Here is a 143,379-nt window from a genome sequence, read left to right on the forward strand (position 1 = left end):
AATATTATGTAGTTTGGCTCTCATAGTGCAACCCTATGCAGTTACACCCTGCTGAGTCAATGCATTTAGAAGGGTGTAACTTCTCAGGACTGCAGTGTCGTATCAGCAGCCATGCTTGGCAAATCGAACCATCACATCTTTCCTCAAACTAATGTTCAGGCCCCAAGTGGTTAAAAGACAGATAAAGAAATGAATTTTCCTTACTCCCTAAGTGCCTGCTGATGTATGATGCCAGTGTTCGTGAGCATAGTTCCTAGGGAATGCTGTTGCGAGTTCCCAGTGCAGTAATCAAACATAAAAAGAGCACAAGCTGCAAAATGTGCCTACAGATGAAGAATGGGCTCGTGTTATAGCAACACATGAAAGATACTCCCCAAACAAGTGGATGATGCTAAAAGCAACCAGGAAAGAGATGAGATACAAGGGCTTGAACGAAACATGGACAACCTGGAGGGCAGCCTTCCTTTCCATTCCAAATGAACAATTTTATTTAGTGAAGTCACAGACACCGTGGAGGCAGACCAAAGAGCTGGAGGCTCTGGCAGACTTTCTGGAAGCAAAATTAAATCAGAAACCATTCATACTATGGGAGGGGGCATTCAGGCACACCACTTGAGACATTCTTTCTAAGCTCAGATAAAGGTGATCCCACCGGCCTATGTGAAGCATCTTTCCTTCTCTCTTCCTCCACCCCCCACTACTATGCGAGGATACTCTTTGCAGTCTGCACCTTCCCCTCTTAGATGCTAAGCCCAGGAATGAGGTCAGTCTTCAAACAAATTCCTTTCATTTTGTTTAGTTTGAGAGTTTGCCTCAGGCCCAAGAAAGATAAGGGCTTCCACTTATAGAAGAGAATTCCAGACATAAGAGGTACTTGGCTTAAAGAAGATTCTTCTACACACAATTTGCTGGATATTCTTCTACACACAACTTGTGGAACTTGCTGTCACGGGGCATGGTGATGGTCAGTAACTTAGATGGATTTTAAAAAAGTTAGACAACTTCATGAGGATAGATCCATCAGTGATTAATAGCCAGAATGACTGAGTGGGACTTTCATGTTGGAAGGCAGAATGCCTCTCATCAGCTGTTGCTGGGGTGGAGGGAGCAGCACCAGGGGGAGGCTTTGGCCCCCAGACCTCTGCTGTGAGCCTCCTGGATACCTGGCCATCCAATGCAGGGAACAGGGTGTGCAGGTTTTCTTCTGGTGGCTGTCAAATGCAATGACAGTCAACTAAGACTGAGCATTTAGCAATAACACTTCACGTACAGTGCACTGGGTAAAGGCAAGTGGACTCCCTCCAAACACTTGATAGGATGACTTTACATACCCAAACTTGTTCCTTCCCCTAAAATAAAAACAATTCCCCCACAGTGTTGTGCACTCAGCTGCTCAATGCATTTGCTCTTGCATGCAAGATTCAGTCATTCAACTCATTGATTCTGTTTTGTATTTTGTAAGACAGCAGTTTAATATAGAAACTTAAGGCAATGTGCTGCAGCCAGTAACTGTGCTGTTGGCTCCCAAGGAGTAGAAGTTCATGGATACTGCTTTCCATTGTGGGGGAGTATGAATTCAGTGGCCACAGTGCATACTGTTCCCCCAAGGATTTGCGATTTTTTATACACTCTTGCTCCCAGCCCTTTAGGAGAATCACCATCTTCCACTAGAGGATCTTGGGTAGCAAGGAAGAAATGTCATCATTCATGCCTCTTTACCAATGAGGAATCTAAAAGGTGATTTGTCTAAAGCCATAAATTAGAGCTAAAATGAAGATTCTTCTGAGATGTCTGGGCGCTCCAAAAAGTTTGTTTGTTCTTGGACTATAGAGCTTGGCAGCCACAGCAACAGTGAAAGCCACCAAAGCAACCACAAGAGGTATCAATGGGAGGTGCCCACATAGAAAAGAAAGCACAGTTATACCTACAGTTTAAGGCTTCTCGGCTCCTCCCACTGCCTTTCCTTTGGGTCCGGCAGCTGGGAAACTGATGTTTTTCTGTGAGGATTATGTGAAAGAATGGCACAACTTTGGAATTAGGGTGTGGTCAAGGCCAAGGGAGTTCAATCACGCTTCCCTAAGGATCCCAAGAAGCCTCTATGATGAGAATCAGGAGCCAGGGGGATGTTTATAAGAATGCTTAGGAATTGAGAACTTAACTGTGGAAAATAAGGATATGAGTTCAGTAAGGAGCAGGGAATCAGTCACAGTCACCTCACACCCCACCTTCAGATGCACTAGTCTAAATGTCTGTTTTAGGCATGTCTTGCCCCAGGTGGTACCATTCAGGGAAGCTGGAGTTCCACAGTTTGTCCTGGATACCACTGGACCTCAGCAAGCCACCAGCTCTCAACCACAGTATCTAAGGCCTACATCTCTCTACGAGGGTCCCGTGTCACAACAGGAAATAATATAATTTTTCAACTGTCTGTGTCTCTCTTTGGCTTCTATGTCTTTTTCCTTCAGTCAGCTGCTTCTCGCTTATAACCTTCGTTCAGGCCTCTGCTTGTAGAGGAGGGACACTAGCCAGCGCTGGGATGAGGTGAGCATAGATCTCAATCCCATGAAGAAAGACCTGCTCGTTCAGGAATTCATTGTGGTCATGCAGCAGCACAGGAGTGTGGTTCATGGGGGAGAAGCCAATTGCTGGGTGGCCTGCCTGCAAATACAGTGCAAGGAGAAGTAGCAATCATAAACAAGAGCTCAACAAAATACAAGAGAAATCACCAAGCGACTGAAACACACTTGTACTCACTGCCCTGATATAGCGACTGTCTGTGGCAGCAGGAAAGATCTCACACTTCAGTTTCATGTTCCTGACAAGACAGAGACATCGTAAGAAGTAGCTCCCACTGCTGAGTCACCCCATTCCTCCTCCTCCTCTGGTATTTGAAGGCAGAATCATCAGACAGTGGCAATTTTTATAACAGAGTTGAGGATAAAAGGTAAAGGCATCCCCTGTGCAAGCACTGAGTCATGTCTGACCCTTGGGGTGACGCCCTCCAGCGTTTTCATGGCAGACTCAATACGGGGTGGTTTGCCAGTGCCTTCCCCAGTCATTACCGTTTACCCCCCAGCAAGCTGGGTACTCATTTTACCGACCTCGGAAGGATGGAAGGCTGAGTCAACCTTGAGCCGGCTGTTGGGATCGAACTCCCAGCCTCATGGGCAGAGCTTTCAGGCGGCTGCCTTACCACTCTGCGCCACAAGAGGCTCATGAGTTGAGGATACCTCATAGGAAAAAAGAGGGAGATATTGGGAAGACTCAGGGTCACTTGGTTTCCAAGCATCTGTAGGAACCACTGGCATTTGCAAAAGGCAGAGTGTCTAACAGCCCCATCTTTATCTAGGGATGTAGGGGATTCTATTCTGAATGCCTTCAATGTCATCCCACCCTCACTGACATTGCCTCCTCTATGCCTTGCAACCAGAACAGCCACCAGCCTTAACATGGGCCCAAAGGAGCAAGTGTAAGAGTGGGAAAATATGGCACCTTACTCACATGTCCTTGCAGGTGCTACTGAATGCTTTCCACCAGGGGTCAGATTCTTCTGTAGAGGTCATCGACTGATCCGTGTATTTCTAGCCCAAAGAGAAGGGTAGACGGTAAATCTTGGAGGAGGCAGCAGTGAAGCATCCACAGTGCAAGAGTCTGTGGCAAGGGCACAGCAGAAGCAGCAGCAGGAGCAGTAGGAGCGCAAGAGAATGAGGGGCACAGCGCAGAACAGAAAGGTAGCCATGTTGAGACAAAAGACCCAGGGCAGAGAGACTGTGGCAGCCAAAAGGTAGAGAACAAAGTCAAAAATTAGGATCTGATCAATGCTTCTAGGTCTATGGGACAGTAACAGGCTGCTGGAATGCTCCATCTCTGCAGTTACCTGGTGGAACTCATAGGTAACTCCTTCCCCAGCTGCCCGGCACCAGGCTGCAAGCTGCTCTTCAAATGCCTGCAAGACACACCGTGGAAAAGTGAGTGATTCTTGAGTGAAGATCCTGATTTCATTCTGGCTTGTAACTCCATAAGCCTTTCAAATATGCCCCATCATCTTCTGCTTTCCATCATACCAGTTCTTCCCACTCAACAGTACTAATAAGATGCTTCTTAAAAATAGCTTTAATTGGTGCCCCAACTTGGCTTAAGGCCATGCTAGGTCTCCGATGGTTGCTCTAGTGAGGCCTCTATTTCCTTGCAGCCTGTTGCTACAAATGCTGTCTTACATTTGGAAGGAATGACCTGCAGCTCTCCTGTTGCATCTCAAATAAAAAACAGAACAGGAGACTGGAACTGGCCCTCAAGGTCTCAGGACCACCCATTCTGCTTTTCTCAGTCATAGTCAATCAGGGCTCCGAGAAACCGCTACATCATCAACTGCAACCAATGCAAAGAGAGATCTTTCTTAATGGTCATAGTTTATAACATGTCTTCTACTTTTTTAAAAATGTGAAGGACTCTGGAAAATATAGCTACATGAATCACAGTCCAAGACACATTCCAGGCAGTTCCCAGGAGGTATATCTCACGGATTCCAGGCAACATCTCACAAACTGAAAATTGGTCACCATTTCTCTACCTGTTTCTCTATTGTACCTTTAAATCCACTGTGGGTGGTATGCGGATGTCAAAGGCAGCAGACATCTCAGAGGGGACCACATTGAAGGAAATGCCCCCATTCAACATGGTTAGGTTAAGGGAGGTTACATCGCCTAAGGTAAGGTGCTTCTCTGAATTCAACCTGTTTGAAGGAAAGGACAAAGTCTTTCACCCCACCTTGGGAGAACTCTGGAAGCTTCTTCCTAACTTCCAGAGGTTGAAGAGCCATCCCAAGAGCACACTCTTGGGCTCAAGTTCATTTTCCAAAGCATCTGTAGGAACCATTGGCATTTGCGAAAGGCAGTGTGACTTACAGTCCCATCCACAGAAAATGGACTGCATAAAACACCTCTCTGATATGATAACAATACTTTGCAAGAGTGCTTGATGCATACACATAACCTGCCTTTCTATTTCTGTCCCAAGTGCGGCTGATACTACTAAAGCATCCATGTCCTCCACAACACAGAGTTGGAAAACTGCTGCTGAATCTCAAGCCTGCATCTTAGCTGTGTTGCTTACATGGTGCAGCCTGTAGCAAGCCGTGCACCAGTAGAGTCTATTAAATAGTATCAGAAGTGGAACTAAAAGAGGGGCTGAGCCTACAATGCCATTGTGAATTAGAAAAAACCCTACAGATTGCTCTGGAAACAAGCTTTGGCTGCATATAACTGGAAACAAATAATAAACACACCATACAAATAACTTGAAAGCAGAACTGGCAAAAGTTTCCATTATAATGTTGTACAGCACTTGTTTCTAACTGTTCACTGTGCTTTTGTTTTTATGTTGTCTTACATCACTTTGCCAGGCTGGCCTTCATTACTAGCCCACCATTGTACATGGAAGGATGGGAGGCAGTGGCTTCTCTATAGCAGTGGTCCCCAACCTTTTTATCAGAGGGGACCAGTCAACGCTTGACAGTTTTACTGAGGCCTGGGGGGGGGTAGTCTTTTGCCAAGGGACGTCGCCACTGCCTGAGCCCCTGCTTCACTTGCTTTCCTGCCAGCGCCCCTGACTTCCCGCTGCCTGCTGGGGAGGTGCTGCCAGCAGCAGCTGCCACGCCGAGGGGGAGCCCTAGCCATGGCGGCCACTGGAGAGCACCAAAGGTGAGCCGGCGACAGAGTGGCAGGGCAGCCTCCGAGGCAGCAGCCAGGGAGGAGGACAAGGAAGAGCTGTGGCCTGGTACCAACTGATCCACGAACCAGTACCGGTCCCCGGCCCGGGGGTTGGGGACCACTGCTCTATAGGATATGAGCCAGAAATTTGTGTGCATAACTTCTTGGTGCTTATGCTACACCGATTCCCAGCTTCATTATATAAAAGGATAAGCTGAGCAACAAGTGAAAGGAGGTCTTGCTCAGAGTCACACAGGATGTGAATGGCAGATGCAAGAAGCACATGCTTAGGACTCTACCTTCAGACAGATAGCTACTGGTAATTAAAGGAAAGCGCACATTATGCATTTATTTGATGAATTGTGTGTCTGTCACAACCAGCTTTTTTCTGAGTTACCAAAGCACTTTTTCTTCTTTTTGTGCTTTTGGAGACAAAACAGCAACTCTTATGATACAAATTTCATGTTGTAACTGTTGGCAGTAGAAGAGCAAGATTAGAGTCCTATCTAACAGAGCTTTGACGCTTGAAAACTTATGCCCTAAGCTGGAATCTTGATCTTGTGGCATAAATGAATGAAAGTAAGCCCTGGAAGAGGTCAGGGAAGAAAAATCTGGCTTACACTACAGACTTCCTCCTTACCTTTGTTTTTCACGCTCTCTGAACTCTAGGAAGGAAGTAATCACTCTGTGCTGTGGATAGGAAAGATTCAAATCAAATATAGTCCATACCAGATATTTTATCTTAGTTGCCTACTAACTAGATGATATCAGTTCCACACTTCCCCAGAGGCAGTGCTTCTGGCATGTACAAGATGACACCTATGAAGGTAGTTTGACATCTGCCTCCACAGCTGGCCTAAGAAAATGGCTCTTTCCTGTGGCTTCGCATAAGCAGTCCCTCTCCCCACCCAGCCTCTAGTGTTTACAGGGCGTTCCTTACCAGCTTTTCAGCAGCTGTGTCCTCAATGAATCTAGATCCATGTCCGGGGTTCCCTTCTACTTTCACTTTAATCCCTGCAAGTATTAAGAAGAGAAAGAGCAAAATGAAAGGAAAGCAACACGAGGAGAGATGCTTCATGTAGCCCAGCTACAAAGGGAGCTGGAACTTTCAAAGTATTTGGGTTATGACCAAAAGGAGCAACACCCAGCCCAAAAGGAGAACTGCTACTACACTTCTCACTGTCAAGGAGACAGCCTGCTTTGGAAAGTGGGATGTGGGCTCTTCTGACAGCAATGGGAATGACTGCAACAGAGGCATTCACAGCTTTGTAAGAGAAGGTGTCATGGTATGGTAGTTAGAACATCAGACTGGGACATGAGGGAAAGGGATTTTAAACCTTCCACCATGCCGTTGGGCTACTATATGCCCTGTTAGGAAGACCCACCTGTACTGGTTAACAAAGTTTGAGTCCAATGGCACCTTTAAGACAAGCACAGTCTTATGCAAGGTATAGGCTTTTGGGTACACCCTCACTTCTTCAGATACACCAGCCTGAATGGACTAGTCAGCACACCCAAGCTTCATAACAGGGAAACCAGTAAAGCCATTTTAGATTGGGAAAAAGAGCAGGAGAGGTGCTTTAAAAAATCCTCCCCCAGTGCCGTGGTTCCAATCTGAATTGGGCCCAACACACCTGGTAAAAGTCTTTAAAAACTCTGGGAGCTCCTGACATGCAGTTCCCAGTGTGGAGTGCACCATCTAATTAAGTCCTGCATAAAAGCCTTTAAAAAGCACCAGGGGTTCCTGGCATGGAGTTCCAGCATCCCATCTGAGCACCACACTAAAAATAGAATCCCTCTGAGTAAGCAAAACACCGTTTAAAAGAATTTAGATTCTGAACCGTATGCAAATGCTTACACAAAAGATTTAAGAAAGTGATAGCAAGAAAGCAGTTGCTAATGGAACAAAATAGGCCACAGCCAGCTGGAATAGAAGCAGAATCTTGGCACCAACAACTACTTTATGCATCTTTATGGCCACAGGATCCAATAGCTGGGTCCCTCATTTACAGATATCTACACTATTCTTAAAACCTATGTCAGTGAACATTATCAATCATATTTAGGTGTGCATGTACCCCAAAGCTCATACCTTGAATAAAAATGTGTTGGTCTTAAAGGTGCCATTAGACTCTTTGTTCTGCTACTTCAGACCAACACAGCTGCCCACCTGAATCTAACTTTGCTGTGGGTGCACACAGCAAAATACAAGAACATAACAGAAGCCGGCCTGGGTCAGGCTAATGGCTCCGTGCACAGAGAGGCCAAAACCCAGTCATCATCTGGAGGGCAGCTAGGAAGGCCGGAACTCCAGAAGCCCTCCACAGCTGTCTCCCTAAGCACCAAGAATACAGATATGAATACTTCATAAAGTTGCAGTTCAACAGAATCCATCACAAAACCCATTAGCTGAATATTCTGAAATATAAAAACACCAAAGAAAACAGAACCCCCTCAGTATGGCTCAAGGCCAAACAACACACATAGCTTCACTTCTGTGGCTGCAATTCCAGATGTGCTGCTTGCTCTTATAAAACAACTATGGTGGCTTCTGATCTGAATCAAGGTCACCGCACTGGGGAGGGTGTGTTACCTTCTCCGCCAACAGCCCAATAGGAAATGGCTCCCCACATGCTCTTTAGGTCCTAGTAGTCGGTAAAAAGAGATTTCTTTGTTGTGCTTGTCTACTGAGATTCAGAGCAGTTAGTTTGGGCATTTTGATCAGAGCAATAAGACAGGGTAAGAGTTTAATCTTCCTTGCCCAGCAGCATGACCATGTTTCATACAGGGGCATCCCCACAACTGCTCTTGACAGCAAATTACAAGTGTGGAGTTTCAATCACAAAATTCCTGTGCCATGTGTACTTTACCCCTGAGAGGGTCTTATATTCCAAGTACATCCTAGTAGTATAACAGTAAATCCACAGATTACCATCTATTGCAAAAGTGAAAAACAGCTGTGGCTAAGAAACTTAACATTCCAGCCCAATACTAACAGGAAGCTGATCCAATTATCTATTTTGGCTCCCCCAAGAAGATTAAAATCTTAATAAAGGATTACATAGGCGTTTTTCACAACTATGACATATGAATGGCAAAACTCCAGAACAGTTTGGAAGAATTTGTGCATTCATTGCGAAAGAAACACATGTTAGTTTTCTCATAAAGTTTATCTGCATTTTTAGTACAGTTCTCAAGATGTGCATCTTTAAACAGAAAACAGGGTTGCACTTACCTGTAACTGCTGTTCATTGAGCAGTCTTCTCTGCAGGCACACATTGGGAGAATGTGCTTTTGGAGGACAGCTGTGGAAAAGATTTTCAAACCTTTCTAGTAGAACTGCCCATTCTCCCTCTGGCACTTTCCAACCAAAACAATCACATGACCAGAAGGAAGGGTACTACTCCCTCAGTTCTCTCCATGCCAATATCGGAGACCCCAAGAATCTAAGGTTCCAGAGAGTTTACAGTAGGGCAGGAGGAAGGGATGTGTACCTGCGCAGAAGACTACTCAGTGAACAACAGAAAGGCTTCTCTCCACAGGATCAGCTGTTTGTCGGGCTGCTTGGGGCCCCCAGTTTGAACCAGGCCCCCAACACAGCCCAAGCCAATCGCATGGAGAGGCTTCTCTCTACGGGATCAGCTGTACCATGGGCTATGGGGGCCAGTTCAAATCACAGCCTAAACCAATCCTGCAGATATAGTTGTCTTTACAGGATCAGCTGTTTGTCAGGCAGCACCTTTAAATGCCCGGGATGCTGAAAGAAATCTCCTCAGCCTCAAGTATGAAGTGAGAAAAAAACAACAACAAGAGAACAGCAATGGAGATCCTCTCTTCACAAAAGAGAACTGAGAGAGTAGCAATTCTCTTCCTGGTTATGTGATTGGTTTGGTGGGAAAGCGCCAGAGAGAGAGGAGGAGAGCTCCTAGTCTATTAGAAAGCTTTAGAAATCTTTTCTGCAGCTGGCCTGAAAAAATGCAGTTACCCAATGTGGGACACAAACCACAAAGATGAACAATGAGAAAGTGATTGAAGGCATGTTTTTAGAAAACATAAATGGGAAGAAGGGCTGTGGCTCAGTGACAGGAAACATGCCCTACTTACAGAAGGTTCTAGATTCAGTCCCTGGCATGTTCCACTAAAAAGGCTCTTGGGAAGCAAAAGGAGGAGAAATATTGCTCTGCCTACGACCCTGAAGAGATGTGGCCAGTAAGAGTAGGCAATGATGGACCAAAAACTCTGCAGCTTTATACAATATGGAATCCTAAATCTTACTCACACCATGGGCATTTCTCCCCATAGAATACAGTGAAGGTGTCTGATGGGTTCGCCAGGCCTTCAGAGAAACAAAAGAAAGAATTAGCAATATATTTAGCTAGAAAATTTAGTAGACTTTCTATAATATCTTTTACACAAGGAAGCCACAGCAGTGCCATCTCTGAATCACCTAAGTGGCCAAGGCATTTATCAATCTTAAGCAGTTAAAATATCCACATTCTTGTGCCTTAAAAATGGAGCAGAAGGTTCCTTTTTCTATGGTAGCTAGTTTGTGCCTCAATAGGGCTCTTCTTTCTCTTAGGCTGAATTAAGTACTGAAGTAGCAGGTGACCATCAAAGACTGATTCAGCATGAGGAAAAGCAGGGTACTGGTACCAAAAACTCCCAGCTGTCTTCAACTGACAGTCAATGTAATTCTCCTCTTTTGTATTGCTTTGCAAGCTGCCTTTGCTGACAATCTTGGCCCCAAGGTCTGGTCTGTTGCAAACGTGCTGGAGTGGAGCAAGACTGAGTCTAAGACACTGTCAGGATGGAAGACCACCTGGAAACCTTGGTGTAAACTGCACGGAGCTTTTATTCCAACCCTAGATCGATTCAGTCCCTACCCTCTACACAGAATGCGATTTCCGTCTGAATTTGGGACGATTTAAAATTTCCTTCTGCAGCAAGAAGGATAAGTGCTTTTAACTCTCAATATTTAAAGGCTGTTTTGAATCTGGGTTCGGACCCGTGATTGGCCACAGGTGGTCATGTGACAAACTTGCCGTAAAGGAAAAGCCCCTAATTTCTCTCAATTTTTGTCGGTCCTGGATTTTTTCTCCCTTCTCTGCCTTTTTCGATCCTCTCCCACCCCTCCCCCTCCAATAAAAGAAAGAGGCTCCCTGCTTGGCTCCCCCCCCCTTCAAGAAAAGAAAGAAAGAGGCTTGGCTCCCCCCCCTTCTGAACTACCCTAACCACGTGCAGAACACTTTCCTGTTTCGGGGGGGAGGGGAAGATCTGAGTCCAAAGCGATCTGAATTCAACAGGATTGACAATGGAATAAACAAAGTAAGTGTAGACTCTGCCCTTGTCATGTTGCCTTGAATTGTAAGGTAAAAGCAAGAAAGGGTATAAATGGAATAATAATGGAACATTAGCCAATGAATGTTCTATATAGATCAAACCAGGCTAAGAATCACTTCCCCAATACCAAACCAGTCATCTCACCTTCATCCAAGGCAAAGCCAACATTAAGCGTCATGAACTCGGGTCGTTTTACAAACATTTCCATCCCTTTGTGGCCCCCAATCTCTTCATCTGCATAAAAAAATGAGAGAACAGGTGAGAAAAATCACCACTTTGCTCTCCAGACCAGCCACACCTTGTAGGGTCCAGAGCCCACTGCAACTCAAAGCTCCCAATAAGAGCTTAAGTTTTTGCTCACTGAAACCAACTGACAATGGAATGGCTCAACCCCTGACAAAGCAGCTTTTTTCATGAGCCTCTCTTTGACAGCCATTCAAAAAGTCTCTTGATTCTGCCCTTTTGATGTTTCTACACAAAAAGATAACTTTTCACATGCTTCCCCCACCCCAGAAATATCAGGAAAGCTTTTCATAGTATTGGATAATGCTGACCCAGTCCAGGAAATATTGGACGCTGCATTGGGTCAGCAATTTACACCCCTAAAAATTACTTTTGGGGGATGTCAAAAAGTTCCAGAGACAAAATGACCAACACCAGCAGCCATAAATTTCTGACCCTATTCAGGCCTCTCTTTTCTACAGCATCTCTTGGATATTCAAGTGCCAAGGTTTCTCAGTCCTTTGGGAATGTTTTTGGGATGGGGGTATTAAAAGGGAAAGGAGATGATACACAGTTTGTGTTTGGCAGGAACTGAATGTCAGCTGCTACTGCTTCCTTTTAAACTGAGATTCAGCCTCTTGTTCCTATCATGTAATACAGCTATGTGATGGTAAAAATAGTATATATACTTGTTACTCTTTTAAAATCTAGAGGAATAATAGGAACAGTTTGTTGAGCATCTGCGTAAATAGGGATAAAGAGCAGAGCAGATGGGACCAAATAGTATAGAAAAGAATCAGGCTTTTACCCCGCCATCGTTTTCTCTACATATGAAATGTAACTTTGCAATTTTTGCAACGTTCAGCTACTTTAATTCTCCTGGGCTGTCTAACTGGTCACAATTTGGAGATAGAAGTTGGGTGGGTGGGAAGGTGGAAAACACCCAAACCAATACAGATACATCAGACTGTGGCAGACACATGCTGAACTTTGCTAACTTCTATGTATTTCCTTAAACATCTGCTTCTTGGCTTATTGTATCTGGTGAAAGTATTTCTTGATGCAAAAAGCCTAGCAGGACAGTCCTAACCAGAGCTATACTGTTCTAAGTCCACTGAAACCGACAGGCTTGGAAGGGTGTAACTGTTTAGGATTGCACTGTGGGTCACCCATCTCCAGCTCAGCCTCTTTCAGGTTCTACCACTTTGGGCAGATGTTAGAAAGCTGGCTGCATCCTTAGATCCCATAACTTACCCGGAACAAAGCTCATATGAACCGTTCTTGGGAAATGTCTCCCTTCAGCTTTCAGCCTTCGGATGGCCTCTATGTACCTAACAAAACAATGGTTTTATTTAGTGGTTGCCAAAATTTCTGGGGACACAGAGATGCTTGACCTGATCTCAGTCAGGACTGTATCCAGAGAAAGGAATGATGAAGGAGTTGAAGCATCTGATTCAAAGAAAAGCCATGCAGGGTGTGAGGGGGGAATAAGGATCAACATAGTTAACAAAACCTTGGATTACAATTCCCTCTTGCCTGAGACATGCCTTGCAGTTCAAAATAGAAGCAACCTGTTCCTATACACTTAATACATAAAACAGCTCTAAACAGCTGTTTTCCACTCCCATGCATAATAACACACCATTCAGCTCACAGTTGTGTTTAGGCAGCCCATGTATTCCAGTTTTCAGTAATAACTACTTGATGCAAGTCATAAGTTTATTTATTTAATTCATTTATACCCTACTTTCTCCCCAATGAGGATCAAAAGTAGCTTACATCAATCTTCTCCCTGCTTTATCCTCAAAACAACCCTGTGAGGTGGATTAGGTGAATGTGTGACTGCCCAAGGTCACCCAGTAAGCTTTGATGGCACAAATGGAGATTTGAACCTGGGTATTCCAGACACTGGTCTGATCTTCTTAACCACTAGGGATGGGCAATTAGACTAGGATAAGTTCAAAATGTACCCGAATCCACATTGATTTGGGTACTTTTCATCTTATGTGAGCTATATCAAAAATCCCATTAGTTTAAGTCAGTTGATTTGGCTGACTCAATTTGGCATTGACAAGGATGCTCCCAAACAGCTAATCCTGACAATCAGCTGTTTGTCTGGGTCTTTAAATGCCTTCTGGGCAGGCTTTCCCAGGCTGTAGAGAGCTCTATGCCGCTTGGGAAGGAAGGCAAAAAGGTGCCAAACACCTCACTGGCTCTCCAGATTACCTCGATCACTGACTTCCATCCCTTCTACAGATTTACATAGATGTAACTAAAGTGAGCATTAAATGTGGCAAGGTGAAAAGATCCTCTTGGCTATGCCTCCCTCTTCCCATCACTCTTCAATGTTGAGCCAGCACAGAAACCATTTTAATTAGCACAGGAGAATTTCACTATACAATACAGATGTGACTGGGCATGTGGCTGAACTTACTGAATGGAGACACATTTCATATCCTGAGATCCACGTGCATAAATGTTTCCATCAGAATCCTTGAAAGCTGCAAAGGGGTCATAGCGCCAGTATTCCTGCAGGAAAGGAAAAGCAGCAAAGAGTACCATTTGAAGATAGATGGGGATGCTGGAGGATACAAGGCTGCACAAGCATGGCATCCTAGGGAATGCAACAAAGCTGTGAAGGTACAAGTATCTCTGGAACTACTTATAGACTGAATGCAATGGCAATCTTCCCTTTAACAAAGGGAGGTGGAGTCAGCTGGCAAGGACAGCTGTGTAGGAACATAAGAGGAGCCATTCTGAATTAGATTCGTGGTCCATCTACTTTCACACATCACCTAGTCAGATGTCGCAGGAAAACCCACAAGCAGGGCATGAAGACTATAGCCCTCCTCTGTTGTTGCCTCCCTGCAGTGGTTACAGAGGATCACTACCTCTCTATAAGTTCCATTTATCTACTGTGGCTCATAGACCTATCTTCCTTGAATAAGAAAAGCTTCTACTAAAGCCGTTAGGGAGCTTATCCCCCTTTGCCTTGGGAAATCAGCCTCTCAGAGTCTAAACTGAAGAGGCAAGAGGTGCAATGACTATGACAAAGGCTGAACACAAACCAAGGCAAACTCAAAAAGAGTTTTTCAGTAGCAGCAAAAAATAACATAGAAGAATTTGTTCTCTCAATGATTCATTTAAAAATTGAGCCCTTCACGGTTCAAGTGCAGGGAGCTGAAATCAACAGAATTTTTTACATTTCTAATATCACAAGTATCAGTTCTTTGAGCATAGAACTGCTGTGAATCTGGAACTACAAAGGAACATCACAGGAGGTCTATGACCTTTATACTCTGCTTGACCGTTTACACACTGGAGGTTTCATGCTGGGCTGCAGGCTGAAGTTGTGGCAGGTTGCCCCACCTCTTCCTGCAATCAGGAACAGGGCCAAAATTAATTATCTCACCTTATTTCATTCAGGCAGCAGAGGTATGTAAAAATGCATTAACCTACATTTACTGCAGGTGAAAGTGAGAGAGGAGAGGATTTCTCTTCCAGAGCAAAGTATCCTGACTATCACCAGGAATTCTAGGTATGAGCATATTTAGACCAACAACATCTAGTCCCAAAAAAGCAAATCACAAGGAGCAGGAAGACTAGAAAGCCTTCAGTCTCCATTCTTTACTGACCTCAAACACAGGCACGACGTCTGTATGGGAATTCAGCAAGATGGAACGGAGTTGTGGGTTTGTGCCTTTCCAGGTCAGAATGGTGATCACACGGCCAGGGCAAACCTGCAACAGAAAACTGGATCAGCAGAGGATTGTTCTTGCTTTCTTTGAGGAAGTTCCTATGCGGCGGGGGGGGGGGGGCGAACTATAGCTCTTCAGATGCCCATGGAGTACAGTTATGATGAGTCCCTGCCAGAACCATGCTGGCAGGGGCTCATGCTAATTGTCATCCATGGGCATCTGGAGAGCCACAGTGTGGCCTCCTCTTCTATACAGTGTACCATGAGACCTCTCTCTATAAGCAGGTGCTCCACATAACTGGCAATAAGGCTAGCAGGAGGGCTGCTGTATTACTAAATGGAGACCCAGTTTGGTGTTGGGATTTTGTATAGCTTGGGCTCTGCAGCAATCTGAAGGTCTGAATGGGGGTTATTATTTTTCCCCTTTTTAGAAGGACAAGGGGATCATTCTGTTAATTTGAAATATTTTACCTATCTGGCGTGGGCCAATTTGGAAGAGGAAAACTAGGCATTACCTAAGCAGAAGAAGACCAGCATTATTTTTATTCTTTACAATTCAATTTTGGTTTTCCCCCCACCTGAACTTTTTGTTTTGCACAATGCTCATTTGTAATAACTACTCGTCTAAATATAACACATAACTCCAGATAGTTCAGTCTTTAGGTCTACTCAGGAATAGACTGAGAACCTGTAGTAAAGGATTAATGGAACATCAGCAATGCGAGAGGATTAACAACCGAGAAAGGTTTGCTGCAACCAATTGAAACACCACCCTTATAAAAACCTTTCACATGGCAGATCTCGATCAGATGTCTACCAGAGAGCAAACCTCAGGCCCCTCATTCATCAGACCACAAAAATCAAGGCCTTGATTCAAGGGCTCCTAAAGAACAGGCAAGAACTGAAACCACTGAAGTTTCTACCACATGGAATAACTATTGGTCTCTGTGACGGTATAATGCATCATGCTTATTTGCACCATGCTTATTTTACAATAATCTCCAAAGATGAATGTATCATATAGCTCTTGGCAAACAATTCCCATCATTTCAAAAACAAGGACTCTATCACATGTAACCGCAGTAGCGTGGAAGCCACTTCACTGTACAGTCCTACACAACAGTGGGCTGTAAGCAACTGAAACAACTGCATGGATGTATCTTATCAGTATCAGTTTTCCCTAGATCTTTGGTACCCTTCTTTCTGGCCAACTGTTGATGAGGTGGGAAAAAACCCACACAATCCACCTCAGTCACATAGAGGAATTATTATGTGTAGCCTCAGGGGATTACCATGGTAGCTCCTCTTACGCTGCTATACCTATATGGAAAGAATGCTCTAGACTGTACAAGGCCTTTGGGGAAAGAAAACACGAAAGACACAACACTAATAAGGATGATCTCACACAACATATAGCATAATAAGGGGGGGGGGAAATCCCCATCATCTTCTTCTAATTGTCCACTCTGCCCCTCCAGTATACTAACAACTGTCCTTGCTTTTCTGTTCAAGAGATATAACGGATTCTGAAATTACACATGCTCGGGTCACTTTAAATGATTTCCCCACATACTTGCAGCTAGTAGGCCCTTTATTCTATGCAGCTGTGACAAAATGCTGTAGAATTGCTTTGATGTGTTCTACCCTTTGTACAGAACAGGCATATCCTGAGGAGAAAGGTTTATGGAAAACAGAAGCATTTACAGGAACCTTTGAACCAAAAAGATAATAAGATAAGGAGGCAATGACAATATCAGCAAATCCTTAGAGAGAGAAAATAGCCCTGTCATTTGCTGATACAACAGTAGGGGTTTTCAACCTCCCCCTCCCGCTTATCGTCCCATACATGAAGCCACTGGGGGAGGCCATCAGGAGGTCTGGCTTGCAGTGTCACCAATAGGCAAATGGTACCCAGCTCTATCTTTTCCACCTAGTTCTGAGGATGCAGTTAGGAACTGGTGACTAGAGTTAATAATGGTCTAGGCTGGAAGACGCTGAACAGACTGAAACTTAATCCTGACAAGACAGAGATTATCTAGGTTAGCAGAACGATAGACCAAGGACTATCCCATCTTAGAGGGTATTATATTCCCCTTGAAGAACTAGGTTCATGGACTGGAAGTACTGCTTGATACAGCAGTCACTTTAGAAAATCAGGTGGCTGCTGTGATTAGAAATGCTTTCCCCAGATTTGGTTGCTGCATCGGTTACACCTGTTACTTGCTCAGTCTGATCTAGGCATGGTGATCCATGCCTTAGTTACACTAGACTGGACTAGAAATATGCTCCACTTGGAGCTATCCTTGAAGAGTGGCAGTCTTTAAACAGAGAAGCTGCAAGGGGAGATTGCAGAGATTGTGCAATGAGAGATTGCAGAACTCGAGTTCATTCATCAGTTCAGAACAATGGACCTCCAACCAAGGACTAAATAGGGATACAGGATTCTTATCTGACTACAGATGCTAGTTTTCTGCCCCCAAGAATTTCTCCTCTGCTCAAATAAAGCTGTTTAAAACACACACTGTACTTCTGCATCTTCAGTTCCTTCTTTGTAATACCCCTCCCACCTTCTGATTGAGATACAAGGACTCGGAAATCTATGTTCCAACTCCAATCTGAAGAAGGGAGCTTTGACTGGTGAAAACTTATACTTGTTGGTCTCCAAGATGCTATTGTTAATGTATCTAGCTATTCTACTACAGATCGACATAGCTACCCTCTGAAAATATTATTCCCACCATTCTTCTACTTTAATTCCTTTCAGAACTAACAAAAACACTTTATTTGCTGTCATTTAGTACAACAAACACTGTGATTTCATAGTTACACAAAACCATTCCCCACAACAGTTTTGAGCAAGGATAATATTGGCTGTGAAGCATAGGAAAACTTTAAACATATCCAAAATGTGCTGACAGAGGACACAAACAAATGCCTCCAGTAATATGCACTTTACACACAAAGAGCTTTATTATTACTGCTGTTAATCCACAGGTGGTATTAATTTGTTCAAGACAAAGGATGCTTTCAACAACAATGGAATCTAGGAGTTTATATGATAAACAAATAATAAAGGCACATGGCCACTGCCAATTCATTTGGTCACTGGTCAACATGTGCATCAGTCCAAAAATGGTGAACAGCTTCTCCTGGACCCACTAACATGCTTTTCTAGCTATCAGGAAATTATGCTGGGTTGTGATTCCAATTTTTTAAATCCATAACAGTGGTCTAGAATTCATTCTTGGCTGGAAAGAACATGGACAACTAGTCAGACTGGAATGAATATAATCCAAGTAGCTGTAAAAGCATCTCTCATGCAGGGCTGCACAAAGAATGCTTTTCCAGCTACTTAATTAATAGAGTACTCAGTTTGAATCATACCACTGAGGAAGGCTTACTGCTGAAACATGTTTGGTATTGGTTTTTGCATATGGCAACATTATATCCATTTTAACCTGTAATTATATGAACAGAAGGTATTTGTCTTTATATTGGGATTCGGTACTTATATGCTTAACCATGATTGCTGTTTTAAATGATATTTTAGCACTTGGAATTGTAATATTAAATTATATATTATATTTTGTACATATGTGCTACATGCAGTTATATATAACTTCCCTTTTTGTTGTTTCAAGCTTTTGGTTACCTTCGAACCTGGACTGGAAGACGCTTCTTCCCTTCGCAGCGTCCCTTCACATGAAAATTAGAGGCTCTTCCACTGGGCCACAGCCCCTCCTCCAAAATAATCTGCTGGAACTAGGACTGAATAGTTTGTATATTTTTATACACACCCCTCCCATGCATATCTGGGCTGTTTACGTTGAAGTTTGTAATACAATACAAGGAAAACATGATTGTGAACATATAACATTACTAACGGTATAACTTGTAACAAAAGAATATTTAACAGTAGAACATTGTGACTTTTAAACTCTACAACTGTGCTGTTATTGACTGCACGGTGGTTCGATTCTTCATCTACAGCAGTGATCCCCAACCCCCGGTCCAGGGACTGGTACCAGTCCGCTAATCAGTCGATACCGGTCCGCGGCTCCTCTTCATCCTCCTCCCCGGCTCCTGCCTCAGGGGCTGCCCTGCCACTCTGCTGCCGGCTCACCTTTGGTGCTCTCCGTCAGCTGCCATGGCTGGGGCTCCCCCTTGGCGTGGCACTGCGCAGCTATTGCTAGCAGCATCCCCCAGCAGGAGGCAGGAAGTCAGGGGCACTGGCAGGAAAGCAAGCAGAGCAGGGGCTCAGGCGGCGGCGTCCCTCAGCAAAAGACTACCCCCCCCGCCTCAGTAAAACTGTCAAGCGTTGACCAGTCCCTGGTGATAAAAAGGTTGGGGACCACTGATCTACAGGTTAGTTTTTGGTGGGCGGGGCCTCTGGGAGCTCTGGTTGGTGAAGTTGGTTCATTGGTCTCAATCGAAGTCTTGCTGGAGGAGGTCCATTTTGCAAACCCTGCAGAATAACTACCTCTTATTAATATTGTATGGTTATTCATGTGTTATTATGTATAATTCATAAGTTCCATGTAAACCGCCCTGAGCCTCTGGGGAGGGCAGTATATAAATCAAATAAATAAATAAATTGTTTTAACTCTGGCAGGACCCTGCTCTCTTCTGGGAGCTCATTCCACCAAGTGGGGGCCAGGACGGAGAAAGCCCTGGATTCACTGATTGGTTCAAAATTGAGAAAGGAGTTTGGCAAGGCTGTATACTGTCGCCTTGTCTTTTTAACTTGTGTGTGGAGCACATCATGAGAAAGGCGGGGTTAGATGAGTCACAAATTGGGATCAAGATTGCAGGGAGAAATATCAACAACCTCAGATATACAGATGACATCACTCTAATGGCAGGAAGCGAAGAGGAACTAAAGAGCCTGTTGATGCGGGTGAAGGAGAAGAGTGCAAAAGTTGGCTTGAAGCTCAACATCAAGAAAACTAAGATCATGGCATCTGGCCCTCTCAATTCCTGGCAAATAGATGGGGAAGAAATAGGTAGTGACAGATTTTATTTTCCTGGACTCCAAGATCATTGCAGATGGGGACTGCAGCAAAGAAATTAAAACACACTTACTCCTGGGGAGGAAAGCTATGGCAAATCTATACAGCATCCTAAAAATCAGAGACATCACCCTGCCAACGAAAGTGTTGCTAGTCCGGGCTATGGTCTTCCCAGTTGCAATGTATGGCTGTGAAAGTTGGACCATAAGGAAGGCCGAGCGTCAAAGAATTGAGGCTTTTGAACTCTGGTGCTGGACTGCAAGGCGAACAATCCAGTCAGCCCTAGAGGAGATCAGCCCTGACTGCTCCTTAGAAGGCCAGATTCTGAAGATGAAACTCAAATACTTTGGCCACCTCATGAGAAGGACGGACTCCCTGGAGAAGAGCCTAATGCTGGGAACAATTGAGGGCAAAAGAAGAAGGGGACAACAGAGAATGAGGTGGCTGGATGGCGTCACTGAAGCAGTAGGTGCAAACTTAAATGGACTCCGGGGAATGGTGGACAGGAAGGCCTGTAGGATCATTGCCCATGGGTTCGCGATGGGTCGGACATGACTTCGCACCTAACAACAACAACAACAACGCTAAAATAGTATAGGAGGCAAGATAGTATTGTGGATAGAGTGATCAGCCAGGGAGAATTGGTTTGAACTTCTGAGACACTATAAGAAAACTGGAATAAATCATAAAGGCTGTTGACTGGTTAAAAGGTCTCCTCCTTTTAACTTTCATTGAGGGGAAGAAGGGTAGGATACAAAGCTAACCAAGTTAACAAAAATATTCCTATGGGAGAAACCCTTGGCATTTGCCCACTGGACTGACAAGCCATTCAAATGTAAATGTACATTTTCTTATGTTTAAATTTTCCATCATTACAATATCTTGCTTTTAAATAATAAAGGAGAAATGGGAAAATGCATTGATAAATTCAAGTTCACGAGGCTTTGATAGTGTGATAGTGAAAAGCTACTTGTTCCTCTCCAGCCCAAACAGCAAGCTATATAGGACAGAAATAAAACTTTCTGAACTGGCCTATTGTAGGGTAACCAGCACAGTTGCTAGAAAACAATATGTCTATTTGGTTGTGACTTGTTGAGAACAGGCCAGTCTTCAATAGTTTATGACCTGATGGAACAGAAGCAGATTGCTTCATGTAGTGGTTTATGATATTTAGTTTCTTTCTTTCTTTCTTTCTTTCTTTCTTTCTTTCTTTCTTTCTTTCTTTCTTTCTTTCTTTCTTTCTTTCGAATAGTTCATGGATAACTCAACTGCTCTGGACCCCTTTCTCTTGACTTCAGGCTAGACAGTGGGACAGACAGCCCTGCTAGGTTTAATCAATGACCTCCATCTGAATGTATTCAGTTTATTCAGTACAGCACTTTGGCCAGATAATATGAGTTAATAAATACAAGTGCAAAATATTTAATGAATGTAATATGAAACACAAATATGTCACTGTATGCTAAGGTTGTACAGCAAATAAGATTAACAAATTTGCATTTTAACAATTAAATAAAATGTATAAAAGGTAAAGGTATCCCCTGTGCAAGCACCGAGTCATGTCTGACCCTTGGGGTGACGCCCTCCAGCATTTTCATGGCAGACTCAATACGGGGTGGTTTGCCAGTACCTTCCGCAATCATTACCGTTTACCCCCCAGCAAGCTGGGTACTCATTTTACCGACCTCGGAAGGATGGAAGGCTGAGTCAACCTTGAGCTGGCTGCTGGGATTGAACTCCCAGCCTCATGGGCAGAGCTTTCAAACTGCATGTCTGCTGCCTTACCACTCTGTGCCACAAGAGGCTCCTAAAATTCGACATGTGTACAAAAATTAAAAGTTAACATTTTCCCCCCTTTAGGTCACCTTTTATAGGTCCCTAGCTGAGTGTTTTGGACTCTGTATATTTTGGTGCAATATTTGGCAACCTGTGCGATACTTGATGCTTTACTTTTCCATAGAAGGAGTTTGATTTTTTTCCTCTTCTATATAACTAGGAGTATTTTCAAGTAGGAGGGGAATTAGCCTAGTTCTGGCAGCTATATAGAAGGGACACCTAAGGATCATACGAGCAAGAGATTCCACCTCTCCAGAGTTGCAAGGGCAAAGTCTTTCTGTTCTAGCCACTTTCTTATAACAGCCCACCAGAAACGCAGAGGGAAAAGCCGATCCTCTTGCTAATGAGAAGGCCCTCCTAAGATTCTTGGCTTCTGGTAAAGATAGATACCCTGCTGGGGACTTGTACATATCTAGTACTGTGTGGAGCAAGGTATTGAGGGGTCCACCGGAATGTACGTAAATAAAGGCTATGCCTCTTTAGAGCCTTGCTGGATCAGAACAATCTGACCATCTGCATCCATGATACGGTAGCATCAAGACTAGACTATGGCAGTGAACTTTACATTGGTCTCCCCTCCAAATCAATGTGGAGACACCAACTGGTGCAAAACACTGTACCACAACTATTGTTGAGAGCTAGATGGACCGTGCATATTACTTCTTTCTGCAGACACTCCATTGACTGTTCTATAGTTACCAGACTCAATCTAAAGCATCGGCTATCACATTCAAAACCCTTCATGGTCTTGGTACCTCATATCTGTGGGACTTTCTCTCCATTATGCTCTGCCACAACAGTTTTGCTTATCTGAACACGATCTTCTCCAGGTGATACCCTACAAATAGGCAAGATCAACAGCTCCTCATACACATGCACTGTCTGTTGTAAAATTGGCAAGCAGATCCCAGCAGGGGGATTTGGGTGGAAACAGCATCTTGGGAGAAAAATTGAAAAGATAAATAAAGCCTCATTTACTTACAGGAAGTTCTTATCACTTCCCAGCAGTTCCTACATCTATTGAGAAATGACAAAGGGTAGCTCTAAGAATTGGCCAAAATGCTACGTAAAACTAGAAACTGTTACCACAAAGTTTCCAGTAATTCCTAAAGCTACCCTTTGTCACTTCCAGGTAGCAACAGGAATCACCAGAAAATCTATAAGAACTCCTAACAAGGCCTTATTTTTCTTTTTAAGTTTTCTCCCGCTGCCATTTCCAGCAGTACTAGGGAACAAGATCTGGGGCAAGAGATGCCCCACCCCTAACAGGGACTTGGCAGCCTGCTGCTGTAGCCCCTGCCTTATAGAATAGTCAGTTTGAGGTTGGGAAAGTGTCCACTCATCTGGCTTTCCACAAACTATGCAAAACAGGTAACAGAGATGTACTGTAACAAATGGCTCAGAAAGATGTACTAGGGACTATGGTCTATACTACTACATATACCTTATCCTGCCTGTGGCAGTAAGTCCGATCCTACTGTGTAATTTTGCATCCTTTCTTTTGTCACAGTAATGCTGTGCTTTAGCTTGGATTCCAATTTTCTGGTTGGTTCCAGATGTTGACAATCCAAATACTATTACATTGTTTCTTGAACGGCCCGTCCTGTTGATTGTACTGGCTTACTCTGTGTAAATCATCTTCCCAGTGAGAAATGTAGATTATAAATACCATACATAGACAAATAATGTAAATAAATAAATGTATATTAAAATTGCAGAACATTTTTCTACAGGCAACCCTACAGATACAAGGTAGGGGTTTGCATACGGCTTACCTCTATTTTCTGACATTGTAGGTCAAGTTCAGAAGCTATTCTCTCCAGGAATTTCACTGCTGAGTCTGGAAAGAGGGAGGAAACCATTATAAAAATGATATATACCCATGCAACATGTTTTTTCTTAATTTCAAAGACCTTTCGAATGTATCACATTGGAACCTAGCCCTTCTATACTTTGAGCAGTATTAAGTAGTAAAACACCGGCCCCTAAGGGGAATGGCAACTGGAAGTGAAGTCCTGGTAAGCTAGTTTCAAAAAGTTGGTGGTAAGCTAGTTGGTGGTTGTGTCTTGCTTCCACATCTTTCTTGCTCACTTGATTCCCTTGTTTTATGGCAACCATGCTATGCTTATCCATTTATGCATTTTTCTTAAAATACCTGCTTTACAGGTATTTTCACACTTGTCTTTCTCAAGCAGAACAGCAACTTGTGCTGAGCCATACAGGGCCTCCCAAGTCCATCCATGGTGCTGATCAGGAAAACATACTTGTTATTTATTGTCTAATATGGTATACTGCAGTGATACACAACACAATACACAACACAAAGAAAAGGGGAGGTTTGGATCTCAACTATAACACATAGCTCACAGAATTTCAGATATAATTGCAGCATTTAATTACAATTAAGGCTTCACAATTACACTCACAAGGTAGTCATTAATGGCAATTACTTCTTAATTCTCCATGAACTGTGGAGACCTTGGGGGGAAGGGATGGGTCAATCCTTTTGAAGATTTTCCCCCTTTCCTTCAACCCTCTACTATCTTACTGTGTAGAATGTTGCTTTTAGAACAGATTGTGGAACTGACTGCATAAGGAAGTAGTGAGCTCCCCCTCACTGGCAGTCTTTAAGCAGTAGCTGGACAGATACTTGTCCTGGATGCTTTAGGCTGATCCTGCTTTGAGCAGGGGGTTGGACTAGATGGCCTCTATGATCCCATGATTCAACATATTTCCCATTCATTACTGAAAAGTTCTCAGGTCCTGTCCTATATCACTTCCTGAAATACTGCAACTTATCTTTTTCTCTCTTTTTCAGCAAATGTAATACTATTACACAGGCCACTGTGGGAATATTCCAAGGATTTGGAAAATGCCGGGAGCAGGGATACTCCATTTTTATTGACAGGGTAGAAGGTATCATGAAAGCAATTTACATAAGGACCCTAAACAAGATTCTGTCCCAAGGCTATTTTTGGCAGGCCCCCTCTATTTCAGAACATTTTACAGACTAAGTAAAAAAGAGAAAAGAAAAATATTTCTTTTACACTGGGGGGGGGGTTCTCTCACTAATGTTCTTGGCCAAGCAAATGGAAAAAGACTCCCTCTGCAGGAATTCTTCTCCCAGTAGGGCCCCTTTTGCAAATCAGGGGGGAAAGAACAAATAAAAAACCCTTTTCTTTCCCCTTGGAGTTTTTTGGCACAGCCCTCCTGCAGCCTTTGTCTTCTTGGACACAGATTTTAAAAAATCATATATTCTCATCCTTGCCCAGCTTAGAGCTGTTAGAATTGTGCAGCTCTGACAGTTTAGTAAGAAACCCATTGCCTCATTATGCACCCTCCAGAGATCAAGCCTTCCTCCACATGGACTTATTTCCACAAGTGTTATTCAACATGGCTTTTACATTTCCTGCCTTCAGATGCAGAATGAAAAAATCTAAACTAATTAAAGCATACGTTAAATATGACTCTCTTACATTTTCTATCTCAGATCATCATCCACACACATGGCACTGCCTCATCCTGAGTCAGACCCTGGGTCCATCAAGGTCAGTAACGCCTACTCAGAGTGGCAGCAGCTCTCCAGAGTCTCAGGTAGAAATCCTGCACATCACTGACTGCAAGATCCTTTGAAATGGAGATGCTGGGAGATTGAATCTGGGACCTTCTGCACGCAACACAGGCTCTTCCACTGAGGCACTGCCTCTCCCCACAGGTGAAACATTCTGGAGAGGTCACCGATTCCATGCTCAACATGCTTTTAGTACCAAGTTGGAGGTGGGGGAGGGAAATCTTCTATAGAACTATTTTTTATTATTTATTAAAGTTATAGACCACCCCCTAGGCTTGGGCACTGTATAACGTGTTACAATTCCAGTTAAAATACAATAAAATAAACCTCGTAATGTTCCAGTTTCCTGCCAATCGGCCATATGACTAGGCCATATCATTGGCTACTATTAAAAAAAATTTAAGCGCTGGTGATTTAAATGCAGTGCAGGTGTATTATAAAAATCAAGTCACACCAGTCTATCTAGCCAGTTAAAGTTTGATTCAACACAATCTAGCAGCATCCTATTACCATCTCACCATCTTAGGCACTTACACAGTAATCTGACCACTCAGTGGTACTGTGAAAAGATTCAGGTTGCTCCCGGCCCATAGTAAGCCTAGTATCTGCAGCCCCCGTCATGTGCAGGTCAGCATTCTGCATTCTGGATGCACTGGGAAGAGTCTGTTTTCAGATATATTCCCATTCATGTCAATGCTGAATCCTTTACAAAGTGGCTGGCAGATAAGACCAAATCTTTCCGAGCTGAGAATAAACACATGAAGCCTTTTCAAGAACTTTCCCATGGTCGCCATGCACCAGGTGGAAATGTGAACATACCCACACATAATGCCTTTTTCATCAAAATACATCCCCCTCAAATGAATTTTGCCTCTGTTACAGAAATCTCATGTTATGCAAACCTAACTGAGGCAGCAAACTTCAAATCACTTAGACCAGAGCATTCCCACTGGTTTCAACAGTCCCACTTCAAGCTGAGAACTGGAATGCATGTTGCAAAAGGTGATTAGCAGGAAGCAAACGTGCCAACTTAACTGCTGAGTCTACTGCAAATGAGGGTCCACATGACTGCAACTCAGCATCTGCCTGACCAAAGTGGATGGGAGCCAACCAAAAATTATGTTCCGGCTTAACTCATTTCAGTGCGCAATGAATACAGATGTTGCCATGAAAACAAGGCTTCAGACTTTGTGACTCAATACAAGATTTGGGGGGGGGGGTTACTTGTTTGCAGTAAGACCTAGAATGTGGACTTCAATCTGCACCTAGTCACTTAGTCAAACATTTTCTAAACAACCAATGATTTCCACTCCTACTAATTTTCAACAGCTTGATGTGCAGAATGATGGTCTGACCTGAGGGCACATGGAACACATTTTTTCCTTTCAAATGACAACAAAAGACCCAGAGGAAGCAGCCACATGTGTAACCACAGACAGATTTTCAATGCCAGAAAACTTTAAAAGCCATGGCTGGACTATACTTACAGTATTTTCTGGCGTATAAGACTCCTTTCCCCCCCTGAAAAACATGCCTCCAAGTGGGGGGGTCGTCCTATAGGCCGGGTGCACTTCAGTTGGGATAGACATAGCTGCCCATAGTGGCCCATAGTACTGTATTTTGAGTGGAAATGTTGGGGGGTCGTCTTATACGCCCAGTCGTCTTATACGCCGGCAAATACGGTATGTGTTCTTCAACCCCCCCCCCCCCAATCTATATGTTATTCACCAACTCTGGCAAGTAGCAGGATACCATGAAGAGAAGTAAAGAAGGGCAAAGGCAGCAGGGCATTGTATCTGGGTAAAAGAACATCACAAGAACATTGAAAGAACACAATGAATTACATCAAATCCAGAAGAGTTGTCCCACTTCTCTTCCTGCTCATTTTGAAGCATGTTACTGGTTTATTAGAACAAGAGTCAGGTATAGTTATGAGAGATATGAGTTCAAATCCCAGCTTAACTAAAAGTTGCATAACTTGTTATAGAACCATGTTGGGCTGAAGCAATAGAACAAAGGTTGATTACGGTAGCACCTTTAAGACCAACAAAATTTAATTCTTGGTATAAGCTTTTGTGTACATGCACACCTCTTCAGATATCTGAAGAAGATATGAAGTGTGCATGCACACAAAAAGTTATTCCCAGAATTTGTTAGCCTTAAAGGTACCACTGGAAATAAACTTTGTTCTGTTATAGAACCAATCACTCATTTCTAGTAGCCAGGGGTAGAAAACATGCTTTGCTTGCAAAAACTCCTAGATAAAAATTCCAGGGAGCTCCAGTTAAAGGTTCTCAGGACAGCAAGTGATGAGAAGAAAGATCTGTCTGAGGTCTTGAATAATCACTAACAATTAGTGTCGCCAGTACTGAACTAGATGAACCAGTCATCTGAAAATACAAGGTAGCTCTGTATGTTCACTGAGGTTGAGGTCTCAGCCTCTTATATGAAGCACAGTTCTCCAAAGTTACTGGGATTCTAGCAAGTTTCTCTGATTCCTTTGCCTAGTGAGCATCATATTTCTGTCCTTTAATTAAAGACGACTCATTTGCTGCAATACTAAAACAACCATACAGTATATAAGTATTTAGGTGGCAATACAGAGTATCATGAAAGGCTCTGTGAATCTAGTGTGGTTTAGATATCCATTTCTCAAGCAGCAGTGTCCCACATTGATGGCAAATGACTTTTGAAATTCAGATTAGTTTCAAAACTAGTTGGCAACACAGTGAGGCAGTGGGCTGTCCAGAGGGCTGGATGAGCCAAAACTCCCATGGTGAACACTCAAGCCCTTGAGTACTGTTAAAGTAGCTATCTGGATGTTGGCCTTAGACCAAAAGTTGAGTATGCTTAAGTCCAGTGATTCTAATTGGCTTCAGTGCATTTAACTTCACATTTAATTATGGTCTAGGTGTTCATGTCACTGTCCTGAGCTCAATGAGGACCTTATTTCCCTGTTGTAAGCAAGTCACATCATTTTCACTGTAGCAACCAAAAAGAAACACACAGAACAAGGAAACAGTTATATCTATTCACCTATCTTAAACATGTGGACAAGTATGAACCTCAACCTGTTTACCTCATGAGAACTGAGCAAACAAACAGGGCCAGATTTTGCTGCTTTCATGGTATTCTCCTTGCAGTAAAAATGAGCACGTTTCCAATAGCACCTTAAAAACTAACAAACTTTGTAGCAGGAATCGCTGCTTTTGCAAGACACTGCTTACTTCTTGTTTGCAAATGACATTCAAGTTTCTGTTGCTATCAGTGCAATCTGTTCCATTCTCCAGTAATAGATCAAGGAACTCTTGCTTTGGCTACTCTCAGCCAAGGCAGAAAAACATAAAATGCTGCTTACCTTCAAGCTGCATAAAATACAGATTTTATGCCTCTCCAGAAACCCGACCAAGGTAGCTTACAAACCAAAAATAAAGGCAATACATTAAAGTATATAAATTAAAATCCAGCATTAAATTGTGACATTTCATGAAAACTTCCAACCAAAACAGATGACAATATCTATTGTATCCTCAAGTGAGTAAAAGCTTTCCTGAAATCTGCTGAGAACAGGAAGGTAAGGTTCACATTATGCCTGTCTTTTATTCTCAAATACCACAATGCCACTAATGTCAAATTGCACTTCCTAATAAGGCCTAGCAGTTATGTAGCACTTCCACTTATCTGAAGAACTTTTCACACATTATCTTGCTATTATCCTCAGATCAATCCTGTAATGCAGGCAAGTACTAGCTCCATATTATGGAGCTGGGTCTGAAAGAGTGCCAAATTTAAGGCCACCCAATTCATCTGCAGCAGAATTGATATTTGAACTAGGGACCTCCCAAAGCACAACCTATTCTCTTCCTTACTATGTGAAACAACCTAGGCTGAAATTTCTGTTTGCACTATTATTCCTAATTTCTTTAAAATGTCACCGGGAAAGCCTGTACCTACCTAACTTTGTCAGCCCTGGCCTGGGCAGGTTCTGTAATGTAGCCTTCAAGAAACTACCTGTGGTCACAGTTTGTGGGCAGGTCCTAGCTAAAACTAGCACAGGAGGTGGTAGGCTCCTGGATCTATATTGGCACCACCTGGGTCCAAGCTGACTTCAAAGGAGTGCCACTTGAACTCCACCAGTACCAATACCATGCTCAGGGCAACAGATTATCTGTGGAACCAGCGCTATCCAAGTCTGCTTAGTCATATCAAAGTGTAATGTTCTAAGAAGCAGATTGTAACTTCTGATGCACTTTCATTTTTAACAGGTAACAAGCATGTTTCCAGATGCTGAAAGTTTTTCCTGTCTTGTTATTTATGGTATCCACTGTAGTGGGGGATTTAGAATATCATGTGCTGATGTGATTTACTGCTGGGTAATCTGGTCCTAAAATTTTATATGGGCTGTATCATTTCTCACAGCATGAGGGTGGGAATAAAAATTGTGTTCCATGGGGGAGGGAATCATCCTCAGAACAAACTGAATGTCTAAGAGAAGACCCAGCCTTCTCCACAAAATACTAATTCTTTATGTGCTGGGCTTTTCTTTTTGTAAATAGGAACACTAAGTCTTGTGAATCGCACCAGTAGTATGAAGTGGTACAGCCAAGGCACAGCCTTCTCACCTCAGTGCACAGAGAACCCAAGAGACCTGGGATTACACTCTAACAGGATTAATACAATAATACCCTCACTTTCCTTCCTCTGACTATGCTCTTCATTAGTTCTGGATTTGGATATGAGGACACCAGATTCAAATCTGTGCTCAGCTGTGATGCTCACTTGGTGGTCTTGGGCAACTGACTTTTAATCCTATTCTTAAGAACAAACCTCAGTCAAACAAGAAGAAAGTGTTTTTATAAGGTTACCTTATATATAGCCATTTTATCCTACAATCTAAGTTAGAAATGAAGAGCTGAATGAGAAGTTCTTGAAGAATGTGAGGGATCCTGGCCCAATGACAAAAGATTATGCAGCACATCTCATATAATTCCATATTACTATTATTGCTGGCTTTTATAGGTCACTGCTCCCAGATGTCCTTGCTTGACATTCTTATCCGCAGGCCTGTGATACTGTCCTTGCTGAGGGTATAGACCTCTTCAGTCATAGCCTTCATCCTACAGAAGGTGCCCCCCAAGGAAAGGTGCAGGGGTGTCTTCTCTGAAGACCTTCAGAAGAATCTATAGGGCACTCTCATTCCAGAAGGATTCCTCTTGGCATTCTGAATTGTGGTGCTGGATTAGTGTTTTCTTTCTGGCCATTTTTGCCTGACAAGCAAGTTTGGACTGTAGTGTATAGACTAGGGGTGGCCAAACTGTGGATCTCCAGATGTCCATGTGCTGGCAGGGGCTCATGAGAATTGTAGTCATCTGGACATCTGGAGAGCCGCAGCTTGGCCACCCCTGATAGATGGCTTTATACTCACATTTTTATATGCTTGGTGGAGGGAGTCAGGCTATAAGACCTTAAAATAAATGCTATTAATTACCAGGGGTGGGGGGAGTGTTGTATGTTTTCAGATTGAATAACATTACATTTAAAAATATTGCCTGTGCTTAAGGATTGTTGTAAGGCAATGAGATACAAAGGTAGCAAATAAATAATAGAAAAACATATACATGAAAAATCCCTCCATCCAAAGAAATTCAGCCACTATTTTGACTCATCTGTCACAAAGACAAGTGACAGATGGTATAAAACAAAACACCACTAGATCAAACAAGAGTAAGGACTTTTCCTCCCCATATTATTGTTCTGTGCAGTATCATTTCTTAAAAATCAGAAACTTCCTTCACATAAGTCCAGCCTACAGACTGGTCTAGAAATGTACTGTAATAACCTGGTAGAATAGGCTGCACCACTTCAGACTGCAGGTAAACTCTCCTACCCACAAACAGGATATTAGCACAGCAGGGAACACAGTGGGCATTTCTCCCTCATATGCTAGATTTCTACTTGCCTGGAGTTTTTTAAAGGAAGGGAACATTTAAAAAATACTTGCATTTGACTATGGTATAGCCTGTCACTTCATTCTACTTCATACCAGACCACTAACTGCTCAGAAACCCAAGAGATGCTCGGATGGGGCAAGCAACTAGTCTCTTTTAATTATTTCTTTACACAACTGGGAAAGTGTCTGCTATTAATTACTAACATGGACAGTTCTATTTATCCAATGTTTTGGTGAACCACAACTGGACTGAACTCAAAAGGACTGATTAGCTGTTTAAGCAAAGAATTATCATATGGCATAATTTGGATACTATGACAATTTACTAATTTGCCACTAATTTACCTTTTTAATATATCTGCACTCTCATGATTCTTGTTCCATTTTGTCTGAGGAAGTGTGCCTGCATACAAAAGCTCATGCCCTTAATAAATCTTTGTTGGTCTTAAAGGTGCTATTGGACTCCGTTTTTGTCATGCTCAGAAACCAGTTACTTAATATGGATAAATGAGATCTTAAGACATCTTGGTTACAAGGACAGAGAACTGAACGCATGAGATGAGAGGATTACCTCCCTACTCTTCATGACAAGCTTCATGAGGACAACATGTATGTGGCTAGAAAATGAATGTACATAATGAAACTGCCAGGCCAAATTGGGACAGACATGTCAACAAAACTACACTATGATATTTTCAACAACCAATACATAAAAGAGCCAGATAATTACAATTATATCTGAGGCTACATATTTCTCAGGGCTTAGGTCCTTAGCCCTTCAAATAAAGGTGAATCACTCTGTATATACCATCAAGGCCAGGACAGGTAAATCAGTGAAATCAGTTTATTTTGCTCATTCTGTCACATGAGGGAAGAACATGGTCTCTTATTGGCTGCTACCTTCTCACAAAGCCCTAGCAATGACACCTGTCAAACAGAACGTAGTATTGAAATGAAGGAAGAAAGAAATCAGCCTCCATACCATAATCAGGCTCTGGCTGGACAGTCTTGATTCTCAGGTACTCCCGGAAAAGAGTGACTGACGACTCTTCCTTGGGGTCCTTCTCTCCCAGCTTTTTAGAGTCTTTCTCGGGCAGCATGTTGGCCTTCTGATTTGAGGTATTTGAGTCCTGTGTATAATGAGGAAAAGACAGATAGGGAATGAAAAGTAGCAGTGAAACATTTCCGTTCCTCCTACAATGTTTAGAGTAGAATGGGTTGCTACAGGTAGTAACATGTATGAGCCACACTGGATTCCTGCTGTGCCTTCTCTCACTTCACAGAGGCTAAAGCAACAGGAAGAAATAACCATCTGTCACAAAATGGCGCAAACAAGTGATCTGGAATTTCAAACCTACCCTGAAAAGGCTTCATTCCAAAATCATAATAGTTCAAAAGACAGCCCTCCAGCACTCACTACAAAGCTAAGTTCTGTCACTGAAGGGAAATCACAATGTTCAAAAGAGTCTTGACCAAGTCATTCTTTTCATTATGAAACACCTTATATTATACTGGTTAAAAGCATCCCATAGCTTCCACAGCTCTATGTCCAGGGAGGATTTCTGGCACAGAGCTAAATCAAGATGGATAGCCATGATAGTCTGTCTGTAGCAGTAAAAAAGACCAAGAATCCAGTAGCACTTTAAAGACTAACAAAATTTGTGGCACAACAAAATACGAGCCCAATAGCATCTTTAAGACCTACAAAGATGTATTCAAAGTGTGCTTGGGGGGTCGCAGGACTAGTTAGCATTTGTGGCAGGATTTTGTGAGTTATTGCTCACTTTTTCTGATGCAGAGGCTAGGCTAGGCTTGAAGGCAACTTTTGCTATAGAAACATGACATTCATATGATTGATATAACTGCTTGACCAGCTGGTAATGTTTTCACTTGAAACTCTATGGAGACTTTCAAATGGCTGCTAGGCAAAAGGCAGGTGAGTGTCAAACAAAATATGCCTGGGAAGCTGACTTTACAAAAGCTGATTTTCCCACCAAAGGTTCCATGCCTTTTAACAGCCACATGCTGGGTAAACTGAACCTTGTTTTACAGTGCAGCAGACTGTTGCACCTTTCAATTTTCTGCACATTGGGTGGCTGTAAAAAGCACAGACCTTTTATGCGGGTGGAAAGGTGACATGTATTGTTGGAAGCATAAGCCTAACAGGTGGGTTCAGCACAGGTGGGGAGGGGGAAGGTATTTTAAAGCCATTGTGTGTTCTGCAGAAAGATATACAAAAATCAATTGTCCCTTTCAGAAAATAAATGCAGTGACTGGAGTGAAAGGGAGGTATATAGTAGGAACAGAACTGAAGGAAATCAGTGTAATCTTATGGAAAAGATGCATTAAAGAGAGAGAGAAAAAAGCTCTAGCTATTGGGAGCATGCAACCAGACAAAGATGTATAATAAAATCTGTCCCCAATGAGTAAAACAGAGATAGTAAAAGTAATTGTGGGCTGTTAACTCCTGCAAAGTTATAGGAAGCATAAACAGGATGGGAAATATCAAAACCAGGGATGGGGTACTTTTGGAAAAGGAGACTATGTGGATTTAGAAATGCAAATACAGAAGGCTGGGAGGCAGTTTAGGGATATTTGTCCTGGAGAAGTGGAGTTAGAAGTATCAATCAAGGCAAGGGCTAGAGAAACACGGTGATAAACAAAATTCAGTAAAGTGAAAAAAGCAATTTTGGGGAAAGGGAGAAGGGGGTGTGGAAATCGGCAACTCAGACAGCCAACCGGGAGGGGGCTTAGAGGAATATCCAAGTATACGACTGGATGTGTCTACGGGGAAAGTGGCCAGGAGCCCGCGGCCCCTGCGTTCCCCGGGCGTGACTGTCAGTGGCGAAGCCTCCTGCGCAGGGCCACTGCAGGGCAGTTCCCCTCCTTCCCTTGGCAGAGTGTTTTCCTCCCTTCTCTACCGCAGCCTGCCTGCCTGCCTGCCCTCCCTGTCCCGGCCCAGCTGCTAAGTAAACAAGTTGTTCTGCAGGCGCTTCAAGACCGCGGGCAACCGGGTCTCCTCCTCCCCTCCCTCCCCTCCCGCAGGCAAGGCGCCGAAGGCAGTGCCAGGCGCTGTCCGCCCTTCCTCTCACTCACCTCTCCGCTCGCGGAAGCCAGTAGCGCCTTGCTGCAGCCCCGCTCTCCGAGTGCTCCGCACTCCCGGTGGGGCGGGCCGGGCCGGGCGCGGGGACGGTCCTGCCTCCAGCCCACCCGCCGGCCTCCGGCAGGGCCAATCCCGCAGGCAGCCTGCAGCCCTGCCCCGTCCCGAGCCAGCGAGGGGCCTTCGCGCGCCGCACGTGGCGGGGCCGAGCGCGCCGCTGGCAAGTCTTGCAAAGAGGGGGAAGCGCGTTAGGGTTACTCGGCGGGGGCAGGAATGCGCCGGGCTGCGGCCGCGGGGCTCCTCTTCGAGCGTCAGGGCTGGCCTGGAAAACCAGCCCCCTCCGCTACACACCCCCTCTAGCGGCGCCTACTCCCAGCTCCCTCACTGCTCAGGAGTATGAAGCCGGCTTCCACCACGCTCCAGGCCAGATCGAGGACCCTCATAACATGAACACTGCCCATTTTTAGAAGGCCGCCGACTAAAAACGTGCGCTATAGAACAGGAATCAGGTGAGTTTAGGCCAACGTTCTTCTTATGAGTTTCAGCCCCCGTCTGCAAAATGGTGACAAGACTCATAATAATAAGGTAACCAGAGTTTAACATTGGTAAAGCAGGACATCATTGACCAGGGGGTTTCTAGATTAAAAATTTGGTCTATATGGAGCAACAAAAAGTTTAATAGAACGCATAGAACGTAAAAATAGTATTGTAATATATATATATTTTTAATTTCAACATAAGTACAATTTGCCAGGTACCCCCAGAGGTCCCTCCAAAAGCGGGACAATAGCAATAATAACAACAACAGTGCTTTATGCACCACTGTTAACTTGCTCAAAGCAGAATTAACTTCTAAATCTTGCCGCTCTCTGAAAAGTATGTAATGAGGCTTTGTGGCCTACTTTGGCAGCTCAGCCAGCAGATTATGTCTTGAGAGATGTCAAGCAGTGGTTTGTAAGAACAAGAGAAGTATTATTAACCAGAAATAAGTCAACTAGCACTGGAAACCCTGGCCTGTGATTGAGCCTCTCACACACAAGCCCTCAGACTTTCCCCTCAAGGTCAACCTTTTTCCTGTCACTGCACTAACACTTTATTACAGTACTAGAATCAAAGCCCATTTTATATCGCAATAAAATGGGCGCTAGAAGGGCTGTCGCTCCGCCCAGGTGACTCAGAAAGGGTTCTGTGTGGGTGGGGAGGCAGGCAGAAGACGGGCACAGACCGGGCTGTTGGGGCAGCGGTTCTGGGGCAGCCTAGTGGGGGTGAACTCACTCTGGGCAGGCTCCTTGCATGTCTTCGTGGGCAGCGGCGGCTTGAAGGAGGAGAGCAGTGGATCAGGTGGCCATTTTGTCCTGGGCTGGCTGCGAGGGCTGCGTGCTGCACTGGAGCCAGAGCGGTGCGGCGTGGCGGGATAACGGCAGCTAGAAGGAGGTGAGGAGTGGATCGGGCGGCCATTGTGTCCCGGGCTGGCAGCGAGGGCAGCGTGCTGCACTGGCACCGGAGCGGCGCGGCGGGGTAGGTCTGCCGTGCGCGGCAATGTAGAGGCCGGGCAGTGATGTTTTGGCACGGCGGTACTTTTGGAGCGGCTGGGTGGCAGACTCGTGGTCTGGGCGGCCATGTTGCCGCGTGCTGGCTGGGCGCGGCGGCGGCAAAGTAGGCGGAGAGGCCGGGCAGCGTGAAAGGTCCCCTGAAGGTCTGGGAGAGGGCCGGGGACGGTGGAAGTGGCGAGCGCGGTGGGTGGCTGGGGCGAAGGTGGTTGAGAGCGCGGGGAGGTTGGTGGGTGGTGTCGGCAGCAGCGGCGAAGGGCGGCAACGGGGGAAGTGGGCAGTTGGGGAAGGGCAGTCACTGGGCGCAGGGAAAGAGCTGTTTCCCGAGCCCAGCGGCATGGGGCGAGCCTCCTCCCTGGCAGCCGTCTGGCTAGGATGGCAGCTCGGGAGGACTGGAGAGTTCTCAGCGCAGTGTTCGGGAGACGGGCCAAGTGGCACGCCTCCCAATTGGCCACTTGGCCCTCGAGTGCCACTCGGAGGAGCGAATCAGGAGCCGCGAAGTTTCGCTCCTCCGAGTTTTTATCCCAGACAGAGTCCGCCCTAACTCCTCCCCGACAGCCCTTACTCAATTATTTAGTCCGCGGCGCGGGTTTAAAGATTAGTATCCCTACATTGTAACAGATATAGGGGCTGAAGCTGAAAGAGACAAGTTCCTATCATATTACTGGGGTACTGGTTGCTTCCACAAATAGCCATTTAGTATAGAATTGCCATTATTTAATCACCAGGTTTTAATATAATCCAGATGCACTGTGGGCAGTCAGATCTTTCACTTCTGCATTTTCTGTGTAGTTTCTCCACCCCTTGGGGACCTGATATGTAGGAATTTATAAGGTTTTTTTTAAAGGCATTCATAATTGGGGCCCTGCTTACCTAAAGAATCACAACTCACATGCACACACTTAGGTCCAGGCACCAGACTGTGAGCAGATCATAGAATCATAGAATAATAGAGTTGGAAGGGACCTCATGGGTCATCTAATCCAACCCCCTGCACTCACATCCCAATCAGTCATCTACTGTAACCTGCCACCCCTTTGCCTTCACAGAATCAGCCTCTCCGTCAGATGGCTATCTAGCCTCTGTTTAAAAATTTCCAAAGATGGAGTATCCACCACTTCCCGAGGAAGCCTGTTCCACTGAGAAACCGCTGTCAGGAACTTCTTCCGGAAGTTTAGATGGAATTTCTTTTGAATTAATTTCATCCCATTGGTTCTGGTCTGTCCCTCTGGGGCAACAATTCTGCTCCATCCTCCATATGGCACCCTCTTAAATACTTGAAGATGGTTATCAGATCCCCTCTCAGTCGTCTTCTCTCTAGGCTAAACAGACCAAGCTCCCCCAACCTTTCTTCATACGTGTTGGTTTCACCTAGCCAAAAGTGACACAGTTGGTAAGATACTGAATCTATTTTGATACCACTTGGGTTCAAGCTCTTTTAACAATTTCTTCATCGCAAGTAGGCTAGCAGGTCATGGTCAAAAACAGGATCTTTTCAGTGGCTGCTCCATTACCATGGAATGGCCTCTGTATAATCCATTTCTGAAAGGCTTCATAAAACCTGGTTATTCTGGAAACCTTTTTGTTGACATGGTTCCACTGCTGAATTGATACATTATGAAAAGTTAGTATCCTTTCCTATCAATTGTATCATTGGTGAATTTTACTGTTGATTTAGGTTTGCATTTTTATTTTCTGAGATGTTTACACTTCATCTTGTTTTTGTTGTTATCCCTTCTGAGCCCTTCAGAATGATAGGGTATAAATAAATAGTATTTACTTATGACTAGAGTCTAATCTGGGTGTGCATTTTGGGGGTATATCGAATTGTGTTAAACGCTATATAGGACCACAATTTTGATTACATTCCCAGCTAACTATTGAAAAATATTCTTTCAGCAATTTATAAATAGCCTTATATAGGGGTGGCTATGGCCAAACTGTGGCTCTCCAGGTGTCTATGGACTACAATTCCCATGAGCCCTTGCCAGCCACAGGGGCCATCCCTGCTCATGCAACATATCTAATTTTTTATGCTTTGTTTTATCACTGTTTCAATGCTGTATTCAGATTTGTACTTATTTTCAGATTTTGGCAAACCAAATCGTATCACACGGCTAAGTAGATGCCCTATCATGTCCCATATAGTTGATTTGTACTGTATAATCTGTTTAGAAATAAATATAGATAGTCACAATGTATGTGGATCTTAGGAAAATCACTATGTAAATTATGTGGGCCTTTTCACTGCATACTGCAACTATAAGCCTCTTGGAAAAATCAGCCTCATTATGTAGCAGGCCGCAAAATGTACCTGGTAGGCATTGATCCCTGGAATTCTACCAGCTAGATTGCTGTTAAGGCTCCACTGACCTAAGGCCTCCTAATTAGGTCTCTCCACGGAGTAGGAGTCAGGATCCAACATCTCCGTATTTCAGGTAAAGTGCATTTGATCATGCCTGCATTTTTTCTTGTCTGATCAAAAAGGTTTCTGTGAGAACTAAAACACATGACTAAATGGTTGTTTAAATTTCAGTCCCTCTGCCCCTGTCCTATGACTTCCTTAATTTTTAATGTTCAGGCTTTCTTAGGAATGAATACCAAATGTGATATTCCAGTCTTAGCTGTATTTATTGCTCAATTACTTATGCATCTTTAATTAGCCTTTCCTGGCAATTAACCCTCCCTGCCTATATGTAACATTTAAGGAAAACTGTTTCAATGTAACTGGGTCCTGTTTGTACCCAGAGTTGAGCTTTGCTAATCTTGGGATTGCCACTGAACTCAAAACTTCATTCTTGTCTGTTTAACTTTTCCACTTGTGTGCTGGTTAATTGCCATTCAAAGATCTTGACATCTGCTTTAAGCCAATCTTGGGATTGCCACTGAACTCAAAACTTCATTCTTGTCTGTTTAACTTTTCCACTTGTGTGCTGGTTAATTGCCATTCAAAGATCTTGACATCTGCTTTAAGCCAATCTCCACTATAATTGCTCAGTTACTTATGCATCTTGACTCTAGCTAACCCTTCCAGACAATTAACCCCGACCCCACCCTCTCTCTACTTCTATATAATGGCTGATGAAATTCTGTTTCACAGTATTTGAAGAAGTGTGCATGCACATGAATGCTTATATACCTTGAATAAAATTTTGTTGGTCTTAAAGGTGCCACTGGGCAGGAACTTTGTTCTGCAGCTTCAGACCAACATGGCTGCCCAGCAGAATCTAGCTGGGTACCAGCTTCCTGCCTGCTAACTTCTTAGTGTCCTCAATTGTTTTGTTGCTAGCAAGATCGTGTGCTTCAAGCTTGCTTCAGAGTTCTGTCAACTGCCCTAGAAGCCCTGTTGAAGGTTATGGACTGGGATTGAATCAGTGCCCTGCAGGTCTTTGGAGGTAATGTTTCCTTATTATTATATCATCAGAAAGGCCCCTATGATCAACTGTGTTAAGATTTAATTTAAAATTGGTGCACTGTCCCCTCCTACTACATGAATATCACCAGAAGGGAGACATGCTGACTTTCTAATACTCAGTGTAGCCCACAACAAAACTTTACTGCATATGTTCAATACATAATAGTTTTCACAGTAAGGAGCTTTTGGAGATGTGATTCCATGTGATACACACTCTCTCCCCTAAATCTTATATTTGAATAGGAAAGTCGAGATATCTTAGGATACCTAGATTTAGTGACTGGAGGTGTGAACAGGCATGACAGATGCCTCTACAAACCTGAAAAGGGCCCTAGATTTGTTGGAAAATGTGAGATCAAAAACTAAAGGCAACTCTAAAAAGCTGAATAACAATAAAAGGAGCTGTAGCTTTAAAAAAAACCCAGATTCCCTCAGTCGCTGTTGCTAGGCAACGATAGTATTCCAAACTTGGTTCTGTCATTATAAGGCAGAGGAGGGTGGGAGGGCCCTTTCCAAGCCCATTTTGGTCTTTGAAGGAGGGCTCCTTAGGGCCAGGCCTGTCTAGGGTTGCTAGCTCCAGGTTGGGCAATTCTTAGAGATTTTATGGCAGTTTGCAAAGAATAGGGGTTATAGAGAGGCCTCAGCTGGATATAATACCACAGAGTCCTCCCTCTGAAGCAGCCATTTTCTCCAGGGTGGCAGATTACCTGTCTAGAATTTAGTTATAATTCTGAGGGGATGTCCATTTCCCACCTGGAGGTTGACTACCCTATTCCTGTGTGATTTGGTACACCTAACTTGCATGACTCAAGCAGGCCTGGCTGCTTGCTGCTCTTCAACAGCAGCCACCCTATGAAAGCCAGTATGGTGCATCAATTAGAGCTTCAGAACTGAATCTAAGAGACTCAGGTTCAGATCCCCTGGGTGATTTTTGACCTGTCATATGAATTCAGCTTAGCATATCCTACAGCAGCCTATCTCAATTTTTTTTTTACTATTGAGAAGTCCCTGAAACATTCTTCAGGCTTTGAGAAACCCCAGAAGTGGTGCTGCGATCATGCAGAATACGGTTGGAAGCATTGCTGTGTACATGCCCACCTGGGGCCCTTCGCCTTGCCACCTTCTTCAGGCCCATCATTGGCCATTTGGGGAGGGGTGGGTGGGATGACATGACCACATCTGGGAAACCCTTCAAGGGCCGTAAGGAAACCCTGGTTGAGAAAGCCTACCCTACATGGTGGTTGTGCAAATGAAAATAGAATAATTGTGTAAGCTGCTTTGGTCTCCACTTTGGAGAAACACTGTCGTTTTCCTAAACCAGGCTTTCTCAACCAGGTTTTGTGAAACTTGATAGCCTTGGGTTTCCTGAATAAGTGGGAGTTTATCCTTTTTTTTAAGTTTGTTAAAACATTTATCAGGTGATATGACCATATTTTGCTGTGTCAACCCACTCTCTCCTTCCCAAATAGTCTATGATATGCCCGGAGAGGGTGGGAAGGGTAGGGGGCTCAAGTAGGCATATACACAGCTATGCTTCTCAGCCATATTCTGCAAGATCACTCCAGAAGCCTACGGGGGGGGGGGGGGGGAAGGGTGTAAAAACAGAAAGTTGAAGACAAACAGATAAAGGTAGATTGGCTATTAGATGGAAAGGAGATATGGTTGCCAACTCCAGGATGGAAAATTCTTCGAACATTTGAGGGATGGAACCTGAGGAGAGCTGGACCATAGAGTCCATCCTCTAAGTCAGCCATTTCCTCCATGGGAACTACTGCTTTAAAAGGAGGCATCTATAGCATTATTCCCTGCTAAGGTTGCTCCCCCTCATCTCAATGTCCCTACTCTCCACCCTCAAATCTCAAGGAATTTCCCAACGTGGAGTGGGTAACCCTACAGGAAATTGATCTCTGTAACTGGGAGATCAGTTGCGATTCCTGCATTACTGCTTGCTGCCTCTGCTGCTGCAGGGGTATGGAGGGGAAGCAGGTGGACAGCTGGGAGAGTAATGGAGGCAGGAGAAAGAGAATGTGATGAGATAGAGAGGCAGAAAACAAAGGGTGATGAGGAGGCAGAGAGAAGTGACATGAATGGGGGAGATAGAGTAAGAAAAGGGGTGGCAGAAGGGAGTGTGTGAGAGAGGCAGGATGGCAAAGGTGGGGAGAGTGGGGTAGCTCCCCTGCAAATTCCTTGCTGGTCCCCACTTGTTATTTATAAATAGAAATGTATGCAGCAGAGGATGGTACAATAGAACGGCCCAACTGTTAAGGATGGAGGTCAATCCATGAGCACCGCAGCAGCAACAAAGGCGTGTTGGGTTTAGAGATTTCTTTGCACGGTCTTGCATAAATCTTGCAGAAACTTCTTGTGTGTACAGGGAGCAGAGGGGGAACCAATTTCAGTTCCCTGCTCACTGGTAAAGCTGGTATGTGTAGGTGTTACACTGTCAGACAAGGATCTGATTGACACTGGTCCAGATCCCCATTTTGACATGAAACTTCCCAGGGAGCTGCAGCCAGCTCAGCATCACCTACCTCACATGATGGTTGTAAGGCTGGGAGGGAAAACTATGCACACTGCCCCAGCTTCCTTGGAAGAAATAACAGTATAGAAATTATTAGACAGCCTTTTGATATGAAACACAATATTTCCAAGGTAGACTGCACATCCTCAGGATCCCAGCAGTATGATATAGAAAGACCATAAAGAAGAAACTAAGGTGAATCCAATTTCACACTTTACTGATATTGGGGGGGGGGGGGGGAATGCATACCCCGCCTTATCTGGGAAAACCCCATTAAAAAAAACAGCAAAAGAAAAATAAAATAGCCAAATACAACTCCAATGTTTAATATCATTTTAGTAAAAGAAAGCCAAGATTGTTGCAAAATTAGGAATGAACTGGAATACCATGGTTTATTCTTTCCTACTTTCAAAGACTTCACAAACACAAATCAAACACACACACAACCTTCCACAATGCTCCCCAAAAGCCTTTCCTGATTGTGCTGCCTATTTTTTTTCCTAACAGGTTAAGTAGGAAAGGTGGTGGTCTACATTTCCAGTTGTGGGAGGTAGCTGCTTCAGAATCCAGCTCATACCAACTTGAGGCCAGAAAAATATAGGCAGCAGAAAGCTGCACAGAAAATACAGCTCAAATGCATTAAAAAAATGGTAATTCTTGCTTCTAGCAATCAGAGCCAAGTACTCTGATAACCAGCAATATTTAGTGTTTCTTTTTTTTAAATGTCAGATAGGGTTATTACTAATAATAATGGGGTTACCATATTTCCAGTAGGACATGGGTAATCATTGCCATGTGGATCTCCCTACGCAGAGTTGAAAAAGATAATTGGCTCCAACTCTCTGCCCAATGACAGGCCTGTCCAGGTCTTTTCTGCTATCTGTAGACCTTCCAATAATCATGTTCTCACCTGTACAATATCTACATACAAAACTAACATACAGTGCCAGATTTGCTTGAGTAAGCCTTTGCATGAATATTGCACAACTCAAGTCCTCCTGGGGCAACGGCAGTGACATCACACAGCACTGTCCCCAGCTTCAGGTTCCCAGGCAGCAGCCCAAACTCCCTATTGTGATATGCTGTATTTCCCAGAACCTCTTGAGGTCACTGTCCTGATTCAACGCTACTGCACCATGCCCTGAATTTTAACTATCTTCTGGCAGCATTGCTGTGTGCCAGGCTGAGCTCTGTTCCAAAAGAGAGAGCCAGCAGCCAAGAGTTGGAAGGTTCCACTTCTAGAAAAGTCAATGGGGGCAACACATTGACTTGTCCTTCTTAATCATTATAAGGGGGTCAAGCATACCTGAAACACAAATAAGAAACAATATGCAGCAATCACTGAATCTAATAAACTTTTTGAGCCTCTTTTGCACGGGATGCAGAGACTTTGCTTTAAAAGCAGGAATAAAGAAAATGTTGATAGATTAATGTACCTGTGCAGCAAGACTGGAATGTTCCAGAGGAGGAACCTGTTACACTGGAGCAATGAGGATCTTAGATCTTGACTTTCTACCTCATATGTCCTCCCTCTGTGCAAACTTCTGGTGTTACTCACAAGATGTCCATGGCTATTAAAGCTAGTTCACAATGCAGCTGAGAGATGAATCAATATGCAGTGGATATGAACCATGGCTATTTTACAAACTCATGCTTCTGCTTTACTGTTTATGGAGCCTGTGACATGGAATGGCATATTTACCATGGTAAACATTATCAAGTGCAAAACTGAGGTATAAATTTATAACACATAGTAGGCCCACGGCAGTGGGCTCTGGGCAAGAGGACAATCCCACATTTCTGCTTCACTGGTTATAGTTGTACAATTTTAAGTGTGTATCATCTCTCAGACCTACCATAATGTGTAAGTGATCTGCATGCTGCCCATCAACCCCAGCACATTCCTACTCAAAGCAGCACCGGAACCTTCTTTGGTAACCCAGAGGCATGGATGATTAACAGTTCTCATCACATATGTAAAAGACAAATCCTTGATGTAACATGCTCCGCACTGTTCACAGTTAACCCAAGAACTATTGCCTAACTAGTCCTTTAATAATTATCTTGAGAGCATTTATTCAAACCTCCTTCAGACTTCATTTAACTTTGAATATTAACCTTGGGTCCAAATTCCACCATGTCTGCCAAAAAAAGGAGAACTGATGTGTTAACTGAAAGCCATTTTTCTCCCATGTCCTGTAAGTAATAAACTTTTTTTTCCTGGACAGGCCATTTTACCATGTGTAAGTGCCTGAAAAAGAAAAGACCTCCATGTTCTAGATTACAGATCCAACCTTCCTGGCCTGAGATACATTCACTCCCATCAGTGTCTCCATCAGTGTCTCCTAAATGCTTGCATGTGTTTAAATGCTCATCCAAAAAGGTCAAGTCAGAAAATAGAGACAGACACGTGAAGCCCACTAACCCCAGGAAGCCATCCACTGCATTTAAAGAACAGATACTACCTTCAGGTGTTCTGACAGTGTTCAGTGTAGTAGATCGTGAGCTTCTAGCTCAGCACCTTGCTGGTGTGGGAGCTAGCCTTGCAGTGGCTGATCTCCTTTCTCCAAAATCAGGGACAGAGAGTGGTTATTGGGGAGAAACCATCATGCCACTGCCAACTCCAATACAGGGTACTACAGGGCACAATCCTCTCCCCAATACTATTCTACCCCAGCTTGTTCAAGGGGCTAGGTTTTGGTGTCACCAATATCTGGATAACACCCAGCTCGACCTGCTAATGAGTGGCTGACCTGCTAATGAGTGGCTGGCTGAATACCTCACCGGAATCCTTGTCCAGGTGTCTGGAAGCCATGACAGAGGGGCTCCAACAAAGCCACCTGAAACTTAACTCCCTGAGGATTGAGATCCTGTGGCTGAGAAGGGACCAGAGCAGGAAGTGCACCTCCCCTGCTTTCATGGGGTGCAGCTGCAAGCTGCAAACACCATCAGCAATTTGGAAATGATCTCTGATACCTCCCTTACTACAAAAGTAGCTGATCAGGCATTTTTAGATCTATGCTAGGTGAAGCTACTAGTGCTCTACCTGGCCCCAGAACACCTAGGCACAGAGACATCTCCAGGCTAGACTACTGTAACTCACACTAAGTAAGCCTACGCATGTTCCTGAGCTAGAAATTACAACTAGTCCAGAATTTGGCTGCCTACGTCTTTACAAGGACCCTGCAGAAAGCTCACATTCAACCTGTTCTCTAGCAGCTGCAATGGCTGCTGGTTGAGTTCCATATCAGGTTCAAGGTGTTGACTCTAACCTTCAAGGCTTTATACGCTTTGGGACTGGCATACCTGAGGGACCGCCTCTTTGTGTACATCCCCTGAAGAGTTCTCCACTCTGTTGGTAGACTCTGGTCCCAGAGAGGAGCACTTGGCCTTGACCAAAGCCAGGGTTCCAACCTGGTGGAATGAGCTGCGTGTGGAGATCCAGGCCCTATTGGAACGGTGAGTTCCGTGATGCCTGCGAAAAAACACACTTCTACCAGGCATATGGTTGAGGCCAAGACATGCACCTATTGACAGCTGAATTCCTGCTGCCCCCCCCCCCGTCCTTACTCCCCCCTCCAGCTAAGCCTGGATATGTAAATCTACATTTTAGACCCATTGGATCCCACACTGTTGGAGTAGCATCAGAGTATGTTTCTTAATGGACTATTTTTAATTGTTAAAGATTGTATAGATTTTATGTATGGGAATTTTAATGTTGCCAGTCACCCCAAGATTATTGCTGGAGAAGGGCGGCCTAAAATTTCAATACATAAATAGCTCTGAAAGCTGGCAAAAAGTCCTCACTAATTTCCCAGACAATTTAGAATTATATTTTTCAATCTACCCACTGTCTGAATAGTGGACAATCATCCACATATCTCCCACGCTGCCAGAAGTGAAAATAGCCCTGGAGCGAGCCAAGCAACCTCTCCCTCCAATACCTGCTGCTACACGAGCCAGTGCTGCAGGAGCTGCTCCACTCAGCAATGCTACCACTGGCCATCAATTCACCTATTGCTTCCTCCTGAACCTGGCAACCCTGCTGGGGAGAGAACTGCTGAAGTGACATCAACTGCCACTGCTAATGGAGGGTTGAAGCTAAACAACCTCCAAGGCACTGCAAAGCTGTTGGGGCTTGAGTTCTGTTTGCTTTTGGTTAGAAATGGCTCTCAAAGGCAATGGTTCGCATTGCAGAGCAATGCAGGTTGCTGTACCATGCAGCAACACCTGAAGATGCTCAAGATTGTTCAGAAAAACAATTATAACAGAACAAACAAAATGTGTAAGTTTAAAACATATGGAATTAACCATGAATTGACTCAAGTTACCACCTGGTGTCTTATTCGCCTGATAGTTCAAAAATTCAATCTAAATGACTCAAGAGTACTGAGGAACATGAAAATAATTCACCTGAAAACATTTAGAAGATGAACATACAATGCATGTTTACAACACATGAAATATCTTGCCCAAAGGAACTATAAGGAATTTTACTAGAAGAAGAGTGCTGGCAAACTTAGTTGTATTATTGCAGCATTGTGAAAATGCCCCAGCCCCATATTAGTGTCTTTTTTAGAGTGATATCATAAAGCCAAGTGTCCTCTATATGGCAGGTGTGCTCAGCCCCAGTGAAGTCAGCCACAATCTCAATTCAGATCAGACTCAAAGTTTGAGCAGCCTGAATTGTACGGTGATGGCACATGTTAATAGAAAATGACAGACAGCAGACACATTGGGCCAATTCAGTGATTCTAATCTGGATGAACATAATGGAAGTCCGCTCCAAGATGACTGGGTGACAAAGATATCCTTTTCAAAATATGACCAGCAAGTGTGTGTCTGTGCGACTTTCAGGCAAGGCTTCCTTGCTCCACTTAGTGCCTACTATAAACACGTACACAGAAATGAGTGACACTTAGCAGTTCTGCAATGCTCATAAGCCTAATGTGGCTTATGATCTCGTGAGCAGGATAAATTATTCCCTTCCCCAACATGTGGGCTGCATTCCCTGAATAACGTATTAGGTCGGTCACTCTATATCCCACTCCTACTCTGAACAATAGCTTATACAACAATCCCCAACAACAACAAAAGAACATCATTTACATACTTAAACCAACTTACTAGATCTGGATCCTCAGGGACACTAAGTATTTTTTGGGATCTGTGTCTTATGGGGTGGGGGTTAGGAGAAAGACATTTAGACAGGGATTTTTTTTCTCTAAAGGCATCCACACCAATTCCATAACCACTTCCTTATGCTCAGATATTCCAGACAATGTCATGCACACACGGGGACACTGTCATTCAGTCCAATAGTCCACCTGCTCTCGTTCCATTAATGGGTGAACTCTCAGATCTCTCAGCCAAGAAAAAGGTGGGCTGGAAATCAATAAGTACATAATGGGAACTTAAGCCTTACAGCAGGAGTGCAGAAGTTCACTGATGATGAAGAAATGACGCCTCAGGGTTTCAAGAAATGGCTTGTGCTCCCAAAACAAGACATTGGAGTTGTATCCTTGTTCAGAGGGACCAGGTCTTAAACAGGATGAGAGGCTGACTGTGAAGCGCAGGTTGAATTCTTCTGACTTCTTTGTAACAGACACCTCAAAGGAGTCACCCTACTCCATATACCCCTTGATCCAATTTTTCTGCTTAAGAATGCAGGATTTAGCCAGTCAGGCCTGGAAAGCGGCATAATGGAAACAGCCCCACAAGCAAGCAGTGAGAAGCTCGTCCCATGAACAGTCAGCAAAACCCACAGCCCTTTAAATACGGAGTAACAGATTCAAACACACAGCACCCCAGTCATGTGGTACAAACTGTCTTGGTTATTTTTCCCCCCACAAGAAGAAGATGGCAGGAGAAAGAGGATTCCACGCAGTCACTTGAGCTCACCCAGGAAATTCAGGAGTGCCTTGTGGAACTCTTGAGGTTTATCAAGATAACAGGCATGGCCAGCTCCAGGCAAAATGACAACTCTGGATTTGGGTATCTGCTGAAGGCTTTGCAGAGACTGAATGCCCAGGGCAGTATCATGCTCTCCGTAAATAATCAGAGTTGGAGTCTAGAAAGATCAAAACATTAATACATTAAGAATGTTCCCAATGAGTTTCTGCAAAAGGTGCTTTTAAAAAAGGCCTATTTTGGAAGGCCTACTGAATCTATATAACAGGTCTAAGTCGCGTTTCCCACTACAGAAATGCACAAACCAATGTATGTAAAACAGTACAAAGACTACTGTAATAGCAAAATTAAAAAACTGTACTAAAATTAAGCTAATATACAGTGCTGGGAACCAGCAGAAATTGTAAGAGAAGCAAAAACTAAGCCAAGCCAACACCATTAAAAATGCAAAAAATATATTATGATTTGTGCTGATGGCTGGGAGTTGCAGAGAGAAAAGACTGCAGTTGTAAAGGACCTGCTATGTACTCTTAGTATGTATCTTAAAGGTGATATCAAAGCACTGGAAGACAATGGAACATGGGAGACAATGGCGATTGTGGGGGCTCAGTGCTTGGCAACCCTACAAGAACATCCATATGCCCAGTTTATGTGCTAACATGATACATAAAAAATACTTAGCATGCATAGAGCTATTCAAAGTGCTCCAGGTGTTATCTTCCAGTAATATAAAGCTAATGAGCATTCTCAATATTGCAGATGAAAGAGGGAGTTCTGAAACTCCCCAAAGACCACGTCATGGAGCTCATGGCTCAGGAAGGGTTTAAGCCAAAAACTCCCTTATTTGGAACATGGCCACTACGCCACCTCTCTCACAAGGAGGAAGGAATAGGTCCAGCAAAAACCTGGACTATGAGTATGTTTTATTACAGCCTATCTCCACCAGCTTCTCTCTTGCAGGGGCTATAAGAACAGAGTAACTGCTCCTTCAGCATCTACCTGCAGTTCCTTCCAGCTCTGCTTCTCTTTCTTAGTTCACCATAATGCATAGTGTGTGATGGGACCATATCACATAACACCAGTGTGCCCATCATTGTGAAGCATACAGCCAGAACAGGCTACCATTCAGGGGAAGGTGGAAATGCTGGGACCTGACTCTCTCCAGCAAGAATATATGATTATAAGTTTATTCTATACTTGATTGATCTTACTTTGGTAAAGGCTTTCCTGCAGTAGGACTGAAACATAAGCGAAAAGCTATAAGCATATACAAAAGCAGTATTGTAAGGATGAGATGAACAAGTGTGATTGAGAGGAAAATGCTGTCCTTGCTGTACACCAGGCTTAGGCAGACAAAATTATGCAAACAAAACAAACTGGTATGCATTTAATTACCAGGAAATCAAATTCACAGCTAATTTATGGTGATCCCATAGGGTTTCCAAGGCAAGAGAAATTCTGGTTTGCCACTGCATAGAAACCCTTGTGTTCCTTCTAGGTCTCCCAAATACTAGCCAAGGCTGGCCCTACATAGCTTGAGATCAGAAGAAATCAGGTTTATTTAAAGAACTGAAGGCTTTGGACTGAGCAGCAGGGAGCAGAGTGAGAATGGAAAAAGATTTTGGCTGTCTAGGAGCAGAGGATAGAAAAAAGAAGCACTGCAGTTGTTCAAGGCCACAAAACACAGGGAAGAAATATCCAACTGATTTCTGGTCATTCAAATATGATTCACACATTCCAATTATTTTCCAAGTTGAAAAACTTTCTTTAAAAGGTGTGTGTGTGTGTGATTGTGGTAGTTGAGTTTTCCTGGATGGCAAGTGTCATAGCAGATTCTTCACTCATACTGTGAACAAGTTGTGTAGGAACTTTTTCTTTTCTGCAGAGGCTCCATTCAAGGTATCATAGCTGCATCAGTGAAGGAAGTCTATCCGTATTCAACCTCTCCCACCTTCCCACTAGAATTACAGACGAAAGCTGACTCTGCACTACTCTTAGTGCAAGGGAGTTTGGGACTACAGTAGCAGCTGTATTGCCCTGCTCTAAAACCCATACCTGAACTTTCTGATACTGTTGAATGGTGAAGTCCTTGGTGCCCACTGGTGCAATGGGCACAAAGCCCTTCAGCTGTTCTCCACTGGCCAGAAGGAATGGGATGGAATAGCGACCACTCATGGATGAACTGACTAGAACAGGCCTTTGGAGCTTCAGCTCTTTGAATATTTGCTGCAGAAAGGCAACACGACTTTGTACTGTCTCCAAAGCAGTAGAACGTGGAGTCTCCCCATAGCCTGTTGAGAAACAGAAGGAACTGGGCTAATGGGCTGGAAGAAAACTGGCAACAACTGAATGATACTAGCAAAGGCCTCATAAAGTGATTCATACTAACTTTTACTCACACCCATTTCCAGAAGAAAACATCACTTTTTGTATGTAAATTCACACATTTCTAGTGTCCTGAGTCATTACAAACTCTTACTTCCTGCACTAAACAATCTCTTAAAAGAAAGAACAAAAATAGGATGAGATTTTTCTTATTTTATGATTTCAGGAAGGCAGCCAAAGTGCTGGTTCTAGGGCACACCTGGAACAACCTCTTACTGATTGGGAGGGGCAATGACCACCATATACTATTACTTTGCCAGTTATTTGCATATGCAGACCTGGTTTGGTTTAGTGGCTAAGACTGTGAGCCATAAGCCAAGAAGTTCCTGTTTCATATATCAGCTTATGAACTTACCAGGCAGCCTTAGGTGAGTCACTATCTTGTAGTCACAATACTGTTGACCCCAAAAGCATTATATAAACACCAAGTAGTATTGTTGCATTGGGAAAGAAAGGGTAGCAACATTTAGTGGAAGCATTCCAAGTCACTGTGGCACAGGACTCACTGCAAAATGCCAAACAAAGGTTTGTTCCTTTGAAAAAAATGTCTCTAGAGAGCTGATGGTGCAGGATCACAACTATTCAAGAGGAAAATGACATGACTGCTGCTTTTTTAAGCCACTTCCAACCTGCATCTACTAAAAATTAGTCTGAGTAGATACAGCCCATTTGGCTCAAATTACGCAGCTGGGCATTAGAGAGTCTTCTCCTGGCTCCCATTTATTGGTAATTAGCAGCCATCTTACAGAGTGATGCAAGCCAGATTTGTATAGGCTAGTTCCACCATGTCTCCAAGGCAATGAGTAACTACAACAAAGAATCCCTGAGCAGGGACCAAATATTGTCCCCTAGTAAACACTGAGCATAGTCTGAAATAGGGGCAGTACTGTGCTTCATTGTGCTGCTAGTCACAGCCTTCAGAAAACACAGCAGCAAGAAACTAGACAGCCATGCTAGTGAGGGACAAATGAAGGCATAGGGGACTCTTCCATCTGGCCTCCAGTGTCCCTCTCATTAAATACTTCAGCTACTTTCTAATTACTATGAATGATGAAGCTGAGCTTTCATTACTATTGGGAGGAAAGAGGTTTAAAAAACCCTTCGCCTGCGTGACCTGACTGGAGCAGAAATGATTCTGTGAGTAGAGCTAATGTTGCTGGCCTCTCTATCCTTGCTCAACACCCCTGTTAAAAATTAACTTACCAACCAAGGAATTACAAAGTACTTTGGCCTGGTTATTCCTCACTCTGGTCTACAAGAGCATGTGAAACTGAAGGTGAAAAGTTATCTATGTTAACTTCAACTTAACAGCATATTCTTACCAGGCAAATCAATGGCTATCGCACGGTGCCCACTCTCAGAGAGCAAAGCCAATGATCCCAATTCCTCCCATGTTTTGGAACTAAAGGACTGGCCATGCAGGAAGATGACTTCCAGCCTGCTAAGGAAAACACAACATGTAAATAAAGTTTGTGGAGAAACACAAATAGGGTCCCCCCCAGCATAAAAATTAATGTTAGCCCAGATTTTTCATGGAGTAGATACTGGAGACAGATGTGTACTGAAACAGTAGAAAGGAGGAGTACACAGCCCATGGGGAAAAGCAAAGAGGAAGAGTACGAGATTACAAGACATTGCTGTATGGGGCAGGATACATTTATTTGCCTTTGCCAAGTTCTCTTGAGTTTTTAGGCAGCTACACAAGCACTCATACTATAGTGGTACAGCAGTAAACTCTTCTGAAAAAGACATTTAGCATTTTAAATTATGTGGGCATGAGGAGGAAGCCATATGGATGGTCCCCAGCTTGCCAATGAGTGATGGCTCAATAAGTGAACAGGTAAAACATATTTATTTTGGTCGCTGATAGTTCTGTTTTGGCAACAAAGAAAAGCTGCCACTGGGGAAACATTCAGTGAGAGAAAGACAGAAGATCACCAACATTTGTTTTGTCCTACTCAGCCACAGGCATCCCTGATTCTAAAAAGGCACCCCCAATTCTAAAATCCCAAAGAATCACCAAAACTACAACACAAGGTGATTTGACTGTAAACTGTCAGAAAGGGCAGGCCATCACAAGAAGTATACTTTAAGGAGATAAAAGTTAATTTCTCTCCTTCGGATTTGCGGTCAGGAGGGCCACTTACTTTTCAGTGCTGGGAACTCCATCTTTCTGTACCAGTACAGCTTCTCTAAAGAAAATGGAAGGGTTCTGCAAGACAGTTCCTGTCAAGACGGTGACATTACTGCTGCTTTGATCCTTCTTCATATCTTCCTCCATGGCTCGTGGCTTGGGGATGTCAACAGAAGATGTAAATCTTTCATGTTGGATTGCAGGAAGTAAGAGGTAGAGGACAAAGGTAACGAGGACTCCAAGTACCAGAAGACCCAGCCTGTTGCGGATCAAAGTCATAGTCATCTTTTCTGAAAGAGTTTAAGAGGGAGAGAGAGAGAGAGAGAGAACCACTAGGGTCAGAGAACTTGAACAGGGACTGCCTGGTAGAGCAACAAGGCCGGTAAATTCCACTCACCAGGAGAAACGGCAGGATTCACAAATGGACAAGACAAGCACAATATTTATTGATGGCTATCATTAGAGGAGACTTTCCAATGGACAGTGCCCCATCACCAATCAGTATGCTTTAAAAAAAATAACCCATAAAGGGTTGATTTCAGATGATGATACAGACTGGTTCTTCCCCCAACTCCTACTGCAACAGCAATGGCTGACTTGGCAACCTAGAGCAGTGGTCCCCAACCTTTTTATCACCGGGGACCACTCAATGCCGGGGACCACTCAACGGCGGGGACCACTCAACGCCTTTTACTGACTCCCGGTGGGGGGGTAGTTTACTCCTCTACTCTCAACCACTGCCCTAGTGCTCTCTGATTGCTATGGTAATGTTTAAACATCCCTTCAAAATAAGATACAGACACACCACAACAATGAAGTATGTTGTAAAGGGCTGGAGGGGATGAAGTAAAGGGCCGGGGGGGGGGGGAGAAGGCGTCCTTCGGGGCCCACCTCCAATTAGTCGAAGGACCACATGTGGTCAGCGGCCCACAGGTTGGGGATCACTAACCTAGAGGATGCCCCTTTTCTAAAGGCTTGGACAACCCCAAACATCTGTCTCATCTGGCTTACATTATCTACCTGGGCAACAGTCTTTATGGCGGTGGTGCTGGACATGGGTGAGTACAACACACGGAAGGCTCAGGCCTAAACTGTAAGCAATTGCCAGGATGTCACATAGGACTATCATCATAATGGATTGGTACTAATGATTCAGTGCCCTTTAACCTATGCACCAACAATGCAGTCAACCTGGGAGACTTGCATCAGGCAGTAAAAAAAAGGAGCTACCAAATGACAGAAACACTGTTTTTTGATACAAGCTCTCCCTGCACTATCAGTTTTAGGTTCTTGTGGCTGGTTGATTTCCTTCCTGTGTTTCTGCTCCTGCATAACAGGTAGAAATGCTCATGAGGATATGAAGCTGCCTTTACATTGACTGTCTGACAGTGGATTATCAAGATCAGTATTCTCTACTCTTTGGCAGCAGCTCTTGAGAACCTCACTACCTAATCCTTTAACCTAGAGATGTCAGCAACAGAACCTATGATCATGTGCAAAGCAGATACTCCATCACTGCGTCATAAATCCCCCCTTTCAGAAATGTGTTCCCCGCCCCCAACCCAATTACTATATTTCCATGGCAATAAAGACTGAAATTCTATAAGAAAAGCTTCTCATGGGGCTGTTAAAGGCTCAGGAGGTCTGCCAGAAAAAAGAACAACTTGACTTATCCTACCATTGACTAGGTTTAGTACATAGATTCCGATTACTGTCTCTTCCTAACATTGTCTTCCCCCCCCCCAAAAAAATTAATAGTGACATAACCCTCCTTCAAGTTCACTACTCCCTTTGCTATTAGCTACAGCAAAAAGCATACCCATCTCTGGCAGCTCATTTTAGATCAGGAATTGAAGTGCAGTCTATCACCCTTTGACTGATGCCAATGCCAAGTTTGCTTGCATTTTCCTCTTAAGTCCCTGGACTCTGGGGCCCAACTGACATTCATCTGCCTCTATTAAGTATGTCTGATTCTTCCAGAAGGAGAATAAAACCATATCCACCCCACACACCACAGATATCCTGTATGTGTTCTATGCCAGCCTCTTACTTTAGGGACAACCAGGATGTTTATCTCACAACAATGGTTCTCACCCAAGATACATGGTATCTCCGGCAGCAAAACTGTTTCAGGCTATTCTTAAGTGTACAACAATACAAATACATAGATGAAGAAATAGCATAGCCAATCCGCGTAAAGCAAAAAAATCACAATAAAATAAATAATGCCCAGGCCTCCTTGCCAAATATTCATGAGCTCATATACAGTCCTCCTCACAACACTGGATCCTAAAAGCTGAGAGGGAGGAAAGACAAACCAGACAGCTGTCTTTCTTACAAAATAAAATAAAAAGCACAGGGAATGATGAGTATTTAAGCAGAGTTTCTAATTACTGAGAACAGAGACTTGATACAGTAAGCGTGCCCAGTTGGTACCTACAGGAGAGAGTGGATACTCGGTGCTCAGGACAGGCCAAGAGAACCCGATGGCCCACCACTATTTGAGTAAATGACCCTTCTAACAAGAGATTCCTTGATACCAGAAGACACCAGTAATCCTTCATCCCTTGAGATGACATGGCACAGATAAGGGTTGCTGCCTTCCGGAGGTGATTCAGAATAATACACACCTCTGTTTGAGAAGTGTGTGGAGGGGCAAGATTAATTTCTATGGAAACTGACCCTTTCATAAAATAGTAGAAGAGAGACTGCATGCTTCAATAACTAAAGATCCTCCCCCCTGCCCCGTGACAGTAAGCCTGGACTAATATTCATTCCACCCAATCTTACACCACTGCCCGTTCATTCAAGAAAACAAGGGCTCGGGATAGCCAAAGCAACATACAATCACAAATAGCCAACAGAAAGGGCCATCACTTCCTGTAATTGATCTCAATGGGGAGGAGGGGTGTCCCCTTCCAGCAGCTACCTTTTCTGATTCTGTCCAACAGCTGAGATGCAGCTACATGGTCCTTAAAGATGTAGTTTTTCCCTTGGTGCACAACCTTTAGCTTTGCAGGATACAATATATAAGCCTGAACTCCTTCTTTCAGAAACAGTTGCCTGAGAGCAACAAAATGCTTCCGCCTGGCATAAGTGGCTGGACTGAGGTCAGGGAAGAAGGATATCTTATATCCCTGGAAGTCTGCAGACTTAGAAGCCTGTGATGCCTTCAGTATTCTCTGTCGATGCCTTAAATCAGAAAGAGTTATTACCACGGTACTGCTATCACCCTCCTGGGTATTCTTTGCTGGGAGACGGTAAGCATTTTCTATGCCGACCGGATCTACTTTCCCACTTAAGTCCAAGGCAGTTGACATTAAATTTTCTATGAATGGAATGAGATTCATATCTCTGACAGCTGCTGGGACACCAGTGACCCTCAAGTTCCGAGCTCGCACTTTATTCTCCAGGGTTTCCAGCCTGTGGTCCACTATCTGGTGTCCTGCTGCCAGCTCTCTCATCAGAGTAGAGTGTTTTACCACGCAACCTTGGGTGGACACCATCTTTGCTTCCAGTGCTTCTATCCTGCAGTCTGCCTCTTCCAGACGTTTCTCAAGTTTCACCAGGTGGGACGAGAGAGTAGTTAGGGCTTGGCCTAAGGAATCTTGTTCAGATATCACCTGCTCCAACAGATCCTGTATTGATTTTTCTGCATTCGGCAAGAGATATGTACAAGGTCTGGCGCAGTCGGAAAGCTTCATTGCCATGTTGTGTTTTGGACATCTCTGTACATCAGCCATTGTTGAATTCCCTCTCAGGAAAGAGGAGACATTAAGTAACCAAGCCTGTACTGTTCCTGCTGGGACAAGCTCATGATTTCCCACTGCTCTTGACTGGTTTAAATTTACCAGGACACACCCTTGTTTACACGCTGTTTTGCCTTCCTACTCTGTACACACCTCCCTTTCCCCCTCCTCCAACAGCTTCACAGGCATTTTTTTAAGGCCACTTCTAATGGGATGGGGCAACACAGAACACTGCTGTTAGTTCTGTATAGGTTTTATGTAGTTTTTAATTGTGCACTATAATAAATAATCAACATTTTTACATTATTTAATTGTACAGCTCAACTTCTGAGTTCCTACCTGTTAAGGTTGGGTTGTGTTCCTTTTTTGGTTTTGGCAACACAGAATCCATCAATGGATACCACACAACTTACACAGAAGTGCAGCTGAATGAATGATGAACTCACTGATATACCCCCACATCCCTCTGCCAGCCTCCCCCCCTTAACTGGTAGACCCATCCTACTCAGTTCCAGTCTCAGGTACTCAGGAAGCCCAAAGGGATCCACCCGTCCTTTCTGGCAGTCCCTCTCAGGCTCAGCATCTAGAGCATTTATCTTTCTGCATATACACACCCCAACTCTTCATCTCTTTGTAACCACTGGCTCAGAGTATGATGTCTGGTCAGCATTTCAAGAACAGGTAGCATAATTAGAATTGGATGCCAGAACGCTTGCTAGGAAGAAAGGGCAACATTTGCTTAGCAGGGCACTAAAGAATCTTTATTCGTCGACAACACTCGCCCCCCTCCCCCCGCGCACTTTCAACACCGGGGACAAAACTAAAAGTAATACACGCATAAAGGATGCGCGCCACACTAGGCACCCTGGCTTCCTTTGGCAACCTTGAAGGCAGGCCTTGGGAGAAGGAGAGATCCCAGTCGCGGTTTCCCACCCCACCCCCGTCCGCAAGGCAGGCAGCTGACTGCCAACCCCCGGCCCTTCCCGGCCCCCCACCCCGGACACGGCGCGCGGGGGCCTCGTTCAGGCAGCCAGTGGCTTTGCAGAGGCGGCCCTCCCCGGAGCAGCCTCGCTCCTCCCCCGCCAGGCCGCCCGGGCCGCCCGGCCAACAGTACCTGCGCTGGAGCAGTCGCCGCAACAGCTGTATCCGGCCGCGTCCCCCCGCCCCCGCCAGCCCGTCTTGGCTGCTCCTCGGCGCGGAGCGAGCGGCGTCACAGTCCCTCCGCAGCCGCCGACCAGTCCGCACGCACACCCCCACCTGTCGGCCGACGGAGGCACTGCGCCCCTTTCGGGCCAGAAACGCAGGAGGTGCGGTCGAAGGGCGCGGGGACAGCCGGGCCAGAAAGTCCTTGAGGTAGCAGGAATTGAGCGTCCAGGGGCGCCTTGAAAACCAGCCGAGTTTTATTCCTTTGCTATTATATGAAGTGCTGCACGTGCACACGGAGGCTCACGCCTTGAATAAAATTTCAGGGTGTCACTGGACGCTGAATTTGTTCTGCTGTTTCAAACCAACACGGCTGCATCTATTCCCTCGAGGGAATGTGAAAGGCGATTTTCAGGGGGGAAGGACAAGGCAACGCGAACAAGGGTTAAGAAGCCCTACCTCCTTCTCCATTTCCTGCATCGGATTTCTCATTCAGGTTATGCATTTTGTAAACAACAACAACAAAACCAAAGGGGATTTACCAGCAGAGCTTCTAGTATCAGATGAAGTTTGCATGCACACGAAAGCTCAGAATTAAACTTTGTTGGTCTTAAACGTACCACTGCACTTAGACTTCGTAACAGACCATCTGTGTTACTTGCAGAAGGACCCCGGTTTGGTTCCCTGCATCACCAGCCTAAAAAATTATCTCTGCCTGAAAACTGAATTACTGTTGGTTATTGGTCAAAGTTGGTCAAAGTAAATACTGATCAACCTTGCTTTAACTTAAGGTAGTTTCATGAGTTCAATATAATTCACATTTTAATCTTCCAGGCTGACCTATGAGTGGCAGACCTCAGAGTAGCTTCAAAGGGAGTTCATGAGAGATTATTGAGGTCATTCAGAACAAATGACCCACCCCCCTGAATAAAGACATAATATTCTCAATCTCAGTACAGGTCCTAATTTCCTGCATTTCCCACTCATAAGTATTATCCTTCTGCTCTACTCATTTTGCATGGCACATTTCCATCCTGACTCTCTTTTTGGAAACTGCTCCCACCCCCCAGACTGGGATATAGGGGATCTGGGATCTCCATTCCTACTTGTACCTGATGAAGGAAGGTTTGATTCTCAAAAGCTTATACCTTGGAAATCTTGTTAGTCTTTAAGGTGCCACTGGATTTGAATCTTGCTATTCTACTGTGGACCAACATGTACCCACCCAAAACTAACATAATTAATGTAAATCAAAGTTGTAACTACAAGTTGCATGCAATTTTCTCATTGTTTTACCTGTGTTTTCCTCAGTCCCAATCAAAAGCAACTCAGTAACAATTTTTAGTTGGAAGATTTTTAGTTGGAGAAAGATTAAATTAACCCCACATCACCTACTCTGGCCTCCCTTTTTTGATCACAGTACTCATGGCTGCATTCTATTAAAAGAAAGTTTGGGGAAAGACCCATGTCTCAAGACAGCAAGCACACGTGATACAGGAGATCTTCCAGCATTTTAGCTGTTGAAAGCTGCTGGTATGATCAGGGAAATAGATAGGAAAAGGAAACGTATGATGCTGGCATTTTTAAAATTTTCCTGGAGATATTTTTAAATTCCCTGGAATTATGAGATCTGTACCCTGACCTGGATAGCCCAGGCTAGCCCAATCGCTTCAGATCTGGAAAGCTATGCATGGAGGGCCTTGGGTAGTATATGGATGAGAGACCACGAAGGCATACCAGGGTCACTGGTATCACCAGTTCAGAGGCAGGAAGTGGTGAAACGTTTCTGAAAACCTCTTGCCTTGAAAACTCCATTGGGTTGCTGTGACTTGAGAGAGGGGGGGGGGAGACAGGATTTGTAATTGTCAGCCAGTCATCCTCTAAGGGACCAGATGTGACACAGCAGCGGTTTTCAAGCTATGTCCCAGCTAAAACTGATCCCTTTTTAAAGTTTCACAGACAGTATCAAGATATGGGCTCTGCAAAAGTGGGCAGAGTGTTTATTTTTCCTGGTCAGATGGCAATTCCATTCCCAGGAAACCTTGAAGTTCCCCAGACGTTTATCAGGAATCCCTCAATGGAATTGTCCGGAACAGTGGAAGACCTTCCTTGAAGACACCTCTTTCAGGCCCACCTCTGCTGATCTTTTCTTGCAGTATGCCAGTTTAAAAATATGACTTGTTTAATGTGTTGAACAACCTGTAGTTCAATGGTGTGTCTGCAGTTCTGTTATTACTAGTTTTAAGATTTAGATTAGATCTGAGTTGGATTCTGAGGAGACCTGCTTAGTATGTTTTTTACCCAATATACTTAAGTCTTGTGTGTGCCTTTAACAAAATTTCTTAAGTGGCTCATAATAATTTTCCCACTGGACACTGAAATCAGGGTAGACTTTATTCAGTAACATCAGATCAGCATGGTATCTTAATGATTACTTTCAAGATCAATTTTTTATTTATTTTATTTATTATATATTTAACTTATTTATATATTTAATTCATTAATTCATTTATACTCTGTCTTTCTCACCCATAGGGACCCAAAGTGAACATCATTTTCCATTGTATCCTCACAGCAATCCTGTGAGGCAGGTTAGAGAGAGTGTGACTGATCCAAAGTCTCCCAAGAATCTTCCATGTTGTGGGTGGGGAGATGAACCTGGGTCTTCCAGCTACTGGTCCAAGACTCTGAACCACACTAGCTCTCCAGACTCAAGTGTAGTGTGTCTATTTCCTCACTCTGAACTCAAGAGCCACATTCCTAACTGGCAAAAATGAGCACAGATCACTGAAGACCCAAGGGAAGACTACCTGGCTCCAAGAGCAACCAGTCTTGTTTCCATCACAAAAGCTCATTAGAACTTTTCAGAAACCCCTGAGGGGAATAGCATTTTAAAGACCGTCATCAACACCTGCTGGTTTATTAAGAAAACAGTACAGAAGATGCTGTTCATGTACTTCTTGCACTATAGAGACCTAAACAGAACATAAGGAGACTTAAGTCAATCCAAGTGGATGTTATTACGATATAATATGAAAACGTTTATTGTATATAGCCAAAGGCCATTACAAAGCATAATTAAAACAATATGGTACAAATACGAATAAAACAATATTTCTCCAATATTGCATACATAAAATTGTAAACATGGGTTCACATAGTGAATTTCAATAAGAAAAAAAAATGGTGTATCAAGGTGGAGATTCCTGTAAAAATGCTTTGGCTTGGATATATAGGGGTTGACATCTGATAACAAATAGGTGATTTTGTCAGAATCAGAAATGGGGTGTGAGTTCGATAATAACTTGGTAAGGAATTTGCCCCTGGGTTCGGAGTACAGGGGACAAACCAAAGCATAATGGGGCAGGTCCTCCACAGATGAATTTCCAGATATACACAGGCATTGGGCTGTGGGTATTTAGAGATATCGCCCAGAGAGCATGGCTGATGGCATCATTTCAAACCAAGATGTTAAGGCTGTTCTAAGATTACGTGTTGTTATGTTTACTAAATATGATGCTCTAGAGTGGTCTTTTTATTGTTTTATACCATGGGGCTGATTGTGAAAGCAGAACTGAAGAGTGATCAATCAGTGAATCAGCTTTGAGCAAATTGATGTTATTAAGGTTGAGGCATTGTTCCTGATAAGGGTTCTGTGCCTTTAGCTGAAGCACTGATGAACAGACATTCAAGAGCTTCAGCTTTTCAGCATCAAGTTAGCGGAGCATCTCTTGAATTCATTCCTGATTTCTCGTTCCTAAAAAAGGAGCTTTCAACCTATACTAGACAGACCACTCTCAAATGCCCTGGGAGGCAGAAGTTTTCTTGCCCACAGACAGCCCTTAAACCACTTCTCACAACAATAATGCATTACCTAACATGGACACACAGATTCTGGGTCCAGTGTCTGTAATAAACCATTTTTTACTCCATATTCACTCTTAACAACAAAATCACCAGAACTGATACCGTGAGTTAGGCTAGATATCAGGAAAAAGTTTTTCACAGTTAGAGTAGTTCAGCAGTGGAATAGGCTGCCTAAGGAGGTGGTGAGCTCCCCCTCACTGGCAGTCTTCAAGCAAAGGTTGGATACGCACTTTTCTTGGATGCTTTAGGATGCTTAGGGCTGATCCTGCGTTGAGCAGGGGGTTGGACTAGATGGCCTGTATGGCCCCTTCCAACTCTATGATTCTATGATTCTATGAGTTATACCATCTCAGGTTCATTCAATTGCTCATCTTCCAACATTGTATATGACAACTAGTTTCAACAATGTTCTTCTACTCTCTATATTGGACTAGTAGGCTATTTCTAATATGAAAGAATAAATATACAATCTGACATTAAAATTACAATATCTAGAAACCAGTGGGAGAAAATTTTAATCTTCCTAGACATTCCATTGCGGAGCTGACTGGCAGTTCTACAAGAAACTTTAAAGAGAGAGGACCAAGGGACTGAGGATTCACTTTAGATTCTAATTTTCTGTAATCCCATTTTTCTATACATAACTTCTAATCAAACTGATTACATTTGTACACCTGCACCCTGACTCCACCTGGCCCTTCCTTGCAAAATCCCTCCCACCTTCTCACCTGGATATCAGAACTGATGAATCTTTATTCTTATTTATAGCTGACAAAGTGGATTTTGAGTGGAAATTTTTGTTGGTGTTTCAAAATGTTACTGGACTAGAGAATTTTGTTCTGCTATTACAGACTAGCTTGATACTCTTCCATGAAAAAAAGGCAGAAAATATATAACAATTTTATTTCAGGTAGTGGGAAATATTTCTAACATTTAGCATTTCAAGTTTGTCTAATATGGTACATTGAATAGCAGTTTCCCAGTCTTTTGTAATGACCCTGAATTATATATAAACACTTTGATTGTGACTTGTTTTAAAGCAGTATCACAATTCTTGTAAACACACTTGAATTCACACATCTGTAAATACCAGTGATATGTTGCAGTTTGCAAGTGAAAGGCAGCTATCCATTTTTAAAAGAAATCAGGTTGAATACTACAATGTCATCATTTCCAAAATCTGTTTTAAAAAATCTAGTGGTGTCAGCAGAGTTCTGGGTCATTCGGTTGATCCTAATGAAAGGTGTTACGTGCATTCTGTTCTGAAATCGGTCATGCTTTCCATTTATCCAGTAATTGCTCGCATGTATAAGCATCATGCATGTACACAGTTCCTGTATTCTTGGAATATTTCAACGCTATTGCTGCAAGCCAATAGCAGGCACATGTGAAATCTGAAATGCATTTGTGATGTTTTATTTATATAGAAAATACACATGTGAACAGCAGTGTTTCTAGTTCCCGTGATTTTAGAAAATGGGAGATGCTGTAGTTCAATGGTAGCTGGGGTTTCCAACCTCCAGGTCCATTCTAGAGATTGGGTTCTGCCTTTCCTTACCTTCAGTCCCCTAAATCTCCAGCTATTTCCCAAGATGGAGTTGGCAACCCTAACTAAAGCCTCTGCTTTGCATGTAGGTCCCCGGTTCAATCCCCAACATCTTTAGGTAAAAGGATCGGATAGCAGGCAATATGAAAGACCTCTGGAGAGTCAGTATTAGGCAAAATAGGAGACAGTGCTGGCCTTGGAAAACCAATGATATGATTCAGTTTAAGGCAGCTTCATGTGTCTATGTGAGGAAAGCTAGAAGACAGCACTGAAGCATTTTTACATGTACATATTGCATGTACTTGTTATAAAAACGTGTATCTTAAAAAGTAACATATTTGTTATGGTATAAACATCCAGGGATCAGTGCATTCTTCACCAGATGCATGAAGTGTATCCTTCGTTAGCAAAATAAACTGCAAAACCCTGTATTTTATAGTATTTAATCAGTATATTTTATAACCTGTATACTCCACCAAAAACAAACTAAACAGATTTTGAATCCAATGCAGGCTCTCAAACAGGGTTTCATGAAACTCTGGGATTTCTTGATGGCCCTGGAAGGATTTCCCCAATGGGTGGGAGTAAATTTTTTATATATTTTAAAAATGTGTTAAACATTTATTGAGTGATATGACCCTATATAATCATGTCAAACCAACTCTCCTCTCCAAATGGCTAACAATAGGCCTGGTGGTGGGTGGGCACCTAAACACCTAAGCTTCCCAACCATATTCTGCAGGATTGTGCCACTTTTGAGGTTTCTTGAAGCCTCAAGAATGTTTCAGAAGTTTCTCAACAGTAAAACATTGAGGAAGTCTGGCTCAATGGCATCTTTAGAACTAACGAAGTTGTACAAGTTGTAAGTTTTTGTGTGCACAGCACACAAATTTGTTCTGCTACTTCAGACCAACACAGAACCTAGGTACTTAAAAATACACTACATTCACTTCAAGATGTGCATAAAGTACATGGCTGCATCTGTCCACTAGGTGTCCCTATTGCTCATGTGAACTTTTGCTTAGAAATGTTGTAACTTCCCTCGTATTTATTTTTACTGATCTTTCCCTCTTCATGCTTCCTTCAAAACCTTTGGACCCCGGAAGCTACGAGGAGCAGCAAATCTTTCGGTGCTCGTTTTTTGGTCTCTCTCGAGCAGGTAGGGGTATCACTAACGCTTTCACTTTCCACCTTTTTGCTTTGGAAAGGAAAAGTAGAATTTTTCTAGTTCTTTTATCCTCCTGGCCTGCATCTCAAAAAGTTCTTCTAATGCATTCTAATGAAATGTAACTGTCCCCCGCCACGATTTGTCTGCCGTAACTCTTTGGCCTTTCTTTTCTACAGAACAAGCTGCTCCTCGAAGCTTCTAGAAGCCGCTTAGGCTGCACTTAATAAAATGGAACTTACCTCTGCGTAGCCTTGCTCACGATGACTCCTGGGGCGGAGCCATCCTATGCCGGTCTGCTCAGAGCCACACTAATGGGGATTTGCTCGGGAGAAAGGGCACTTTCACTGTTGCAGCGTGATCTGAGGGAGGTACACCCATCTTCCGTGACTGGGGCATTCTGCTCTTCCAGTTGATATAGCTCCATTACGCTTGGACGGCGTGCTAAATTTGCGTGTTTGATTAACGCCGCTGTTCCTCTGAGCCCACTGGCTTTAGTGTCTGTCTGTTTAGGATTGTCCTGGAAGGAGACGGTTTATGTTGGTCTCCTTGGATTCACCGTGTTGTGCTTTCCTTGGGAAATGTGATCTTCTCAGTGGACACATCTTCCAAGGAACAATAATGGAGGAAATCAGTTCTCTTGGTTTAGGTCTCCGGAGACCCACAGATCACCTGCTCTGTGCTTGCAGTCCTCCTGCCCTAATTATATATGGTAGCACACTGGCCCTTATTCCTCGCTGGGGGGAAGTAGGGGGTTGAGTGGCTCACACATGCATGCGCACAGTTTCTCTGTATTTGGTTACTGATAGGTGAATGTGTGAACTGACCCGACTCCATTGAAAAATATCCTTTGTGAAGGTGATGGAACTTTAGTCGTGGTAGTTCATAATGACCTGAGCAGCTGAGGAATGATGGGGATTGATCTTTCTTGCACCACTGAGATACCCGTACTTCTGAACTCCACAAGAACATGTAGCCGCCTGGAGGAGACTTCCCACTCAGGAAAGGGGCATAGTCGAGCGTGTTCTGCAATGTATTTACAAAGGAAGTCTAACCCTTCTAAGCCAATAGGCTTCACTGGACTTATGGATGAGTGTCTTCTCTTTGGGACTGCACTGATAACCTCTCCCTTCCAAATTCTAACGGGCTACAGTGTGAACAAGTGCACTTTGGTCAGGCCACCATGTCCCACAAACTGTCTGGTGCTAGTTGCTTTCCTCCAAATTGGAGGTGGGAGTGGCATCTCTCAGAGCTGCAAAGTCTTGGGCTTGCATATGAGCCACAGAGGCAGGAGGAAATGTTGGGAAACAGGAGGCAGTCCACTCCAGATCACACAAACATACACATCTGGTACCACTTCTGGGGGAGGAAACATCAGCAAGAGCACTGTAAAATGGAAAAGAAGCAAAGATGAAACACCATTCCATGCCTTAGACCACACAATTTCCAGTAAATGTTCTTTTTGTTTGAAGGAGGATGCCTCAGAATGAAATAATGCAAGAGTCATTTTTTAAGTTCTGATTTTCTAGTGGCACTTGCATGGAGCCTATTCCAAGCTCTTCACAAGCAATTTACATTTGTAGTTTTGTACTTCACATTGTTATACTTGAGGACAGATATACAGGTACCAGATACGTGCACCAAAACTAATGTGCGTTTAGGATTTGACATATATTCCTGTGAAATATTCAGAATTGGGGATCCAGCCCTTTCTTAGTTTGTATCCACTTTAAAGTGACAGCTGTGCATTTCAGCACAAAGTTGAGTCTATGTTGTCGGTTCAGGGCTCTCTTTCTGAATTCTAAATGTACAGTGAAGAACTGGCTCTGAGAGTTAGTACCATGTGCTCATGGCATAGGGTGAAAGAATCTAGTTTCCCTGTTCAAAATAGTTAGTGGGCCAGAGTCTTTTCTACTTTTCAATTTTCTCTTTCATGTTTTTTGCTCTTCCCTTCAGGTTTCCTGGAAAATACAGTCCTCAAACAATGGCTGCCACGCAACTCACTGAGGGCACCATAACGGTGGGCGGGCAGACTCTGTTCTACAGGCAGGCCAAGCCAGCTCAGCAAACCCCTAGTCTCTCTGTCTTGTTGCTGCATGGCATTCGTTTTTCATCAGAGACTTGGCTCAACCTGCAGACTTTGTCTAAATTGGCCGAAGCTGGATATCGTGCTGTAGCTGTTGACCTACCAGGTATGTCTCAGTGAGTGAGGAGACCACCTCAGTACTCAGATTTGGAAAAATAAGTTGCCAAAAAAATTCCTTGTGCTGTCTCCTCATTCTTTCCTCATGCCCTCTTGGCTACAGCTCAAAATTGTCCATACTCTTAGGTGCTTAATACCCATGTTCCTTCCTATCCAGTATAATGCCCACCTCATGGCTGCTTATCTCTTCTCTCCTGTATCATTGCTAGTAGACATCAAGCTATACAACTGGAGAGGATTTCTCAGTTAATTCTTAGTTAATTGGAGGACATGCCAAACGCTTCATTCTTAGACACATTAAAGAGGCAAAACAGACCTGTATTCATACCTACTTACAGACACAATGTAGAAGATGTCTTCTTGTAAACTACGAGGCATGATTGCGAGTCTGTTGCATTTGATGCAGAATGACAGCTTGTTTAAAATCACATACAGATAATGTACCTGTTTGTATAACATGTAGGGTTTTCCCTGTTTTGTTTTGCCAGGTTTCATGCATCATCATAGTGGTCTTGTTTTGTATGTATACTTATATCCTGGTTTTCTTTTTGGAAACTTCATGGATTTAACATGGGGTTCCTAGGCAGTTTCTGATGCAAGCACTGGCCAGCCTGACGCCTGCTTAATTTTAATACTATAACGTTATTATGCACTCTTGGACCAAGCTGGCTTCCCCCTGACGTTGATGTCCATACTTGGCTCTGAAAATCTAGCATGTGAAATGACCCTTTCTAGACCCAAAGCCAGACTCCAGGGTCTTCTAAGGCTTGTTGGTTTCAAGTGGAACTAATGATGCGTTGCTTCTTCTGGATTCTCACTCATTCCTTGGGGACCATTCCACTGCAAAGCATCATGCTACTGGTCACTGGAGGGTTTCTGCCCGTGAGCCCCTATGTGAAGTTTACTGTAGTGGTTCATCTGCTGTCTGTAAAATGGAATGTCTTTTTTTGTATGTGCAGGTCTGGGTAATTCCAAAGATGCTACTGCTCCAGCTCCCATTGGAGAGCCAGCACCCAGCAGCTTCTTGAAGTCCGTATTCGAGGCCCTTCTGTTAGACCAGGCTGTGGTCATCAGCCCATCTCTCAGCGGGATGTATTCACTTCCATTCCTTTTCCAGCACAGTGAGCTGCTCAAAGCCTACATCCCAGTGGCACCCATCTGCACAGAGAAGTTCCCAGCCACACAATATGCTGGTGTCAAAGTATGTCTGCCAACTAGGCTTGGAGAGGGATTCTAAGGTTACAGCAGGAGCAGATTTTATTTCAATGAATGACAATAATTAGGAAGAACTGGCAGGCAGCTGAGAGAAGTTGTGGAGGCTTGAGAAAACAGTGAGAGAAATGGATAGCCATGCAATAGGCACCGATTTGTCATAAAGGGGGTGGGGAGGAGTTCCCAGTTGAACACTAGAGGGCGCTGCCTGCCTTTTCATTCTCAGATGCTTGGAAACAGGCAAAGCAGGCTTATAGGCCTACTTACCGACACAGAGAAGCCCAGTAGAATGTTTCTGTTTGTACTGGTTAATTGTAGCTTAAAGACTGCAGGAAGAAGTGAGGAGAGTGGGATGCAAGAATTTTTTTATTACTCCCCTTTATTAAGAACTGTGAAAATTGCTATGAAGGCCTCTCTCCATTAGGGGATTTGTGACACAAGTTCCACCGTTGTTTCCATTAATTGTCTGCTTCTTTAACACTAAAAAAATGCAACATTATAGGGGGAGATACGCGATTTCTAGCTGAGGTCACTGCCTGGACATTGCCTAACTCCTAAGGATATACAACTCAGCTCTCTGTCAGCGTACTGGAAATGTTACCTGACAGCAGGGGCAAGTTCTCTTCAGGCAATGACTATGACGAGCCTATCTACACTGAAGTAGAAGCTGCATATCTGCTCATATCACTTTCATTGCATCAGATCTTACATAACTAAGTAATGCATGTTACAGGATAGCACACTGATGGCTAGTTCCTTTTTGCTTAGTCAATGATGTGTGGAAAATGGGATTAAGGGTGCACTTTGATGCAGTTACCTGGCCACTGACAGGTATGATAAGTGCTCATCAACACATCCCAGTGTGATTGTATATTGTTGCCTCTTGCAAATATAGAGCACATGATCCGACCCTTCTCCAGATTCATGGCCTTTGGACTTCTTAGCCTTTCCCTAATATTAGTTTCGTGTATTACGTACCATTGCCCTTGCAGTTGTGACCTCAGCACTTTGTTTTAGCCAGTGTGACTCAGCAGTGAGAATTCCCTGTACTTCTATGAATAATGAATGTCTCTGTTGCAGAGATTCTGGAACCTCTGCAAATACAAAAGATGCCACCCCCCCCCCCCACGCTTTGGAAGAAGATTTCCTCTTGTATTACAACTGGGAAAAAATGACATATACTTTAGCATTTCACAGAGCCTTTCTTCCATCGGAAGAGCCACTTAGGCTGCAGGAAAGCTTATGCTGGAGGAATTTCCTCCAATCTTTCTGCTGGTCTATGACCATAATGAAGATCTGAATCTGAATCCTCCAATCTAAAATAAAATATGTGGCAATGACTTGAAGCCAGTTTGGTGTAGTGGTTAGGAGTGCGGACTTCTAATCTGGCATGCCGGGTTCGATTCTGCGCTCCCCCACATGCAACCAGCTGGGTGACCTTGGGCTCGCCATGGCACTGATAAAACTGTTCTGACCGAGCAGTGATATCAGGGCTCTCTCAGCCTCACCCACCTCACAGGGTGTCTGTTGTGGGGAGAGGAATGGGAAGGCAACTGTAAGCCGCTTTGAGCCTCCTTCGGGTAGGGAAAAGCGGCATATAAGAACCAACTCTTCTTCTTCTTCTTCTTGTTCTAAAGTTCTGGCGGATGGAAGTGCGAGTGGCTTTTGCTAACTCCCCTTTCCTATCACAGCCATTCCTGAGGGGGGCACCATCCCTCGGGATCAGCAGTTCGGGGGGCATTTGGGGCTGCAGGAAGCAGGTGGAAGTCATGGTGTGTGGAAGTGTGTGGAAGTAACTTTTAGGTCCAAGCCATAGATGTTAACAGGTTCATAACACTGACAGAAATAAGCACTAACAATCCTTTCTAAGGTAAAGAGGGCAGGTTTGGAGGACAGTGAGCAATGCACAAGCTGGTTTCTTTAAAAATTTTGTGCAGTGGCCTACACTGCACTTCCACTCACCATGACATCTTATGAACACAGATCAGTGCAAGAAACGTTTCTACTATGGAAGCAGGACTGGTTTATCCATGTAGCACATATAGTATGTGCTATGGGCCCTGTGCTTCAAAGGGCCCTACGCAGTGCCTGTCCCCCCCAGATCAGGGCCATAGCCTCTCTCCTCTCCCCTTTTCCCTCTTTAGGGACAATTGGAATTACACCCCTTTTCACTGTGGGGGCCCCTTCATCCCCAGTTCAAAACACTAGGCAGAACATGAATATCACTCCCATTCTGCAGTCACTTCATTGGCTGCCCATCAGTCACTAGATATAATTCAAAGAATTGTTGTTGCATACAAAGCTCTTCATGGCTTTTAGTTCCTCATCTACCTGACTGCCTCTGTCCCTATGCCCCACTAAGACAATTTCTCTCATCCCAGTAGACGATGCAAAATAAGTATTAAAGAGGGCTTCATGCACATGTAAATAGAGCTAAACTGCAATGAAATGGCTAGAAAGTTGCATTGGTAAAGGTATGGTAAATATACTCTAGGTGGTTCTTCACCATTTAGTGTATCATATTTTAAAAGTCATTGTTTCAGTGTCGCTTGAGATTTCTGTCCATTTTCAGATTTCTGTTGTTCAATCCCTATTGTACTGTTCATTGGATGTCCCATCCTGTTGATTGTACTTGACTTGTACAATGTAATCCCCCTTGAGTGTAAGCAATAACAACAATAATCATCAGGGAGGGAGTTGGCAGCTGCATCACTTTTTTAACTAGATGAGCATTTCCCTCACATAACTATAAACCTATCTAAAGGCAATGCACACTCAGAGTTGGTGTACAGTCAGTACAGAGCAAGCTGTTCTGGTGTTCCACTTGAGGTCTTTTATGCTGGTAGCATCTGATGACAGACTTTTTTGTTGTTGATTGCTTAGACTCCACTTAACTTCACTTATTTTCCACACTAGACACTGACACTCATTGTATATGGAGACCAGGATGTCCAGTTGGGGGAAGTCAGCCTGAACAACTTGAAGAACTTACCCAATCACAAGGTGATGCTGATGAAAGGGGCAGGCCATGCCTGTTACATGGACAAGCCAGAAGAGTGGCATCTTGGTCTGCTAAACTTCCTAAAGAGCTTGGAATGAAGAAAATGGCTCCATGTCCTGTGAGCCGTCATCGGTCACTACCACATCTGTCTTTTTGGTGTGTACTTTCCAGATGCTTGGGACTGCCCTGTCTTTCTCTCTTTCTCTCTCTCTCTCTCTCTGTAATTCATTCAAGATTCTTTCTGGACTATACAATCATCCCCAAACTAAGCAGATTAGCAAATGCCTGATGTCACATCCAAAGTGTCCCTGCTGCCTAATTTTTAGTTAACTATATTGGCTGAGTAGATATAGTGTTCTCTCCCTTGGCCATGAGATGCAGTAGGTCGCATTTTTTTCATACTGATATGTTAGGATTTGTCACGATGTCCACTGGGACCAGTTTTGTAATTCTGATAGTCATTAAATCAGCCTCATCCTCATTCTCACCCCTTAGTAATGACTGTGGCATGCTTCTCTTACATGTATTTTTATAGTGGCCAGGATTAATGGCACAAAGATGGAACAAGGTATGCTTCCCCAACTGAACAGTCTTTCAGAGTCAGTCCTCCTTGGCCTTTGCTCTCAGTCCTTGGCATGGCGTGTCATATCTCTTGGTGCACTTTTCCCTTGACGGCAGAACTTTCCATTTTCCTACCGAGTTCCTTACATGCGCTTCTGCGTCAGAACCTGTTGCTTCTTGCTGTAGGGTAGCAAACGAATAGCTAATAGTGGCAGACAAGTGTTGTGGCTTATGATGAACCGTCAGAGAGTGAAGCTAGTGCTGACATCACCCTCACTGCCTTTAGAAACCATCATTTTGTGTGACAGACTCCTTCACATCTCTTAGCATGCCCCTTCTCAAGTTCATCAACAATGTGTTTGTTATATGACACATTCTCCTGCAGCCTGGACTGTCCAAGGCTAGTGATGGCTTACTGGGTGGTGCTCTTGGATTTCGTGGTTACTGTGATCATTGTCATGAATGGTATAAATTAGACAGTTGAAGGAATCATCTAGGATGTGTAATGACTGGTTAATGGGACACATTCTGAGCACTGTTTGACTGCAGTTGCAAAAATAGAGAAAAAGCAGAGGAAACTCTCTGTAGTCCTGCCAAGGAAAGGGAAAGGTCAGGACACTCTGGAGGAGCAGCATTGCTCATCCACTTAAATACAGAAAGGAGAGTGTTCCATTGCTCTTTCATACTCAAGCCATTCTCTCTTGGGGATATCAAAGGGTCCTTTGGGTTCATATGGACAGTGCACTTTTAAAAATAAAGCTGGAGAGAATAAAAACTAACGAATGAGCTGCACAGGTTATGTACACAGCAGGAGATCCGGGTGAGTTGCTGCTGAACAATCAATGCTTCATAAAAGTAAATAATTTCTGATAAAATAAAGCTGATTTTATTTTACCGATGTCACATTCTTTTTCGAGTGGAACTGGAGCATTGTACTGTGAATTCCCTTTGTGCTGCACTGCTCCTGCTTCCCATGACTCCTTTTGCTGCTGGAGCTCAGCTGATTTCCAGGAAGCGTGGGAATGCTGTGAAGGGGAACGGGACTGTTCTCACTGCTAACTTATGAAAATGTAGATTCAAATGAATAGCCGTGTTGGTCTGAAGTAGCACAATAAAATCAGAGTCCAGTGGCACCTTTAAGACCAACAAAGATTTATTCAAGCCACGAGCTTTTGAGTGCAAGCACTCTTCGTCAGACTAAGAACTCCCTACATGACGTTCAAACCACCATTCTGCCACACAGGGGCTTAAGGTGACATTGGGCCACACACACATCCCCAGCATAACTTTCCTATTTTGAGAATAAAATAGAGATGAAGATAATGATATAAGTCACTCTGTGTCCCCTGCAAGGAGAAACACGGAGTATAAATTAAGAAAATAAATGGTTTCAGATAAGAAGGATTTGAAATAACCGAGTAAGGAAAAGGGTCAATTTTATATTCAGTTGTGATTCAATTACATTTGTTATCCTGTCCCTGTCCCTGTCCTGTCCCCCTTCAAGGATCGCTGCCTTGCCGTGGCAAGGGGGCTTGCGTAGCTCAGTGAAGCTATGAGCTATGCCGTGCAGGGCCACCCAAGACGGACAGGTCATAGCTGAGAGCTCTGACAAAAGGTGATCTACTGGAGAAGGAAATGGCAAACCACTCCAGTATCTTTGCCATGAAAACCCAATGGACAAGTTCAAAGGGCCAAACGATACGACGCCGGAAGATGAGCCCCTCAGGTTGGAAGGTGTCCAATATGCTACTGGGGATGAGCAGACGGCTAGTACAAGTAGCGCCAGAATGAATGAAGCGACTGGGCCAAAGCCGAAAAGACGCTCAGTTGTGGAAGTAACTGGTGGCGAAAAGACAGTCCGATGCTGTAAAGATTTTTATTCCATAGGAACCTGGAACGTCAGATCCATGAACCAAGGCAAGCTGGATGTGGTTAAACAAGAGATGACAAGACTGAACATCGACATTTTAGGAATCAGTGAACTAAAATGGACAGGAATGGGTGAATTTAATTTAGATGACCATCAGGTATACTACTGTGGACAAGAATCTCGCAGAAGAAATGGAGTAGCCTTCATAATCAATAAGAGAATAGGAAAAGCAGTCTTGGGATACAATCCCCAAAATGACAGAATGATCTCAGTTCGAATTCAAGGCAAACCATTCAACATCACAGTAATCCAGGTCTATGCCCCAACCACTGCTGCTGAAGAGGATACAGTCCTGCTGTATACCTCATTGGTCAGACCACACTTGGAGTACTGTGTGCAATTATGAAGGCCTCACTTCAAAAAGGGCGTGGGCAAAATTAAGAAGGTGCAGAGGAAAGTGATGAGGATGACCAAGGGAGGACCATGCCCTGTGAGGAAAGGTTAAGAGATTTGGGAATGCTCAGCCTGGAGAAGAGGAGATTGAGAGGTGATATGATTGCTCTCTTTAAGTATTTGAAAGGCGGTCACTTGGAAGAGGGCAGGGAGTGGTTCATGTTGGCAGCAGAGGATAGGACCCCACTAACAGGTTTAAACTATGTGTAGAATGGCAGTGATTACATCACAGTAATCCAGGTCTATGCCCCAACCCCTGCTGCTGAAGAGGATGAAGTTGACCAGTTCTATGAAGCCCTACAACACCTTCTAGAAGCAATGCCAAAAAATGATGTGCTTATCATCATGGGGGATTGGAATGCTAAAGTAGGAAGCCAAAAGATAACCGGGATAACAGGCAAGTTTGGCCTTGGAGTACAAAATGAAGCAGGGCACAGGCTGGTAGAATTTTGTCAAGAGAATACAATGGTCATAGCAAACACTCTTTTCCAACAACCCAAGAGACGACTCTACACATGGACATCACCAGACGGTCAACACAGAAATCTGATTGACTATGTGCTCTGCAGCCAAAGATGGAGAAGTTCTATACAGTCAGTAAAAACAAGACCAGGAGCTGATTGTGGTTCAGATCATCAGCTTCTTGTTGCAAAATTTAGGCTTAAATTGAAGAAAGTAGGGGAAAGCGCTAGGCCACTCAGGTATGAACTAAATCATATCCCTGACGAATATACAGTAGAGATGACAAATAGATTTAAGGAATTAGATCTCATAGAGAGAGTGCCTAAAGAACTATGGACGGAGGTTCGCAACATTGTACAAGAGGTAGCAACTAAAACCATCCCAAAGAAAAAGAAATGCAAGAAATCAAAATGGCTGTCTGAGGAAGCTTTACAAATAGCTAAGGAGAGAAGGGAAGTGAAAGGCAAGGGAGAAAGAGAAAGATACACCCAATTGAATACAGAATTCCAGATAAAAGCTAGAAGAGATAAGAATGCCTTCTTAAATGAACAGTGCAAACAAATAGAAGAAAACAATAGAATGGGGAGGACCAGAGATCTTTTCAAGAAAATTGGAGATATGAAGAGAACGTTTCATGCAAAGGGTATGATAAGGGACCAAAATGGTAGGGACCTCACAGAACAGAAGAGATTTTAAAAAGGTGGCAAAATTATACAGAAGTACTATACAAGAGCGAGCTTAACATCCCTGATAACCATAATGGGGTAGTTACTGACCTGGAGCCAGACATCCTGGAATGTGAAGTCAAATGGGCCTTAGGAAGTCTGAGCAACAATAAAGCTAGTGGTGGTAGCATTCCAGTTGAACTATTCAAAATCTTAAAAGTGCTGTAAAAATGCAGTAAAAGTGCTACACTCAATATGCCAGCAAATTTGGAAAACTCAGGGGGTTGGACTAGATGGTCTGTATGGCCCCTTCCAACTCTATGATTCTAACACGGAATCACTGATTGGTTAAAAATTGAGAAAGGAATTCGGCAAGGCTGTATACTGTCGCCTTGCCTATTTAACTTGTATGCAGAGCACATCATGAGAAAGGCGGGATTAGAGGAGTCACAAATTGGGATCAAGATTGCAGGGAGAAATATCAACAACCTCAGATATGCAGATGATACCACTCTAATGGCAGAAAGCGAAGAGGAACTAAAGAGCCTGTTGATGCGAGTGAAGGAGGAGAGTGCAAAAGTTGGCTTGAAACTCAACATCAAGAAAACAAAGATCATGGCATTCGGCCCTCTCAATTCCTGGCAAATGGAGATAGTGACAGATTTTATTTTCCTGGGCTCCAAGATCACTGCAGATGGGGACTGCGGCAAAGAAATTAAAAGACGCTTGCTCCTGGGGAGGAAAGCTATGGCATATCTAGACAGCATCCTAAAAAGCAGAGACATCACCCTGCCAACAAAAGTGCGTTTAGTCAAGGCTATGGTCTTCCCAGTTGCAATGTATGGCTGTGGAAGTTGGACCATAAGGAAGGCCGAGCGTCAAAGAATTGGTTGAATTGAGGCTTTTGAACTCTGGTGCTGGAGAAGACTCTTGCGAGTCCCTCTGACTGCAAGGTGAACAAACCGGTCAGTCCTAGAGGAGATCAGCCCTGACTGCTCCTTTGAAGGCCAGATCCTGAAGATGAAACTCAAATACTCTGGCCACCTCATGAGAAGGAAGGACTCCCTGGAGAAGAGCCTAATGCTGGGAGCGATCGAGGGCAAAAGAAGACGGGGACGACAGAGAATGAGGTGGCTGGATGGAGTCACTGAAGCAGTCAGTGCAAACTTAAATGGACTCCGGGGAATGGTAGATGACAGGAAGGCCTGGAGGATCATTGTCCATGGGGTCGCGATGGGTCGGACACGACTTCGCACCTAACAACAAAATCCTGTCCCTGTAGGAAGCTCAGAGATGGGTCTCCATTCATTCTTGCAACAACCTAGTGTAATTTCTTAGTCTAGGAGAAAACAGCTAGCTTAATGTCACCCAGGTCTGCATCGGGACTTGAGCCTAGGTCCCAGATCAACACTGTCACCTCTGTACCACACAGCATTGACCTGACTGAAGTGCTGTGGTGAATGGTTCATCACAAGCAGAAATGAGGGCAATTTGTGGGAGCAGGTGCTGGGCGAAAGTGGATTTCTCTCTTAGCTTATTGTCACACAGGGACATGGTAGCTACAGCAGAACAGATGCCTTCTGCTCACCTCTTTTCCTGTATCATGAGCACACTGTCTCTTCTCATTCTCTGTTATCCTCTGAGAAACGGGATTACATCATCTAGTTTTTTCTATAAGAGGGGAAAAAGCCTGCTCACTCTCAAGTTGCTGCAAAAATGGATTCCTTTAAATACTCAGGGGATTACTAAACTAATGGCCAAGGTGAACAGATTGGGGGGAGGGCCTTAAAATCAGCCACATGGCTAGTCCAGAGCCACCTGGCTGGGTCCCTTTGAGCTGCTTTTCTGCAGATAGAGGCCAAGCAGATGGAGCCAGCTGTAAGAAGTAGGGAGGTGGACTCTAATCACACCGCACACTGACTGGATGAAGGCTGGGATGGCTGTCAAACACTAGCCTTTATCCTATTAGGCAGAGGATTTGCTGGCAAGGACTTGACCAGGCCTCGGGTATCATTACCACACAGGCAGAAACATCTTTCTATATCTGGGATCTAAAGCCCTGGGATTGACTGCACTTCAACAGAAGGGAGAGGGAGAGGGCTCGGATAGATCCATGTTCGGTATGTCAGTGCTGGAATTCTGTGACACAAACATACATCAAGGTAATTGGAACTCTGAGTGGCCTCGAGAAATACACCCTACCCAGAGGAATCCAAAATTTACAGGACCCCTATACTACTCAATGATTTTAATACAGTACCTCTGCTTTTAATTGGCTCTTAAATATTTGCTTTATTAGACCCTGACTTTCTCCCCAGTGGGGATCCAGAACACTTTACCCAAGGAAGGCTATAAAAATAAAATTATCTTAGGGCCAAACGACATGTTTGAATTTTGAAAAGAGTTGGGTCCAGGTTTGCCAGATCCAACTATGGTTCCATGTCTCTACACAATAGCTGCAAAGAGTTACTAAAAAAAAATAATAATAACAATTTCAGAATGTCACGTTAGGGGGAGAAAGGGCTTCTGCACACCACACGGAGATCTTTTCCAGCACCAAAACAGTATGTGTGGGAATGGGAGGGGGGTTGTTTCCTGTTTTTGCTGCTCCAATATCCTGTGCATTTGGAGCAGCAAAACCCAGGGATATCCCCCCTGCACTCTGTTTCTGAGCAGGGAAACTGCTTGTGGGGAAGGAGGTGCTATTATCTCCCCCTCCCACCCGTCACAATGTTCCAAACTCATTTAAGCTCTTTATTTTTTAAAAAGCCATTTCTCATAGCTCCTCTGTGACTTCACAGAACTCTTAAAAACCATCAAATTTTAAATGATGGACACTTATAATCTTTATAATGATGGCTCTATAATCTTTTGAGGTATGTTAGGCTCAAAGCATGTGAACAGCCCGAGATAACTCAGCAAACTTCCATGGCAGACTAAGGATTCAGCTTTGCCTCTCCCAAATCCTAGTCTGGTATTCTAACCAATACACCATGCTGAAAGACAATAGTCATCTTATTTTCAGAAGACCCCTGGTTCTGTTCCACTACTTCAACAAGACAATGCCAGGAGATAATCTCCTCTAGGGTAGAGGGTTCATAAACCTGCTACAGAATCGGAAGCTGCCAGGAAAGCACCTTTAATTACGTATTGCTATTATGTTCTGGAATCCAATTTCTTTATACAAATCATACCCACAGGGCAATCCTGTACAGATTCACACCCTTTTAAGGTCATTGACTCCCATGAATTTAACAGAAGGTAACTCAGTTTAGGATTGGGCTGTTAGTCTTAGATTGCTTATTCATGGTGACAATTCTGTTCTGGTCTCATGACTGCAAAAGCACGGGCAAAGATACAGAACATCTGCATATGGCAGTTCTCCATTCTTTTCCTACCCACCTATTTACGAATTTGAAAGGTTGTCACTTGGAGGAAGGCAGGGAGTAGTTTCTGCTGGCATCAGAGGATAGGACCTGCAGTAATGGGTTTAAACTATGTGTTAAACCGTACTGACTAGATGTCGGGGGGTGAGGGGGGTTTCACTCTCAAAGTTCAGCAGTACAACAGGCTGCCTGTGGAGGTGGTGAGTTTCCCCCCTCACTGGAAGTCTTTAAGGAGTGGCTGGGCAGATACATGTTATGGATACTTTTGGTTGATCCTGCATTGAACAGGGATGGGTGGGACTAGGAGGCCTGCATGGCCTCTTCAACTCTATGGTTCTATTATTCTATTCCCCGTTTCCTAGCATCCAGCTGGCTTGTGATGCTGTTTAAAAAACAAACAAACAATAGTTTGTACATTATAGTAAAGTATTTATTTTTGGCAAAAAACCTTTTAGTAGTGAGGGGGAAAGTGGTGAGCAGGAGGGGAAATGGACCTGGACGCAATTTTCTTTCCACTTTCCCCAAACACTTTTTCAATATTATATTTTAAAAACGCTCATACCAAAGTTGGTTTGGGAAAAGCTAAAGCTGAAATGGAAGAAAACCCAGAAGGGGGAACTTAACTGAAGCAGCATTTCCAGGAAATAGGTTTGCCACAGTTTTTCATCTTTTGCAAAAGAAGCACACAAACACAAATGACCTCCAGGCAACCAAACAGGGAAGGTTTTGTAATCCTGAAGAGTTGATGGGTTATTCACCCTTTTGCCTGCCATCTGTATACAGTACAGTGAATTGTTGTACATATGCAGCAGAAGGCAAACTGCTTAAAACATTTGTAGCCTTTTTGAACTTAACTGACAAGACTACTAGAATGTGAGTTTTACTATTTGAAAAGTCAGCTGTAGATATGGTGTTGCTTTAGAAAGGGAGAGAACCAGAGAGGGAAGAATCAGATTCCCAATCAAACAATTTTAAATGGTGGACACTGTGCTATGATTATCTGCAAACTGCTTTGTGCCCAGTCTTCATATTCGTCCCTCTAGCTCACTACTAGAAGTGGCTCTTCAGGGTTTCTTAAGCAGAGAATGGATGGTTGTACCATCTGCCACCCTGAACTGGAGCTGCCAGGGATTGAGCCTGGAGCTTTCTGCCTACAGAGTACTACCACTGGGCCATGGCCCCTTCCCACTTTAAAAAGTCTGATGAGCATGGGAGCAAAGAAATAGCAAAAATAAGAATTGCCCTCAAATAAGATTTGGCCATTGGCCTAAAAAGGGCTCTTTCATTCCATCACTTTTGTGTTCTCACTTCAGCTGATTAACTGCCATACCATTCCCTTAGGCCTCAATTTCTGCATTTGCACAGGTTGACTTTCTGTACTGGCAGGGCAAGAAGGTTGGCAACATCTTTGTGTCAGCTATGTGAGGCCTGAGCTGAGATTTTGTGCTGCCTCTGTTGCAGGCATTTGTTGTGGCCCAAGGGCAAGAGCCAAAGGGGCCTTCACTGTTGGCCCATGCAACCTAAGTAAATATGCCCAGTGGCACAGGAACCAGCCCAAGGGTTGGAATTGTTCTACACATTGTTCTGCATATACATGGGGGGGGGAATTGACTAAACTGTGCTTTTTTTGTAAACCACAATGGGTTCCCAGGGGGAGAAAACAAATATAAATACCTAAATAAATATCCTGGTCTTATCATTAGTGGCCAATTTGTTGTAAGTAGGGTAGAGGGAGAGTCTGCACAAGGAAAACAGTCCCGTTAGTTGTGATCCTGTGCTCACACATTCCTCTGTTTCTCCAGTGCTGAGGAGCTGCAACTAGTGTGTGACCCAACCTCAGAGGTCCCATTCGCAAAGAAGGAACGTTCCTGGCATCCACTCCATTCCTGTATCAACACAGGGCTTTGCCATGATCATTCAGATCCCACCTTTCAGTAGGTTTGCTGCTGGTGCACTTCTGCACCAACAGGTGTTTGGCACCAAGCCCTAAATGTGCCCATGAGGTAGAGAGCTGACAATGGCAGCCTCCCCCAGCCTTACAACTTCAGAGCAGTTGTTGCTTTTGCTCAGAGCATATACAATCTGTTATGTGCTCAGCTGCATCCAGTGCCTCTGTCTGGATAGCCATTGGGCAGCTCACATTACTTGGGCAGCTTTTCTCTCATCTCACAAGAGTGTCACATTCCTCTGCCAAGGCTGTGCTGTCATTGGCCCTAAAAGAATCACAGTGCATTGCTCTTGACTGTGAAAACTGCATTTTTTATTCCATGTTACAGATTTCTGTTCTGATTTCTCAGTTGTGGAAGAGAGGGGATGGGAGAAAGAGGAATGTCCTGCACAGGATTGTGGCGTGTCATCCCCCCCCCCCCGCCCCGGCTAACTTCTTTGGGTCCTTAAGTACTTCCGTAACTAGAGACAGGATGTGAGTAGAGGTGCTGCCCAAGAGTTTACTTTGGAATGACTTAGTAGGTGAGTTTTGCTGACATGCCAAGTCTTTGTCTGACGGTGGTATTTTAGGTGAGAAGGAATTTTCAGTCAGGTGAGATTGGCTACCTGCCCATTTGTGTTTTGCTTGTAGGATATGGAGTAGCAGTGTTATTCCACTCCGTCCTCTAACTTCACTGTGAGTGAATTGCTGCACAAGCATTTTTCTGAAATCCACCTGCTTTTTATGGGTTATACTAGTAATCAAGCCCACTGTAAAATAAATACAGCGGGCGCTAGGCAAGGGAGCCCCCAGCAGTCGCGCGCAGCAGGCCGCCGGCAAGGAAGCGTGGCTCGCAGTTGCTTCCTTGTCAGCAGGGCGGGAATCGGCTGGGCCAATTGGCAGGCGCAAAGCGCATAATCTTATGCAATTCCTACAGTTGTCTCCTCCCTTGTCCCTGCAAGTCCTCCCTGTCCATTCTTGTCCTTGCCTGCTCTTTACTTCTTACTCCTCAGATGTATTGAAGCTCCTTTTCCCTTCACCTTATATACTTCCTAAGGCTTCTCAGGCATTAAACCAACTGATATTTTATCACATTTATGTACCACTCATCATTCAAGCCAGTATTCAGTGATTTTTTTTATTCTTATATTTTTACACCAACCCTATGAGGTAGTTTAGGTTGTGAGACAGTGAGTGTCTGAACATCACATACTGAACGGATGATCTGTGAAATTTGTTTCTGACCTCTCCAGTCCAAATCTGAGCGCTATGTGGCACTGGCATTACCATGCCTCTTTGGTATCTCAGTCTCCGTGGCAAACACAGCAACATTCCCTATACCAACCCTTTCCCCCTCCCACCCCCCGCTGCCCTTGCCAGCAGTCAGTGCCATGTCTGGACAATCTGCGCTATTCCCTTTAGCAACATCAGTACAATGGCCCTATTATTAAATCTGTAAGTAGCACTCAAGGGTAGAAGATAGAAGGCATGCTGCCCTCATGCACTTGGGTAAAGAGCTGCACTGTTTCCCAAGGGATACGACCATGAGCAGCAGTCCCATGTCTTGATGAATCTTTCAGCAGAGAGCTGTCCTCAGCTCCCACAGCTACTGCACGTCTCTTCTGCCTCAAGAAGTCCTCTGCAAACCTGGTGGAGTCTTACTCACAAAATATATCTTACCATCCAAGGCAAGGTTCACACCAATATCAGCTCATTATTCAGCACCTGACGGTTCATAGGTCAGTACTGCATTTGTGATTATATTTGTTACCAGATTTCTGTGATGCCTACAAAAAGGCCCTTTTGCCATAGAGCTTTTTTCTGATGTGGTGCCATTGATTTGTTAATTGGTTTTATCTGGGATTTTGTGCAGTTTTTTTAATGGGATACTTATTTTCTGTTTTTAATTGCTTGATTGCTGAGCTATGATAAGGTGGGGTCTAATTTTCCATAAACAAATACTGGGCAATATAAAAATATTGTTTGCGGTGTTAATCTTTGAGTTACTCAAGCATAACAGTCACTACAGTGTCGCAGTCACCAAACAATGACTTTGCCTGTTGAATCACTCAATGTGCCTTCCCGTCACTGATGCCAACTCTGTGTTAAACTAAGACAGATGGACAGGTTTAAATATCTGTTGTGATATTACAGGAAGCTCCTCTTGTTATTTCCATTGCAAATGTTTGGTCCTCTCCTGTTCTTTCTGGAGATCCTACAAACAGGTGCTGAAGGACTCACTTTGTTGTGGAACAATGAAACCAAGTAGGGATGTACTGGGAAGCCAAAACAGTCCTGGGGAAGAACGCCAGAGTGAATCCTTGTGAGCTTCCAATCACAGCAGCGCAGCTTAGGGCAGCCACCTGAATAAATAAATCTTAGTTAATTGTTTGTATGTTTCAACTGATATATGACATAAATTTGAATATAAGTAAGTCTCACTGAGTTCAGTGGGACTCATTATTGAGTAAAAATGCGCAGAGTTGTAGCCTTGCTCATTACTATGACCATGTATTAGATGGCTGCAATTCTATGCACATCGGAGTAAATTCTATTAAAGTTCGCACAAGCACACTTGGAAGAATTTTTTTTTTCAGAACTAGAAGGTTCTATAGCAGTCCTTATGCTGAACCCCTCCATTTCAAAGGCCTTGGCCAACAGGTGCAAAGAATACTAAATTTCAATGTATAGAAATGATTGAACCTCTTATACAATCACAAATCCGCAAGCAGGGCTGGTGTGACGTAATTTTTTTCCTCCCACCCACCCCATTCACTTCCATCCCCTGCAAAAACTGTTAAAACTTGCTCATACAGTAAGTAACCAAAAACTACACAGTTTCCTTGTGTTGCATCTTTAGATCTCATCTTCTCCAAACTCTGTTGTTGCTTGAACTACTCCCTACACCAGGGATTCTCAACCAGGGTTCTGAGGAACTCTCAGGTTACGAGAGACCTTGCTGGGGAAATGTGGCCTTTTCGAGAAGTTTGTATAGCTGCTGACACCAGTAGACATCACTGGAGTCCACTTCCTATTCATCTATAGGCCTAGTCTCTTTCTCAACAATGGAAACGGTAAATGATTGATCAGTTGAGTGGCTGGCTCCTACCTCTTATTTTATGTCCACTTCTCTGAAGGGGCATGATACCACCTCAGAGCTTCCTCAAAGCCTTCAGCAATCCTCTAAGTAAAAGATCAGCCCAGCTACTGAATACAGGGGAGATTACTTTCCATTAAGTGTGCACAGAAAATTATGGGTGGCCAGCACATTTACCCTGTAGTAAACCATCTTAGTTTGTTCCCAAGTAAAATATGCACAGAGTGGCCCTCATAACACCATCTCCTTAGCTCCTTGCCAGCTGCCTCGATGCCTACTTCACACTCTCCAGCACCCAGCCTGAAGGCAGCAGGGACCATAGTTTCCTAAGGCCCATTCCTGCTGAAGGTCCCAGTCAAGAAAAGCAAGCCCAGCACAGGGAGGGTCATGGCCAGCAGTGCCTGCCCTTGATGGCCCCCATGATACCATTGCCTTTGACTCCAAGACCTGGCTGATGGCAGTGGAGACTGCCAGTGTCAGAGGCCCTAAGCACAGTCAGACTAGGGTGGATGAAGGTGAGTCAAAATGGCTGTCCTGAGGCTGCTCAGACCTGAGTAACAACAACAATGGCAATGGACACCATGGCCCACGTCCGAGCTGAGTGGCTGCTGTGGCACTGCTGGCACCACAGGGCCCAACAGCAAGCCAGGAATTCCCCCAGGAAGTTCAATAGCCAATCTGCCTCTGGCAACAGGGCCTTTGTTGCTGCAAAGCATGAGAGCCTCAAATAATCCTGTAGGAGGAGCGAAGAGCTGTTAAAGTAACTTAGCAGGTACAGAGGAGAGCATCCATATACTCACCATTTTCTGTGATGTTATTTGGCTTATTGTCGCTGATGTTAATGCAACAGGTACATTAAAACAGGAAACACTCTGAACTTTTAGGAGGGCACATGCATTTAGTTTTATCCCAGAGTAAATGTCTTGCACTGTGACTTCAATGGCCTGGGTTAGCCCAATCTCATCAGATCTCAATAGCGAAGAAGTGCTGGTTGCGGTTCATACTTGGACCACCAAGGAAGTCTAGGGTTGTTGTGCAGAGGCAGGCAATGACAAATCACTTCTGTCTGCCTCTTGTCTTGAAACCCCTACAGGGTTCCCATGAGTTGGTTGCAACTTGAGTGCACTTTCCACATAATTTCTGTACAATAAAATATTTACTCAAATGATATAGGGAGCATGTGGCACAGAAAACAACTGGGTGATAATTGTGTCTCATTCTGAAACTTCAGCCAGTATCTGTCCAAATCATTAAACTGGTTTGGTCTTATCTCTGAGGCTGTGTTCCTCCTTGCAGCCCATCTACTGCCCTGGAAATTCCTGCGAGATCTATTCCTTGACCCTAGTAGTTTGTTTCCGTGACCATCCTGAGAATATGTGGTTACTTTCTGCATTTTATTTTTTATGTATTCTTTAATAATTTTAGTTGTATGTGGGCAATTTTTAACTTCCTGAAAAATAGCAAAGATGGAGCACTAGTAGAATATTCCTCACATATGTATCCTCACACCACTTACACTTTTAATTGAATGTTGTAACATGAAACCCATCTCACTGCTAAGGTTTTTCTAAGTAGCTCTTTGCTCTGTTTGACACCTGAAAGATATTCATGTAGATCAGTGGTCCCCAACCCCCAGTCCGGAGACCGGTCTGTGGATCAGTCGGTACCGGACCGCAGCTCCTCCTTGTCCTCCTCCCTGGCTGCTGCCTTGAGGGCTGCCCTGCCACTCTGCCGCCAGCTCACCTTTGGTGCTCTCCAGCAGCCGCCAAGGCTGGGGCTCCCCCTCGGTGTGGCACTGCGCAGCTGCTGCTGGCAATGCCCCCCAGTGGGTGGCGGGAAGTCAGGGGTACCGGCGGGAAAGCAAGTGGAGCTGGGGCTCAGGCAGCAGCGACATCCCTTGGCAAAAGACTACCCCCCCCCCCCGCCGGGTCTCAGTAAAATTGTCAAGAGTTGACCGGTCCCCGGTGATAAAAAGGTTGGGGACCACTGATGTAGAGGACACAGTACTGATAATGGATAATGGACACAGGGGCATAAGATGAATAAACCTAATACTAATGCCTCCATCCATGTATACTGCACAGTGTATCAAAGGCACAACACAATTTAGACAAAACCATTGGTATCACCAGGATCTGTGAGAACAACATACAATACCTGACAGTATATAATTGCTATTTATTTTGTACAGTTCTATCCTTAAAAGTACATCATCACAGGGTAAGGCCAAGACAAGTTAAAAGAATGGGGAATTGTCCCTGGATAATCAAGAGCTATTCCCCTTGAGATAAATCACACTCCTTGTTGAAAGGACTGGGGATTTATCATATGTCATGTGTGCAATGTACCCAGGAGATCCTAAGATTGTCTGGCGACCAAGCAAAATAAGTTTGGAGGCGGTTTGCTATTGCCTGCTCCTGGTCACCCTTCCAAGTGGGAGCCAGGGCCAACCCTGCTTATCTTCCAAGATAGGCCACAACCAGGCTTGCCTGAGTTATCCAGGTCCTTGTGGGCAGAACTGGGTGGGATTCATAATTCAAATCAAGCACAGGGTGACCTGAGAGCATCCTGGTTGTACAAACAAACAATGCAAGTTTCTTCTTAGGCCACAAGGTATTCAAAGCCATCTGAATTTGGAATGAAACGAGTCCAAAGAGGCAGTCCTGGGATGGGAAAGGAGGAAGCACAAGCTCCCCAGCCCCAGCGCGGGTCCCGCCGTTTTTTCCCCCCTGCCCTTGGTGGTGGACTGCAGGCCGGCCCTGTCCGTCTGCCGATCGGCTTCCAGGAAAAGAAGGCCAAATACAAGAGGAGGCGCGGGCTGGGCTGGGCAGGGCGGTGGGGGCGGCATGCCCCTGTCCTTGGCAGATGGTCTTACCCAGTGTGCATTGTCCCTTTCGCCGCGTCTCCTTTATCCGCTGTAATTGGATCCCGGAGGGAGGCAGCGCGCAAGGGAGGGACCGAGGGCGGCTGGGCGGGCTTGCCGAGGGGGGTCACACAGTCCCGCGGCTTTGGCCTGCGCCTCCCTCTCCTGTCAAGCATTTGATTTCATTGTTCCGGGCTGATGTCACTCCCAGTTGTCACAATCGCCTCTCCGGGTGACAATGTGGGACTAGGAGGCACCCAAGAGCCCTCTGGACGGCGCCCGCAGGTAAGGGCGGAAAGGGTGCGCTGCGCCTGGTCCCGTCGCGAACTTTGGGCGGCGCTGGGGGGGGGGGAGGGAGAGGAAAGGCTGGGAGCCCCCGCCCCGCCACCAGCCCCCAGCACAGGCGCGCGGCTTTGTCGGCGGGAATCCGCGGGGAGGGCCGGGGGGCGAGAGAAGTTTTGCTTCCCATTGTCGTCGGTCTCTGAGCCGGCCGGGAGTGGGAAGTCGGGAGGCACCCTCAGGAGCGGCCGGCCAGGCGAGGGATGCTGCTGCTGCTGGGGCTGAGCCTGCGCCAGAGCCTGGGGACGCGCTCCCCTCCCCCCCTCCCCCTCGCCAGGCCCCGTCGGTCCGGCCCTTGTGCGGTCTCCGCCGAGAAGGCAAATGCGGCGGCCTCGCGACCCCCGGCTCAGAACTTCTGCCGCTTCCCGGAGAGAGAGCCGCGCTCCGGTCCCTCGCCGTTGCACTGGGCGAGCAAGGGGGAATCCCAAAGAGGGAGGGAGGGAGTTAAAAGGCATGCCCCCCCCCCCGCCCCGCCAGTCTAGGAGCACTTGAAAGACTAACAAGGTTTTATTCCCGCGCATTCTGGCTTCAGACCGACAAAGTGGAATGCTGAATTAAAATCATGTTAGTTGAAGGTGCCACAAAAGTCCTGTTTATTCTTCCTGGCAATCGCCGCCTCCTAAGCCTTAGCCGGAAGCCCCCCCCCCCAACGCACTTTTCCCAGCTCTTTGCTGACGGTCGCCACCTGCCCCCTCCCTTTGTTTCTTCTGGATCTGCTTGTAAACTCAGAGCAGCCTTTCTAAAGCTACAACATCCTGTGCGCTTCTAATCCTTGGCAGTGTGTCTACACATCCCACATTTGTCTTCCTGTATATTTGATGCCACGACCCCACAAAAATGGCACTTCTCACCTGCTTTTCCGACTCTTGTACTCCATAACTCTGTCTGTGCATGCCCTCTATTTCTATTGTGCTCCATTCATCCTCCCAGCCAGACTCCAAACTGGCAGGGCCTACCTCTGAGCTCAGATTGCTATTGTGGTAAGGTCCTTGGGGACAGGTTGGGTGATGAATCTGCCCAGTTCATTCCATTTGTGACATAGCCTTGGTATCCAGCACCTGCTTCTCTTTGGCAGCAGATTGCATTCGTTCTTTTCAACACACATGCATCCTTTTGTTCCCAACCGCTACTGAATGCCATTCCCCTCCCAGTCATTTCTGGCCACTTTACTGACAGGGTCCAAGCATCACGTACAACATACAAAAATAATGATGTGGGTAGCATGGGGTGCTCAAGGGGACGGACATTACCTCAGCCAGCCTTACAATATAGTAGAAATGCCCCACTTAAGAACCTCAAAAGTTATTCCAGAGTCAGTGTAGTGCGATGGACAAAGAGAACTGGGAAGGACTAGGGTTCTAACTACCACTGAGCCATGAAGCTTTCTGGATGACCTTGGACGAGTCACTAGCACCCTAATAAACCTCACAGGGTTGTTGTGATAATACAGTGGAAGAAGTGAAAACTATGTATGTCACACTGAGCTGCTTGGAACATTTTCCAAGATAGAATACAAAATCTTTATTCTCTGAATATTCCGAACTCTTCTCTTTATCTTGTGTAAGAGTTCATAGTATCATGACCACAATTGCAACTCCAAAGTATTCTGTGGGGTGTAAGTTTTAATTTCCTCATATGTGTGTGTGTGGATACTATAAAGGTCTTAGAGACCCCTAGATTTTAGGCTATAATTCTAAATACATTACTTGCAGATATGTTAAGCAAACATGCTTAAGAAAGGGGTACAATCCATCCAGGCAAAAAGTAAGAGAAATCAACATCTTGAATCGGAGTTTTAGTTAGACGGGCTTTTGTTACTTTCTTAATTCAACTAAAGAGATGAACATCAAATATTACCTTCAAGAAGTATAGATTCATTACGGTCTTATCACTTTTCCTTCAGGGTGAAGGAGATACTTCTGAGGCAACAGTACTTCTAATTCCACTGCTATGCTGAGAGGTTCCAAAATAATCTTACTAAAAGAGGCATGATTAACTTAAAAGCAGAATTTTTCAGCAGATGCGTGCAAGTGCAGACAATTTTGAAAGAAACTGGTGAACAGCTCAAAGGAAAAGTTTACTGAGTATTCATTTCTCTTAGAGGCAGAGTAAGTATCCTTCTGCATCAACCCTCCTAATTAAGGAGAACATTTTAAGACAGTATCTTCCTTGTGACCAGCAGGCTCTTCCATAATGGCGTCTCTGGGGGAAGTCTGCAGGGCATTCTGTACAGTAACAGCACTGTTCCAACAGATTCATCATCCTCTGCTATGGTGCTTTTTCAGCCTAGGCTGAATTGTCCAAATTCCTTTTTGTTCTTTGTCCTTTTAAAGCCACACACCCTCTACCCTGTCCTGTCCAGGCATTTGGGGAACTAAATATCAATATTCAGAACAGCTATGAGGTCAGCTTTCTAAGGGCTTCTACTCTCCTCCTTTACATTCCGGGAACACACCAGGAATTGTTCTTGTCCCCCAGTAAGAGAGCCTTCTCATGTGAAAGCTGGGGGTGAGTTGGGGAGGATTAATAAGAATACTACCCACACAAGCTTCCACTGGCAGCTTATTAAAACTATGTTTTTCTTTGTACACTCCAGCTTTGTTTCTAAGAAGCGAAAGAAGGGGTCTTAGAATATTTGTACAAAGCTATGATGCAAGAAGTTAAATAGACACCTCAACAATAGCATTTGCATTCATGTATTATTTGAAGCCAAGGTAAAGTCACCAAGGGCTTCTGAGTTAGCCATGAACAAAACTTGGATCTTTGTTCCGATTTATTCATTTATATAACATTTACATGCTGCCTTTTCACTCAGATAGGGTCCCTGAAGTGATGAACACATTAAAATATTTACAACATTAAAACTACATTCAAAATGTATATATAAATATTCATACGTACAAACAAATGAATGCAGACAACCGGGAAGGAGGGGCAATAAGAGTTTACTGGAAGTGCACTTCTGATGGCCATTTCCAATTTTGTAAACTGCCACTTTCCCTTGAAGTCCCATTTCCTGGTTTAAAATCAGCCATTGTGTTCTTATGAGATTTGCACTTCAGGACTGCTTTTGTTGGAATGATTTGTAAACCATCCATTGTTAAGGAATTGCAAATGAATAGCTGAGGGCTATTCTTGGTCCTGCCAGTGCAATACTATACTTCCAACAAGTCCAACTGAGGAAAAGATTCTCAGAATTAGTTAAAAGTTTGCAAGGCACTTAAGATATAAGGATGTTATTCACAGAACACTGGCCAAATGGTGATGACCTTGATGATGTCATGAAACTGGGTGGAGTTTTTTTGGGGGGAATGCTGTGAAATAATCACACTGTAGAATGCTGAAGTGAAGATGGAGGCATCATCCTGGGCTCTCTATTATAAAGAGTGTGAAATACTTGCTTCAGGGATCAGATTCCAGAGGTAACAAATTCCATTTTCTTCTAACATCTGTCTCTTTGTGTCACAAATGAGTTGGCCGACCAGAGAGGGACTGTGTGTCAGTTTTACTTTTGGCTTTAGGCACAAGAAAGCATTACCTATGCTTATAATGGCAGCAAAACTCTTGCCTTGGGGAAAACTTTTGGAAAGAAAGCTATCTTGAAAAGAAAGCTATCTTACTGGCATTTCCTGTGGGAAAGAATCTGACTAATATTGGATTGATCTGTTTGAGGACAGACTTCAGACTTCAGAAGCAGTTATGTTTAGAAGTAACGCTCGAAAGTTGAACTTTTTTTGTGTAGCTGCTTTAATACGATTAGATAAAGGTATGTTGAGACTCATATTTCTAAAGTAAATTGCTACTGTTGACAACTCCAAATAATGTCATTTTCTGACTTCGTTCATTTGTTTTATGGAACTTTTCTAAGTCTCATAAGTTCTCAAGAAAAGTGGAGGTTTAAAAAAATACGGAACTCAATATTTAAAAAAACACATACAATGAAACAAACATGCTAGGAATACACTGAGGGAAAAATTAAGCACTTTTCCATAAAATAAATCTTAAAAAATAAAAAAAACCCTAACAAAAAGCCCTTGATGCCTACACACAGGAAAATGTGATATATCCTGTTTTTTCTTCCTAAGAAATAAATCATTTAAACGACCAGTTTTTCTTTGCAAATGTCTCATTTCTTTACAATGTGGATTATCTTTTGCCCTTAAAAAGACAACCTCCCCAAAACACTTTAAAGAAACATTCCTATTTTGTTTCCTTACCTTTGTTCTTAAATATTACAATTTCATTAATTCTCCATGTATTATAACCCATCCTTGAAGATAGGAGATGAGATATAAAAAGTATGCAGGACAGACTAGAGAAATAAATCTTTCAGTGGTATTAGTTTTATTGCCGTATTGCTTTTAAACATATTAATTTTTTTCCCTATTTGGAAATGTACTGAGAGATGACATACAACTATTTCAAGTAAACAAATAAACACATAGGGCTTTCTGTGGGAATCAGGACAGAGAAGAACAACCAAATATAGTTTGAATTGTTGCTTATTTTTGCCATGTATAAATGCCATGTACAAAGCATTTTGCTAAGTAACTTTCTTACAGGAGGGATTCTCCAGGGGTCACAATGAACTGAAGGGGGGAAGGACAGGGAGGGCAATTCAGTTTAAAAAAAATAGTGGCAAGTATTTCCCCTTCCCATGATACCATAAATTGAACTGTCTTCTTGTGTCCTTCCCAGAACATTAGACCAGAGTCTTGTGACAGAAGAAAGGGGAGGATGGCAGTGGAGTGTTGGTTTACAGTGCATAGGTAAAGCTGGCAGAAGACATGTGGTCAGAAACCGTGAGCTGGGTAATAGGCAAACTGTCTGTTTGACAGCATTAATCAAAATCTAAATACAAATAAATTTCCAGTAATTAATTACTTGACAACATTCACATGTAAATATCAAGAGCCTACCACTGTGTTCTTAAGCCAGGAACATAAATGCAAAGTGCCCTCCCAAATCAGAAAAACAAGAACCACGATCTGGATTCTGTGGATCCGTTCTATTCCCATTGATGGTGCTTTCCTCCAGCACAAGGAGCCATCCCATGATGACGGAGACTGTTCTGCCAAAGAGATGCTTGAGTCCGGACGCGGCTCCTTGTGCCAGAGGAAAGCATTGTCATTAGTGGAATGGATCTGTGAACTCCAGCTCTATATGTCAACCAAATTTGTTCACAGATTGGGAAAATTACAGACTGCCATATCAGCCAGGAAAATTATGAAATCGTTTTAGAGAAAGCAACTGTAGCAGATGCCAATGGGGATCAGAAAACCTTCCCCCTTCTCCCATGGTCAGCACATGCAATAGAAAGGAATTAATCAGGACATGATTGCCTCCTTTGCTTGTCAGTGCTCTGAATTCTTTTGTACTCATTGGCTAGAATACTATAAGATGAGAGTAGGTTTACTGCATATTGAGCATGCAATTGAGTAGAATAGTGCCTGCGTATTCTAAATTAAAAAGGGTTGTGTAAATTTTAAAAAATCAAATTTTAAAAAATGTGCATGACAATAAAAGGAAGAGTCCTGGAATATCCTTGCAAGTGTCCCAACACTCCGAACATCCCAGTCTCTATGGCGTTGGGTGTTGTAGCTGACATATCTTTTATTTGAGGATATTCTGTAGAAGTTTATGTTTGAGGCAGGTCATTTTTTTCCCTTTAGTGTTTGGGGTTTCTTTTAATTCCTGCTTTCAAACCACTAGTTAAGTGAACCTTCTGCAAAGATACATACTCTTTCTAGGAGGTTACTGAGGACATTTCAAAATGAAGCTAAAAATAAGAGCCACTTCAAAACTTTGATGTTGTCGCCCTTCCTTCTTGATATAAAGAACAACCGTTCTATTGAGCCTTTAATTTTAGTCCCCTAATTTTGGGAGAAATGAAGTATACTTATGCATTTCTTATTAAAGAAGGACCTCTTTATTGGAGTGTGAGAATTCTCACCCCACCCTTTCCCCTTTAACTATATCAGGAAGTTGTCAGAATAGACACTGCATAAAACATTGCATGTATACAGGACTGAGAATGAATATGTAGTGGTAGCCCCACCATCATGTAGGGAGACCCAGGATTAAATCCCCACTCTGCCATGGAAGCTCTCTGGGTGACCTTGGAATGACTTTCTCTCATTCTGACCTACCTCACAGGGTTGTTAAAAGGATAAAACAGAGGAAGGGAAGAATGATGTTGTTTTGGGTTCCCATTGGAGGGGAAAGTGGGATAATAAATATGTACCTTGAGTTTATACACTGAAATGCTGGAATACTGGGATTGGCTTCCTTGTCCATGTACAAAGCATGCATGAGTTTGTTTATGCAGTAAATCTATAATATGTGTATTAGTAATAAATTAACTAGAAGAATTCAGTATTCTTTTGATGGGAAATGAGACCCTACCCTTGAGGCTTCAGGACTAGCACTTAAGCAGGCTCTGTAGAGCTTTGAGAGATGCCCAGAGTGGCCTGTTTGTCTCTTCAGCTGTATAAAATATGGCTTTCTCCTCACGCTTGCCTAGCCTCTGACAGTAAGCTGAGTGCTTTGATGGAGAGCTGCATTGAGCCCTGGGATCCAAAGGGCTGCCAATGGATCAGTCTCTAATAAGAGGCGTGGGCTGATGATCCCCTCCATTGGCAGATCTCGTCACTCATGCCATCTGTTCTCTTTTCAAGCTGCCAGTTGCTCATACTATGTGCAGTATCTTCACTCTCTCTGTTCTCTGCTCCCTCAAAATGCAGCAACAGCCAGAGCAGGGACTTTCCATCTAGCTGAGCTGACTTTGCCCCAGTTTCAGGAACTAGGAAACTTCTCATTGCAAGACTATATAGATCAGTATCTAAATAGAAGCTAAATCTAATCACTTTTCATTTGAGCAACACATCTATAAGCAGGTTTTCTCAGGGGTAAATGAGGTTGAAGTCAGATTTATTCCCTAGTAAATACATTTAGTATTGCAGTACTGGTACTTTGGATAGTGTCATGTGGCTTAGTTCAAAGTTTGGCATTTTTGATGTTCACAAATTCTTGATTTTCGTATGATATATGGCTTCAGACTGGCACATGTCTTTTGAGGGATACTTCTTGTTTTTAAAAGGACTGCTAATTTAGAAACTTCTCACTTCTCTCTCACCCCTCAGTGCCCTCCCCATCACCTTTTTCTCATGTTCTTTTATTTCTGATTTTTTAGATCTAACCAGCAACTTTAGAGAGATATCAAGGGGAAAGTACAATTCCTCAATTTCCTCATTCTGTAACCACAAAGCCAAATTTTTCCTTTAAAATATTTTAAAAAGAGAAATAAAGTATAATAGAAATATAGAAGGGGTACAGAAAAGAAAGAAGGTTTATACACATAATTATCCAGAATTTGCTTTACACTACATAAACACACCTGGGCGGGAGGAGGAGGCTCTCCTTCATATTTCTTCTCAAAAAATTAGCTTTTTAGGTTCATGACAGAAATTTTAAAAACATCATTCTTCTGTGACACACTGAAAACCCAGTATTTTTCATCACAGGATACTCTGGCAGTGCCATCCCTCCCAGGATTCTAGGCATAACAGGCCAGATTCCAAATTGACTCTTACTGTCATTACATCCCTGACTTTACTACAGAAACGTCCAAACTAAGCCAGAATTCAGCCTAGTTGCTGTGGAAAGGATCAGGGTAGAAATGGGATTAAATGCTTAATAGGGTTGTGTCTCAGTCACATGCACAGAGTTATATTGATCACCTGCTCTACAGAAATGAAGGGAGGATTTTTTCCCTCAAAGCATGTTAGAGTGGACCATGTGAGAGGCCATGGCTGAGGCATGTCTCTGTGTGGAAAAACTGCTATAGACACTATGTGTTTTGCTGTTCCCAGATATTATGAAATATCAGACAAGCAAAGTGTTATCTTTTATTATTTATTTTGTAAGAAATGTCTGTATTAATGCTAATGAAAGTGCAAAGAGAGTAGTCTGTTTGAAAACATTTCAGCCAGAGTTAAATATTTATATGCTGCTTTTCTTTGTGGTTCATGGTGGCTTAAAATAATAGTTAAAAACAGAGTTAAAACCAAAATAAAATGGTAAAACCCAAATCTCCCCACCCCCTTTAAATATGGCTGCCATTCAAACTACTGAGAACTACTCAGAAGCCCTTGCAAATAGGCAGGCCTTGCAATGCCTCCTGAAGATCACTAAAGAGGGGGTCCTCATCACCTCTTAAGGGAGTCCACATTGCAGGACTGGAGCCATGATTAAGGTGACCAGATTGTCCCACTTTTGGAGGGACATCTGGGGGTACCTGGCAAATTGTACTTATGTTGAAATTAATATATATATATATATATATATATATTACAATACTATTTTTGCATTCTATGCATTCTATGAAACTTTTTGTTGCTCCATATAAACCAAATTTTTAATCAAGAACCCCCCTGGTCAATGGTGTCCCGCTTTACCAATGTTAAAATCTGGTCACCTTAGCCATGATAGAAAAGGCCTGAACTCTCATTGATGCCAGATGGGCTGCCCTAAGTGGTGGGATAGCCAACAGATGGCTGCCTGTCAACCACAGTTGGCACAAAGGGACACATGGAAGGAGATGGTCCTACAAATACAGACCTTTCTATCTATAATATGCTCCCTTTCCTCTACAGTTTCTGGTGTTCCTGCTCTTGTTCTCCTGCCCATATGTCAGTCCTGATTTGCAAACCCCTTGTCGGACAATAATAATTGCAAATACTTGCTGGTGCGGAAACCTCTTTAAGCGATAGGTGCAGAAAGAATGCTAATGCTGGTAGAATGTATTTATTTAAGATCATCTTTGGCTAGGCTACAAAGGGTATAATGAAATTATTTGGGCAGCTAAATTACTTATTGCAATTTTGGAAACTGACATCACTGTTCCCAGTTAGCTTGTAGGTCGTTAAAAGATGGAAAACAAATTATTAGGATTTTTTATATTCAATATAAATCTAGAAAATTAATCTTTGTGGAAGAATTCACAATATAGAACATGTTTATGAAGTTCTGGGGAACTGTTAAGGGTAAAAATAAATTTTCCATTGAAATTCATAGAAACAACTAAAGCTTGATCTGAACAGACTGTCTATTTGGTTAGGTGTTTGACAAATTTTATATTTGATATTAGCATTGATTTAATGTTTCAAGAATGTGTAATTTTGCTTTAAAGTTATACAATTGTTGATAAAGAACTTCGTTATCTGTACACTTTTAAACCTTATAGTGGCCTCATGGGTTTTTTTTAAAGATATGTATGTCCATGGGGCCACATAAACACGTCAATTTCCAGCTTCACACTCTGACTTACCACTGTGATGCAGACAGGCAGCAAATCAGTTTACAGATTTGCTCATTGAGTACATCTAACAACTACCTTCCCTCCTATAGATATAAGGGAAACCATGGCTCATAGTGCCTTTAGACAGGACCACAGTGTCCCTTTCCATAAACCCAAGCAACTGGGTAAGTGATGATTACCTAGAACAATTTAGTTAACTAACAGTTCACCTATCTCACTGGTCAAGGTGAATTACTGATGTGCTTTTAACAATAAATGCTACCCTTTTGATCATGAAGCTTTCATACCTAATGTAATGAACTTTGGCCGCTATAGATTCACATGGTAGCTGTGTTGGTCTGAAGTGCTAGAACAAAGTTTGAGTTCAGTGGCACCCTTAAGATCAACAAAGTTTAATTCTGGTCATAGGCTTTTGCGTGCATGCTTATACTCAGAATTCAACTTTATTGGTATTAAAAGTACCACTGGACTCCAACTTTATTCTTCAGCCACAACGATTTATCTGTCAAAAAACTAGAGGCTGATTTAGTTGAGTCAAAAGTTGGGAATATGTGGAATATCACCAAAAACAAAAAAACAACAACCCCCCCCCTGGAAATTATTGTTCCAGAATAACTCCAAACTAATGCTCTTTCACACTGATGCTTAACTATAACTGTTGCCATTGCAATACCCACAGAGTTACATCCAAGGAAGAATCCTGGTTAGCACAAACAGGGTTAGATTACATTAAAATATATGCACTCCTTTAACACAGAGGCTTTGTAACCCCTCGGTTCATTCTCCTTTGAAATACATTCTAAGGTAACAAAAGTTCCAATAGGATGCAGTTTAATACCTGCACAAATTTAAGAATAACCAAAGGCAAAACACAATATCAATCCCAGCATGTATCCTGTAACATTCTATTTTTCACAGAAAATCCCCACTCAAAATTATATGTTACACATCTGTTTAAGATATAGAAAGTGGCCACATAAATCAGGTGGTTTTGAATCAATCAAAAACATTTTGATCATTACTTCAGATGTATCAGGTAATTTAATGCACAGAGATAGTCCCAGGTAGAAACAAGGAGAAGGCAGATGAGATTTACAAATTCCTCATAGCATTCTGTCAGGCAGAATGAACAGTATAACTGAATAGTACACTGAGTAGTATAACAAATAGTAGGAATTTTGCATGTGCACAAAAGCTTATACCTTGAATAAAACTTCGTTGGCCTTAAAGGTTCCACTGGACTCAAACTGTATGAATTGCTCTGCACATCAGAGTAAAACTTGTCTCAATCTGAAATCTTGTCTTGGCTCTAGAAGACTTTATATTTAACAAAATGGCTGTATTCTGGTCAAAAGAATGACGTTATTCTATGAAATATCAGACCAGCTAGAACTAAAGATGCCAGCCTCCTGGTAGCACCTGGTGATCCTCCAAAATTACAGCTCATATCTGACTGTAGAGATCAATCTCCCTGGAGAAAATGGATGCCTGGGAGGATGGACTATATGGCATCTTACCCCACTGATACCCCTGTCCTCCTCTGGCTCCATCCTCAAGTCTCCAATAGTTTCCCAGCCTGCTTGATCTTGCAGCCCTATTTCTCTCCAGCAATCCTAGAGTCAGATTGGAGACAGAATCAAGTTCAAGGTGCTGGTGTTGACCTTTAAAACCCTAAATGGTCTAGGTCCAGTGTACCTGGGGGGAACACCTTTTTCCTTTGGATCAATTTCTGCTTAGGGCCCCCAGCCTGAAGGAGGTGAAGTTGACCAAGACTAGGGCTTTTTCGGTCCTGGCCCCCACCTGCTGGAATGTGCTCCCTGCAAAACGGAGGTATTCCACCAGGCTTGCTGTCAAGGCTTAAAATAACATCCACCCCACTGGGAGGAGGAGAGCCGAATAATTGGCTCCTGGCCAAACCCCCAATTTCTGGGAATTTTAGTGGGGGGGGGGCATCAGTGATAATTGTAAATGTTTTAAATTTTAACTTAATATGTGGTTTATTGTTGTTTCCCACCCTGAACAATATGGAAGGGTGGGACAGAAATAACTTTTAAAATTATGATTATAGTATGGGAATATAATACCCAAGGCCACTTAAGCATAGTTTTGTGCTCACTCAGTCATTTTATATGCTGCACCTGGTATGGTTTCTTGTGAAGTCTAAACTATGCTAATATTGTAGAGGATTGGCTGCTGCAGAGGAAATTAATTCAGGATAGAACAGACAGGCAAGAATCTTCTGTAGTTTGTAATAATTAGTGTGTTGGGGGTGTAAAACTGGGACATTCTAAAAACACAACACACATCCTTTTTCAAATCTATAAAATGCTGGAGGGTAAGCAACTTTATAAGAAGAAGAAGAAGAGTTGTTCTTATATGCTGCTTTTCCCTACCCGAAGGAGGCTCAAAGTGGCTTACAGTCGCCTTCCCATTTCTCTCCCCACAACAGGCATCTTGTGGGGTGGGTGAGGCTGAGAGAGCACTGATATTACTGCTCGGTCAGAACAGTTTTATCAGTGCCGTGGCGAGCCCAAGGTCACCCAGCTGGTTGCATGTGGGGGAGTGCAGAATCGAACCTGGCATGCCAGATTAGAAGTCCGCACTCTTAGCCACTACACCAAACTGGCTCTCCATGAGAAAAGTTTGACTGATGATTTTAAAATGTAAATTAAACTAGGGTGTAGTCTGCATGGGGCTGTTTACCCACTCCCAGTTCGAATAAATTCCTCCAGCCTACACTGAATTCGATTTCCATTTTGATTTTGGGCGGTTTAAATTCTCCCTCTGCAACGTGCATGATTGATCCAGGGTAACCCAACCTTTCCCCTGCGATATCCCAACGTGGCTATAACCCTTGATTTTTGAAAAATCGGCATCAGTAAGTGTGCAGATTTCTGCTTTTTGAGAATTAATTTCCTTCTTCCTTGTCCGTGCCTCGTAGCAAAGCAGTCTTCCCTGATTGGCAGGCCTGGTTCCCAGTTGCAAGGCTTGTCTTAAAGTGACTGCGCTCCAGAAGCCCTAACTTCTCTCAGCAGAGATCTGCCTCTTGGTTTTATTCCCCTCTCCTCTGCTGTCTCCAATCCTCGCCCCCCCCCCCCATTCAAGAAAAGAAAGAAAGAGACTCCTGCTGCGCTTGGTTCCCCTTCTGCTCTGAGCTTCCCCTATCAAGTGCAGAACACTGTCTGTTTCAATGGGGGGGGGGGTAGAGGAAGACCCGAGTTCAAATTGATCTGAATTCAGCAGGATCCACAACGGAAAAAACAAAGTAAGTGCAGAATCAGCCTAAGAGACAGAAGTGACCTTTTCTTGATACTTTATAAACACTTGTTTTAATACTAGTCCAGTTAGCCAACCATATGGTAATCCGTATTGTTTTCAACGCAAGAGATGTTCAGAGGTGGTTTGCCATTGCCTGCCTGTGTATAGCTACCCTGGGCTTCCTTGGTGGTCTCCCATTGAAGTATGAACTGGGGCTAATCCGGTTGTGTGGCAAATTTTAAATTCCGTGTGATGGCTACCCTTATCCTACCACTCCACTGAGCAAAGATGGAAGCTTTCCAGCAACCTAAGGAGACTTCTCTGGCTTAAGTGGCTCTTCCACCGAAGGAAGAATCATTTAATTTGGAAGCAGGCTGCTTAGGCCCGAGGAAGGCTTCTTGGAGTGTGGTAGTTGTTAAAAAATATATGGGAATTATTGTAAGTTATTTCCTGAGAAAGCACTGTGACTCCAAATGCATTAAGATAGTTTCATGATAATTGACTCGCACCATTTTAGACTCTTCTTATTTATCATTGTGTGTTAAAGAAGCAAAACAAGGCCCTTGCTTCTAGGGACAAACTTGTACCGGGGCCCGTAGCAACTACTATGGTAATAGCAAGGATCTTCAGATTTATGGGGTGTCTTTCAGGGTGTAGAAAGTGCGACTCAGATGATGTCTAATGGCTTCTCTTCTGTTGTATTGCCTGCCAAGACATGCTGTTCTCCCAAACAAAGCCCCAGGTTTTCCTGACATTCAATCTCTCAGGCAAGAATAAAGGAGAGGGAGTCTAAATAAGCCCCCTGAGACTCTTTGATAGGACAGTTGCCGCCTGGGACAGCTGAAAGAGATCAGAAAGGAGGGGGTGTCTGTGTCTGCATTTACACAGCTGTTGACTTCTCGCCTCAACACTGGGTTAACTAGAATTTTCAGCCTGTTTTTCTTTTGGATTTTCAGCAGGGACTCAAGACCAGTTTAGCTCAGGTTATTAACGAAATAACAAAACACAACCCTCACCTTTGTTCCAGGACCCTCCTAGAAGCAAGTCGTGACTAGGATCTCTGGTGGAGGAGGGAAAGCACACTGGCTGGCATCCCTGTGTGGGTTTGCATTCCACAAATGCTTCTGATATGTCTGAAGAGAAAGTCACAGATTATTAGCAGTACGTTTAGAAGTGAGGTAGCATTGTAGAGGTTGCACAGAGGGCAGTGCTAAGCCAAATATGGCTTTGGTACACATGAACAAATGAAGCTGGAGTATACTGAATCAATCCCTTGGTCCATCAGAGTCAGGATTGTCCGTTTACACTGACAGCAGCTCTGCAGGGTCTCAGGCAGAGGTATTTCACATCACCTACTGACAGATCCTTTAACAGGAGATGCCAGGGATTAAACCTGAGACTTTCTGTATGCTAAACTGATGTTCCACCACTGATCCACAGCAATTCCCCAGGGGCAAGCAACATATGTGGAACGTAAATATGGACCTCTTTTGCTGAAATCTCAGATTGACTAAAGAACAGATCACTCATAAGTAAAGAGGGGTGTTATTGGATAGTCTTTTTGAATGGTACAGGTGCTATGAATTACAGTACTGCTAATTTAGTGTAGGCATGGCCAGCTTGTTCAGCTTGGGGGTGGATTCTCACCAGACAAGTTACTCAGGAATCTGAGACTTCACCACTGTTGATAACATTACTACCCAAACTTAACTGGGGAGATTCTGGACCCTCAGTTTGGAAAACCTGTAAGTTCATCTCTCCCCAGATGGCAAACGTCATTCCAATTGGTAAACTTCTACAATTATGTTGAGACCTTTGAGGTGATGTTTTCCTTCCTTCTGGGAGGAATATCTGAGAAGCAGAACACTATTCTTTTGTGTCCTATTAGATTGCCCAGTGCCACACATCTGTTATTGAAGAAGCACTGCTAGACAGGCCAAAAGCAGCATGCAGTGTGTCATCCACTTGGGAGCAAACACACCTTAATTTTCCTTCTCTGCAATCTAATGGTTTTTGTTTTCAGTTTCTGCACATCTGTGAGTTCAAATGTTTTTGAAGAGTTAAGCAGTTGCTCAACTTCTATAACAAGATGTCTGTGGCTATAAAATATCAAAAATATCATTCATCACTGATAACCAGGCAGCTACTGTGGTTAAGCAATATGAGGAGAGCAGCTGCTTTAGATTAATTTCCTTTCCATTTTCGCTTTGCAAGGACTGTTCTTAAATGCCCTCAAATTCCAGAATTATCTCTATTTTGCTTTAAAGCACGTCTGCCATCCCAGAGATTTATCTACAACAACATTTATCTGCCATCACTCAGCAAATAATTCCAAATTGCTCACAAGACTGTCTTTTCCAACTTGTGGCTAGATCAAGAGTTGTTGGACTTCAGGCCAAACAATGCATCTTGACCACCCACCAGATCTTCTATCCCACTTTTTGTCTCCAGCAGAGCAATCTACTGCTTGAGTCAGGTGTATTCCATTTAAGCATGTTTATATATTGTTTGTTTATGGCTGCGAAAGTTGGACCATAAGGAAGACCGAGCTTCAAAGAATTGAGGCTTTTGAACTCTGGTGCTGGAGAAGACTCTTGCGAGTCCCTTGGACTGCAAGGTGAACAAACCGGTCAGTCCTAGAAGAGATCATCCCTGACTGCTCCTTAGAAGGCCAGATCCTGAAGATGAAATTCAAATACTTTGGCCACCTCATGAGAAAGAAGGACTCCCTGGAGAAGAGCCTAATGCTGGGAGCGATCGAGGGCAAAAGAAGAAGGTGACGACAGAGAATGAGGTGGCTGGATGGAGTCACTGAAGCAGTAGGTGCAAACTTAAATGGACTCCGGGGAATGGTAGAGGACAGGAAGGCCTGGAGGATCATTGTCCATGGGGTCGCGATGGGTCGGACACGACTTCGCACCTAACAACAACATATATTGTTGCCTAGAGTAAAAGTCTTTATTCTGGAGTGGACATGTTGTAGTAAGGAGAAAATCCTATCACTCTACAAGTAAGTCCTTGATTTAACCATCCTCGATGCAAATAAAGCAAATAAAGCATACCAGCATTCCGCAGGGCCTGTAAGACGGAGCTCTTTTGCCAGGCTTATAACTGAGGCCGGGCGGAAAGAAGATCAGCCCCCCCTCACAAACTGGCGGTAGAGAGCATCACCCCCCTCCGTAGTTGAGGATGCGGAGAGCAAATGAGTAGATTACGCCATCGCTGTTGCCATTACTGTAAATTATCAGTTTTTATTGTCATTTTATGGTTTTAGGGGACGGGGTTATGTAAGCCGCCTCGAGCCTTCGGGGAGAGGCGGGGTATAAATATAATAATAATAATAATAATAATAATAATAATAATAATAATAATAATAATAATAAAAGAATTCTTGTAAACCGCCACGAGCCATTTGGGAGTGGTGGTATAGAAACTGAAATATATAAATAAAATAAATCAAACTGCTGGGTCTGGCAAATTAAAACAATTTTCTGTATAGGTATTGTTGCTGCTGCAAAAGTATAGTGGCAATGGAGCACAACAGCTTTATTTTTTAAAAAATTGCTAGATCACTGTAGTGCTGTAGCATTATAATCTATGACTGTTTCCACACCCAAAAAACCCAGCGCATTGACCACCATAATGCTCTGCGGAATCACAAGCATTTCACACAGGAATCTCGCTATTCAGGTACAGCTCCATATGCGCTCCCTGTTTACCCTGCACTTTCTGAATGCTGTTAAAACTGCTGGATTCCTCCCCCTCTCCTGGGAGGAAATTCGTATTTACCTGAAGTGGAAGCTCAAAAGAGTCAAGTTGGCTTTCTCCTCTGTTTTTTGGCTTAAAGGCTGACATATGAAATCTAACCAATGGTCTGCCTCTCCCCCTGCCCTCCTCCCTTCCTTTCCATGCTGGATTTAAAATTTTTTGCATTACATCACTAATCTGTGGTAGCATAAGTGCTCACCCCCAAAAAGGGTCAAAATAAGGAAAATGTGCTCAAGCCTCTGTAGGGTAAAACATGTTGTAAAATTAAATATTAAATTTATTAAAATTTAGAAGCCAAGGCTTAAAATATAGCTTCATTAAAATCCAAGTGTGCATTCATAATAATGCCACTACTGACCACATGGGTTTCAGCATTGCTGCCTTTATCAATGGACAGGCATAAATTAATAAAGCATACATAAAATACAGGAACAGATATGTTAAATATATGGTTGGCTCCTTTACATACATTAATATAATATGTTAACTATATAGGACTACTGCTCTCGGACTGACTAGCCACAGAGATCCATGCAGGGGTCACCTCCAGATTAGATTTCTGTAACTCACTCTATGCGGCCAGTTTGGTGTAGTGGTTAGGAGTGCGGACTTCTAATCTGGCATGCCAGGTTCGATTCTGCGCTCCCCCACATGCAACCAGCTGGGTGACCTTGGGCTGGCCACGGCACTGATAAAACTGTTCTGACCGAGCAGTGATATCAGGGCTCTCTCAGCCTCACCCACCTGACAGGGTGTCTGTTGCGGGGAGAGGAATGGGAAGGCGACTGTAAGCCGCTTTGAGCCTCCTTCGGGTAGGGAAAAGCGGCATATAAGAACCAACTCTTCTTCTTCTACTGTCTTTGACCGGGAAATTACAGCTGGTGCAAAATGCATCTGCTAGGGTCCTCACTGGCATATTGTGGGGGGCCCACATCCAGCCTGTGCTGAGGCAGTTGCCTTAGTTGCCAGTTGTGGCCTGAGTCAGATTCAAGGTTTTGGCATTAACCTTCAAGTCAATTTTTAATGTGTAGGACTAGGGTTTCCCCAAACAGACTTTGGTGCCCACAAGCAGATGTCAGAAGTGGGGACACTTGTTTTTCGAGTGCCTGGGACCATGATTCAGATCTGAAGAAGAAGAGTTGTTTGTAATATGCTGCTTTTCTCTACCCGAAGGAGTCTCAAAGCAGCCTACAGTCACCTTCCCTTTACTCTCCCCACAACAGACAACAGACACTCTGTGAGGTGGGTGAGGCTGAAAGAGCCCTGATATCACTGCTCGGTCAGAACAGTTTTATCAGTGCCGGGGTGAGCCCGGGGTGGCTGCATGTGGGGGAGAGCAGAATCAAACCCAGCTTGCCAGATTAGAAGTCTGCACTCGTGACCACTATACCAAGCTGGCTCTCAGGACTACAGGACTACAGTGCAGTGGGAGATGGGGCTTCAGCCCTTTGCCTGTGCCATTTTTCTGACCTCAAATGGCTCCAGGTTCATTGCTTCTTTGAGAACTGTATGTGCACTAATGCTATTGGGGCAAAAACCTCCCTTGGGATACTTCAGGTTGGCTAAACTGGGGAGGGGGGCGAGGGCTGAAGCTCCTTCTCCCCCTGTGCCGCAGTTCCAGTCCAAATACGGGCCCTAGGTGCTTGAAAAACAAGTTCTCCCACTCTTGACATCTGAATGTCAAAGAAAGGTCGGGACATTCCCAACACTGCATGTTACAGATTTCAGTTAGTAGTTTGGGCCACAGAAACTGAGCAAATGAAAGAGATGCTTCCCAAAACAGGGCTGCCTTAAGGGAGGCATGACGGAGCAAAAAAAATCCATATGAAAACAGCCATGATGATGTCATGGGATGTAGTCAAATCATTTAATTGCCTGCTGAATTTGGGATTCCATGTTGAAAAGTTTTGGACTGTAAAATTGTGACATCAGAGCAAAAATAAACATTGCTATTCCTTGTACATGCTGCAAGGAATATTCCCTTACATTCACACTCCCCCCTATATTGAATGAGGAAGATCAACAAAAAGCAATGCCTGATAATTTAACTGATTGTTTCATAATTGGGTGAACACACGTGGCGAGGTGTCATGCATTTCCCCTTCCTGGGGATTATAGAGGCTATTATGTCACTTGGCTGTCCCACAGGCATGGAATTTATTATTAGGACTGCTAGTGTGGTAAGGGTGCATGTCTTGCCTGTAGCTTTCCTTGCTTTGTAATAATTACTTCAGCAGGAACTGTTTGTAAACATTTTAAATATTAAGTGTGTTTTAGCGCCCCCCCCCCCCTTTGTATGTGTGGGATTGACACTTCTCGATTGCTTTTATTTTACAATAATTAGCTGTCTGCAAGTCTGAGTGGCAGCTTGAAGTGGGCTGCTACATAAAGGAAAAAAAGCATTTCACAGCAGCTGTGCTCACTGATACGCCATCAGAAGAAAAGGGTAAAAGGTGAGGTCTGTACAGGGTTCCGTGTGCAACCACTGAGAAAACTGACATTCATGGCACAAAAGCAGATATCAGCTGTTGGCTCTCATGTCACTGGAGACTTGCCATTAATATGCTTAAGATGCATCCAAACTGACAGTTTTTCATGCAATTTGCTGCTGAAAAGTGCATGATGAACTAGTATAATTTAGCTATCCTGTCATTATTTCTTCCTGTGCATATGCCACATCCTGAATTGTGTGTGTGTGTGTGTGTAAGAGAGAGAGAGAGAGAGAGAGAGAGAGAGAGAGAGCACTTCATTAAAGAGGTACAACTTGGGAGTATACAGACAAGTCATTTCATCCTAACAGAGCGCTTAGGTTTTAATGGCTCATAACCATTTAATAAAAATAAATAAATAATACTTCCCAAGTGATCACCTCCTCCCAGCCATGGCAAGTTTGGGGCATTTCTGGCTCTGCTCAGTTCAGGGACGGATCCACCTGATGGGTGGACCCACCTGGTTGATGAGTGCACATGCAGCCAGTTCAAGGATAGTTTTACTTCCTCCTGCTTGGAAGTCGGGGGAGGGACTGGCCAGTTTAATGGCTTGCAGCCATTTCAATGGATGGTTTTGCTTCCCCCCACTTCCAATCTGGGTCTGCACATCAGCTGTTTAAATGGTTCAAATAGCTGAACTGGATAAAAGTACAGTAAATATTCAGGGAAGGCACCTTCCCGAACATTGGGGGCTCCCAACTGTTTCAAGTTTGTGCTGAATTTTGGTTCATGAACTGGTTTGTGCCCATCCCTACTTTCTCCTTCAACCAACCATATTCACCAAAAAAGTCTGAATGAACAAACAGCAATATTCAGGGCCATTTCGCACGGCTTCAAAGTAGCACAATGGTTGCTATTTGGAAACGCTACTAATTTGCCATAACCCACGACGTCGTAGACAATCTGCAACAATCCTGAAACCAATCAGCAAAAAGCGCTTCGTTGTGGCGCTTTCAGGGGAATCCAGAAAAGTGGATTCACCCTCCGGATAGCGATACACTCCTGCAACCAATCTGCAACAGTAGCGCTAAAGACCTGTGCGTTACCATTGTTGCTGGTTCTTCAAAGTCCCTCCCCCTGGCTCTCTCCTCCAAACTTCCGGCGAAGCGATCGCCATTTTTTTTTCTCCGAGCGAGCGGGGATAAACGCACCGGCGAGCCTCTTTCTGTTTAGAGGCTTCCCTGGCTTCAGTCCTTCACCTTTAGTCACTAAGCACAAACCACTGAAAAGCCCGTTTGCTGAAATAAAGTCCCTTTATTTTTTACAAATAAATTCAGCCAAAAATCGGGCCCGTGAGAGGGGGGGGGGATTTTTTTTTTATCACTCGAGGCAGCGTGCAAACGATCATACAATCAAACGACAGCTCACATTAGGCAGCTGGATGGGTCTCTCCGTAGCAACGAATCTACCTAGATTCGTTGCTATGGGTCGTTTTTTTTTTTTTTAAACCTTTCTTAAAGGGAAAGGGGCTGTTTGGGAGCATGCTAACGGCTGCCCATTGGCTGCTTGACGGCCAGGGGCGGGACGAGCTTGGCAATAGCGCTTCCTTTCTAGCGATTTCTGCCGAGACCGGAAGCCTGTGGGAAACGCTAAAAAACGCAACTGATTCCACTAAAAAGGCAGGTATGCATAACGACGAATTCCACTATTTTAAATGGCGATTTTTCATTCCGCAAACAATTTGCAACAAAGATCCCTGTGCGAAAAGGCCCTCAGTCTAAAATGGAAATTTCCTAGTTTTTTCCAAGATTAAAGTAGATTTCCTCCAGGAAACATCTCTCTCTAAAAGCATAGACATTTCTTCTACAGAAAGAAAATCAAACCATTTCAAATTAGTAATATCCAATTCCTTCCTGAGAACTTTAATAGCAGCTTCATATTCTAAGCACATTATCTTTGAAAGTCGGAAAGGTATACCTTGGTGTAGGATTGCATTGTAAACTTGTTTCTTGTATGAAGGATGATTTTTCTTCATTTGAACCCCCCCCCCCCCACACACACACACACTTTCCTCTATTTTGTATCCAGTTCATTTTCTGGGGCAGCAATCAGAGCCCCCAACTGCAACTAGCCATTTTCTGGTTTGCCACTCTAGACCTCATTTCCTCATCTTTTCACTTCCTAATCCAAAGTAACATCTGCGGTTATAGGATAAATATGGTTCTTTAAATTTCCTTTCCTTTAGCTCTCAAAAATAACTAGTTCTTGTGTAGTTGCGTTGTCTGTGGAACCATCTAAGAGGATGCTTAGCTGATTGCTAACAACAGCTTGTTTCTCAGTACATTTATTGTGTTGCTGATAATCTCCATGCATCTCATATCCTTTGCATACCGGTCACTTATTTATATCTCAGATTTGTTTAGCAGTCCAATTATTTCCCCAAGGTCTGTAAATGATTGGCTATTCTTGGCAGTGTAGTAGGATGCATTGAAGAGAGCCTCTAACTACTTGAATGTTTTCCTTCCATTTCTTTCATGCACTGTACATAGGACAAAGGACAGATCGCTGCATCTTCTATGGCCAAGTGATTTATTGTGACATGTGAATGTTTCAAGATAAGGTAGAATGTTTTGTCACAGACATGAAACATGCACCACATTTTCCACTTCCAGATTTAGGGTCAAATTTTAACTGCAGAAACTCATAGAGCCACAAGTCTTCAAGCTGCCTTTGGCCTATGCTAGGCAAGTCTAGACTGGCAAATTGCTAGGCTTGCTTGAGAGGAAGCTTTGCATTTGTTTCGAATCATCAGAAGGGTTATATTCAGAAGAGCTTGTGGCATACATGTTTATATTTATGTTGTGGTTATCCTGTCTATTTAGAGGACTAGATGAATCTGCAAAATGTCTTCCTTTTTATTGCTGAAAATGGAGTCTATCCCTCCCTGTTTAGATATTTTGCTGTGCTTATTCTCTTGTTCTCGCTCTTCTGTGCATTGCTCACTAACTTACAAGCTATTCTGTGTGTTTTCTATCTTCAGTCATTTCTTCTATTAAGTAACAAACAAACAAAATTACTTTTTACCTTGAAGTTATAATTGTAGTATTGCTGCTTCTGCTGTCTTCCACATGACAGGGCTTCCCACAATTTCCCTGCCCCAGTCTCCCAGCAGTAGCCACAGTGTTTGCAGGTTGTTTAAAAACAATCATTAGAGTAGACCATTGTAACTGTAGCCCCCCAGTGGGGTGCACATAAAAACAATTAAAAACATTTAAAATTATGAAATAATACAATAAAAGCACATAATCAAACAGCACAAGAACCAGGGGGAAATTGCAATAGTTATTAGAGGTATGCCAAGTGAAACAAAAGTCTTCACCAGCTGTCAGAAGGCACCAATAAAGGGAGACAGAGGAAGATATTTCAAATTGATTGTGCTTTAGAATGGCCAGTTTCTTGTTTCCATTTTAAAATTAGAGTTCCTCTGAAGCCCCAGTTTACAATGGCAAACAATGACGTTTCCAGCTCTTTTTACTGTGGAGATATGAATGAGATATAAAGGAGAGGTGCAGGTGGTTTTTATCCCAATTGCCAGGAAAAGAATGGGAGGAAAGGCTGCAAGACAGTAAAAGGGATGTTTGCGGGCTGGTTGTTTGCATCCTGGAATGAGGATAAGAACACCCAAATTTAGGACAAGACTGTAAAAGCTCACCAGGCTTCTGCCAGAGGACTCCGCCCCCCCCCCCCTCAATCTGTGCCAAGTGTGGCTGAGTAGGTGTGTATACACACACATACACATGTTGCCAATGATCATAGCTTGCATTGTCAGTGGGTTCTGCCATGCATTCTGTACACACAAGATATTTCCCCCCATATTATTAGTTCATGTGAATCTTTCCCATGTTTCACAGTGGCTGATAACACAGCAGAGGATCCCCTAGTACTCTGCAATATGGAAAACTGGGCTTTGCAACTGCTTGACAGTTTTTTAAAAAGGCTTGTCAATTTCAACATCAGGTCCCCCCCCCTTTGCCCCCTCCCTTGCCTGTAGTCCTTTCTGTTTCCTGTCATTCAGTGAACTAACGCTAAAATGCAAAACCTGAACTATGAGGCACTTGCTGAATGCTACTGCCCAGCTGCAATAGGGCAATTTTGTAATTTTTAAAAAACTCTGAACACTGCCTCCCACTCATTACAAATGATGTTCCAATCCAGTTTAGAAAAGAGCATCTTTAAAATTGTAGCCACAGAATAAATACACTAGAGGAAAAAGAATGGCATGTTTGGCAGGCACAGAATGCAAAGTCAAGATTAAAGGTTTACCGCTCTGAATATCTGCAGCAAGATGTACATACGTCATGGGCCTTAGACTGATAGGTTTGCTCAGTTAGCCTGAAGCATTTGCATTTAATCAATCAATGTTAATTAGTTTAAAACACAGAACTCTGGAGTAACTGACTGACGGACTCAGTTGTAAAACAATTTAAGTTTTTCGTTAGGCTACTGTCACAATGTTTGCCGTTCCCTCGAAAGAGATGGCATCTTACCCTGTTCAACTTGCTAGCATTTATTGTACAGATTAGGGATATGCTGAGTGAAGATTCCTTCCGAAGGGGATTAGTTCTTTGGATCTCTTGAAAATGGTTTCTCTGAAAGACTGAATATGGCCTTTTGGGCTATCCTGTAGCATCAGACCAGATTGTCTGGATGGTCTGGAGTTTCAAAATAGTCTTTTATCTTATACCCAGTCCTATTTTTAACACCTGCAATGCTTTTGTTGTGCTGCTAGAGTACACATGCTGGCAAAAGAAGGATTTCCTAGTTCTAAATCCATTGCCCTTCAGCAATGTTCTGCTTTGTCCTCATGTTATGGAGTGCTTTAAAGGAAGTAGCCTCAAATAATACTGTCATTTCCTGAGGGATGAGAATTTCCAGGTGCAGACTTCCATTTTCTTTGAATGAGAGAACACGGAAACTCGAGACCTCAGGATATCTCTTTATTTATGCATTGAGAATGGGGGCTCAGATAGGGAGTACCGCTACAGAAAACAGAGGCATCTCCTTTGAAACAAGTGCCATTCACTTGAAGCCTCATCTCCAGATGGCCATTGACTACAATTACCATGAGCCCCTGCCAATTGGTAATTGTAGTCATGGTAATTGTAGTCCATGGGCAGCTGAATAGCCACAGCTTGGCACCTCTGCCCTAGACTGTCAAGTTCAGGAGAAACCACGGCGACACCGAAAGAAAAAAAAAGGGGGAAAGGTAATTTAGGTTTTTTAAATTATGCATAGAAGCCCTTCATAATCTAATTCCCTAAACTGCAGTTTACTCAGTTTGTGCATAAACCCATGCCTGGTTGGGCTGTCCCATGGGCAACAGTTTCCTTTGGAAGCCCACTTTTGCTGCAGCTGCCATTACAGTGCAGCAGCCATTCCCCACCTTGTACCCAGGAAGCTTTTTCAGGGATTTTATTTTACTGGTAGTACAGATAGCAATATACCATTATATCATTATATTGATATCAGAGAAAATCTAGGGGATATTTCAGAGGTGTAGTAATCCACCTTACTGCTGTGGGGAAGGGGATGGGGGTCCACTTCCCAACAGCATTGAATCTAGGGCAAATAATGCATGCGGTAAAAGTCACTGTCTGTAAAACATCCACATTGTTTTTTCACCGATAGACTCACAAGGAAATACACAAACTGAAGAAGATCAGTCTCAACCCCACGTTTGCTAGCACGTATGTTTCCCTGAACAGAACAGCCTTCAAGCCATCAGAGCTTAATGAAGAAACTTCCTTATTAACAATTAGCAGACAATAAAGTATACAATCAAATATACAAAAAGTGTCACTTCATGCAGATCTCCACTAAACTGAAACTATGCTCTGCTTAAGATACCAACGTGGGTAAACTGTTCTCTGTGAGGAGCAGGGCTTTCTCAGTAGCTTCCCTTCAACTTTGGAATGCCCTGTGTGGCAGAAGGGCTCTTTCAAGGCCCTCTATTCATGCACATGTGGGAGAGAATAAGTTGTCCAGCCTTCTTGGGCCCTATTTAACCCATCTCCTTTTTTTCTCTCTCTCTCTCCGGCCCATCTCCTTCTCTTTGTTTATTTCCTTTTTCCATTTTCTATTGGTCATTGCCACTTTCTAGTCTTAGAAGAGCATCTCCTGCTAAACGGTTAGCACTTTAGCACTCTTTACTGCTTTGCCACTTCCAGCCTCTGCTATGATTGCATTTTCCACTTGGCTATCTCTCTAGCTGCTGTGGGGACTAACAGATGCTCTCCAGGAATGGAGGGGGTCATACTTTGTTCCTCCCCTTTGCTTCTCCCTAATAAGCATGTCCGAATTTGGAGTGGAATGATTACAGAGATCAGACTGGCAGCCTCCAATTTGTAATATGGCTTAATAAAATAATAGAAGAGCATGCATGTCTATTTACACAGCACATCTGAGCAACAATTCAAATGAAAAAATATAAACACCAATCTTCTGACCCTGTTTTCTGTTAAAGTAAGGATAGGTTCTTTCTCCTACAAGAATTCACACAATTACCATTTCTACATTTGAGATATACCTTGGGCCATTCCGCACAATGACCAATGTTGCTAAATGTTTGCAGTATGCAGAAACGCTATATTTAATAGTGGAATTTCTTCATTCCACACACCTTCAATTCTTGCGGAATATTGAAGTCCCAGTAGGAGGCAATATTTTTCCATGCTTCTTCCCACCCCTGGCTGTCAATCAAACAGAACAGCCAATGAACTGTTGTGTTTGTACTCCCGAAAAACCCCTTTCCCCTTAAAAACTGTTTAAAAAAAACCCGAAAACACCAGTAGCAACAAATATTTGTTCATTCAATGTCTCAGAAAGACCTTTTTCGCTGGCGTAGGAGCTGGTGCTTAATCGTTTACATGCTCTTCAAGTTAAAAAAAAAAGATTTCTCCCCATGGGTGCAATTTCTGGCTGAAATTATGGGCAATGTCAAACAGGGGGTTGTATTTGGAAACTTTAAAGACAATTGCAGAAGGGAGCTTTATTTTACTGTTCAGCACTTCTGTGGAGGGACTTCAGCCGAAGAAGCCTCGCTTTTTCGTTGCTTTCGACGGTTTAAGGGGGGGAGTGGCGATTGCATCTCTGGAAGCTCAGGGGCAAGAGCTAGGGAGGGACATTCTTTCTGCCACTATTTTGAGAACGCACATGTCTTTTGCTGATGTGTTGCAGCTTGTGCTCAGAAGTGTAGTGGTTTTTCCGTGGGGAATCCACTTTTCTGGATTTCCCCCTATACGCTATAAAATTCCAATTGTTGCTGGAGTTTGGCGGGAGTTTTGCGATTTGTTTACAACGTCATGCGGAACATTAAATTAATAGCGTTTACAAAAGGTTGTCAGGATTGTAGAATCTCTGTCATAAATTAGCCTGAGTTCCTCCATGTCAGTTATATTGCTTGATTGGGCCTGGCGCCTCTTTGCCCAGGCCTTGTAGTTTGCTAGCTATAAAATTGAATAGTGATGTTATGTTAACCTTATCTTGTTGTGGGCTCGCGGGGTTGTTGTCACCTCTTCAAGGCTGGGAGAGCGAAATCCTGTTTATGTAACACATATGTCTTTTCTCTCTTGCCCCCTCCCTTGGGAACTGTCAAGTTTTGGGCGGGAGAAATGTATTGATAAGCTGGGGCAAATCTGGCCTCTGGCAGATTTGACTTCTCAGTCTCTTGCGTATAGTGCTATCAATAAAACTCTTTGTATTAAGAAGTTTGTTGTGAGTTTCCTGTACGTTTGACATTAAGTCAACCCGAAGAAGTCACGGCTTACAATCTGGAAGGTGGAAGATGCATACAAGCGGCTATCAACATCTTTAAGGCTAAAGCTCTTGCACAACTAACCTATGGGGCCCCAATAAGCATCTCTGGTAATCTGTCTAACCTAGAGAAGGTCCAGTCTAAATTTCTGAGAACTATTCTCCAATTGCCAAATAACATCTCCAATATCGCAATTAGGATAGAGACTGGAATGGTTAATGTTCAGACTAGGCTCTGGATGGCAACCCTTATGTTCTGGCTTAAACTGGTATTTCGGCAGAGGGGTCTTATCAGCCTCCTACTGACAGATTCATTTGTCGCCCCCTGGTTAAAAGCACTACCAGAGAAGCTGTGCTCCTATGGTCTGTCCTATCAATTTATTTTGGGCCTGGGACATGACAAAGCGAAAGAATTAATAAGGAACAGAGTAATAGATGTAGAAAGACAGCATGATATCAATAAGATATTGGACCCACTTTTTGGGAAAGACCTTCTTAATAAGGCTGTCTTAATGCCATATTTAACTGATCTTCTAAATTCTGAACAAAGAAGATCTTTTACTCTTCTCCGCTATAATGCCCTCCCTTCCGCATTCCTGGAAGGAAAGTTCAAGGGGCTACCGATAGAAGCACGTAAGTGTGTCTGTGGCGAAGGTCAAATAGAGACAGCTGAACATGTCCTATTTGAGTGCAGGCTCTATCGTCACCTCCGTACAAATTCACTGGCCCCATTGCTCGCAGAATGCCCCAGAGGTTTGAGGAAACAGCGTCTTAGGCTACTACTTTCAGACACAAATAAAGATCTAACAAAAATTATTGCTAGATTTGCTTGGGTAGCTATAAAAATAAGGCAGAGCTGGACCAACCCTGTTCCCTAGTGCTTTTATATTGGATCCATATACAATTGTTCTTATTTCTTAGTTTTCACCCATTTATAATTGATTTTATATCTGTAATTTTATGTTTTTTACTGGCTGGTCTATGACCGTAAATAAAATTGATTGATTGATTGATTGACATTAAGTCAAATCTCACAACTCCTTTCACCTGCCAATATGCAGGGCAAAGGACATACTTTCACTGAGCAAGGAGAGGGCCTGGATTGGGACCTCTCCCAGGGCGACGGTGCTAGTGGAGGGCCGTACAGCTCGGGCATGCTCAGGGCCGTGTCAGGAACAACTCCTGGGCCCGAGGATTTTTTGGAGCGGCACGTCACCGAACGCAGGCGATTGTCGAAGTATGACCGCCCCACTGGGGATGAACAGTGGCCGGAACATCTCGGAATGCCTAGCTACGGGCTGGAGCCCGTCGGTGAGACACAGGACCTGCAGTACAAGCTGGACAGGGTGACCAACTGGTTGCAGGATCTATCGGGTCGGTTGGATCCGGAGGAGCAACGCCGAACCCAACGCCTCCTGAAGGAGGTGCTTGGTGGTGGTGCGCACGACACCAGTGGACGGAGGTCGGGTGGTCTGCTCGCCCTGCGGGAACGTGAGATGGCGGCCATGCAAGCAGCGGCGGAGGCCGAGGCGGCGGCCCGGGCGAGAGCGCAGAGGGAGATCGAGGCCGAAGCTGCGGCTCGGGCGAGAGCGCAGAGGGAGAACGAAGAAGAGGAGTGCGAGGACGCCGGCGGTGGCGGAGAGGGTGATGGAGCCGGAGCTGACGGCGCGGGAGGAGAGGATGCAGCAGCGGCGGCGGCGAACGTTGCGGGAGCCGAAGCAGCGGCGGCGGCGGCAGCACGAGAGGCGGCGGCGGCAGCAAGGGCGGCAGCGGATGCGAGAGCGGCGGCAGGAATGGGACGAGGCATCGGCCGTGGTGCGAGAATCCCGGCCCCGGCCCCGGCGGATTGGGGCCAGGGACGCCTGCCTCCTCACCTCCGGGGGGTAGAGATGCGGAACACCTATAAATTCAAGGCTAAATTTTCGGGGGACCACGCAGCTTTTCCTACGTTCCTGGTGCATCTTCAGGCCTACATGATGGACATGGGGTTCACTTTTCATGACGACGCTGAGCGTGTGCGGTTTGTGGGGGAAGCCCTGGAGGGCAAGGCTGCAAAGTGGTTCCTGGACTTGTACCGTTACAACCCACGAGCCATCCGCAACTACAACCACTTCCTGCGCTCTATGCGCCAGATGTACGTGGAACCGTTTGAAAGGGAGACTGCGGAGAAGAAACTTAGAGCTCACCGGCAAGGAAAGTTGTCAGTGGTCGAGTACGCCAGAGAATTTAAGGAGCTGTCCTCCTCGGTGCCGGACTGGACCGAGCCCCAACGCGTGCTTGCGTTCGTGGGGGGTCTCTCACCAGACCTGGCCAACAAATGCCTCCTGCTAGACGACCCGCTTACAGTCGACGGGTGGGTCCAACTGGCTGGTGAGATGGAGAATCGTCTGGAAAGGGCCTCAATGGTCCAGGTGTTGGCAGGAAAGGCTGGGGCAAAAACCTCCACCCCAGCTAAAGTCAAGCCAAAAGCGAAGTTGGAGCCAACTGAGCGCACTCGCCGCATGGAGAAAGGGCTGTGCTTGGGATGTGGCCAAGCTGGGCACTTCCTTGCACAATGCCCATCGAAAGCGGCGGCAGGGGCGAGAGCTGTCAGCAGCCCCCCGTCGAAAGCCCAACCCACCAAGAAACCCACCCCGAAGAAAAGTGCCAAGTCTCTACTGGTGCCGGTCGGTGCTGTACCGGTGGTAGACGACTCGGAGGAGGGCAGTGGTCAGGATGACGAGGATCAAGCTGAGGAGCAGTCGGGAAACGAAGACGGTCTGCTGTAAAGGTGCCCCGCCAGCAGGCCGCCAACAGGGGCAAACGCGCGGTGAGTGATTCCCCCTTACTGCTCCTACCCGCCAATCTCTCCAACCCCAAATCTGGGAAAACGGTGGGAGTCCGTTGCATCGTGGACTCAGGGTGTACTCAATCCCTGGTGAGCCCAGCACTTGCCGAGACTCTGGGGGTGGGGAAGGTGCCGTTGGGGGAGCCTTTGCCGATCACCCAACTAGATGGGAAATGTGCTCCCGGAGGGGAAGCCACAGTGAAGACGCGCCCCATGGACTTGGACATAAAAAAACATTGGGAGCAGATTCAACCCTTGGTAGCGCCTCACTCTGCTTTCCCATGCGTATTGGGGCTGGATTGGCTAAGGGAGCATGACCCCCTGGTGAAGTGGAAAGAAGGGACTGTGGAATTCACCTCCCCTGCTTGCGAGCAACACGCTCGGCCACCGTGTCTCCCGGGCAAGGGGGTAATGGCAGCGTTAGGGACCGTGGGGGCGGGGGCTCTCCCTCCGGAGTATCGGGACTTTGCAGACGTATTTGCGGAGGCGGAGTGCAACCAGCTTCCCCCCCACCGTAAGACTGACTGTGCCATCGAGTTAAAGAAAGGGGAACCCCTCCCCAAAGCCAAACTTTATTCCATGAGTCCGAGGGAAATGGCTGAGCTCAGGGAATTCTTGGATAAGAATCTGGCGAGGGGTTTTATTAGGCCAGCCACCTCGCCCTTGGCGGCCCCGGTTCTTTTCGTGAAAAAGAAAGACGGTTCGCTGCGCCTTTGCACTGACTACCGGGGCTTGAATGCTGTTTCTACTTGTAACGCCTACCCGCTGCCTCTGATAAAGGACTTATTGGGTCACGTGGGGAAGGCGCGGATTTTCACGAAACTGGACTTGAGGGAGGCCTATTACCGGGTCCGGATAAAGAAAGGACATGAATATCTGACTGCTTTTAACACCCCCCTGGGGCAATTTGAGTACACCGTAATGCCGTTCGGCCTCGCCGGCGCTCCGGGCGTGTTCATGAATATGATCAATGAAATTATGCACGATTTACTGTATCAGGGGGTGTTGGTGTACATTGATGATATTTTGGTGTATTCTGAAAATGTTGAGAGTCATGCTAACTTGGTCCGTGAAGTGCTCCGCCGTTTACGGAAGCACCAATTGTTCGCCAAACTTTCGAAATGTGAATTCCACCGGGATGCAGTGGAGTTTCTGGGTTTTCGAGTTTCCCAGGCAGGAATTGAAATGGACCCAGGCAAAGTGCGGGATCTGTTAGCTTGGGAACCCCCCCGCACTAGGCGGCAACTGCAACGTTTCCTGGGGTTCGCTAACTTCTACAGAACGTTCATCCCCAGTTTTGCCAAAGTGGCATTGCCTCTCACTGACCTGCTAAAAACGAAACAGGGGGGAAAAGCAGCGAGCCGCCCTGGGGCGCCACTCCAGTGGACCGCCCAATGCCAAGAAGCGTTTGACAGACTGAAGTTATTATTCACCTCCAAACCGGTGCTGGCCCATGCCGACCCCACTAGACAATTTACCGTGCAAGTAGATTCCTCGGACGTGGCAATGGGGGCCGTGATCCTACAAGAGGGGGAGGACGGGAAGTTACACCCGTTGGCCTATTTGTCTAAAAAATTCTCAGGGGCTGAAAGGAACTGGGCAATTTGGGAGAAAGAGGCGGCTGCAGTGAAATTAGCTTTGTCCACTTGGAGGCATTGGTTGGAGGGGTCCGCAGTCCCTTTTGTAGTATGGACGGACCACAAAAACCTCCAGGTGCTCAAGCAGCCCCGCTCGCTCTCAGCGAAGCAGATGAGGTGGGCGGAGTTTTTCGCTCGGTTCAACTTCTCCCTCAAGCACCTGCCGGGCAAAATGAACTTTTTGGCGGACGCCCTGTCGCGCCTGCCCCAGTACAACAGCCAACGTGACCCATTGGTGGATACAGTGTTTACCCCCGCCCTACTGGGAATGACCGCGGTGACGCGCAGCCAAACAAAGTCTGGAACGTCCATCCCAGGGGGTTGGGTCCAGAAAGAGGTGTCACAGGACTCTGAATTCCACTCCCTCCGCCCAGACCTTGTTGAGAAAGGGGGGTTGTTTTTCAAAGGCGAGCGGCTTTTTGTCCCAGCAGCGGCGCGCGGGGACGTTTTAAAACTTTGCCACGATGCAAAAACCGCTGGACATTTTGGGTTTGTGAAAACCCTGCACCTGGTCAGGAGACATTATTGGTGGCCAACTCTGCGTAAGGATGTGGAAAAATACGTGCAGGGGTGCCCCACTTGCATCGCCTCCAAACCGGCTGGTGGAAAGAAAAAAGGACTATTGCAGCCCCAGCCCACCCCCTCCCGACCGTGGACGGATGTCACAATGGACTTTATCACTGACTTACCTCCCAGCCAGGGGAAAACCGTCATTTGGGTGGTGGTGGACGCTTTTTCCAAGCAGGCTCATTTTATCCCGTGTGCAAGCCTGCCCTCAGCAGCTAAATTGGCTTCATTATTCGTAACCCACGTGATACGGCTGCATGGGATCCCGGGACGTGTACTGACGGATCGGGGGCCCCAGTTCGTTGCCAAGTTCTGGCGGGAGCTCTTGAGACTGCTAGGTGTGGAGCAAGCCCTTACTTCGGGCTATCACCCGGAGTCGAATGGCCAGACCGAAAGGGTTAATCAGATCCTGGAACAATACTTGCGCTGTTTCATCAACCATCAGCAGGACGATTGGGTTGCCCTATTGCCACTAGCTGAATTTGCCTACAATAATGGGGCCCATGCCTCGACAGGCGTATCTCCCTTTAAGGTAGTGTACGGGACCGATTTAGTGGCAGCGCCCACCTGGGAGCTTAATTCGTCCGAGGCTCCTGAAATCAATAAGTGGGCAGAGACTATCAGTGCAGGTTGGCCGGTAATAGTTGCTAGCCTCGAAGAGGCAAAACAAGCCTATAAGACCCAGGCAGACAAGAAACGGGCATCTGCGCCTGTGTGGAAAGTGGGAGACCTGGCCTATTTGTCCACCAAGAACCTGCGGTGCCAACAGAAATCCAAGAAGCTTGGCCCAAAGTATGTGGGGCCATTCAAGGTGGTAAAACTGATTAATGCTGTAACTGTGGAGTTAGCCTTGCCAAAAACTTACAGGAATGTGCATCCGGTTTTTCATTCCAGCCTGCTGCGGAGAGCTCCTGATCCGGACGAGTGGCACCCCCCTCCAGCTACGCCTGTGCCAATATACATCGATAAAGACACCCATTATGAGGTCAACCAGATTTTAGACTCTCGTGTGCACAAGGGTCGTCTCCAGTACTTGGTTGATTGGAAGGATTTCCCCTCAGGAGACAAAGAGTGGGTTGAGGCTGGGAACGTGAAGGCGCCCCGCCTTCTCCGGGCTTTCCATCGAGCGTTCCCTGATTGCCCTCGCCCGGTTGATGCAGGCTAGGTGGGGGAGGGAAGTTTGTTTTAATGCGGAGGGATGTCAGGATTGTAGAATCTCTGTCATAAATTAGCCTGAGTTCCTCCATGTCAGTTATATTGCTTGATTGGGCCTGGCGCCTCTTTGCCCAGGCCTTGTAGTTTGCTAGCTATAAAATTGAATAGTGATGTTATGTTAACCTTATCTTGTTGTGGGCTCGCGGGGTTGTTGTCACCTCTTCAAGGCTGGGAGAGCGAAATCCTGTTTATGTAACACATATGTCTTTTCTCTCTTGCCCCCTCCCTTGGGAACTGTCAAGTTTTGGGCGGGAGAAATGTATTGATAAGCTGGGGCAAATCTGGCCTCTGGCAGATTTGACTTCTCAGTCTCTTGCGTATAGTGCTATCAATAAAACTCTTTGTATTAAGAAGTTTGTTGTGAGTTTCCTGTACGTTTGACAAAGGTAAGACTTTGGCTACATTTAAGTTGTGCGGAATGGACCCTTGTTTAGCCTCACTTTGGATTTTCTTTGGATGCTAGGAGTCAATGCTAGACTTTTTGTATATAGGCTTTCCTCCCTTTGCCAGGCTGAAACTCGCCATATGTTTTCCGCATCTGAGTCGGAAGGAGGTAGCGTCCCATCATGCTTTCCTTCTTTCCCTTTTTCAAAAAAGGGTTGGGGTTTTTTGCAGAATGATGCCCGCTTGCACCTAATTCCATCATTCTGTGCCCTCGATTACCTCTCCCCTCCCTCCAAGTATATTTGTGTTTATTTTTACAAAAACAGGTTATCTAATTACAACACTACTGCAGTGTAGCAAACAAGGCTGCTACTGTTGTTGTTTTTACTTAGAGACAGTGTTGTTATGCAATAACCCCTTTTTAAAAAGTCAGATGTTTGGGGACAGGGAGGGAGGGAGGCTGGCAATGAGGAAGGGGGCATGCACAAATCACTGAAAATGGTATATGGGAACAAAAACTCAAATGAAAGCATTTCTTCATTGGACAGCTCCAAATTAGTTTCCACCTTGAAAAATGAAATCACTGCAACCAAGAATTCCTTAACTGCGTGATGAGAGGGTGATTCAGGTCTGTGTCTGGAAAGGTGGATTTTAGTGCAGAAATGGATGAAAATGTTGGCCTTTTAAAAAGGCAAATCTGAATGATATTGCTAGTGTGGAAACAATCAGTGGGTTCATATCTCTGTTTCAGGGATGGGGCTTCATTCTTTTTTCTTAGCAACTTATGTTCATAGTGACCATTTTGACAGAGCTGAACACTCCCAGTCAAATATAGGAAGGTGAAGAAAAATCGAAGAAGACCCAGTTCCTTTCTTCCATTCCCCATAACAATAAATCAGCTGTCTTTTCTGTTCTCAAGAGAAAGTGACCCTGGAGGATTTAGTCTTTCAAGCCTCTGAAGCTGTGATATGACTTCTGCAGCTCTATTTTGTCTTTATATTTGTTTTTTTGCCTAGGTTATCCACATATCTAAAGACCGTCCTGGATGGCTTTTCTGCTGGGAGATGAGTTGTATCTACCCTGCTTTCCCACCAAGTCCTGTTAACCTGTAAAGGACCATATATATTGCAATATGCAATATAATGACCAATTCCATGGTGTACACAAAGCAGTACACAGATAGTTTAATATAATAACAGTTCAAAACACCCTACTCAACAAGTGAAAAATCATAATAAGCCACAAAGTCCAGTTGGATGACCAATTAAACACTTGGAATATATTATGAACACCTTATAACAAAACAGCAGGCTTCAATAATATTCACATCTGGATATGACTGGTAAAAATAGTAATAGCAATACAATACACATACCAGCAAACAGATACCAAACAGCTTCAGGTGCTGTGTCTGCCTCTCTACCATGGGTTTGAACATACTGGGAGCCAGGCAACAAAATAAATCCCTGGAGAGCCAGCTTGGTGTAGATGTTAAGAGTGGCAGTCTCTAATCTGGAGAATGGGGTTTGATTCCCCATTCTTCCACATGCAGCCAGCTGGGTGTCCTTGGGCCAGTCATAGTTCTCTCAGAGCCCTCTCAGCCTCACAGGGTGTCTGTTGCAGGGAGAGGAAGAGTAGGTGATTGTAAGCCGCTTTGAGACTCCTTCGGGTAGTAAGAAACAGGAACCCCCCCCCCAAAAAAAAGCCAGTTTAAGAAGATGGGTCCTAATGGGAAGTGGGTTTATTCTCCCTACATCCACATAGTATGGTGAAGCTTTTCAAGTATCTTCCAGCTTTCCCTTGGTCTTGCTGTGGTTTTCTCTAAATCTGCTTCCTACCTTTTTTGGGACAGATGGCAGCCAAGTCAGGGTTGCCACTGTGTGGATGGGGAAGCTCTGATTTCCCCCAGTCCTGTTTATATTGGCATCATTATCCATGTCCAGTGCTCCATAGCCACCAGCAGCCCAGTGCCACCAGGGGGCTTTTTCATAAAACAAAAAATCTATGGAAGCCTAGTGTGTGAATATTCTTTTACCATGATGAATACCTTTGCATTTGTAGCTGTGATAAGAGCCCCATTGCAGTTCACATAATCTGTGATGAAGGGACGTCTTTGGGCATTCAGCACTAACTGAAGTCATCACTCTGCATTCCAATCCACCTTTCTCATATAATATGACCACCCCACAGTTGCAAAATATAACTCAAGTCTCATAACAGGACCTATGATACATCTCTAGCCCTGTGTCTGTTAAAACTATATGGTTGGCAGAGCGTTTGTCCAGCTTGAAAGGGTACTGAGGTTCTGACCCCCACAATAAAACCCAACCTGGTTGAGAGGGAGAACAGATTTGAGCTTTACCCCTTTTGCCTTTTGTCTTTTGGGTTTCGCAGAGGTTCTAAGAAGGGTTTTTTTGAGAGTTACATCTGGAAAAAAGTTGTGTTTACTCGTGTGATAAATCCTTTTATCATCACAATCATTATTCTCTGGAGTGCTCTGGAGCAGGAAATATCAAAGGATGTTGAATGAAACTCAACCACTAATCTGCAACCCTGCCAGCTAGTTGGGCTGATTTACAAGTAATGTTTCCTATGAGCTCTGTCATTTCTCTCTCTCTCTGTCTACAGATTTGGCGGCTTCAGCACCTCCTAAACGCCACAGGGTGTTGGTTTCCTTAGAAGCCGGTCCATGCATTCCTACACCATGGCCTCACCAGACAGAATGAGTGGCTCGGATAATGGACTAGATGAAACAGAACTCAGTATCACCCTCACTCTCCGGATGCTTATGCATGGAAAGGTAAATACACTGGGATTTCCATATTAGGCAGCAACCCTGTTCCCATTGCAGGCAGGAGGACACCTCCATTGCACTAGGACTGCCATGTCCAGGTAAAAAGCATTCGTTGTTACCCAACTCCAAGTTCCAAAACCTAATCAGCCACTATCCTGCCGGCTAATCAGAAGGGGGGGGGGGTTTAAACATTCTTTCTACACAAATGCTGTGTTGCAATAAATGGGAAGCAGTGGGATTAGGAAGCAAATGTTTTAATCCTTGTGAAGATAAATATGCTGATGAAATTTTCAAGGTATTTCAGTTAGAAGGTGCAATTTTACCAGTGTGATTTCTTTTAAAAATTAGAGGAAATCCCTGATAATAAAGATGGTGAAAGGGCCAATGACCAGGAAAAATGTCAACCTTCTCATTCAAGAATGATTCATGTTCTCATTTGGGGGGAAGAAGAGTTTGGCATTGCATAAACAATTGCTACTGCATAAATTTTCCCTAATCCAGTTTTTCTTGTCTATATTTTGCAGGAAGTTGGTAGTATCATAGGCAAGGTAAGGCTGATATTGCTATGTGTCATGGCTTTTTAAAAATTATATCCAGTGTGTGAGTCTAATAGAATTTCTTGTTCTGCAGAAGGGAGAGACAGTGAAAAAGATACGAGAACAAGTAAGTGCAATGGGAGAAAAGGGCAGTGTATGAATGCAAAAATAAATAAATAATTAAAAGTAGCCCCACTCTCAGTCGGGATGGGGTTGGGATGGGATGCCAGGCTCACAGGTGCCAGCTGGTTGGTTTTCAGATGTGGTATGATATAAAACATATGTGCAATTCTGGTCATTTTGTATGCAGAAAGCTATTGTAGGGGAAATGAGGATCCAGAGAGAGAATTATGAAGGGAGTCTAATGAGACAGAAAGCTGAGTCAGCATTTCTTTGAAGTTAGCTCATTATTCTACATAATTGTATATGTTGCTTTGAAGAATGAATGCATATCCTTCTAACTTCCTCACTGTAGTAAACTTAAAGATCATGAAGCCTGTGTTTAGTGGGCGAGAGCGATATCTCTCATTGAAGAATGTGCTCACATTTCATTGAATATTAGGTTTGTCACCCCCCTCCCCCCCTCCCCATGGAGGCAGCGTTCCCCACTGCCAGGCCCTGACCCATAGTTGCTGATCAGCTGGCTGGGGTGGGGGGGGACGACTTACCAGTAGAAAGAAGGTCTAGGCCATGTTGCTCAGGAAATGATGTCATTGTGGCAGTGACTTCTGGATGATTCTCTGGTATTTGAACAAAAACTCTATGGAAGAAATCAGTTTTAGCACTGAGGTTTTGCCTAGTTCTGGAGCATCACCTGGGAATCATGGGCATGTTGATGTCACTTCCTATGTGACCTTGGTGATGTAGCCTAGGCCTTCTGTCTACTGGTAAGCTCCCTCCTATCCTCCACCAGTTGCCAGGAAGGACCTGACAACCCTTCTGAGAATATTGACTATTTTTCAGAGCTTGGTCTGCACAAAGCACAATTTTCTCTACAGGTCTTTTCAGTATAAATGAGGCAGGGCTTACCTGCTGCTGAATTTGCCAGCTTCAGCCAAGCACTGATTTGAGGTAAACACATAAAAAATGTGAGTTTAAATGGTCTGTGAGCTTAAATGGACTCTGGGAATGGTAGAGGACAGGAAGGCCTGGAGGATCATTGTCCATGGGGTTGCGATGGGTCGGACATGACTTCACAACTAACAACAACATAAAAAAAGAAAAGAAAATAGCATTGGGGAGTTCAAATTGTTGCAAGAGACATATTCATATTGTTGAAGGCTTAACTCCCCCTCTGATGACAAATTCAGTGTGAACACCGTTAACTTTTGTTTCTCAGAACAAGTAGGGAAAGTGCTACATATCTTCCAGATATTATTATTTCTCCTGGTTTTGGTTACTAGAGTACAGCCCGGATCACCATTTCAGAAGGATCCTCTCCAGAGCGAATCACCACTATTACAGGATCCACTGATGCTGTTTTCAGAGCTGTTTCTATGATTGCTTTTAAGCTGGAAGAGGTAAAGTAACCCCAGATAATGATTCTGCACAACACAGCAATTGTGAGAAATGTCACCTTTCTCCATCATTGGATAAAAACAAAATAAATGGGCGGTTTTGTACCATATATCCGATTAATACTCCTAACTATTTTTGGATTTCTGGCAATGTGATATGTGTTGTGAGCTTGAATATTCTTACCTGCTTTTCTTAGTCTAGTGACTAATCAAACAATAATATTGGAGATCTAGAAGAGAAGAACCAGACCATTCCAAGTTAACCCAGCATGGCACTGACCACTGTCTAGCTTCAAGTACCTGGAACAAAGGGTACAACATAGAATGCTATATTCTTGCCAGTAATTGTGGGGAATTGTGATGGAAAGATTATTTTTTTAAAGTTCACTCCATTGATTTTGCTTTATTTCAGGACCTGGGGACAGGCCCTACCAATGGGAGCACTATATCCAAACCACCTGTAACACTTAGGCTAGTCATCCCAGCCAGCCAGTGTGGTTCACTTATTGGCAAGGCAGGAGCCAAAATAAAGGAAATTCGAGAGGTGAGGACTTCCATGTATTAATTATTCCTGTTACTGCATTCCTTTCTGTAACTTACTTACATGGTCAAGACCACCAGTGCCCCTTATATGGTTTTTGATGTAGTGACACTTTTTGATAGTTCCTGTTAGCTTGATTCTACCAGAGTTTCTTTTTTTTAAATACTGAAAAGCTGCACCTCTGTCTGCTGTCTGTAAACTACTCCGTTATAGCCTTCTTCCTTCTTAAGTAGGAATTTCTGGAAAACGACGAGTTTTCTTTTCAGCTTATAAAAAGAAAGACTGATCAAATTAAAACATTTGTGTTTGGATTGATTAGTGTGTTGCAAAATGTGACACGAGATGAAGCCCTTGGGTTCTCTGACTAAATGTGTGGGCTTTTGAAATGCCCTTGTTATCTGTCTGGCGCTGTTTTTGACTGGGTTTATCTCCATGTGGACAGAGTTTGCAAACAGAGACTGAGGTTTTGTTTCTGGCCCCATTTTCATTGCAGACCACAGGAGCACAAGTCCAGGTGGCTGGAGACCTTCTCCCCAACTCCACTGAGAGAGCTGTGACGGTTTCAGGAGTACCAGATGCCATTATCCAGTGTGTGCGACAGATATGTGCTGTTATCCTAGAGGTGTGTTTCTTATCCCTTGCCTTCCACTTAATTCCTCTTCTGTCATTATCAGGCAGAGAGAACACTTAACAATGTGCCCTCTTTTCCTCTCACCATGAAGAAGTGGTACCTAGTGAATGAGTATTCATCTGAGTTTGGAGTAGATTGGCCTACATTTTCTTTCAGACTTTTACCAACAATTTAGGGGGCTTCAGTTTATATAAATGTTAGTGGAATATCCATCCCCAATACTAGAGTGGACAATGTCTTTTCTCAATTGACTTTGCTATACTTATCCTTCCCCTCTTCTTTTGAGGTCCCATTCAGCTAGAGCCCATCCTGCTAGCCATGCTAATGAAATGCAAAAACACAGGAATAATAGTGCAACCTTCTTCATAGGAACACCTGAATTATACTGAGATCTCCCCATAACTGTTAATTACTGAAATTAATCGTATCCCAGATTTGGCATTTCATCAACACAGTACTCATCTCCAGGAATTATCATCATATCCTATAAATTATGAGTGCTAAAAATAGTTAGAAAATAGTGAGCACGATTGACTCCAGTGCTGTATAGTGGTTAGAGTGCCAGATTAGAACTGTGAAAATCTGAGCTCAAATCCCCGATTGCCATGAAACCTAATGGGGGTGATCTTAGGCCAGTTACTTTTTGTCAACAGACATCTCAGAAGATTTTATCAGGATAATATGGAGAAGAGGAGAATTATATTTACTATCTCATTTCAGGAAGGGCGGCTGGATAAAATACATTCGAATGAATGAATGAATGAATGAATGAAGGAAGGAAGGAAGGAAGGAAGGAAGGAAGGAAGGAAGGAAGGAAGGAAGGAAGGAAGGAAGGAAGGAAGGAAGGAAGGAAGGAAGGAAGGAATGGGTATTAAGATGAATGGCTTTTCTTAAAAAGCACACTGATTCCTCCTTTGATTTCCTTTAGTCACCACCAAAAGGAGCCACTATTCCCTATCATCCCGGGCTCTCCTTGGGACCGGTTCTCCTCTCAGCCAATCAGGTAAGGGACACATACCTGTCAGGAGAGCATTTTCTGTTCAGGTTAAAAGGGGAGTGTACCCACAGTCTTTGGTTCTGGCCTTGCTCCAAGACTTTGCACATAAATTACGAATCCAGTCTAGTATGTACCTGAACCACGAACTCTCTTCTTTCCATTTGTGCCTCTCCTTTCTATCCTTCCTCAAAACAGGCAGGAAAACAGTCAAGTCAGTTAACCTTGATAGAGCAAAAACTTAATCCATGCTTATTGCAGAGAGTTTGTGTTAGAGAATTTGTATCCTTTGTATGGCTACTTCACTAGATGCTTGGGGCTAGGAGGTGAGGTGGGATCTGCTTGGAGGAAAAAATCGCTTTCTTAAAAATTGCTGTTCTTGCAAAATTCTTCCCCATCATCCATGACACCTGCCAAGTGAGGCAAAATTGCCACTCAAGCTGAAGTTCACTGCTGTTAAAATTAAAACTTGAGTACCATGTAGCTAAGGATGTTATGAGTTGATACAGATTTATAAAAACAATGCAGTACTAAGTGGCTGAATAAAACCAAATTACATTTGCATGTATTTGTGTATAGTATGTATTTCATAGCAAACATTATAACTAAGGACATGAAATAAAATCTGGTGCTGTTGTAAAAGAGTTAGACTAGGATCTAGAAGACCTAGGCTGAGATGCCCCAAACATCGCTGGATCCATGCTGAAGGATCCTGCCTCAGTGTTATAAGTTATCTATAGCAGTCTTTTGCTCCTTTCTAATTTAGATAAAGTTTTTCTTTGTTCTCACTTCACTTGCCAACTAGGGTTAAGTGACTTATCAACGTACTTCCGTAAACTCCATTGAGTGACCTTGGGCCAGACATGCTCTCTCAGCCTAACCTTCCTTGCAGGGTTGTTGGTGGGAGGATAAAATGGAGGAGGGGAGGCTGATATATGCCATGGAGATAGGATGTGATTAAAATGTAGTAAATAAATAAAATCATAGAATTTGTTTAGATGTTACAGGCTTGATGAAGGAGATGCAGATAGGATTTCTATAGCATCTTTCCTCTATCTGATTTACTGGTCCTTTCTCCTCTTTCCTGGGAGATTCTTTGGCATGCATACTTGAAACCCTTTTCTCTTTCAGGGATTCTCCATGCAAGCACAGTACAGTGGCTTGTCTCAAGCTGAAGTAAGTCCAAAATTTCTGTTCAAATGGATCTTTACATTTTGAACTCATGCTATTAAGTGGTTTCATATTTAGGTGTTTGCTCGTAGCTCTTCCAGGCCTTTGCCACCCCTCAAGTCTCATGCCTGTTTTCTGTTATGGGTTTGCCATCCTGCCCTTTTGCCATCGGCCCCTTCTGTTATCCAGGTGACAGAGCATGGCAAAGTCTATGATAAAAGGCAATAACACTAGAACAGTTCACTTACTCTGTTTATCATGGCCAACTTTTATAGTCTTGAGCCCAGTCTGTCCAGCACTTGTTCTGTAAACTGGACACTTTCATTTGGTCCCATTCTCTAGAAAAGCTGACATCCCATGGTAGTAAGGAATCTACAGGCATGGATCACATGCACCTGGAAGTTATTAGGTCATCATTTTGGCATGAGAGGGGTGCAGGAGGTGCTCTAGAATGTTTCCTGGAAAATTCCCCTAAAAGACTGATTGCCGTGATCCTTTTTTCTTTCTGGAATATGTATGATACAGCAATGCAGTACATTCCTTATAAAATATATGCATAGTCACCCTGCTTGTTTCCCTCAAAAGTGACATTTACCACTTTTCTCAGTCATATGAGGAGCCAGATAAAAGTGTTTGTGGGGTCCAGATCTGGGATCCCAGATAATCCTCCAGTTGGTGTCTGTAGCTGATGGCCACTAATGAATTGCAGTGCCAACTATCCTGAAGACTACTGTTTCTTCTGTAGTCCTTTGCATGCAGAATCTGCTATCCTTCATATCCTAAGCATGGCTGGATCCATACTGAAGGTTCCAGCTTCATTGCCAGAAGTTACCTACAGCGATCTTTTTTTCTTTTCTAATTTAGGCAAAGTCAGATGTTTCCTTTGCTTTTGCTTCACTTGCCACATTAATCTTCAGCAGTGAGATGGTGAAGCAGAGCTTCCTTTTACTTTGCTAATTTCTTCCTCTTGTGCAGGTGACGAAGTTACAGCAGCTTTCTGGGCACCCTGTCTCATTTTCTTCTTTGGGGCAAACTCCGTCTATAGTAGCAGGTGAGGAACTTACTGCAGTCCCTCGGTCTGAGTCCATAAGATCACTTGAGCTCCCATGGTGGAGTCTGCATGGAACTTTTATTGCAATCCCAGGTTGATTCAGTCCCTGCCGTCTACACGGAATGTGATTTCCATTTTGATTTTGGGCAATTCAGATTTTCCCTCTGCAACAAATATGATTGATCCAGAGTGGCCCTACATTTTCCTCGCGATATCCTGGAGTGCTTTTAACCCTCGATATTTTTAAAATCATATGACTTAAGGTACAGCTCTCTGCTTTTCCCTGAACTAACTTGCTGCCAAGCCTCCAATATTGTCCAAAAGCCCTGCTTGGTTGGGGCATCAGTTCAAATGCTTCCTGGTTGTGAACCTTTCCTCCCAAGATTTATTTTTTCTTTGTTTCCCTCTGGAATCTGTGCTCCAGAACCAGCAGAGATTTGCCTCTTCTCTGAGAGGCTGCTGGCTGGCTGTCTGGCAGGCTGGCTGTCTGCTCGGCTCCCTCCCTCAGCTCCCCACGCTCGTTAGAGAAAGAGCCCTCGTGCTGCTTCTCCTCCGGCTTTCAAAAGAGGAGAAATCCCCCACCCTCCCCTCTCTTGGCTCCCTGAATGGTGCAGAGCACTTTCTGCTTCAAGTCGGGGGAAAGTAGTGAGGAAGACCCGAGCTCAAATCGATCTAAATTCAGCAGGAATAAACAAAGTAAGTGCAGATTCAGCCCAGGATCCCAATAGGAAAAAATATCAGTCTCAGGGCTAATATCCAGAAGATCAGTAAAAATGTGCTGAGAGTCCCAAACATTCCTATTCAAAGACAAGTAATAATTACAAAGTGGGAAGGAGGAGGATGGAGTTACTGCTTCAGATAACTATTGGTTTTGGTATACTGTTCTTTAAAAAAAAGTTAACAAGTTGCAGAAGGAAATGTCCAGTCTCTAAAGAATTAAATAAAATACCAAATCATTAATGTGTATATGCATGGAGGGAGGATTAGTTTTGTTAGTATTTGCCTTTGAAAATATCCAGAAAAGGCTAAATTGGAAGTAGGCAATCTGGCTTATGCACCACCAAGACAGAAGGTGTGACTGTTTTCTATGTCATTAAAATAAAAGATCCTGAATGTGTGTGTGGATGTATTTATGCAAAAGAAAGAAGATCCATGCCAGTTCATGCAGCAAATATTTGTTAACAGTCTTTACTAAATTCACTACAAGAATTAACACCAAAATTGTTCCATGTAAATTATGGGATGTTAAAGGCAAACTTTGGAAATGCAGAGCACTATAATACCCTGAAGGAAAGAACTTTGACATTCTACACCAGGGGTAGTCAAACTGCGGCCCTCCAGATGTCCATGGCGTTTGCTGGCAGGGGCTCATGGGAACTGTAGTCCATGGACATCTGGAGGGCCGCAGTTTGACTACCTCTGTTCAACACAATGTTCCTGAAGTCTTTTCAAGGTTTGATTTCCCCCCTCCATTTATTGAAAGGGTTCCAAGCAGAGGGGATATTGAAGTAGAAGCCCATTCACATGATCTGATTCAAAGCGCAAAATGAAGAGTGGATAATTGGTTGTTGGCCAATATATGTATGATCTCTAAGGTTAATGATGAACTGAACTTGAGAATCAATGTAACAATAGGTGGGACTAGAAATATTTCTTGGGAAACGTGAAAACCCTTTTTCAGAGAACAGTATTGTATAAAAATGAATTCAGGGAGAGGGGCAAAAGTGATCTATAGGAAATCCAAACTTTGGAAGAATAGCACAGATATCATGGACTAGAAGACTGCTAGTTGAAAGTAAAATTGCACTTACTGTAAATAAAAGAATCAGAAGTCGGACTTTTCTATTATAACAAGGACCTTTTCTGCACATTTGATTTACTCCTGCTTTTCTTGGTAGCCAATACACAGGCACAGGAATCAGTCTGGGCACAGTTCTTCCGTATGCATGCCCCTCCCTGTGGATTTCCACAGTTGTGGTCAATTTATTTGCTTCCTCGTATGCTCTAAATAATGAGGATTTTTAAGGGAGGGTCAGTTGTCATTGGTGGTATTATTGGTGGCATCCCAGCACTCCCCCTTCCTTAAAAAAAAGGCCCTACAATATCAATATATCCATGTAATGTTGTACTGGTAGTTTAAGCAGGTTCTCCAAATTCCCAGCTTTCATTCTTTTTAATTTGCATTGTTAGCTCCTTTCCTTGCAGAGAAATGCCTTCTCTCTTATACCTCAGGGAGGAAAGGGGTTGCTCTTCACCTCCTTCTCCACCCCTCTAGTAGTGGAGGCGGGAGTGGGGTTTTTATTTTTCTGTCACGTTGGGGGTATTTTTATGTCTTTTGATGGGGTTTTAACGGGGTTTTAAGACACTGTGACCCACCACGAGCCGCAAGGGAAAGAAAGAAAGAAAGAAAGAAAGAAAGAAAGAAAGAAAGAAAGAAAGAAAGAAAGAAAGAAAGAAAGAAAGAAAGAAAGAAAGAAAGAAAGAAAGCTGGGTATTTAGAGAACCTGTTTAAACTACCATTATAACACTGCATCAATATCCTGATATTTCAGGGCCTTTAAAAGAAAAAAGAAAAACTGAAACCACTTGTCTTCAGGATGGGGAGAGGAGGAGAGGGAGCGGTTTCATGATGACAATGATTCAGTTATTGAAAAATGGACTGGAAGTAGGTGGGAGTGGGTGGGATAAAGAAAACCAACAGAAACATTATGCATAAGAAAAAAGCCGACTCAAAATCCGTTTCTAGAAAAAGATCAGGTTAAAAGATTTTTGTGAAAGAACCAGAAAAAAGCACAGGGAATTTTTAAAAAAACCCAAAAATCCAAAATGTAAACTAAAGATGTAAAAATTTGTGCAGAATTTGGGATATACCAAAGCAGTGTGGAGACATGACCAATGGAAATAATCCATGTGGAAAAGCCCAAGGTATAGCAAATGTGTAGCTTGGAGTGCTGAAAAAGGATATTTATGCTAGGAATGAAGTGAGGTAAATGCTGATAAAAAGAAAAAAGCAAGATAAACACATTCCTTTATCAATATTACTCAGAATTACAAGGCATGTAATTACATGTAAATACAAGACATGTACTTGAGGAAAAAATAACTGATTAATTCATCTGGTCAAAAAAAGAGTCCACAAATAAAATTTAACCCTCAGGGAGAGGCGGGCAATAAATTTAAATATAATAATAACAACAACAACAACATATGACAGAAGGCTGTATTGGGTGGTGAATTAACAGCTCTCAGACTTCTTTATGCACAATTGAGAGACAGTTCTTTTAGCAATGACCCTATTGTATAAAATATCAGATTCATACGGACCGGTTCCACACGAGGATTTGCTCCTGCGCAGCCTCATTGCTTGTGGGTTTTAGTGCTGCTTCCTCACGACGTCGGCAGCAACCTGTGGCTGTGCAGGAGTTGGCACAAATTTTTGTCTAGTTTGCTCCACAATGAGGGAAATTGCAAAATTCTGCTTTCCCTTCCTTGTTGCACTGCAGTGTGGGATGCAAACAGTGGCAAGCCTGTCTGAAGGGAGAAACACACAACAGTCTCAGTAGCATTGTGCCCGCTCTCGCCCCCCCTTCCCCTCCCCATTTCTGGATTGAATTATTTTATGTAAAAATGGCACGGTCCGTGTAGCTATGGGACCGCAAAGCGACATACCCTCAGTTAAAATAAAACATTCTCTTCAGTGTGCACAGTAATATTGGGATTGGGCAGCAACTCAATCTCGAACACATTCCTGTTGTGTTTTCTGGTGGGGGGGTATGAACAGAGAAAGGGGGGGGCATGTGATGAAGCAGCCGCTAGCTTAGCATCCGTGCTCTGTGTTTTAAATATTCATTATGAACGAACAACCATCGGGGTTCAATTATCTACCCAAACATAAAGACAGATCATTATACAAAGAATCTAAAGAAATGTTTTATTGTTGTGGTGTAATCCCATAGCAACACAGAAGTGTAATTTTTTTAAAATATATATATACTTTTACTGTTGTGGCATGTCCCCATGGCAGTGTAGCAGTGTGTATATTTTTTTTTCTCAAAAAATTAATTTCAGGACTTGGGGGTGGGGGACAGATGTTTGAATCCCCAAAACCACCACTGTGAAGGTGGCTTGCGTTGACAACCCGAGGAGCTGGGGGAAAGCTTTGGGTTGTCCATACTTCCTTCTTCTCCTCTGCCTTGTCAGGAGGCAAAAAGCTACGATGAGACAGCGGGATAACGCAGGAGGGGCCTCCCATCAGGAAGCAAGCAAATGCATAGTTTACTATTGCAGGTTTGCAAGCAGGAGGTGGTGCATACTTTATGCCTCTGATTGAATGGGTCATGGAATCCTCTCTTGCACGAGAAAGATTTTTTAAAGTGGATCTTTCTTGTAAATGCTGAATATTTGTGCTTAAAAAGTCGGCAATGAGTACATATTTATGTCATCTCAAAAGGGCCTAGGATTATTCCCAATTGCACTAGAAGAGCAACATTAGTTGATGGGAATCTCCTCGCTCAGCCAGAGAAGCGTGGGGCTGGGCTTCCTCTCTCTGGAATTCTACAGGGACTGTCTAAAATTAGTCCAGTGTAACGTGACCTAAACTAAATGACATAAAACAAAACCTCCTTCCTGGAGCTGCTGATAGTTTTTCAATAGCTGCGAATCCATCCAATCCCTCGGGAGCCATCCCTGCTCTTTTGTGCTTGGAGAAAAAGTCTCTGGAGGCTGGACATCTTGTATTTGCTGTGGTCTGTGGACCCGTCAGCCTAGTCCTCCTCCACTTGGAAAGGCAGGATTTCAATAGGTCAGCTCAGGCAGCAGAGAGGCAGGAGAGGACAGAAGAACCCCTCTTACTGTATTTTCTTCTTCTCTGACTTTTCAGGGTTGGACACAAATTCTCAGAGCAGCTCTCAGGAGTTCCTGATTCCTAATGATGTAAGTCAAGCCTTGATGCAAGTGACCAAGTTGGTTTGTGTGGCTTTTTAGGGGGAGCATTGCAGCTATGTACACTGCACAGTGATACTTTCTGATTCAAACAAGTGTGAAAGCTTTCTGTGGTGAAAGTCAGATCCTTATATACTCACCACAGGCCTGTACTGTTCCACTGCCCACATCTTTACACCGCTCCAGGAGCGGTATAAATAAAGCAGTAAGGGGTGGGGGTGGGGGGCGCTGTCCAGGATGGGAGGGGCCAGTTGGGAGGTGCGAAGCACCTCCCAATCCGCCTACCCCCCCAATGTGGGCCACCTTCACCCCATAGCCGCCATTCCCCTGCTGGCCGCCGAGAGGGAAGGTAGGCCCACAGCCCCTGTCGTCCAGCAGGCGCTGGGCGGATGGGGAAGCTTTGGCCTGGACAAAGGGACAGGCCCAACGCGTCGCAGACACGGCGGGGCTGTCCCTTGGCCCATCCCGAGGCTCTGAGGTTGGGTGGGAGCTGGGGGGGGCCTTCTGCCATTCCCAGGCACAGCCTCGCCATGTCACAGACACGGCGGGGCTGTCCCTGGGGCCTGCAGAAGCCCCGAGCCAGCCGGGGAGCTGGCTGGGGGGGTGGCTTCTGCCGGGCACAGGCACAGCCTCGCCATGTAACAGACGCAGTGGGGCTGTCCTTAGGCCCGGCAGAAGCCCCGAGACAGCCATGCGCTGATCCACGTGCCCCCCCCCCACTCGCCCCTGCGCTCCGCCACCGCTTCCCGGCCCCCAAACACCCAGCCACCCACCACTCTCTTACCCTGTGACCCCCCTGGCCCCCCCTTGTGTCCCGCCCCCCCCACACCTGCCCAGCGGACCCTTCACCCCACCCCATCCCTCCCCCCTGCCCCTTCCCCTTTCATTCCGCCTGCCTGCCTGCCTTCCTGCCTGCCTGCCTGCCTTCCTGCCTTCTTCCATTTCTCTCTCCTTATTGCCTCTCTCTCTCTGCCTCTTTCTCTCCCTCTCACTTGCTCTGTTTCTGTCTTTTTGCCTTCCTTCCTTCCTTCCATCCATCCATCCATCCATCCATCCACCCACCCCCTATCTCCTTTCTCGCTTCTATGCTTCCATTTCTCTTCTGCCTTTTTTCTCCCATTCTTGCTCCCATCGCTTACTCTCCTTTCTCTCCTTCTCTCTCTCTCTCTCTCACTTTCTTTCTCTCTCTCTGTCCCTTTCTCTATGCCTGCCTGCCTTCCCTCCCGGGCCTCCCCCACCCACCGACTGCCCGCAAGTGCCCACTGTATTTTCTCTACAGCGGGCTTAATTTCTAGTTCACAAATATTACTAGAGAGTGGCTTAACTCCTACAGAATCCAAATCTTTAAACGTCTTGATGTAGACACTTAGTCAGTGGTCAATATCTGTCTTGTGAAAGGACCTAGGGTCACCGAGTCCTGGCATATAATTATTTGGATGTGATGTAAAGTCTTGATTTGAGAGGGACAAAGTTTAGCAAAACCCCAAACTTGCCTTCATTCACCTTCAAAGGATTCCAGGTTCAATCCGGATATGAGAGATTCCTGTTCTTTACATAATTATAATTTGGCAATAGGGTTCACATGAAATCACATGAAACAACCTTATACTGAGTCAGACCATTGTTCTATCAAGGTCATTAACATGGACCCTGGCAAGCAGAGGCTGTCCAGGAGACCCAGGATGAGGTCCTTCATAAGATTTATTGTGTGTGTGTGCTGTTACATTGCTGGGGTCCCTAGAAGGGGACTTTCCAGGGAAGGATTGCCATTGCCTTCCCTTGTAGAGTCTTCCTTGGCAGTCTCCCTTACAAGTACTAACCCAGCTTAGCTTCCAAGATTGAGCTATACCATGCTGCGTTCCTTCCCACATGAAACTTATTACCTCTGCTTTCTAATTAGCAATGCCAAAGTTGAACCCTGGGAATCTTTTGTGTGCAAATCAGAAGCTCAGCAACATAGCCCATTGTTAAACTAAAAGTTGCTAACTTGTTTACAAACCCTTCTCCTGGGCCTTTAACATGCAGATTATAAAAAGGCAAAACCTCTCATATATAAACAATAGGGAAACAATTAAAAAGGGTGGAGCCGTAGTGGGTAGTCCTCCCAAACAGAAGATCCACAGAGAGAGAAAAAAGGCTTCAGACTTCCTCCCCCGCCCCATGTGAGCTACTCTTTGCTCTCCTTACATCTACAAGCTAGTGCCCAGAAAGGGTGAATGCCACCCCATTAGAGAGAGGAATGTACTAGAGTTTCGTGTGCCCCCACACAGTTAGCCCAGCTGCCAAATGCAACCGGGCACACAGCAGACTCTGTTGTGTAATTTCAGAAGGCAGGAAGCACGTGGGCAGACAGCAACACTGACCTTTATTCTGCTCTCCAGCTCCAGATGAAAACTGGAAACCTTCTCAAGGTCTTTGTTGGGGGAGGGGGTGAACAGCTTACAAAACTTACTCAACCCTTTCATTAACAAAGGCCGGTTCCTGCCTGCCACTGTGTGGTGGAGACCGGGAACTGCATGACCCAATTAATGTTTTTTCACCCACCAACTCAGGGCTCAGAGGCTGTTCGCCACAAGGAGTCTTCTCCTGCTGTCTCTAATTCTTGGGGCTAGCCTGTGGTTCAAGGTGCCACCCCTGGATGCATCCACATGCTAACATAATTGATTCCATATTATTGCTGCTGTGTTAACTATTATGTTTATCACCTCACTCAGACATAAGGATTGTTGGGTCAGTCCTGACAAAGACCTGGCTCAGAATTAGGCCTTGCATAACAATAATTCAGTAGGCAGTTTTCTACGATATTGTGTTATTCATCTGTTTCTTAAAGATACTTCAGTACATGACAATGCTTTTTATATTTAGGATGCCTTCCTATCATTATTTCTCTTAGTGCCAAACTAACAGCAGCTTTTTCAAAGAAAGAATGTGTGGCTAGCCTATGCTGAGTTCCTAGGCCTTGCTGGGTAGTCTTCAAGCAGCAGCTGGACAGATACTTAACAGGGATGCTTTAGACTGAGTAGGGAATTGGACTTGATAGCCTGTGGCTCCTTTCCAATCTACAATTCTATAAATCCATTCTATGTAAGTACCCTGTGACCTTCTTTCTCAAAGGTTTGTGTTTCCTTTCTCCTTCCCAGCTCATAGGCTGCATCATTGGCCGGCAAGGAAGCAAGATCAGTGAGATCCGGCAGATGTCTGGAGCACACATCAAGATTGGGAATCAGACCGAAGGATCCGCTGAACGTCACGTGACCATCACAGGCACCCCCGTCAGCATTACTTTGGCTCAGTACCTCATCACAGCCTGGTAAGAGCCATTATGACTGCTGGGGGCAGGGGAGGAACTCAGCGCTTATACAGACCTCTGGAAGGGAGCTCCTTGGTGCCAGCACTCAAGCCATGTGGCTCTGAGATGGATTATTCTGCGAGGATCAAGTGGGGATACCTTGCCATGTTGGATGAATTGTTTGTTTGCAAACAATTGCCTGTTGCTTCACAGTGGGAGGGTAATCATGCAGCATCTCTGTTGCTCCTTTGCTAGCCTTTCACACTGTCTGTCTTGAACTCAGATGAAAACCTCCAAGCCTTGTTGCCCTTATGAGTACACATCATGCTAATGCCATTAGCTACAATATTCTGGGCAGAATTTATTCTGAGCGGGTGCCACATATTTTCTTTGCAGTTGAAAGCCATAGAAACACCGCTCTATTGTCTGGAGGAATTTCTGAGTATCATTAAGCATGTGGAGCTGTATTATGTAACCTAAGAGATAATCATAGTTAGGTGGTCAGAAATATGTGATTACTTTAAGCTGGCATTTACATGATGCTTATTTAGCCTGGACAAATTGGAGTAATCCATTTTTGCAATTACTACCATTAGAGGGAGAGAGCTCCAAGCACAGAGGCAGATTATAATTCAAGGATGCACTGAGGCTGAAAGACCTTTTAAAGGCAGAATTGCACATTATGTCTTTGCACAGGCTTTAAAGGGTTGTGGGAGGCGAGGGACATCTTAACCCTTCCCTCTAAAACCAGGGGGAAATTTACAAGAAATAACCCCAGAACTCTGGCTGATGTGCCTGCATGTTCAAGGACCTCAACTAAGTGTGAATAAAACTCCTGAAAAAGAATGTAAAATCCTATGTTTCTTTTTGGATTAGTCAACAGATAAACAATAGTGTGAACATTCCTTCTGGAAGGTACAGATCAAATTTCTGCACAGAGAAATACAGCAATTGACCCAAGAAAACTAGCTGGCATTTTTTGCCTCTTATGATTGGGTAATCACTTTGAGATGTTGTAGAGCCAGTCCACACATGATATTGGAGATCTGTTTATATATATATATATATGTGGGCTTCAAGTTGAATGGGCAGGGAGGTTCCAATTAAGGAAATGGGGGGTATTTTGGGGGGTACTTCTTCCTCAATTCCCTACTTGGAACTTCCCTGCCCATGCTACGTGAAGCCCAGTAGAGAAGAAATGCCAGCCCCAATACATGCCACTGCATGCTCAGTGCAAATGCAAGTTTTCCGCATCATGCATGGTTTGTCCCTACAGAACCTGCTCACAACTGAATCTTGACTATCTAAATATGCCCAGAGTAGAGCACACTCAATACAGCATGGCAGAGGCTCCCCAAAACTCTTTAGAGCAGATGGTCCAAGAGAGAGGGGATTTCAGGGGAGAAAATTATCTAAAGGCAGAAATTATTCAGATGACCAGCTCCAGTCTTTCTGTGTGCCTGTTCTTTTGCACATGTCTTTATGCATGACAGTGTAAATACATATCCACATGGTGTGCCTATGTATAATCAGTACACAAATTGTACCTGTAAGCCCAACCCTATTTTTCTGTGTGTAAGCTTGTACGTGCATACTTCAGTGCATATACATCCAAGTATATGTCTATAAATGTCTGCATTTGCATAAGTGTGTGTGCATGCACAGATCTCATTCTCTTTCCCTTCTTGTTCTTCAGTTTAGAGACGGCCAAATCTACCTCCCAGACGCCCCCCGTTGACCTCGGCATGACCTTCTCCCAGCCCCTCACTCCTTCACCAGCCCCAACGCTGACAGCAGTGGCTGCTCCTCCCCCAGCCTTGCTTGGTGCCCCCTATGCTATCTCCCTCTCCAACTTCATCGGCCTGAAACCTGTCCCCTTCTTGACTCTGCCCCCTTCCTCAGCCACGGGGCACAATGGCAGCCTTGCCACCTACACGACCAAGATCTCCACAGCCAATGCCACAAAGAAGGCCGAGAGACAGAAGTTCTCTCCATACTGAAACAGGAACGTGGGCTTTGGGGTAGAGAGAGGAAACCTCTAGGGATCCTCACATTCTCTGCAAGACACCATTGGTTGGCTCCAAAGTGAGACTAAGTCATATGTGAGGAGAAAAGCCATGTGTAAGAAAGCAGGAGGATGGGAGAAAGAACAACCTGGGCAACTGTTAAGAGCAGTGATATTCAAGGGTTGGACTGGGAACAGGTTCTTCTCCATAGATTATGCCTGACACTGGCTAAGGAGATGTTCATGGTAGGTAAGGCCATCTTAGCCTCATGCTTTTACCTCTGTTGAGCAATTGCTGTCCCATACTAGAAAGTATTATCTTCCTTTGCCCTCCATAAATCTGTCTGATATCCTCTGGGAAGAGCTTTACACCATATTATTTCCAGTTATTTAAAGACACCCCCCCCCCCCCCGCAATTCTTTGTACTCTACAGAAGGAGCTGCTGGTCTTGTGAACTGTCCCATCTTGATTGTAATAGTAAATGAAGCTCGTTAGATCTTTACTGATAACACTAGAGGATGCACTATGCTGCTGTTTCTCATGCATTGCATTTTAAGGTCAGAACTGGGAAAGGGGTTTTCTTATATAGAATTGGAAGCTATGTAGGACCTAGAAATGATAAGGCATTATAATATGAAGATAAATGCTGTGATAGAAGAAAGACAGGCAATAAATAAGTAACTAATATGAAGCCAGCCAGGTCTTATTGATGGATAAGAACATGTAATGCATGATTTGGAGTTATGCTTCCTCCTGAGAGACTGCTAGCATTGGATTCAGTTTCATCTTATGTTCCCCTCTAGCAGACAGGGACAAGCACTGCAGGCACAGAGAAATATCTGGGTAATTCTTGTGACTTTCTGAGTTTAAAAAATTGAACCCTGACTACTCCCAAATATTCTTGGCCTACACCCCGGCTAACATTTCCAGCACTGGCTACCAGTCAGCTGGTCATCTTATAGGAGAGGACATGTTCTGCCAGCTTTTGGCAGGCCTCATGTTTTGCTTTCTGTCATATCTCAGGAACTCTGTTCTCATATATTTTGGCAGGACCTATAATATCCATCATGCAAATAAAGCAACCTTGAGTTTATTGCTTTGCTGTTCTGGCCTGGTGTCTACAATGATTTTCGCTCCAATTCCTTTAGTGACACCACTCAGTAAATTTGGCCACATTTTGTTCTCTGGAAAAGTTCCCTATTATCATGAAGGCACATCTAGATGGAACAAGCAGATATGAGTGGGAAGAGAATATCTGAAACAGGTGCCCTCCCTAATGACTTCTAACGCAGTGGTCTCCAACCTGCGGGCCGCGGCCCGGTGGCCGGCCGCGAAGGCCATGGCGCCGGGCCGCGGCTACCTCTCCCCGCCCCCCCCCCCCGCAGTAAAAAACTTCCCAGGCCGCAAGCTTGCGGCCCGGGAAGCTTCTTACTGCGGGAGGGCGGGGAGAGGGAATCAGGGCCGGGCCGCGCATCGCGCATGCACTGCCCGTGTGGGCGCGGCCCACGGGCGCGGCCCGATGCGTGGGTGTGGCCTGCGGGCGCGGCTGGTCCATGCGGGCGCGGCCCAATGCCCTGCCGGTCCCCAGCCTCGGAAAGGTTGGGGACCACTGTTCTAACGGACGTCACTGCACTTCTTACACTTCCACTTCTGGCATTTTGTCATCATGATGTTGGTGATCCAGCAACACTTAAAGAGAGATCTCGCTATGCATGAACTTGATAGAGATGGTCATCATTTTTGGTGATGTTTTTTAAGAACTGGTTTGTACAGCTGGAAATCCAGATTTTTGAGGGTGTATGGATTGACAATAAATGAAGCCATCGCCCTCAGTTTGCAAGACGTAAGAAAGGCTGTTGGTGGACGTTAATTCATAGGATCGCCATAAGTCCAAGGCAACTTGATGGCACTTAACACACACACGTTTGTGTGCACCAAATCTGGAAAACATGCATGTTTCCCTGTTCACACAAAATGTCCATAATGCCCATTAGAAAGATTGAAGGTAGCATGTTATTCAAGGCTGGAACATCAACATATAAATGGCTGAACAGCACTCTAGAGAAGCTGTTATCCCAAAACCATATTTGCACTATTCAGTAATTGTCTAAATAGCCTAAATGTAACACATAGCACAGGACTCTATGGCCAGTTGTAAAGCAGTTATAGCTCTTCATAAATGGGTCAGATTGCCACCTAATATAAACAGTCATATTGAATTTCTTCAGTTAATTAATTGCAAATACTTATTTGTATAAGGCATTAAATGGATTATAACTGCTGGCACTTGTCCTGCCTGTTGGTCAGCCAGTTGGCTCCCCATGAACAAAGGCTATCTGCAATCCAAATGCAATAACAGAAAAAAATAAGAAGGGGGGGGGGAAGCTAAATTCTGAACATTCTAAATTACACAAAGTGAGTAAATATGTGCTTAATTTCTCATTTTGCATAATTTATTCTCTATTTCACATAATATGTTCAGGTTTGCTAGTCAAGGGGAAAGCAAGGACACTATAGCACTGCCTCAGTCACTGAAATATTACCCAAATATCTGTCTCATTTCTGTAATTTCAGCAGAGAAAGACAACACACTTCCAGACATGTCTTTGCATCCCTAAGGGATGCCTCTTTAATTTGTATTTTAAAATAAATTTCTAAAATTCTTAGGAAGCTGAATTCTGCATCCACTATCCCATTATGTACTTTTCTGTGATTCTGTGGAATCACATAATATACAGAGCTTGATTACCATAGAAAAACTGGAAAAGAAAGCTAATCCAGGGCAGAGTCTGCACTTACTTTGATTATTCCATTGTCAATCCTGTTGAATTCAGATCGATTTGAATTTGGTTCTTCCTCTTCCCCCCCCCCCCATTGAAAGAGGAAAGTGTTCTGCACGTGATTAGGGAGGCTCAGAAGAAGGGGGGAGGCAAATGGAGACTCTTTCTTTGTTTTCTTGAACGGGGGGAGAGGATCCAAGAAGTCAGAGGAGGGAGGAAAAAATCCTTTCTTTTCTTGAAGGTGGGGGGAGAGGATCGAAGAAGGCAGAAAAAAAAATCCAAGACCAACAGAAGTTGAGAGAAATTGGGGGCTTTTCCTTTAAGGCAGGCTTATCACTTGACCACCTGTGGCCAATCATGGGTTCCCTATCACAGAGGAGAGCCCAGATTCAAAACAATGTGATTTAAAAATATATTGAGCATTAAAAGCACTCTAAGATATCGCACAATAAAGGTAGGGTCACCCCGGATTAATCCTTCTTGCTGCAGAAGGAAAATTTAAATCACCCCAAATCAAAACGGAAATCGCATTCTGTGTAGAGGGCAGGGACTGAATTGACCTGGGGTTGGAATAAAAGCTCTGTGCAGTTTACACCCAGGTTGAAGAATGGGGCAAACGTTGGTAGAATGTTGACCTTAGTAACAGCTTTGCTGAGATTCAAAGGCAAGGATATCTTAATTTCCAGTTTGCCCACAACGACTGATAATGTACACTGCTTTAGACATAGATCACTTGTAATTAAAGAGTTGCACCCTGTAACTGAGGCAAGGCTGTTGACTAGTGGAACTCACAGATACCTATTCCTACATTACCACTTGACGTGCCCCAGCATTTTGATTCCACAAGGAAAGGGTGGAGACAAGAATCCCTCCTTTGGCATGCGAGTCCAACCCACCTGGCTTTCAACTGGGACGGGTGCAAATGTTATCTGTTTCCCTCCATCACTCACTGGCAAAAAGTTCCCATTCCCCCCCCCCTTTTTTCTTTGGTGTGTGTGCTGCTCTGAAAACTCCCCTCCCCATACCTTAGGATCCCCCTTTTGGCTTGTCTTTGAAAATGCTGTACATATAATTCTATTTTTTCTTCTTTGTAACTTATCATTGATTTAATAAAAATGCAAACTTTGTCAACTTGCTAGTCTTGTGATTAGAATTTTGTATATTTGAATGAGACAAACAAAACCAGCCATTTATAAGATTATTACTTTTTTAAAACTGGCAGTACTCCTGGATTTTTAAAGGCTGCATATAAGGCAGGAAATCACCAGATTCATGCCTTGCATCTTGAGAATGGGTCATCTAGAAAAAGGGATGCCTGCCAGGCAAATCTGAATCACAGCATGACAATCTGAAAGAGAAACAAACAAACAAAAACCACAGTCCTCTTAGCTTCATTATTGAGTGGACATAGACATTTTCTAAATAAATAAATATTTTGCAAAAAGAAAACCAAAGAAAATTATATATGATGGGATCACACTGGATCTAGACTCCTGCATGTCACCATCAGGGCACAGGGACTGATCTATTATTGTCTGTTTATCACAATATCATCCACCTTCCGTTTGGAGTGAAGTTGCTTAGGCTGCATGGTCATGAGCTGGCCCAAAGGCTGAGTAGGGATCCTTTCAGCTGTACTGCAGCAGTCTTCTCTACAACACTGTATTAGCTTATTTAAAGAATGCCATACAGATGTGGGAGCCACTGGGCTAATTGACATTGCTAAGGTTCATACAGATCCCTCTGCCCAGGAGGTATGTGTCTGAGTACCTTGTCTGGAACTCCTGTAACCCCATTTGGCAGCTGTCAGCGGTGTGGTTGAGGAATATGCAAGCTGCTTGAACTACATGGTTGGAAACTTTGTACCTGACTTCAGGCTCTGTGTTGTGCGTCCCACAGTGACTTAGTTGCTGCTCCTTCCCACTTTGTTGGATAATGTGAGGAACGTTAAATGATGTGGGAGAAGCTCACACTGTGGCTTCTACCTAGCTAGTGTCGTTACTCTGTGAACTGGATTAACATTAGGATGAGAAGGAGCTGTAGTCTGGGCTTTTTC

At 44.1% G+C, this 143,379-nt stretch overlaps 4 protein-coding genes and 2 long non-coding RNA genes across 15 annotated transcripts; 3 read left to right on the top strand and 3 right to left on the bottom strand.

Moving 5' to 3' along the window:
* Positions 1–464: 464 nt before the first annotated feature.
* Positions 465–34,631, bottom strand: ACY1 (aminoacylase 1). 2 transcript variants are annotated; one of them, XM_077325874.1, is made up of 15 exons: positions 34,430–34,631; positions 32,316–32,463; positions 23,588–23,652; positions 14,906–15,010; positions 13,705–13,799; positions 12,525–12,601; positions 11,193–11,282; positions 9,988–10,044; positions 6,649–6,722; positions 6,349–6,398; positions 4,588–4,732; positions 3,878–3,946; positions 3,502–3,581; positions 2,745–2,815; positions 465–2,658 (listed from the first exon to the last, which is right to left on the bottom strand). In XM_077325874.1, exons 2-15 carry the CDS (start codon positions 32,431–32,433, stop codon positions 2,600–2,602), a joined length of 1,155 nt encoding a protein of 384 aa, XP_077181989.1. In that variant the 5' UTR covers positions 32,434–32,463; positions 34,430–34,631; the 3' UTR covers positions 465–2,599. The 2 variants fall into 2 exon arrangements, with proteins under 2 accessions (XP_077181989.1, XP_077181988.1); XM_077325873.1 differs by having other exon boundaries at positions 2,755–2,815; positions 34,430–34,628.
* Positions 34,632–34,802: 171 nt separating this feature from the next.
* On the top strand, positions 34,803–60,802 carry LOC143832076 (uncharacterized). Its single transcript, XR_013229080.1, has 3 exons — positions 34,803–34,942; positions 39,273–39,378; positions 59,776–60,802. It is a non-coding gene; the product is annotated as an uncharacterized LOC143832076 (long non-coding RNA).
* On the bottom strand, positions 42,230–64,082 carry ABHD14A (abhydrolase domain containing 14A). Of its 7 annotated transcripts, none has more exons than XM_077325882.1 (5): positions 64,061–64,082; positions 52,362–52,638; positions 51,537–51,655; positions 49,885–50,120; positions 42,230–47,989 (listed from the first exon to the last, which is right to left on the bottom strand). In XM_077325882.1, the coding sequence occupies exons 2-5, from the start codon at positions 52,631–52,633 to the stop codon at positions 47,807–47,809; spliced, it is 810 nt and encodes a 269-aa protein (XP_077181997.1). In that variant the 5' UTR covers positions 52,634–52,638; positions 64,061–64,082; the 3' UTR covers positions 42,230–47,806. The 7 variants fall into 7 exon arrangements, with proteins under 7 accessions (XP_077181997.1, XP_077181996.1, XP_077181991.1 ...); XM_077325881.1 differs by lacking the exon at positions 64,061–64,082 and adding an exon at positions 57,212–57,355; XM_077325876.1 differs by lacking the exon at positions 64,061–64,082 and adding an exon at positions 56,437–56,922 and having other exon boundaries at positions 51,537–51,652; positions 52,362–52,607.
* On the top strand, positions 63,664–71,689 carry ABHD14B (abhydrolase domain containing 14B). Its single transcript, XM_077325883.1, has 4 exons — positions 63,664–63,812; positions 65,775–66,010; positions 66,981–67,222; positions 70,150–71,689. The coding sequence occupies exons 2-4, from the start codon at positions 65,803–65,805 to the stop codon at positions 70,330–70,332; spliced, it is 633 nt and encodes a 210-aa protein (XP_077181998.1). The 5' UTR covers positions 63,664–63,812; positions 65,775–65,802; the 3' UTR covers positions 70,333–71,689.
* Positions 71,690–81,535: 9,846 nt separating this feature from the next.
* LOC143832075 (uncharacterized) lies at positions 81,536–85,667 on the bottom strand. Its single transcript, XR_013229079.1, has 2 exons — positions 85,531–85,667; positions 81,536–81,921 (listed from the first exon to the last, which is right to left on the bottom strand). It is a non-coding gene; the product is annotated as an uncharacterized LOC143832075 (long non-coding RNA).
* Positions 85,658–142,458, top strand: PCBP4 (poly(rC) binding protein 4). 3 transcript variants are annotated; one of them, XM_077325871.1, is made up of 14 exons: positions 85,658–85,803; positions 87,761–87,965; positions 121,702–121,873; positions 122,392–122,415; positions 122,498–122,530; positions 123,807–123,923; positions 124,333–124,464; positions 124,955–125,083; positions 126,021–126,095; positions 127,218–127,262; positions 128,232–128,307; positions 133,187–133,239; positions 136,389–136,558; positions 138,234–142,458. In XM_077325871.1, exons 3-14 carry the CDS (start codon positions 121,763–121,765, stop codon positions 138,535–138,537), a joined length of 1,269 nt encoding a protein of 422 aa, XP_077181986.1. In that variant the 5' UTR covers positions 85,658–85,803; positions 87,761–87,965; positions 121,702–121,762; the 3' UTR covers positions 138,538–142,458. The 3 variants fall into 3 exon arrangements, with proteins under 3 accessions (XP_077181986.1, XP_077181985.1, XP_077181987.1); XM_077325870.1 differs by lacking the exon at positions 87,761–87,965 and having other exon boundaries at positions 85,662–85,803; XM_077325872.1 differs by lacking the exons at positions 85,658–85,803; positions 87,761–87,965 and adding an exon at positions 89,151–89,279.
* The last annotated feature ends 921 nt before the right edge of the window (positions 142,459–143,379 follow it).

Source organism: Paroedura picta, chromosome 3 (assembly GCF_049243985.1).
Source record: "Paroedura picta isolate Pp20150507F chromosome 3, Ppicta_v3.0, whole genome shotgun sequence".
Classification (NCBI taxonomy): Eukaryota; Metazoa; Chordata; class Lepidosauria; order Squamata; family Gekkonidae; genus Paroedura; species Paroedura picta.

Coding starts and splice junctions, on each gene's coding strand:
- ACY1 (XM_077325873.1), bottom strand. CDS start 32,433: ATGCTGCCCGAGAAAGACTCTAAAAAGCTGGGAGAGAAGGACCCCAAG. Junction 6,723..9,987: donor TGGGGAGAAATGCCCATGGT/GTGAGTAAGATT, acceptor TAATACTTGCAG/GGATTAAAGTGAAAGTAGAA. Junction 3,947..4,587: donor CACCCACAGTGGATTTAAAG/GTACAATAGAGA, acceptor TGTGTCTTGCAG/GCATTTGAAGAGCAGCTTGC.
- ABHD14A (XM_077325875.1), bottom strand. CDS start 56,597: ATGGGTCTACCAGTTAAGGGGGGGAGGCTGGCAGAGGGATGTGGGGGT. Junction 51,656..52,361: donor GGAGTTCCCAGCACTGAAAA/GTAAGTGGCCCT, acceptor TGTTTTCCTTAG/CAGGCTGGAAGTCATCTTCC. Junction 47,990..49,884: donor AACAGTATCAGAAAGTTCAG/GTATGGGTTTTA, acceptor TGATCTTTCTAG/ACTCCAACTCTGATTATTTA.
- ABHD14B (XM_077325883.1), top strand. CDS start 65,803: ATGGCTGCCACGCAACTCACTGAGGGCACCATAACGGTGGGCGGGCAG. Junction 66,011..66,980: donor TGTAGCTGTTGACCTACCAG/GTATGTCTCAGT, acceptor TTGTATGTGCAG/GTCTGGGTAATTCCAAAGAT. Junction 67,223..70,149: donor CACAATATGCTGGTGTCAAA/GTATGTCTGCCA, acceptor TTTCCACACTAG/ACACTGACACTCATTGTATA.
- PCBP4 (XM_077325871.1), top strand. CDS start 121,763: ATGCATTCCTACACCATGGCCTCACCAGACAGAATGAGTGGCTCGGAT. Junction 121,874..122,391: donor GGATGCTTATGCATGGAAAG/GTAAATACACTG, acceptor TATATTTTGCAG/GAAGTTGGTAGTATCATAGG. Junction 122,531..123,806: donor TGAAAAAGATACGAGAACAA/GTAAGTGCAATG, acceptor TTTGGTTACTAG/AGTACAGCCCGGATCACCAT.